General features: G+C 37.8%; 2 protein-coding genes across 2 annotated transcripts in view; both read right to left on the bottom strand.

Annotated features, from left to right (window-relative positions):
* Positions 1–619: 619 nt before the first annotated feature.
* On the bottom strand, positions 620–76,250 carry Galk (N-acetylgalactosamine kinase). Its single transcript, XM_090390378.1, has 7 exons — positions 76,184–76,250; positions 58,719–59,253; positions 41,571–41,680; positions 34,772–34,929; positions 14,865–15,089; positions 8,939–9,165; positions 620–863 (listed from the first exon to the last, which is right to left on the bottom strand). Exons 2-7 carry the CDS (start codon positions 59,216–59,218, stop codon positions 698–700), a joined length of 1,386 nt encoding a protein of 461 aa, XP_090246504.1. The 5' UTR covers positions 59,219–59,253; positions 76,184–76,250; the 3' UTR covers positions 620–697.
* Positions 76,251–101,675: 25,425 nt separating this feature from the next.
* Positions 101,676–144,179, bottom strand: part of LOC150089215 (proton channel OtopLc-like) — a 49,845-nt gene continuing 7,341 nt past the window's right edge. Inside the window, exons 2-7 of the mRNA XM_090389897.1 lie at positions 142,639–143,069; positions 132,664–132,772; positions 127,387–127,639; positions 118,477–118,649; positions 109,021–109,171; positions 101,676–102,613 (exon numbers count right to left, since the gene is read on the bottom strand). Of these exons, the coding sequence (XP_090246023.1) occupies positions 101,676–102,613; positions 109,021–109,171; positions 118,477–118,649; positions 127,387–127,639; positions 132,664–132,772; positions 142,639–143,069 (2,055 nt within the window). The remainder of the gene's footprint in view (positions 102,614–109,020; positions 109,172–118,476; positions 118,650–127,386; positions 127,640–132,663; positions 132,773–142,638; positions 143,070–144,179) is intronic.

Genomic DNA, 144,179 nt, shown 5'->3' on the forward strand with positions numbered 1-144,179 from the left:
TCTCTCACACACACACACACACACAGTAATTTGTTCTGCGAGAACAACTATTATTTCTAAATGATCAAACTCCTCTGACCATATGGCCACTGCAAAGTATAAACTGTTTATCTAGATGAATGTAAACTTGTTTTGTAGTAGTCATTTTATTTAACAACAAATGTGTGTATCATTATAATCAATTATATTTAATTTAAATATAATTACATTCTTATTCAATTACAATTTTAAATAGTTAAACATTAACATAAAAAAAGTACATCTGTGAAGAAAGGTCCATTACCTTGATCCACAATGTAATCCATCCTTATTACATAACTATGGAAAATGATTTTCAAAATCATTAATTGTTACACGAGGGATGCCTGTATAGGAAATAAACTGAAATACTAATTCATATTTCTAATGTATATGAACCACTAAAAGATTACTATAAATTTTAAAATTAATCTTACAGATATGAACAATGAGTTTCTAAAAATCTTTACTACTTGTAGAAATTAATAAAATAAATAGATGTAGTCACAAAATATCAGCAGAGAGCAGTATCCAACTAAAATCATTTTATTTTTTAAAAAATAAATTTATATAGTTTCATAAAAGTAACTGCCAGCTTCAAACAAAATATTTGCCAAACTATCAGTTCTTCCTAAGATATGCATATTAACATGTAACTATAAATAGTTCTATACAGACTTTAAACCATATAAATGCAAGCTCCACCTCCTGGTTGAGTAGGAAATATGCTGTATTCCATCATTTCCAATCTCGTAGGCACTCTGACATAGAACTGTTTTTTAACTTGCACTATAAAGTCATCTACCTTGGAAGAATGTACAAGTGATACACTACATCCTCCCCACCTGATTAAAAAAAAAAAAAAAAAAAAAGTTTCCAATAAATATCAATTACATGGACTTTTCAAGTCATTTGACAATAATTATGTGGCCTCAATTAAGAATTTATTAAGTGTTACTCTCTGACCCAAACTTTGAAGGAACGTTGTACTACATTAAATAAAACTTTGAATTTCTATTAGTTGCCATCACAGCTCTATGAACGTTTAGTGCCAAACTGGTTCCATATAATCTAAATCATGTGGAAAGTTAGGTTAGAGAAAATTTGTGTTGGCAAAAATGAAGTGTTGGATAAAAATGGTGTATACAGTGCTCCCTGTAGGACTACAAATGTCCTGTTTGCAATTGGTGTCAGAAAACCCAAAACCAAGCGATTTTGCTAGTTTTTGATGTACAAGGTTGGCTGACAACTGCAGTATACAGTCGATAGCCTTGCAATCTCTCTCTCTCTCTCTCTCTCTCTCTCTCTCTCTCACGTAATCTTTTGTATTTATAATCCTACAGTGCTACACTATTTGGTATTTTAGTCTTCAATTCTGCCCATACATGATAAGAGGGAGTATATGACGAGAGCCTTTTCTATAAATCGGCCCTGGAAAGATTGTGCAAGGCTCAAGGGGTAGCATTACAAGGACTAACAGATTAACAGTAGCCACTGGCAGAGGTGAAAGTGATTCTTGCACTGCTTCTATTGGAATGAGCTGGAGAAAAAGATGCAGGGTATTTCAGAGACAGCTGGGAGTCATTGCAGTACAAGTAAACACATGGGTTGTGTTAGGGTAGCTAAGAATAGGAACAGGTGCATGTATAACTTGTGTATACACCAATGCTAGGAGTTCGGTAAATAAATTTGAGGTATTGCTCAAAACATCAAAGGCAGATATTGTTGGGATATCAGAGACGTGGTGTCACACAGATACAATGTGTACAGGAAGGGTTATGTTATTTGTTAAGAAACACACAAAATCCAAGGAAGTGAAGCCAGTCAACATCGCTGGACAGCGGCAGTGTCGAGTCAGTTTGGTGTGACATAAGCATTGGGAGATCAAAATTGAGAGTAAGAGTGTGTTATAGAGTTAATGACTCTTATGAGTATAATAAGAAACTGTACAGGAAAACAGAGTGGGCCAGTAAATCAGATAATCATATAATGGGAGATTTTAATTTCCCAGATATTGACTGGAATTTGTGGGTTGGTCACTCACATACTAGCAAGGTTTTTGTGGATTTATCGGATTGTTTTCTACATCAGCATGTTTGGGAGGCAACTAGAGGGAGTAATACTCTTGATTTGATTCTCAGTAGTGATTCTTCGTGCATTAAGAATCTGTAGATAAAGGAACCACTAGGAGGCAGTGATCACAGTGTGCTGAAGTGGGATTTATTTAAAGATTTAATTACCATCAGGGGTAATTACTACCAGAGGTAAATGGAAGGGTTTTTGCTTTTGTAAAGGCAACTACGGTGGTCTGAGACAGTATTTAAATTCTATACGGTGGGACCAACTGATGCTATCATGTTACCAACAGCAAATTCAAAAAGGGAAGCATTCAAAGAATTTATCTTGGAAGCTACTAGGCTTTAAGTACCAATTAAGAAATATTGTTCAAGGTTTAGGCCTAAATGGATGTCAGATGAACTAATGAGATGTGGCAGAGAAGAAAAATGCATGGGATAAATTAATGGGTGACATGGAAACCTATAATAGATATAAGCTGGGCTGTAACCAAGTCACATAGGAGATTAGGCAGCCAAAGGCAGATTAAGAGAAATCTTTGGCAAAGGATGCAAAGAAAAACAACAAAGAGTTCTTTACCTATGTAAACTCTAGAAGGAAAGGGATGAATCAGGTCGGTCCACTGGATATTGATGGTTCAACTGTTTATGATCCTGCTCAGGTGGCTAACAAACTAAATGAGTATTTTGCATCTACATTCACACGAGTTATTCAGGGAAGGGAATGCCAGAGGTGAATTAAACTCTGTTAGTGAGCTACATGATTTTGTAATAACTGAGAGCAAAGTGGAGGAGAAATTGTTGAAGATAAAGATAAAAAAGGCAATGGGGGAAGATGGGATCTAACCAGTTATATTATGAGGCTTCCCTGGACTCAGGGGAGATACCCATGGACTGGAGATGTGCAAATGTGACCCAATTCACAAAGGAGGATCAAAGGGCAACTCAAGCAATTAGACCTGTTTAGGTTCCAGGAACATTAATGAGGGCACTGGTTAAAGAAGCACTGCATGATCATACAGACAAGACTTCAGTTATAGATCGGACACAGCATGATCTTGTTAAGGGGAAGTCTTGTCTGACCAATCTGATTGGATACTATGATGTGGTCACAAATGAACTGGATTTTTTTTTTTTTTTTTTTGATTTGGTAGTTATTGGCGCATCGGCTTCTGTGGCCATATTGCACCTCCCAAGGTTTTTGCAGTACTTTGATCCAAGCCCGAGGCGGGAATCGAACCCGCGACCTTTGGGTTGCCGGGCAGGTACTTTACCCACTCGGCTAGCCCGGTCGGCTGAACTGGATGCAGGGAATAACTTTGATATCATATATTTGGACTAATGTTATTAGTGGAGTCCCTCAAGGTTTGTTTTCTGTATTTATAAATGATATTGATGAAGGCATATCAAGCTTAATGTCCAAGTTTGCAGATGATATGAAGGTTGGCAGGGTCGGTAAGGACCCTAATGACAATCTGCTGCTGCAACATGATTTAGAAAAATTGAGTAGATGGGCTGAGAAGTGGCAAATGAAGTTTAACATTGACAAATGTAAAGTTCTACATATGGGAAGTAATAACCCCAGAGTAACATATCAACTCTGTGGTACTACACTGACAGTGGTAGAGAACGAAAAGGACCTGGGGTAATTGTGCAGGCAGATATGATGTTTTCTGAGCAGTGCAGATGGTTTGCAAGGGTATCTCATGGTGTCTTGCTAATGATATACAAGAATTTTTCTAGCAGGGATAAGGTGATTATCCCCTTGCATAAGGTAATGGCCAGGCCACGACTTGAGTACTGTATACAGGTCTGGAGGCCTCATTTTAAGGACGTTAGAGCTGTTGGAACGAGTACTGAGAAGGGCAACAAGGTTAGTGAATGGAACAAAAGTTTACAGTGTCCGGAGACTAGGCAACTGCAAGGTGCATAAAGCCTTGAATGGTTTGAGCATGATTAATGCTGATGGGATTCTTCCTCTTGCTCAGAATAATCACCTGAGAGGGCATAAATTCAAATTGAGGAAAGACAGATGTGCAGAGGATAGATGTGCAGAAGTTTGCCTTTAGCCAGAGTGTAGTTAATTGGTGGAACAGACTTCCATCCTTTGTTGTGGAAATTAATAGCCTAAATAAATTTAAGGCTGAGCTGGACAGGTATTTGGAATGAATGGAGGGTGAAATGGCAGTTTCTTTTTTTTTTTTTGGCTGATGCTGCATAAGCTTGCTTTCTTGCATCATATGCCTGTACTAATGCTAATGCTTTCTTGGGAAGAGCACCCCTTTGTTCCCCTTACCAGTCTTGTTGCCCTTCTCTGTACTAGTAGTGGCATGTGATGCAAGAAAGCATGGGTATGAGTTTATGCAGCATCAGCCAAAAAAAAAAAAAAAAATCACACCATTCGCTCCAAATGCCTGTCCAGTTCCTCCTTAAATTTATTCAACCTATCAACTTCCACAACGACAGATGGAAGTTTGTTCCAGCAATTAACCACCCGCTGGCTAAAGGCAAATTTAGACATCTATTCTACACATCTGTCTTTTCTTAATTTGAATTTATGCTCCCTTAGATTCGTAATTCTGAACAAGTGGAAGGATCCCATCAGAATTCAGCGTGCTCAACCCATTCAAGGCCTTATACACCTCCATCAGACCACCGCGCAGGTGCCTAGTCTCCAGCAATTTCCAGAACTTAAGCCTCTCTTGGTAAAAGAACCCCTTCGTTCCCCTCACCAATCTTGTTGCCTTTCTCTATACATGCTCAAGCAACTCTACATCCTTCCTAAAATGAGGCCTCCAGACCTGTACGCAGTACTCAAGGCGTGGCCTGATCATTGCCTTATACAGAGGGATAATCACATCCTTTTCCCTGCTAGCAAAATTCCTATATATCATTGACAAAACCCCATGACCTGCCCTGGCAGCCTGTCTGCATTGCTCAGAAAACTTCATATCTGCCTGCACAATTACTCCCAGGTATTTTTCATTTTCTACCATCTTAAGTGTAGTACCACACAGTTGGTATGTTTCTCTGGGGTTACTTCTACCCATATGCAGTACTTTGCATTTGTCAAGGTTAAACTTTAGTTGCCACTTCTTAGCCCATCTGCCCCAAATTTTCTAGATCCTGTTGCAGTAGCACACTGCCATTACTGTCATTGACAACCCTGCCAACCTTTGTATCATTTGCAAACTTTGACATTAAGCCTGATATACCTTCATCAATATCATCGATAAATATACAAAACAACTGTGGACCCAACACTGAACCCTGTGGGACTCCACTAATAACATTAGTCCACGAAGAGTAGCACCCATTAATTACCACCCTGTCTTCTCCCACTTAACCATCCTTTTATCCATTGTAGCAGTTACCCTTAATACCATTCTGCTCCAATTTGTACAATAGTCTTTCATGCGCAACAGTGTCAAAAGCTTTCCTGAAATCCAAATATATGATATCAATTATTTTTTGCATCCAGTTTCTTTGTAACCACATAATATCCTATCAAATTTGTCAGACAAGACTTTCCCTTAACAAACCCATGCTGTGTCTGAATTATTGCTGCAGCCTTGTCTAGATGATCCTGCAACGCATCTTTAACCAGTGACTCCATTATTTTTCGCGGAACAGAAGTTAAACTAACTGGTCTGTAATTACTCCTGTCACTCTTCGATCCCCTTTGTGAATTGGGGATAAATTTGCACATCTCCAGTCCGTGGGAACCTCCCCTGAGTCCAAGGATGCTCTCATAATTATGGCTAAGGGTTTGCTTAGTTGCTTTGCCGCCTCCTTTAATATAACTGGATAGATCCCATCCACCCCAGGTGCTTTTCTTATGTTTAACTTCAACAATTTCTCCTCCACTTTGCTCTCAGTTATTACAAAATCATTAAATATCCTGCTACAATTTGATAACCTTCTGCCATTTTCAAACCTTAATAATTCCTCATGTGTGAATGTAGATGCAAAATACTCATTCAGTTTGTTGGCTATCTGAGCAGGATCATCAACAGTTGAACCATCGATGTCAAGTGGACCAATCGCATCCATCCCCTTCCTTTTAGAGTTTATATAAGTAAAGAAATCCTTGCTGTTTTTCTTAGCATCTTTTGCCAAGGATTTCTCGTAATCTGCCTTCGCCTGCCTAACCTCCTTTGTGACCTGATTACAGACTAGCTTATATCTGCCATACGCTTCTCCCTTTCTATCCTGTCTATCCTTTCTGTACACATTGTACTCCCCAAATTCCAGTTCTGCTTCCTTATATCTATGTGACATCACTTCTCTGCTATCCCAACAATATCTGCCTTTGATGTCTTGACCAACACTTCAAATTCATCAAATTTATTTATTATACTTCTAGCACTGGTATACACGCTCCTATTCCTAGTTACCCTAACACATCCCCTCGCTCCAGGTCGCTCCTTATTCTAATAGAAGTTGTGCAAGAATCACCTTCACCTCTGTCTACGGCTACTGTTAAACTATTAGTCCTTGTATCCCCCTAAGCTATCAGTTTTCCGACCCACCTAACACTGCCTTGATAGCATCAGCAAATATTCTTGCACCCTTTCTATTTAAGTGTATCCCATCCCTGTAGAAGCAGTCTCTCCTGTTAGCAAGTAAAGACCAGGCTGAAAAAAATTCTATCCCATGAGCCTTGCACAATCTTTCCAAGGCCAAATTGATCGACAAGGCTCTCATCATATACTCTCTTCTATCATGCCTGGGCAGAATTGCAGACACTTTCAAATTCAACCTAATTCTCGGCTTTTGTTCAACAGTGATCTGTACTTGTTAAGTAATTCTGCCGGTCTCCTACTCTTAATATCATTAGTGCCAACGTGTACAACTATATCACCTTTTGTGCCCTTAAAAGATGATGATATGTTGGCCTCTGTAGCTGAGTGGGTAGGAGCACGAGTAGCACACGCTCTTTGAGTAGACTGGGGTTCGAGCCCCTGACTGCTGAATACGGTCGATCTGCCAACCCGCACTGGACCACCGTGGCAGATTATGGCCCATTTTTCCCTCAGCATGAATTGTTGAGGAGGCTTCCATCCTGCAGTGGGTTGATAATGGCTGCACTTTACTTTTACTTTATGTAGAAACAGATACACTGTTTCTACCAACTCTATATCCTTCCTAAAATGAGGCTTCCAGACCTGTACACAGTACTCAAGGTGTGGTCTGATTATTGCCTTATACAAGGGGATAATCGCATCCTTTTTCCTGCTAGCAAAATTCCTGTATATCATTTACAAGACCCCATGACCTACTCTGGCAGCCTTTCCGCACTCCTCAGAAAACTTCATATCTGACTGCACAGTTATCTCAGTGTCTCTTTCATTCTCCACTACCCTGAGTGTAACACCACCCAGTTGGTCCATTTCTCTAGGGTTAGTTACTGCTATCCATATGCAGTACTTTGCCAATATTAAACTTCAGTTGCCACTCAGCCCATCTGCCCAACTTTTCCAGATCCTGTTGCAGCAGCATATTTTCATTACTGTTATTAATAACCCTGCCAACCTCTGTATCATCTGCAAACTTTGATATTAAAGCTTGATATACCTTCATCAATATCACTGATAAATATATAAAACAACAATGGGCCCAACACCAAACCCTGGGGGACACCACTAATAACATTAGTCGACAAAGAGCAGCGTCCATTTATTACCACTCTGCCATCTCCCACTCAACCATCCCTTTATCCATTTCAGCAACTTGCCCTCAATGCCATACTGCTCCAATTTGTTAAGCAGTCTTCCATGTGCAACAGTATCAAAAGATTTCCTGAAATCCAAGTATATGATATCAAAATTATTTTTTGCATCCAGTTCCTTTGTGACCACATCATAGTATCCAATCAAATTGGTCAGACAAGACTTCCCCTTAACAAACCCATGCTGTGTCTGAATTATTACTGCAGTCTTGTCTAGATGTTTCTGCAATGCTTGTTTAACCAGTGACTCCATTATTTTCCCTGGAACAGAAGTCAAACTAACAGGTCTGTAATTACTCATGTCATCATTTGATCCTCCCTTTGTGAATTGGAGATACATTTGCACATTTCCGGTCCATGGGGACTTCGCCCCAAGTCCAAGGATGCTCTCATAATTATGGCTAAGGGTTTGCTTACTTCCTTTGCCGGCTGACCGGGCTAGCCGAGTGGGTAAAGTACCTGCCTGGCAACCCAAAGGTCGCGGGTTCGATTCCCGCCTCGGGCTTGGATCAAAGTACTGCAAAAACCTTGGGAGGTGCAATATGGCCACAGAAGCCGATGCGCCAACAACTACCAAATCAAAAATCAATCAATCAAAACTTCCTTTGCCACCTCTTTTAATATAACTGGATAGATCCCATCCACTCCAGATGCCTTTCTTATGTTTAACTTCAACAATTTCTCCTCCACTTTGCTCTCAGTAATTAGAAAAATCATTTAACTCCCTGTTAGAGTTTGATAAACATCTGGCCTTCTCCTCCTTGAATAACTCCTCATATGTGAATGTAGATGCAAAATACTCATTTAATTTAGATGCTATCTGAGAATGACCATCTACAATCAAACCACTTACTGTAGATGATGATGAATTATGTGTTACAGCTCTAGTATTTGTTAAGCTTTTTCTGTACATTTACCCAAGTTTTAAAGAAATACCTTATTTAATTTAAAAGGACTAACAGCATTTTTCTGGCTGAGATGTCTGTATACAGAAAAGTCAAAGAACTACTTCAAAATGAAGTATTCTAGGATGCACGTACATTTTAAATTCCTTTTATTTGAAAACATTTTCTGTTTTAAATAAAGCAAGATTTAAATAGCATAACAAACTTACCCAGCACCTGTTAGTCGAGATCCTATAGCCCCAGCCTTCAGAGCTGTTTCTACCAACTCATCAAGGTCCTGATGACTGCATTCATATAAATCCCGACAACTGTTATGGCTATCATTCATTAAGCTTCCAAGTTTATTAAGAGAATCAGGCGTCATTTCCTCAGCAATACTCTTAAACTGCCATACCCTATTAGCTTCCTGATACACATGCAATGCCCTCTGAAGCAGCTTAGAAAATAAACCAATATGAGTTAAGTTGTTAAAGTACATAAACAGGCTCCAGTTTTGGTGTACCTCTCATGAGTACATATTAAATCTACAGCTTTTATGTTTAGGCTCTGGGAGAGTCCTCAGAGCTTATACATGAAAATCATAAAAAATGTCTATTAATACAAGAATTTCCTTGAGATGTTTTCAGCAAATATTGCCATCTTTTATGTGCATTTTTCCAGATAACTGTAGACATAATTTATAACATAACAGCATGGAAAAAAAGTCTTCAAAATACAAAATCACACCTGTTAACCTTAGTCTTATGAATTGGGCTTACAAAAGTTGAAATTGAATAAATTCTTTAGGATTCAGATCCAGAAGTTCATGAAATTGAGTCAAGTGATACATAAAGTGATTAGAGAATAGTATTGCATCGAAAAAAGTAATGAAAAGTTTATTTTTAATTTTTTATAAATTTTAATTTGATTTTTAACAATAATTTCAATGCATAATGTTAGGCAATCAAGTCAAAGGCAAACATTAATATTTAAAAAGCATTTATGTATGAAATTTTCATTTTTGCAAAACTTCCAATCTTATATAAAAAAATAAAATAACTCTCCACACAACCTATTGCTAATGGAAAACAGTACCAGGAGTCCACTCAAAGGGTTAGATTATGCCTATATGATATTTACATTACAGTTAATTATTAAAATAAAAAGTTAATTCGAATTTATAGACGTCTCTTATTATTCCTAAGAAACAATGCAGCAGAATCCCTATTTAATCTTTCCATAGTAAGTACATTCCTTTTTCATGTGTGGACTCCGAAAAGCATGCATAGTGGTGGCCACATATATTGCATTACCCTCATGAGTTATCATTTCCTTAATAACTCCCTCTATGGGCAAAATTATGTCATCTCAATACACTATTATATCTTGTAAAACTAGTGTGGTATTACAACATCTTTCTGTAATATCAGAGTGGTATTGCATTATCTTGTTTATAAAAGTATTCATCTGCTACTATCTGTCTTCACTACCTATTCAGCAGCAGTATGGCATACACCACTCATTTAACTCCAGTTAACTCTGTGTATATTGTCTATAAATCGCATGTGTCCTGAGGTCGATTTTCTGTTTTGCTGGACAAAAAACCCCGAGTTTCAGGGAGAAAAACCATGCTACTCTCGTCCAATTAACTCAGTCACGTTGTGAAAAAGACCCATAAAAATTCCTCCTTTCATCGATGGGATTCGAACTCTGGTCTTTTCCAGCCAGTGTGGGCGATTCTATGAACTGTGCTACCCACGAGGGCTTCACAAGACATATCATCAAACCTTACCCTCCTATTTTTTTTTTTTTTTTTTTTGTTAGTTGTTGGCGCATCGGCTTCTGTGGCTATGAACCTCCCAAGGTTTTTGCACTACTCTGATCCAAGCCCAAGGCCAGATTCGAACCCGCGACCTTTGGGTTGTCAGGCAGGCTCTTTACCCACCCAGATAGCCCAGTCAGCCCCCTCCTATCGACGTAGCAAGTTCTACTATCGCACTGATTCTGTTTTCTGCCTGTTTGATCAAATTTCCTGAATGAACTGACACTGGCCATACATTTTTCCACATGCATTTAACATTGACGGTTTTACTTCTTTCAGCGATAGAGCTATGATTCCGTTACAGTCCACAATTCACGTTACAGTTCACATGGAAACATTAAAAAAATGTTTCCATGCCTCTATCACATCAATAGATTCGGAATCAAAATTTTTCCAAAATCCATTAACGATTTTCTGATGGAATGAGTTTTAAAGGTGGATATAATGCCTTGATATAACAGCTGAATGAAAGAAGCTGTATTAACTCAGTACAACTGTGGCAGTAGGAACATAACTTCAACGTTTGGATGGCCTGGTGTACTATTCAATAGTAATAAAATTTTGAAATTTAGATTTTTTCCACAAGTACAAGTTCAATAGCACAGAACATAACATGGGAATTTCCCAACAAAATACATACATGGATTTCTCAATAATTTTTTTTGACTTGCGAGTTACAGCAGGGATTCAAAAAGAATGGAAATTTTGAAAAATTACATCCAACATAATAGCATGGTTTTCACTGCTATTATATTGGATGTAAAAAAAAAAAAAGCTCAAAAATACCCTGTTATCCCTGTTATGCGAGGTTTACCAAAATTCTCTAACCATGTTAGAGCGAAACTGTTATATTAGTACCATGTTGTGCAAGGATTGCCACAATTTATCAATCATGCTGGAGCAAAACCATGTTGTAGAAGTACCATGTTATATGGAGGTTGCCTGTATTGGCAAAAAATGATTCAAGAAAGCAAGCTTATACAGCATCAGCAAAAAAAGAAAAAATCATCCCATTTCACATATCCATCCCCTCCAAAAGTCTGTCTAGTTCTTCCTTGAATTTATTCAATTTATCCACTTCCACAATAGCAGATGGAAGCTTGTGCCTGCAATCAAACACCCACTGGCTGAGGGCAAAGCCACACATCTATTCTGCAACCATCCTTCCTCAATTTGAATTTATGTCCCCCTCATATGCATAACCTGAGCAAGAGGAAGAATCTCAACAGTACTAAGTTTTCACAAGCCATTCAAAATATATTCCATGCCAGAAAAGTGCAAGGCCAACAAAATTACTATCTATTATAGAAGACCCTAATGGTATCACAACCGTATTTGTTTGCTGCTGGTATATATTTTTCCACATTATTACATAATGTTAGTCACAATAAAAAGTCATTCATGTGAGCTGCAGTGTATTTCTGTGATTATTTGTAAATAAATGTCTAAATTTTTTGGTATTAGTATAGTGCAAGGAAGACACAGGATTTTACTGCACTGACCTAAAAAAGTAGATGAAAAAATAAAAATCATGCACTTCCCTCCTCATGTAGATAACTATCCAATTGACCATTGAATTTCTTCAAACTGTCATGCCATTTCTATCTAAACGTCCTTTTATTGCACTCTTAATCATTGTTTTGAAGATTTTCTTTACCACTGAAGTCAGACTAACCAGTGTCTAGTTATTGACTTTACTCTTAGAACTGCCTTTATGTATTGCACTTCTCCAATCTAAAGGAATCTCTCCTGAGTCCAAAGATGCCCTCATAATTAATCTCAATGGTTCAATACACTCTTTAGCCACCTCCCTCAAAATTATTGGGTATATACCATCAACTCCAGGAGCCTAACTTGCCTTTAGGGCTCGAAAGTTTTTCTAATAAACAGTCATCTGTAATTTCGAAATCACTACTTTCACATGGCTCAGCCTTACTTACATAGCCTCTCCTCAACATAAAGGGCCTTTTGTCAGTCTGTTCCTTGCACTTATGACTTTTGCACTTGACCAATGCAAAAGTACTTATTCAATTCATCAGCTGGGTTATCTAAGACTTTTCCACATCCAGTACAACAAGGATCCTATCTGATTTGTTTTTTTCCTTTGTAGTCACATACATGAAAAATTCTATGTCCCCATTCTTTGTCCTTTTAGCCAATGCTTTCTAATACACAACCCGGGTGGCCTCCCTAATCTTATATGTGGAATTATTACATATCAACTTGGCTTTTGTAAGCTTCAGTTCTTTTCATTGCTCTGTAACTTTCCAATGCTATAATTTTTCTGCCATATTAGATCAGCCATCTCTGTATTCATACATTTCAGCATTCTCCACTTGCAATATTTTCTTAATGGTATTTATGCATTCGTGGCAATTGATTTTTGCTTTAAAAGGTATTCCATAATCCAAACGTATTTGCACTCCCTCCAGGCCAGTTTTAGGGTAAGGCCAAGTAGGCACTGGCCTAGAAGTGGCAATTACCCCTAAACCTTGCTGCAAATTGGTAAACTTAATTATTCTAAAAAATGGAAAGCTTTGCATCGGTAGCAGGGGGCACCATCAGTCAATGTGGCTTGGGGGGCACCATATACCCTTATGACTCAATCCACATTTGGAATTTTATATTCAGGTCTGGAAACCATACCTTAAAAATGGCAGAACTTCTAGAGAGGATTCAAAGATAGGCAACCAGACTAGTGAAGAGTACATATTGCACCTATGAAGAATGACTTACAAGATGTAGATAACAAAACTTCGCTTGGCAATAGATAACTTGAGGAAGCTGACTGAGGACTACAATGAACCTGAAAAGAAAAAGTAAATAAATGAGGAAGTTATATTTTCATTTGTAGGAGAGACATAAGGAATAACAGAAGGCAGAATGCAATGAAGGCAGTGTGTTGAGGGTGAGAGCCTGATAAAATTTAAAGCAGAATTTGGTCATTTTTTGGCTTTGAGAAAGCTGTGAATGACTGGGATTTTTTTTTTTTCTTTTTCTTTCTTTTTTTTTGTGCAAATGCAGAAAGTTCTTTATTGAATCATTTGGCCATTCTAATACTATCTGAAACATGAAACCTCAAGCTGGCCATCAGTAAACTAAATGCTAAGGCTATCTCTACTCTCTCCAGCATATTCAAGGAAAAAACTTAAATTAAGAAATGATAATTCACTCTTAGCAAAAGGAGTAATTGAATGTCAGAATAAACTTTCACTTAGTTTTGAGGAGGCAGGGAATTCCAAGTTTAAAAAAGGCTTATACAAATATTTAGAAGAAAGGCAAATGAACTGAATGAAAGTGATATGGAAAAGTCCCGTAACATATTTAAGGGCTTAAGCCTCAGGCTGCAAGAGAATTAGACAATGTACAAGTTAGTGCAAATGCATCATATTAGTATGCAGCAAACTTTGAATTAGCAAAAACGGCATCGTTTTAGTTAAATCTCATTGTGAACACCTTCACGAGTTGCCATGATATTGCACTACTTCGAATAAGTAACGCTTCACCAAAGGATAAGACTATTGTTACTTATTCTCAACAGATGCCACCACCCAGACAGCACCATTTCGGGACTATTTGGCCCTTCTTCGGTAGGTACCCTGGTGATGCAATGACGACAAAACAGTAACGCTTCGCCAAAGGAATCTTCTCCTTTGGCGAAGCGTTACTTATTCGAAGTAGTGCAATATTATGGCACCTTGATGTGACGGTGTTCACAATGAGATTTAACTAAAACAATGCCGTTTTTGCTAATTCAGAGTTTGCTGCGTAATAACTTGTATGTTGTCCCATATTATTTATTTATTATTTTTATTTATTTTTTTGGTTGCCTGATACTACATAAACTTGATTCTTTGCAATTTGACAACAGTAACATTAATGCAGTAATTAACAGTAACATAATCTCTACTTCAACGTTTTTGAAAATAAAAATTGACATTATAAAAGTTGACCAAAACAGAAATGCCTGGGCATGGTGAACTATTTGTATAATTATAAAGTGAAAAACCACATATTATTGAACCAGATGTCAAGAAGGAAGGAAAGAAGGTTAAGTTATGTTAGGTAAGAGCTGCAAGGAAAAAATTGAAAATTCTCAGTGTTAACATGAATTTTTATAATACAGTAGAGCTTCAATAATTCAAACTGAAGGGACATCAAAATTCTTTTGAATTATCCAAACTCCGAATTAAATAATCCTTTTTTATAGAATAGGAGGCTCAATGTGCAGAAAAATAATTTTAAATAACCAATATTTCGAATTAAGCAATTTTGAATTATCCAAGCTCCACTGTATATCATATGAAACAAATTTCTGATTAATACATACTTACCTTGAATTCAACAATGTGACTAGTATTGTTGGTTAAATATATATCCGCAAATTCTTCCACTGTAATGCCAAGAATTTCAGAAATTTCAGTTCTTGTGTAGGGACTAGAATGAAAAGTATCTATCACTAACTGTGCCATTTCACAAAGTGATAAACCAACTGCATCTTGCACATCACTAAGTAGTTTGAAGTTTTGCCATTTTAGTTTACAGCATTTAGCCAAAATCTATGGAAAAATGAAGGCAATTTAATCAATTAACAAATATATTAAATAAGTAAATGTACAGGGGATCCTCATTATCCGAGGATAACTGGTTCCAGAAAATTCCACTTAAAACGGGGACCAATTTTCATAATGTTTGTTATTTAAATCTTAGTAAAATAATAAGAGGAGTTTACCTCAATATAGTACGTAGAACACTTCCGTATGATACCCTCCAGAAATTAAAACGAAAAGAAAAACCGACAACTTACCGGTACATTAGAGTAAATTATAAATAATTAAATAATCAATTTAACACAATTCAAATAAATTTAAAACAATTAAAAATCAATTAATGCAATTAAAAGAATCTAACGAAAATATTCAAAACGATTTTCCTTCCTGAAGCTGACAACGCTTTGACTGTATGTCGTGATCACAGGAATGAAAATTCATTCCTGTATTTTGAATGAAATGAATGACATGAAATGAAATGAACTCCTGAATGAAAATACATTCCTGTATTTTCATTCCTGTGATCCGACATACGGTCGAAAAGCGTTGTCAGCTTCAGGAAGGAAAATCATTTTGAATATTTTTGTTAGATTCTTTTAATTGCGTTAATTTGATTTTTAATTGTTTTAAATTTATTTGAATTGTATTAAATTGATTATTTAATTATTTATAATTTACTCTGCTGCACCGGTAAGTTGTCGATTTTTTCGTTTTAATTTTTGGAGGGTATCATACGGAAGTGTTCTACGTACTATATTGAGGTAAACTCCTCTTATTATTTTACTAATAATATTATCAACGTAGAACATATTGAGTATTACAACTCTGATTCAAACTATCTAGTTATTTAAATCTATATAATATCTCTGTAGATTCACCATAGACAGCTCTTAAAGAAAAACTATGATAGTAGTGTGAAAAGCATTATTTCATCTGTATCTCATACTGTGCTCATCCTTCACGAGTTGTCCATGTATTGCACTACCTCGAATAAGTAATGCTTCACTAATAGAGAAGACTATTGTTGCTTATTCTTGGTGGGCACCAACACCCAGATGGCTTTTCATCAGTGGGTGGGCAGGTACACTGGTATTCCAAGTGAAACGTTACTTATTTGAAGTAGTGCAATACATGGGCAACTCGTTGCAAAGGATGAGTAGATATGGTGTATCTACACCTATATCAATACAGGCATATCTCGGTTAACGTTACCTCTGATAACGAAGCCTCGATATAACGAAGTCCGCAATTTCAAGCCCCATTTAACATAAAAAAATATTCCAATTTAAGGCCAACGCCCGACAATCATCCGATTGGTGACTGACGGCGACTCGTTACGTATTCCCGAGCTGCGGGCATGTCTGTTATAACAGTTTTGCGCGTCAATCGCGTAATTTAGTTGTTGTTTACATGATTGACGTTGTTTCAGTGTGGCGCATTGCAATAATCGACGTAGGTTCTTTATAGCATTACATAACGTAGATTTTGTAAATTTTAATAGAAATATTTTTGTTTTAGTTAATTAAAATGTCAGAATCAAAGAAAAGAAATTTCTTTGGAAACTAAACTAAATATCGTACGACGTGTTAAAAGCGGCGAAAGAAAATCCGATGTGGCACATTCTTTAGGGTTAGCGCAATCAACTTTAACAACCATACTAAGTCAATCAGAAAAAATAAAACAGTCTGCTCAGAATTGTACAGATGTTACAGCGGCAAAATTAACTCGCTTAAGGAATCCAATTTTAGAAAAAATGGAGAAAATGTTAAGTTTGTGGATAGATGATATGTCACAACGTCATATGCCTTTAAGTCAAATGGTGATTCAAGAAAAAGCATTATTTTTGTTTAATCACCTGAAATCTAAACAAACTGAAGAAATTACGGAAACCTTTGGGGCTTCTCGTGGTTGGTTCGAGAAATTTAAAAAATGGGCCAGGATTCATAGTGTAAAATTAACAGGAGAAGCTGCAAGTGCAGATGTTGAAGCTGCAAATAAGTTTCCAGAAAAACTAAAGGAAATAATTGAACGTGAAAATTTTCCACCAAATTTGGTGTTCAATGTTGACGAAAGCGGTTTGTTCTGGAAACGGCTACCAACAAAAAGCTTCATTTTTATTGAAGAAAAATCAGCTGCTGGGTTTAAAGCAGCCAAAGACCGTTTAACGTTACTCTTTGGATCAAATGCCTCTGGTGATTATAAATTAAAATTGCTATTAGTTTACCATTCAGAAAATCCGAGGGCGTTAAAAGGTAACATAAAAATGAATTTACCTGTAATATGGAAAGCAAATAGAAAAGCGTGGGTTACCAAGGAGTTACTTACTGATTGGTTTGTTAACCACTTTTGTCCTGGAGTAAAACGGTATTGTCAAAAAAACAACTTTGAAGAAAAAGCTCTTTTGTTGTTAGACAATGCTCCGGGACATCCTACTGATCTTAACACGTTGGACACATGCATTCCTGTCAAAGTTGTGTTTCTTCCAGCAAACACAACTTCCCTGATTCAACCATTGGATCAGGGAGTAATAGCATCATTTAAAGCTTATTATCTGCATCGAACTTTAAGCAATTTAACTGAACTAGAGGATAAAGTGGAAATGACAGTTAAAACTTTTTGGAAAAACTACACCATTAAAAACGCAATTGAAAACATTGATAGTTCTTGGAAAGAAGTCACTAAGAAATGCTTAAATGGAGTTTGGCGCAAAATATGGCCAGAAGTTGTACTAGAAGAAGAAAATAACATCCAAGAAATTAGAAATGAAGTTATCCAGATGGCTCAATCAATAGGTTTCGAAAATGTCGATGAAGAGGATGTTAGAAATTTATTGAATGCAGAAGATGATGGTTTTTCAGTGGAAGATTTAGAAAACCTTGTTAGCAACGAAGACAAAGATAATGAAGGCGAAGTTAAAGAAGTTCCTGCCGAAAAAGTGTTAACAACCAAAGATTTAAAAAGGTGCTTAAATGACATTGAAAACGTTTTAAATTTTTTTAGTGAAAATGATCCCGATTTAGGAAGAAGTGTTATAGTTAAGCGATCAGTGTTAAATGCAATAACTCCGTATAGGCAATTATTAAATGAAAGAGAAAAAAAGCATAAACAATCAACTTTAACCTCATATTTTAAAATGTGATTTCACTTTGTATGTAAGTTGACTGTTTATTTAATAAAACTTTTCTTTGTTCGAAAAAAAGCTTTTCATTTTCTTTACGTAGGAACGTATCCCTATTCTGGCCATAGTATTTTTACCTCTGAAAACGAAGTTTCGCTTAACGAAGTAATTTCGTGGAACACATCCTATTCATTAATCGAGGTATGCCTGTATTTGTAAAATGATAAGAGAAGTTTACCTCAATATAATATGTAGACACTTCTGTATGATACTCTCCAGCAATTAAAATGAAAAAAATCGAAAATCTTACATTACAGTAAAAAATAATTAGAAATCAATTGAACACAATTAAAAATTAAATAAATGAAAAGAAATTTAATGCAAAAAGAGAAGGAAAATTGTTTTGCGCAAGTTTCTCGTTAAATTTCTTTTAATTAATTTATTTAATTGCTGCATTAGATTGATTTTTAATTGTTTTTTACTGTAACGTAAGATTTTCGATTTTTTCGTTTTAGTTGCTGGAGAGTATCATGCAGAAGTGTCCTACATATTATATTGAGGTAAACTTCTCTTATTATAATACGTTACACAATGTAAGGTTAAGTAAAGTTTATTGAAGTTGCACTATTTTTCAGTTGTACGAATAAAGAACGAATCCAGAGTTGTTTTTTTTTGCCTTATTTTTTCAGATAAAATTGTGTCATAGCATTTAGTTATGTCTTTAACTTCAATGCTTAACATTTGTTGCACAATCATGAAGAAGTAGTTCTCACAAAAAATATTCAATTGCTTGATCAATTTTCTCAAGGGAAAAAGCTTTAATTCTTTAATTTTCAAATCCTCGGATAATGGATACTCAGATACCAGGGAACCCCTGTACATAACAAAGAAAATAAATTAACCCCAAAAACCTTATAAATATTATTTAAAAATAAGTCATTTAGCCATACCTAACAACTACAAAAATAGATATTTTTAAAACTAATATAATGTCTGAATGGTATGTTGCACAGGTTAACTTGATCAAATTACTTAAAATGAAAGCACAACACTGAAATACATCTAGCTTAGCTTCATCTTGCTTAACTCTGTGAAGTCTGGTAAAGTGGGAAACAAAAAAAGGGGGCATAATGGAAGAACTAAAGAAAAAACCAATAACTGAACACATACAAAATTATAGGAGAAGATGGAGGGATCATGTACAGAGAATGGATAACTGAAGAATCCCAAAAGAAATACTATGTTATGAGTCAACAGCGAAGAGATCTGTCAGTGGAAATGGCATGAGGCTGTAAAAGGAATAGGTTGTACGAGGCCTGTTAAAGCTTAATGCCATCTTCACTCAAGTCTCATGACAAAAACAGATCCTAAACTCTACACAGAAAAAGAAAGCATTATGAATGGATTGGGCACTTCCTGTGAAAGTATACAAGCCTGATCTCATAATGTACATAATTATGTCGATGTATCACTCCAACATGTTACCAGGCATATGGGAGGCAGATTTTGAATATAGGGTGTATAATGTACACAGAGAGGACAGATAGTACACAAGGGAAGGGGGAGGTGGAGTTATACCCTTATTTAAGAAGCACGTAGAATCTAGGGAAGTGTTCTCTGTTGAAGCAAGTTGCTTGTGCAAAGTTCAGTCCACGTAAGCAATGGGAAAACAAAACAGAGTAGGAGAGTGTTATAGTCCTAATGACTGTGATAACTATAATGAACAACTATATAGACAAACAGAGTGAGCCAATAAATCAGAATGTCTTATAAGGAAGGATTTTTAACTTTCCAGATATTAACTGGAATTTGTGGATTGGTCATTCACACCACAACAGAGCATATATAGTTGTACTGGTTGAATGTTTTCTGCACCAACACATCAGAGAGGCCTGATCAGTGGCCAATTCTTCATGCATTAAGAATCCGCAGATAAAAGAAACATTAGGGGAGAGTGATCACAGTGTATTGACGTGGGATTTACTTAAATATTTAATACTGTCAAGAACAAAAGAAAAGGCTTTTGTAAAGGTGGCTACTGTGGTCTCAGGCAGTTTTTAAATTCTATTCACTAGGAACAAATGATGTTACCAACAAAAATTCTAAATGGGAAGAATTCAGGGGAAGTAGTTGTTGAAGCTACTAGACTTTTTGTACCAAATAAAAGATTCCGTCCAAGGCTTAGTCCTAAATGGATGTCATATTAACTGATCAGACTGCACAGCAGAGAAGAAAAATATGTTGGATGCCTATAAATTATAATGTGACACAGAATGCTTCCAGTAGATAGTGGTCTGCAATCAAGTAAAAAGGGAGGTTAGGCAAGAAAGTAAATTACATGAATACAAAAAAAATAAAAAATAAATAAATAGCAAATACTATTTGCTATTTCTTCTTTACTTATGCAAATACTACAAAGGATGAATCACATGATATGCTATATACATATGGTATAATTGTTGATGATCCTGCTTAGATTGCTGACAAACTGAAGAGATATTTTGCATCTAGGTTCACAAGGAGAATGTTTTAGAGATGGTAATGCCTGAAATGTGTGATATTTTAAAAGGGAGCTAAATGATTTCATCATTACTAAAAGAAAAGGAGGGAGGGATAAAAAAAAATTTTGAAACTAAATGTAAATAAAGCACCTGGAGTGAAAGGCATATATCCAATTATAATAGAGGAAGCAGCAAAAGAGGCAAGAAACCTTTAGCTATAATTATGAGAGCACCGTTGGGCTCAAGGGAAGTCCCTGTGGGCTGGAGATGTGCAAATTTTCCCCAATTCACAAAGGTCAAAAGGTGAAGTGAATAATTACAAACCCATAACCTTGACTTCTGTTCCAGGGAAAATAATGGAGCCACTGGTAAAAAAAAAAAAAAAAAAAAAAAAAATATTGCAGGGTTTGTTAAGGGGTGGGGGCAATCTGTCTCACCAGCTACATTCAGCAACAAAGGGACTGGATATAAATAATTTTAACATCATATAATATTAGCATTAGTACAGACACATAATGCAAGGAGACCACAGGCTTTTGCTGCACCGGTGGGGGGGGGGCAATAGACAAGAAAATTTATGCACTTCCCTCCTCGTCTAAGGTAACTATTTAGTTGACATTTTTCAGCCTTAACTAGCTGTCAAGGTAACTTATTTCAACAATCAATGACTTGCTTGCCAAAAGAAAAACTTCCTGTACAGTAACACTTTTGCAGATCTCACCATGCAAGCTTCCTGTCTTTGGGCCCTTTCAAGAAGCTCAATTTTGTTTTTTAGATGAGGTCTCCATATCCAGATACAGTATTCCACATGTAGCTTTCAACTGCCTTCATCATCATCATCATCATCAGCCATTTTCAATCCACCGCAGGATGAAGGCCTCTCCAGCAACTTTCCAGTTCCTTCTGTTTTGAGCACTGGCCATCCATTTACTACTCAAAAACTCATGAATTTCATCTATCCATCTCCGCCTTTGTCTTCCAGGTTTTCTTCTAGCTCCTCTTGGGTACCATTCTGTTATTTTCTTAGTCCATCTGTCATCATGTCTTCGAGCTATGTGTCCTGCCCAAGACCATTTTAGTTCTTTAGTTTTGATAAGAATGTCCTTTACTTGAGTTTGCTGCCTAATCCATGTGTTTCTCTTCTTATCTAACAGTCTGATTCCCAATATAATTCGTTCCATTCTTCGCTGTGTAGTTCTTAGCTTCTCTTCCATTCTTTTGGTGAGTGCCCAAGTTTCACTTCCATAAGTCATGGTGGGGAGTATACATTGATTCATTATTTTACGTTTCAGACAAACTGGGATATTGCTCTTCAGTATGTGACTATATTTCCTGAATGCTATCCATCCAAAATTTATTCTTCTCTTGACTTCCAGCCATTTATCATTATTACAGCTAATAACTTGTCCCAGATAAGTATATGACTCCACCTTTTCAATTACTGCTCCTTCAATCATTATTTCCCTTTCCGTGGCATACTTGTTCATCATTACTTTTGTTTTAGCCATATTCATCTTTAGTCCAAAATCCTTACTAACTGTGCATAACTGATTAAGATTTTCCTCTAATTCTTTGGGATCGTGGCTTATGACCACAATGTCATCTGCAAATCGTAAATGGTTTAGGTACTCTCCGTTCACATTGACTCCTTTCTGCGACCAGTCTAATCTTCTGAAAGCTTCCTCAAGGGCAGCAGTAAACAGCTTCGGAGATATTGTGTCTCCTTGTCGAACTCCTTTCTCGATTTTAAATTTGCTACTGTCTTTGTCTATCTAATAAAGGATGTAGCACTCTCATATATTTTCTTCAAAATCATAATATATGGAGTATCTATGCCTTGTCTTTCCAGTGCCCAAAACATTGCCTTATGCTGTATGGAGTCAAATGCCTTTTCATAATCCACAAATGCCAGGCATAATGGTGTTTTATATTCATTTGCTTTCTCCATTAGCTGTGATATTACGTGAAGGTGATCCATAGTTGAGAATCCCGTCCTAAAGCCAGCTTGCTCTTTCGGTTGATTCTCATCAAGTATTCTTTCTAATCTGTTAGTAATGACCCTTGTGAACAACTTGTGGATATGGGATAACAAGCTAATTGGTCTATAATTTCCAATTTCTGATTTATCTCCTTTCTTATGCAGCAAAACTATGATTGCATTATTCCACTGCTTAGGCATCACACCTTTTCTAATGCACTTTGTGAAGAGCCTTGCCAGTTTTTGTGTTATGTCTCTTCCTCCCAATTTTAACAACTCTACAGTAACTTCATCTTCCCCCGGGGCTTTCCGATTCTTCATTTTCTTCAATGCATGTTCTACCTCATCGGGAAGAATATCGGGTATGTCGTATGTGTTGCTACTTTGCAATCCATCTTCCCCACTGCTGGTATCATTCCCTCGCTCCTTGTATAGTTCTCTATAGTAGTCTTCTGCTATTTGAATTATGCTTTCTCTGCTGTTTATAAGTACACCATTGCTATTCTTCAGTTTCAGTATCATTTGTCTTTCTGTATTACTGCTCATGGCTGCTGATTTAAATCCTTTGTTTTCCCTTAATGCTTGTTCTACTTTTCTTGTGTTAAATCTTCTTATGTCCTCTCTGAGTCTCTTTCTAATGGCTTTGCATAACTCAGTATACTCAATTTTCTCTCTGTCAGTGTTTTTCTTGCTCTTCATTTGTCGTCTTTGATTCATCATGACAAGTGTTTCTTGACTAATTTTTTCTTCTTTGGATTTCTGTTTCCCTATAGGTTTCTTGGGCTTTATCACTTTCAGAAAGTTGTAATATTCCTCATCAATATCTTGGTCCTGAGCAGTCTGCAGAAGCTCAAACTTGTTCTTAAGTTCCAGTACATACTGCTTTTTCTCCCCCCTCTGTTATTTCAAAGACCTTTGTATTATTTACTCGAGTCAGTTTTTTCCTTTCCTTTCCTACATCTATATCAAGTGTACATCTTACCATTCTGTGATCACTTCCAACATTTACCTTATTCAGAACGGTAACATCATTCACAATATATCTTCTGTTAGTGAGGATGAAGTCGATTTCATTAGTTGTTAATCCATTTGGATTCTTCCATGTCCACTTTCTGTTCACCCTTTTCTTGAAAAAAAGTGTTCATTACTGACATTCCTTGAGATTCTGCAAATTCCACAAGTCTTTCACCTCTTTTATTTCTTTCACCAATTCCAAAATTTCCTATAGTTCCTCTTTCTGTGCTGTTTTGCCTTTTTCCAACCTTAGCATTGAAGTCCCCCATAATAATAGTGTAGTGGGTTTTCTGCTCATCTAGAAGACTCAATTTCGGTGTACATTTCTTCAACCTCTTCATCATCATGGCTCGATGTTGGTGCATAAATCATTATAATCTTTAGCTTGTACCTCTTAGAAATCTTGAGTATTAGTCTTGACACCCTTGGTGATGTACTTTTGAATTCCAAAATGTTGTTTTTAAAATCTTTATGGACCAGAAACCCAACTCCACCTTCACTCCTTTCACTGTTACCATTGGTGTACAGCAGATTTCCACTTGATAAACTTATAAGTGATTCATTTCTTCTTCTTGTTTCAGCCAAACCGATGATATTCCAATTCACATTTTCTAATTCCTTTTCCAGCTCTAATATCCTGTCTTCACCGATGAGTGATCGTACGTTATAACAGGCCAAGTTCAATTTCCGTGCATGGCAGCCTGGTCGTACCCAGAGATTCTTAGCACCCTCTGCTTCCACTCTGATCCTCTCGCTGCCGTAAGAGGGAGAGTGAAAGCTGCTGGGGACTGAGGGCCATTTGTATTGTTGTGCTCTCATTGCTGGAGGGTTTGGTCTTTTCCTCTTCACGCTGACCAGGCGTCTTGAAGAGAACCACTCTACACGTTCGTTGCCACCTAAGTGACGTAACAGGGCTTACCATCGAGAAGGTGTGCATGAGTGGATTTTAGGGAGGCAGGCCAACCGGACTTCTCCTAAATCTTCTGTAATAGAGAGATATTGGATCCATCAGTGCTTTAGGCTGAGTGTCTGATAACACACAGGATACCTGTTCCCCTCTAAGCCCCCTCTGCCTTATACAGTGGAAACAGTCAACTGCCTTATACAGTGGAAATCATGACTTTCCCCATCTCTACAACATATTGTTTAATAAATCACCAATAGAACACCATGGGCTTTCATGGCCACCTGTTTACACTGATCAGAGAACTTCATATTTGCCCATAACTCTGGATCCCTTTCTTCCTCTACTGCTTTTAATTCAACCAACAAGTGTATACCATATTTCCCCATGTATAAGGCACACCCTTTTTCAAAAAATTTGGGGTCTAAAAACTGGGTGCATCTTATACAGTGGTTGGAGACTTTTTTTTTACTTGCATTTCCTGCTTTTTTGCACTTGTTGTGTTTCACACTTGTTACTGGTACAGGGTGGCCACTGAAAGACTGAAGGGTTTGAAAAAGTCATAACTTGTTCATTTTTTTTTTTTTTTTTTTACAGGTTATAATAGAGCATCCCTTGGAGATTAAAATGGCTACGTATGATGTCCAGCAACGGGTAAAATTCGTTGGGTTTTTCTATTCCAGTGAAAGATCAGTTATTGAAACTCAGAGAAAATACCGGCAACATTTTAAAGTCCTCCTAGCTATAACATGATTCGGAACCTAATCGCCCGGTTTGAAAGAACTGGATCAGTCGGCGATCTTCCGGGAAGAGGTCCAAAGTGCACTGTGAGCACTGATGCAGCGGTGGAAGCTGTACGGCAGAGTGACCTTGAGGCTCCATCTGTGTCTACCCTTCGTCGCTCTGCTCAACTAGGCATCGCCAGAACATTGCTTCAGAAGATTCTGAAAGGGTGGTCAGTCTTTCAGTGGCCACATTTTAATCTCCAAGGGATTTTTTTTTTTTATGTAAACCCCAAACACGAGAGAGGTATTAGAACCTATAGTACTTAGTACCGTGCTTGGGTGGATGTTGAGAAGACGAAAGAAGATATTTGTTGACATTGGACTTGAACTTCTGTAGACTGTAATTTTCAGGAAATACAAATGAAGGAAGGTTGTTCCAGAAAACGGCAGTTGAATGAATAAACGAGGACGATGAAAAGTTGGTTCTGTGAGTTTGAAGTTGGACAGTAAATGGATGTTGGCTGGTGGCAGGACGTGTTCAGACTGTTTTGAAAGAGAGAGCAGGAATTATAGAAGCCAATTCAGAAGAACAGTGCACATGGAAGTATCAGTAGAAGAGGCATGAAGCAGAAACAGTACATCTATGAGAGAGCAAGTGGAGAGACTCTGTTAGAGATGAATCATTAATTAACCTAACTACCCTCTTCGGAATGGAATCAAGAAGCCTGAGAGAGGTTTTGGTGGCATCACCCCAGATGTGGGAACAATATTCCATGGCAGGGCGGATTTGCCATTTATACACAGTGAGCAGTTGTTTGGAAGAAAAGTAATGACAAGAGCGAAAGAGAAAACCAAGTTTTTTAGATGGAGAGGAAGCAATATTTGTAATGTGCTTGTGCCAAGAGAGATTAGAAGTCAGGGTAATCCCCAAAAGAGATATATCATTTTGCCTAGAAATTGGAGTGTCACTAAAGATAAGCATAGGAGCAGAAGAATCCTTTTGGCGAGATATAAGACAAGACTGAGTTTTAGAAGGGTTGAACTCAACTAAGTTGTCTTTGCCCCACTGGAGAATTACCTGACGATCGCCGTTTAAGGAATTGGTAGCAGATTTTCAAGAAATTGAAGCTGATTGAGCAGGACAAGGTTTCTCAAAATGGAAAGTGGAATGCAATGTGCTATCATCGGCAAAACTATGGATAGGAATTCCAGTCAATGGAAGAAGGTCATTAATATAGAAGAGGAAAAGAGTGGGGGAAAGAACTGAACCTTGTGGGACACCGGCATTAGTGGAGAAGTTACAAGACAGAGAGCCATCTACCATCACCCTCAGTGAGCGATCAGAAAGAAAACTGGATAACCAATTACTAAAAACAGTTGGCAAACCATAAGATGGAAGCTTGTTTAGAAGACCTTTATGCCAAACAGGATCAAAAGCCTTTGAGATGTCAAGAGCAACTACTTGTCTTTCACCTAACCATTTCATTGAATAAGTCCATAAATGGGTAACATAAGCCAGAATATCACCAGTGGATCGACACTGACGGAATCCATACTGGCGATCGTTGATCAGATGGAAGGTTTCTACGTGGTTTAAGAGTTGACTGTTAATTGATTTCTCCATTACTTTAAAAAGAGTAGAAGTAATTGCAATGGGATGATAATTGGATGGGAGGGATTTGTCATCCTTTTTAGGAACTGGCTGGATATGAGCAAATTTCCAAGCAGAAGGAAAAACACCTTTGGAATAAGAAAGTGAAAAAAGGCGGCAAAGAATAGGAGTAAGTTCAGGAGCACAGGTTTTGAGAACAAGTGGAGAAATACCATCGGGACCTGGAGCTTTCTTAGCATCAAGATTCATCAAAATCCTTTTGACGGAAGACCACAGGAGGCATTGGATGGAGCATGTTGGGAATGGTGGGAGGTGTTTTACCAAGATCATTAATACACGAGTTGGAAGAAAAATGGGATGCTAGCAGGTCAGCTTTATCCTTGGCTGAGGTGACAACAGAACCATCTGGTTTGGACAGTTGTTGTTGTTGTTTGGTTTTTAGGAGCATTAGCAACTAAGGCCATATTGCTCCGGGATATGCAGTGGTCATTCCCTGACCTTTTCGCATCCTCCGTATTTGGTGGTGACGGGCTCGAACCCCAGTCTAATCAAGAAGCGTGTGCTATGCACTGCTGCTCCTTCCCACCTGGCTACGGAGGTGCCTGGTTTGGACAGAGGTGGGAGCAGAGATGGACAAAAGTTGCAGCCAATAGCTTTGGCAAGAGACCAGAATGCTCGGCTACCATTAGGGCAAGAAGCAAGTTTTCTACTCTTAGCCTGTTCAAACTCTAGTTTGGACTGATTAATAACTGCTTTACAATTGTTGCGAGCTTTGGTGTAGGCAGAAAATTAAACTGAAGAATTAGAAACAAGCCAATTACGATATGCAACATTCTTCTCTCAAACAGCCTTAGCACGTTTATTGGAAAACCAAGGTTTAGATAAAGGACGAGATTTTAAAGTGGAGTGTGGGATAAAGGATTCCATTCCTGCAAGAATAATTTCACTGACATGAGCTGAGCAAACGTTGACATCAGAAGTTTTGAAACAGTAATCTGACCAAGGAAAAGAAGAAAAGAAGTCTCGCAGGTCATCCCATTTTTCATTCTTGTAATGCCAAACAACAAGAGGTTGGGAATAGCCATGAGATAAAGGTTCCATTGGAGAAGAGACAATCACCAAGTTGTGATCTGAAGTGCCTAAAGGACCTCTCACTTCAACCGTGTACTTAGAAGGGTTGTTTGTGAGAAAAAGATCAAGCGTATTGGCTGTATGATTAGGATTGTCCGGTATTCTTGTAGGTAAATGAACAATCTGTGCAAGGTCATTAGTAATTGCAAAAGCCTCAGCATCTCGACCAGCTGGGTCAGTGTGACTAGAAAACGGAAGCCAGCTGGAGTTGTGAACATTAAAATCACCAAGGAAAATTACCTCACTGTTAGGAAAGTTGGACTGGAGAAAGTCAAGTTGCAAAGAGAGGAAGTCAAAGAGCTCCAAGTGATTAGTGGAATTGGGAGAACAGTAGAGACAACAGATGAATTTGACACAATGAGATAGAGAGATTTTAAGCCAGAGAAGATCAAAGAGAGGAAATTCCAAATTGCCAAGTCTCTGACAGGGAATATCAGAACGGACATATGCACAAGTACCACCTTTGAGGCGAAAGCAATCATACAGCAAATAATTTGGGCATCTGAGATGAGCAGTAGTTGAATGAACTGATAACTGAGATTGTGTCAGAAAAAGTACATGGGGTTTGGAAGACTGCAAGTGGAAATGGACATTGTTGAGATTAGAATTGAGACCACATATATTTGAGAAATGAATTAGGAAGTGCTTGCAAGGTTTAGATCTTTTCGCAGATAAGCTTGCTCTATTAGTTTGACAATTCATGGTGTATTCAATAGTAAGAAAAAGTGGGTGGGACATGCTGTATGAAATAATGAAATTTTTGGATATGGCATACATATGGTAAGAATATACCCAGATCCTGGACATAAAGTGGCCTCGACAATGCTCCCCACATACACACTGCTCGGACTCCCTCCAATCACTATCTGGCAGAGTAGAGGTAGCAATATTATACATTAGCTGATCCGGAAGCCTCCTAGAGAGTTACCAATAGGTTCGGTCCGGTGTACTAACTAGCGGCCGGCCTGCAAACACCATTTTAGAGCTGTACCCTCGAAATGTAAGGAATATTGGATCTCGCCACGACATTCATCATAACCTCAAAAGTCATTAATCATACTGCATGATGGAAGAGATAGGGAAGGGTTGACCGGAACTTAGCTCTAGAGACTAAACATGGGTTCCACCACTTCAAGCCTCCAATAAGCAAAGTGGTGGTATTGCACCGGTTGATGAGTCATCTACCACCTAGTATTGCCTGGTAACATAGAGGGGCGGCATTCCTCCATGTGGTGTGGGCACCACACCTCTACCCCTGCTTACGTTGGTTCACACCTGGGTGGTCACCCATCATGTACTTGCGCATGGAGGTTATACCCAAGATTACTAACAGTCCCACCAACGTGAAGGTGCAAGCAGAGGATATGGCTGTCACAGACCATTCGGACTTCGCCGAAATTGGGTCCACTTGACTTGAGTGTCACCCGAATATCAGTTCCATCAGTGTTTTAGACTCCCAGGTACCAAGTACAGCTTGTCTGGCATATCTGAGAGAATGTCTGTGACAACCTCAAGGACCAGCTGGGTTGCTCTATAACTTGTAAAAAAAGAAAATAAAAAAGGTTAAAAATGAACACGCTATGACTTTTTCAAACCGTTCAGTCTTTCAGTGGCCACCCTATATATTAGGTTACGTTTTGCCACGTTCTGCCCAGAAATGGCTCAAAAAATATTTTCATACAGTGCTGAATTCAAGTTATAAGTGATCCAGTTTGCAAAAGTGAATGGAAATCGTGCTGCTGAAGGTAAGTTTGGTCCTCCTCCAAACAAACCCTTCAAAGTTGCCATGAGAAACAAATGGAACCAATGGATGAAGTCTTCTGAGGACAATTTGACACCAACAGGAAGAGTGAAGAAACCAACTATAGGAGAAGTTTGTACCTGGGTGAAAAGATCCTGGGATAATATCAAGATTGAGATCGTTGTCAAGTCATTTAAGAAGTGTGGCATTTCAAATGCCATAGATGGAACTGAGGACAAGGCAATATATGAAGACAGTGATTCGTCATCAGACACAGATGAGGACAAGCTAATGGATGGGAGTTGTATGAATTTTATGATGAATAAAACTTGAGTTCAATAACTTTATGTAATACATTTTTTTTTTCAAATTTTAGGCCCCAAAATTAAGGTGTATCTTATACATGGGAGCATCTTATACATGGGGAAATACAGTAATTTATTTTTGGGTTGCTATATTCCATGTGTAAGACCCTGCATTTTGCTTCATTAAAACAGTTTCCACTTTTCTGACATTCTTGAAGCCTTTTCAAGTCTTCAAGAATGACTCTCCCAATCTTTGTCACCTGCAAATTTTGACACCATGCCCTTTGTTGATGTTGTTGATGAAAATCAAAAGCAACAGTAATCTAAGAACCAATTCTTGGGAGACTCCACTTCTGACATTACACCAAGCTGAAGAATATCCATTAATCACAACACTGTGCCTTCTGACCTGCAATCCATCTTCGAATCTTTCCAATAATCCCAACATGCTCCAGCTTATATAGTAACCTCTCATGAGGATCTCGGTAAAATTCTTTGCTAAAATCCAAATAAACTATGTCGCTATGTTAAAATTGTTCCGTACATTCAGCTCACGAATAACTGTATCAAAATAGCTTACTAGGTTAGTTAAACATGATTTTCCCATAACAAAACCATGTGTGTCCTACAGAATCCCATTTCTTTCTAAATGTCCCTGGTTTGTACTCTTAATCATTGCCTCTAAGACACTGTACAACTGGAGTAAGACTAACTGGTCTATAGTTAATGATTTCACACTTATGTATTGGCAATACACTGGCATTTCTCCAATCTAAAGGAATCTCTAATGAGTCCAATGATGCCCTTATAATTAACCTTACTGGTTCATCACACTCCAGGTGTCTCCTTCAATATAGAAAATAGAAAGAGTGCAAGAATATTTGTTGATGCTATTGAGGCAGTGTTAGGCGAGTCGGAAAACTGCTAGCTTGGGGGGGGGATACACGGACTAATAGATTAACAGTAGATGCTGGCAGAGGTGAAAGTGATTCTTGCACTGCTTCAATTGGAATGAACAGAAGCCTGGAAAACAAGGTGCAGGGGATTTCAGAGACAGCTGGGATTCACTGCAGAATAATAAAGACATGGGCTGTGTTAGAGTAGCTAAGAATAGAAACAGGTGCATGTATGCCAATGCTAGGAGTTTGGCAAATAAATTTAATGAACTTGGTGTTGGTCAAAACATCAAAGGCAGATATTGTTGGGATATCAGAGACGTGGTGTCACACAGATATAAGGAATGCAGAAATGGAATTTGAGGAGTACAGTGTTAGTTGCCTGACGGCACCAGGGATTTCCCCCATCTCCATGTTTGAGAAGTACAATGTGTACAGGAAGGATAGACAGGATATGAAGGGAGGAGGGGTTATGCTATTAGTTAAGAAACACAAAAAAAATCAAAGGAAGTACAGCCAGTCAACATGAGTGGACAGAGCAGTTTCGAGTCAGTATGGTGTAACATAAGCACTGGGAAATCAAAATTGAGAGTAGGAGTGTGTTATAGGCCTAATGACTCTGATGAAAACAACTGTACAGAGAAATAGAGTGGGCCACTAAATCAGATTGTCTTATATTGGGGATTTTAATTTTTCAGATATTGACTGGAATTTGTGGGTTGGTCACTCACACATAAGCAAGGCTTTTGTGGATTTATTGGATCATTGTTTTCTATAGCAGCATGTTCGAGAGGCAACTAGAGAGAGTAATACTCTTGATCTGATTATCAGTAGTGATTCTTCATGCATTAAGAATCTGCAGATAAAGAAACCACTAGGTGGCAGTGATCATAGTGTGCTGAAGTGGGATTTACTCAAAGAGGTAACTACCATCAGGGGTAAAGGGAAGAGTTTTTGCTTTCGTACTACAGTGGGACCAACTGATGATGTTACCAACAGCAAATTCAAAATGGCAAGCATTCAAAGAATGAATCATGGAAGCTACTAGGCTTTTCATACCAACTAAGAAATACTCTTCAAGGTTTAGGCCTAAATGGATGTCAGATGAACACATGTCTCATTAGTTCATCTAAATGGATGTCAGATGAACTAATGAGACATGTGGCAGAGAAGAAAAATGCATGGGATATGTACATGTTAACATGTGACACAGAAGCCTACGATAGATATAAGCTGGTCTGTAACCAATTTACAAAGGAAGTTATGTAGGCAAAGGCAGATTACAAGAAATCTCTGGCAAAAGATGCAAAGAAAGTAGTTCTTTACTCATGTAAACTCTAGAAGCAAAGGGATGAATCAGGTTGGTCCACTGGATATTGATGGTTCAACTGTTGATGATCCTGCTCAGGTGGCTAACAAACTAAATGAGTATTTTGCATCTACATTCACACAGGAGGAGTTATTCAGGGGGGGGGGAAATGCCAGAGGTGTATTAAACTCTGGTAGCGAGCTACATGATTTTGTAATAACTGAGAGGAAAGTGGAGGAGAAATTGTTGAAGATAAACATAAAAAAGGCAACGGGGGCAGATGGGATTTCTCCAGTTATATTAAAGGAGGCAGCAAAGGAAGTATGCAAACCCTTAGCCATAATTATGAGAGCTTCCTTGGACTCAGGGGAAATACCCTTGGACTGGAGACGCATGTGACCCCCAATTCACAAAGGATTATCAAAGAAAGACAAGTAATTACAGACTTATTAGTTTAACTTCTGTTCCATGGGAATTAATGGAGTCACTGGTTAAAGAAGCACTGCAGGATCATCTACACAAGACTTCAGTTATAGCTCAGAGGAAGTATTGTTAAGGGGAAGTATTGTCTGACCAATTTGATTGCATACTATGATGTGGTCACAAAGGAACTGGATGCAAAGAATAATTCTGATATCATATATTTGGATCTTAGGAAGGCTTTTGATACTTTTGATACTGTTGCACATGGAAGACTGTGGTACAAATTGGAGCACTGTGGCATTAAGGGCAATTTCTGCTATGTATAAAGGGATGGTGAGTGGGGAAAGAGTGGTAATCAATGGATACTGCTCGTCGTGGACTAATGTTATTAATGAAGTCCCAGTGTTGGGTCCATTGTTGTTTTCTGTATTCATTAATGATAGTGATGATGGTATATCATGCTTAATGTCCAAGTTTGCAGATGATATGAAGGTCGGCAGGGGTGTTAATAACACAAATGACAGTACGCTGCTGCAACAGAATCTAGAAAAATTGAGCAGATGGGCTGAGAGGTGGCAACTGAAGTTTAACATTGACAAATGTAAAGTACTGCATATGGGAAGCAGTAACCCCAGAGTACACATATCAACTGTGTGGTACTATACTGACAGAGGTAAAGAGTGAAAAGGACCTGTGGGTAATTGGACAGGCAAATATGAAGTTTTCTGAGCAATGCAGACGGTCTGCAAGAGTAGCTCATGGTGTCTTGTCAATGATATACAGGAATAAGGAGGTTATTATTCCCTCCTTATATAAGGAGGGAATAATAACCTCCTTATATAAGGAGGTTATTATATAAGGCAATGGCCAGGCCACACCTTGAGTTCTGTATATAGGTCTGGAGGCCTCATTTTAAGAAGGATTAGAGTTGTTGGAACGAGTACAGAGCAGGGCAACAAGATTAGTGAATGGAACAGGGTTGCTCTTACAAAGAAAGGCTTAATTTTGCAAATTACAGTGTCTGGAGACTAGGCACCTGTGAAGTGATCTGATTGAGGTGTATAAAGCCTTGAATGGTTTGAGCATGCTCAATGCTGATGGGATTCTTCCTCTTGCTCAGAATAATTGCCTGAGAGGGCATAAATTCAAATTGAGGAAAGACAGTTGTAGGATAGATGTGCAGAAGTTTGCCTTTAGCCAGCGGGTGGTTGATTGCTGGAACAAACTTCCATCTGTCGTTGTAGAGGTTGATAGCTTAAACAGATTCAAGGCAGAACTAGACATCCATTTGGAGTGAATGGATGGGTGAAATGAGAGGGGGGGGGTTTGGCTGATGCTATATAAGCTTTCTTTCTTGCATCATGTGCCCTTGCCAATGCTAATCTTGCTAAACCCTATTCTGATAACATAGGCACGTATAGATTTTGAGAATGCTTGCTGCCAGGGTATTCTCCAAACATCTTTGGAAAATACCCTGGCAGCAAACATTTTTTGGAGGAGGTGCTCTTATGACTCAGGCTATTTCTCATGGTATGGCATAGGACCTTTAGTGGCTGTGTGGGGAATCATGAAAACTGACACCTACCTTAACATTTTGGACAATTCCACACTCCCTACAATGTGGAAGTTCTTCAGTATAGACATTTGTTTCAACAGGACAGTGCCCCATGCTATGCCAATGTCCCTGTTCAAGATTGGTTCATGAACATGAATGTACAAAATGTTGGAATGGTTATCACAGAATCCTGATTTGAACCCTATGGATCCCTGATGAGATGAACTGGAAATGTCGGGGGCAGGCAAAACCAATGCCTCCCACCTATTGGTAGTTCAACTGGTCACTGTTCTGCAGGAGGAGTGAAGGACAATTTTTACACTACGTTTACCACTAGTGAAAAAAAACTTAGTCATTAGTGAAAATGACTGGTACTTAATTATGGTCATTAATACTAATTCATGGGAAGTTTTAGAATTTCACATAACAATAAAGCTTTAGCCGACAAAAAACAATGCATAATTTACATAACTGCTTACCTGTGCTGCTAAGTGGCATTCAACTACACGAATATTGTAATGAGAGGTAGAGGCCTTGTTTATCTGTACACAACTATTGGCTATCACAAATGTCACTCCATCAGGTAACTGAACATTTGTGGCTTTTAAAGGATTGAATTCTATTAACTTAGCTGATCCTAAGCAAAAACATATCAAAATCACAAATTTTTAATTAGCAGCACTCATTCAATAATTTTTATTAATTATATGCTTCAAGCTAGAATTAAAAGTTTATTTTTAATTTTAAAACAAGTGGAAAAAAAGCACCCTGGAAGAATTTTGTTATGTTTTTCAGAAAATGAATAACTTAAGTGGGAAACGTAACACAAAACAAAATTTGTTATTATCACCTACATAGTATTAGCAATATGATAGAAGGAAGCAAAGCTATATTCTTCTTCCAGTCACATAGCTCCCTGAGGAGCTGTTGTGGCCACCAACAAATTCCTCCAACTGCATCTATTGTGTGCTATACAAGCAGCATCAAAGTGTCATGTCTAGAAGTTCACTGATCCCATCCTTCCACCTAATCTCGCTCTGCACCTCTTCCTCTTGGTTTTTCCTTCCATTATATTCTTCAACAGAAAGTTTTCCCCTGTTACTATATGACCAAAAAACTTTAGTTTTCTTTTGTTGATGCTATGAAGAAGAATTTTAGGCCTGCCAATTTTATTCAATAGCACCATTAAAACTACCCACCTCCACAACACTAGAAAGTTTATTCCAAAAAAATGATTACTCTTCTGGTAAATGTAAATTTCCATGCATCTATTCTGCAACCATCCTTTTCCAATTTATGCATCCCCTTTGTGTTTCATCTGAGAAAGAGTAAAGATGCCATAAGCATTTAGTTTACTTAATCCTTTTAAAGACTTATATACTTCAATTATTTCACCACACAGATGCCTTGTTTCTAGAAACTGGAATTTACCAAATCCCAATATTTCTTGGTAAGCATATCCTTTTGTGTCCCCAACTAATTTTGCTGCTCATCTCTGCACCCATTCCAACAAATCTACTTACTTCTTAAAATGAGGTTTCCAAACCTGTATGCATGCAGTATTCCAGATGCGGCCTAACCACTGCCTTATACAATGGAATAATAATTTTCTTATCCAGCAAAGTTCCCACATACCAGTGACAGAACCCCATGAGCTGTTCTAGCAGCTTGTTTGTACTGCTGAGAGAATTTCATGTCAAAATTAATGTACACTGCAAAAAGTGCAATAACGTAAGGAATTATATATGGACTACACAGAATTTAAGTGGAATTACAGTATATATCAAACATTAGTGAAATACTAATTAGCATATCAAACAGTACATCTTAAGTTAAATTTTATATGACAGTTATACCAATCTAGTATATTTAATTCCTTGTTCGCCTATGCACAAACCTGTCTACTTAAGTTCTTCTCAGAATATACTATCAATGCTAAGGACATAAAAACTCTATTAATGGAAACACAAGAGACTCAGTGAACAACTTACCCAATGTCATTTCAAAAAAATATGGTTTATAAAAAAGTTTAAGACCTCAATATGGTTTCAATATGTACACAAATTTCAAATTCATGACTATCAGTCTGCACAATATTACAAGGCAACTCCTTGAAAAAGGATTCTTTAGTATTGCCCATCTTGTGCAGTTTAAATCAATCACAAACAGCTACTATATTCAATCTTGACATCTGGCAGCATTATCACTAGCAGTTATAATTGCTTTATCTGATATTTCTTAACATAAACAATTTTGATAACTTTTTTAAAAATGTGATAAAATTTAGTTTAATTCCTTACCACTAACAGCCCCTGCATGATGAATAAAGTTTTTTGAAGATGCGGTATCCTGATATTTTCTGTTGCAGAATATTTTACAAAAGGACAGACACGACAGGATGGTGGTGGAGGAGGAGAGATATGCGCTTAATTAAGAAGAACATAAAATCTAATGCAGTGCACTCAGTCTATGGGTGCCCAGTGCAATATTAAGTCAGTTTGGTGCGATATAAACATTGAGAAAACCAAAATGAGAATAGGGATATGATGACTACAACAAAAAGAGTTATACAGACAAATAGAAAGGGCAAGTAAATCAGATTTTTTTTTTTTTTTTTTTATTATTATTATTATTATGAAAACTCCAAACATGAAAAGGTGTTAGAACCTATAGTACTTAGTACCATGCATGGGAGGGCAGAAGATGGTTTTTGACTGGCAATGGTACGTGCTCAGTCTGGTTTGGAAGAGAGGGGGAAATTACAGAAGCCAATTCAGAAGAACTGGCCATGGAAGTATCTACAGAAAAGGCATACAGAAACAGAATGTCTATGAGGCAGGGTGGAGAGACTTAGAAAGAAATATTTTATTAATTAATTAACCTGGCTGTCCTCTTTTGAATGGAGTCTAGAAGCCTAAGAGAGGTTCCTGAGGGGGCACCATTCCAGAAGTGGGAGCAATATTACATGGCTGGGTGGATTTGGGATTTGCACAGAGCGAGTAGTTCTTTAGAAGAAAAGTAACACAACAAGTGAAATAGAAAATACAGTTTCTCTGGATGCAGAGGAAGCAATATTTGTGATGTGGCTGTGCCAAGAGAAATTAGAAGTCAGGGTAATCCTTAATAGAGATATGATCTTCAATAGAAATCTGAATGTCATCAAAGATAGGAATAGGAACTGTAGACCCATTTTGTGAGATATAGGACAGGACTGAGTTTTAAAAGGATTCAAATGAACCTTAAGATCAACATTTAAGGAAATAGTGGTGAGTATTTGAGAAGGGCAAGGTTTCTCAAATTGGAAGGTGGAATGTAGTGTGCTATCATCAGCAAAATTATGGATAGGATTTTCAGTCAGTGGGAGAAGGTCATTGATATACAAGAGGAAAAGAAAGGGAGAAGGAACTGAACTTTAGGGAATGCCAGCATTACTGGAGAGCTATCTATTACCACTTATAGAGATCAATCAGAGAGAAAACTAGATAAAAAAATGTAAAAAAAAAGTCGGAAATCCATAAATAAATAAATTTTCTGTTTATACGCCGGGATGACCAAACAGTCAGGAGTTCACAAGATAGACAGAATACAAGAAACAGCACCGTATTCAGCAGTCATCACGGGCTTGAACCCCGGTCACTCAAGGCATGTGTACTTATGCACCCGCACGCCTGACCACTAGGCTACGGCGGCTGGAAGCTTGTTAAGAAGACCTTTATGCTAAACATAATCAAATGCCTCAGATTTGTCAGGTCATTGTCGAAAAAAAGCCATCAATTAATGTTAAATTTGAAAGTGTCTGCAATTCTGCCCAATCACGATGAGAGCCTTGTCGATCAATTCGGCCCTGGAGAAATTGTGCAAGGCTCAAGGGGTAGAATTTTTCTCAGCCTGGTCTGTGCTTGTTAACAGGAGAGACTGCTTCTACAGAGATGGGATGGGATACACTTAAATAGAAAGAGTGCAAGAATATTTGCTGATGCTTTTGATGTACTGTTAGGTGGATCGAAAAACTGCTAGCTTGGGGGGATATATGGACTAATAGATTAACAGTAACCACTGGCAGAGGTGAAAGTGATTCTTGCACTGCTTCTATTGGAATGAGCAGAAGCCTGGAAAACAAGATGCAGGGGATTTCAGAGACTGCTGGGAGTCACTGCAGTACAAGTAAACACATGGGCTGTGTTAGGGTAGCTAAGAATAGGAACAGGTGCATTTTTACTTGCATGTACACCAATGCTACGAGTTTGGTAAATAAATTTGATGAATTTGTGATGTTGGTCAAAACATCGAAGGCAGATATTGTTGAGATATCAGAGGTGTGGTGTCACACAGATATAAGGAATGCAGAACTGATATTTGGTGAGTACAATGTGTACAGGAAGGCTATTAGTTAAGAAACACAAAATCCAAGGAAGTACAGCCAGTTGACATGGCTGAACAGTGCAGTGTCGAGTCAGTTTGGTGTGACACAAGCACTGGGAAATCAAAATTGAGAGTTGTAGTGTGTTATAGGCCTAATGACTCTGATAAGTATAATAAACAGCTGTACGTGGAAATAGAGTGGGCCGGTAAATCAGAGAGTTTTATAATAGGGAATTTTAATTTTCCCAGATATTGACTTGAATTTTGGGTCAGTCACTCACACACTAGCAAGGCTTTTGTGGATTTATTTGATGAATGTTTTCTACAGCAGCATGTTTGGGAGGCAACTAGAGGGAGTAATACTCTTGATCTGATTATCTGTAGTGATTCTTCATGCATTAGGAATCTGCAGATAAAGGAACCACTAGGTGGGAGTGATCACAGTGTGCTGAAGTGGGATTTACTCAAAGACGTAACTATCATTAGGGGTAAAGGGAAGGGTGTTTGCTTTCGCAAAGGCGACTACGGAGGTCAGAGACAGTATTTAAATTCTATATGGTGGGATAGAGTTTAAGTACTGTGCCACCACTGATAGAATTTAAATACTGTGTTTAATAACTGCTGACATTACAAACAGCAAATTCAAAATGGGAAGCATTCAAAGAATTCACATCTGGTGAGTAAGGGCTTGGCACACCCAGGGTCGGTCTCTCTCTCTCTCTCTCTCTCTCTCTCTCTCTCTCTCTCTCTCTCTCTCTCTCTCTCTCTCTCTCTCTCTCTCTCTCTCTCTCTCTCTCTCTCTCTCTCTCTCTCTCTCTCTCTCCCCCCCCCCCCTTGGAAGCTACTAAGCTTTTCATATCAATTAAGAAATACTGTTCAAGGTTTAGGCCTAAATGGAGGTCAGATGAATTAATGAGACATGGCAGAGAAAAAAAATGCATGGGAAACATGTAAATTATAATGGGTGATACGGAAGCCTATGATAGATATAAGCTGGTCTGTAACCAAGTCACAATGGAGGTTAGGCAGGCAAAGATAGATTACGAGAAATCTTTGGCAAAGGATGCAAAGAAAAACAGCGAAGAGTTCTTTATTTATGTAAACTCTAGAAGGAAGGGGATGAATCAGATGGGTCCCCCTTGATATTGATGGTTCAACTGTTGATGATTCTGCTAACGTAGCTAACAAACTAAATGAATATTTTGCATCGACATTCACACATGAGTTATTCAGCAAGGGGAATGCCAGAGGTGTATTCAACTCTGGCAGTAAGCTAGATAATCTTGTAATAACTGAGAGCAAACTGGAGGAGAAATTGTTGAAGATAAACATAAGAAAGGCACCTGGGGTGGATAGGATCTATCCAGTTAGATAAAAGGAGGCAGCAAAGGAAGTAAGCCCTTAGCCATAATTGTAAGAGCTTCCATGGACTCAGGGGAGGTGCCCATGGACTGGAGATGTGCAAATGTGACCCCAATTCACAAAGGAGGATCAAAGGCTGACACAAGTAATTATAGACCTGTGAGTTTAACTTCTGTTCCCGGAAAAATTAATGGAGGCACTGGTTAAAGAAGCACTGCAAGATCATCTAGACAAGACTTCAGTTATAGCTCTGACACAGAATGGGTTTGTTAAGGGGAAGTCTTGTCTGACCAATTTGATTGTATACTATGATGTCACAAAGGAACGGAATGCAAAGAATAATTTTGATATCCTATATTTGGATCTTTGAAAGGCCTTTGATACTGATGCACATGGAAGACTGCTGCACAAATTGGAGCAGTGTGACATTGGAGTCAAACTGCTGCTATGGATAAAGGGATGGTTGAGTGGGAGAAGACAGAGTGGTAATCAATGGACACTGCTCTTAGTGGAGTCCCTCAGAGTTCCGTGTTGGGTCCATTGTTGTTTTCTGTATTTATAATGGTATATCAGGCTTAATCTCCAAGTTTGCAGATGATAAGAAGGTTGGCAGGGTTATTAATGACAGTACGGTGCTGCAACAGGATTTAGAAAAGTTGACCAGATGGGCTAAAATGTGGCAACTGAAGTTTAACATTGACAAATGTAAAGTACTACATATGGGAAGCAGGGACCTGGGGGTAATTGTGCAGGCAGATATGAAGTTTTCTGAGCAGTGCAGATGGTCTGCAACAGTAGCTCACGGTGTCTTGTCAATGTTATACAGGAATTTTTCTAGAAGGGATAAGGTGATTATCCCCTTCTATGTGGATCAGTCAGGCCACACCATGAGTACTGTATAGAGGTCTGGAGACCTCATTTTAGGAAGGATGTAGAGCTGCTGGAGCGAGTGCAGAGAAAGGCAACAAGATTAGTGAATGGAACAAAGGGTTACTCTTACAAAGAAAGGATTAAGTTTTGCAAATTACAGTGTTTGGAGACTAGGCACCTGTGAGGTGATGTGATTGAGGGGTATAAACCTTGAATGGTTTGAGCATGCTTAATGCTGATGGGATTCTTCCTCTTGCTCAGAATAATCACCTAAGAGGGCATAAATTCAAATTGAGGAAAGATAGTTGTAGGATAGATGTGCAGAAGTCTGCCTTTAGCCAGCAGGTGGTTGATTGCTGGAACAAACTTTTATCTGTCATTGTAGAGGTTGATAGCTTAAACAGATTCAAAGCATAACTAGACAAACATTTGAAGCGAATGGATGGGTGAAATGAGAAGGGTTTTTTTTTTTTTTGGCTGATGCTATATAGGCTTGCCTTTTTTTCTTATGTGCCTTTACTAATGATAACGCTAAAAGTAAAACCAATCAGCTTTACTTGCCATTCAGTTGCTGGTTTGTTTGTTTTTTTTTTTTAATCCAAGAAGTTTATATTCAATAAAAGCAAATTTATAGAAAGACTATAATGGAATAACTACAAACACAATTAAATTGAAATTATTTACCTGTTTCAGCCAAGAAAGCTATTGCTTGATCCATACCACCACCCTGAGTGCCAATAAACCGTTCAGATTTGGCACACAAACAAGCTAAATCCATTTTTGATATTTCAAATCTAGAGGGGGAGAGATGGAGAAAAACACTAATATTTGTTTATGAGGCTTACCTTTAAAATTATAACCATTAAGTTTTATTTTTCAACACATTTGAAGTGAAAATATATATAGTCTTTTGCATTGCTACTATTGGTACATACAGCGGCCCGGAAAGCAAGATATCTGGAATTTCAGGCCCTGCTGTGAGTCATCACTGAACAAATGAATACATGGGCTGTGTTAGGGTAACTAAGAGTAAGAACATGTGCATGTATACTTGCATGTACACTAATGCTAGGAGCACGGCAAATAAATTTGATGAATTTGAACTACTGATTATGTCATCAAATGCAGACATTGTAGATATAGCAGAGACATGGTGTCACTCAGACATTAGCAATGCTGAATTTTAATATGGAGAGAACAATATACAGGAAGGACCGACAGGAGAGGTTCAGGGGTTATGCTCTTAGTTAAGAAGAATATTAAATCTAAAGCAGTGCATCCAATTGACCTGGGTGACGAGTATACTAAGGACTATGATGAGTATATTAAAACAGCTATAGAGGTAAATGGAGTGGGCCAAGAAATCAGAATGTTTCATAATGGGGAATTTAACTTTCCAGATTTTGACTGGAATTTGTGAGTTGGTCACTCACACACTAGCAAGAGTTGTGAATTTCCTAGATGACTACAGCAGTTTTCTACTGCAGCATATTAGAGAAGTAACAAGAGAAAGCAAGCTTATATCAGTAGTGATTCTTCATGCATTAAGAATCTGAAGGTAAAAGACCCACTGGATGGCAGTCATCACAGTGTACTAATGTCAAATTTAATTAAAGACCTTACTGTCAAGGGTAAAGGGAAAGGCTTTTGCTTTTTTGTAAGGGTGACTACAGAGATCTCATACAATTCTTAAATTGTGTGCAGTGGGATCATCAGGTGGGTGACTGACAGCAAATCCTAAATGGGGAGTATTCAACAAAGAAATAGTGTTCAAGGCTTTTAACATCCACCTAAGTGGATGTTAGATGAACTACTGAGCCACAGGGCATAGAAGAAAAGTGCATGGAATGGATGCATATAAATTATCAGGTGATACAGAAGCCTATGGTAGATATAAATTAGTCTGTAATCAAGTCACGAAGGAGGTTAGGCAAGCTAAAGCAGATGAGAAGTCTCTGGCAAAGAAAAAGACTTCTATGCTTATATTAACCGTAGAAAGAAGGGGTAGAATCACATTGGGCCACTTCATGTCTAGGGATTAACTATTGATGACCATGCTCAGGTTGCAGACAAATTGAATAGGTATTTTGCATCTACATTCACACATGAGGAATTCTTTAGGGTAGGGGATACCATAAGTTTATCAAACTCTAATCAGGAGCTAAATGACTTTGTGATAACCAAAAGAAAAGTGGAGGAGAAATTGAGATGGAACATAAAAAAAAGGTACCTGGGTAGGATGGGGTCTATCCAATCATATTAAGGGAGGCAGCAAAGCTGGTAAATAAATCCTTAGCTATAATTAAGAGAACATCCTTGGATTCGGGGAAGATCCCTATGGACTGGAGATATGCAAATATATCCCCAAAATTCATAAAAGAGGATCAAAAGGGCAATATGAGCAATTACAGACATGTTAGCTTAATGTCTATTCCAGAGAAAATAATGAAATCACTGGAAAAGAAGTAATGCAGGACGATTTGGACAGGCATATGATTATACTGCAATCACAGCACGGATTTGTCATGGGACGGTCTCGGTCTAACCAATCTGATAGGTTACTATGATGCAGTGATCAAAGAACTAGATGCAAAAAATAATTTTACCATCATATACTTGAATTTCAGGAAGGCTTTTGATACTGTTGCACATAAGACTACTGTAGTGAAGCAATGTGGCATTAAGGGCAAGTTACTGCTATGGATTAAGGGATGGTTAAGGGGAAGCTCAAGGTGAACTAAATGGCGAGCTTTGAGAAGATGGATCCTGACAACGAACGATTCTTAAAAGTTAACAGAGGGGTGAATGATATTCTTGCTTGTTACAAAGAAATCTATGATGAAAAGAAAAAAAGCCATCATCCAGTCATCCATTAATATGTTCTTTCGTAAGGTTGAGCGGCCGACCACTTCTAAATCTCCACAGCCCTCAACCTCCGCAGCAGCATACTTATCAGCTGAAGATGTCGATTCTGGCAACGATGCTTGAGAGGTAAAACTTACTGATGTTATGCCTGTATCCTCTTTTTTTTTGTAATTTTTAAATTGCACGCTTTTGTCATTTTTCCTGTGCATGAGATAAAAAAAACTGAATAAATACAATATAACATTTCTTTTTTGATTCAATCAATTCAGCGAGCACAGTTGCAAGTGCTGCACAAGCATGGGGTAAATTCTGACACATGAAACTGGACTTATATAGCATTCCACGGAACACAACCCCTGCACTAGTCGGGAAGTTCCTGTACTTTCAAAACTTAATTTAAGTTTCATCTCCACTCAATATTATTATTACTACTACTGACAAATAATACAAGCAGGGTTATTTTTGGTTTTTTTGCTTTTCTTCTTATTTGGCAGAACTTGGCTTTCAGTCTTTTAAAGTTAATTAGGTTATTATTTGTGGGGAATTTGCAAAACAAATTCTATGCTCTGTATTTTTCCTGTTTAAGGTGTGTACAATCCTGATTCCACCAATAATTACTGTGTATGCATTTCTTGGCACAGATTTTAATATTTTAGAGGTAGTAGCTTGTAATATCTGACTGGTTATATGTTCGGTGATATTATCTATGGGCTGGGATTTGACTATTTCATCATCAAACTGGACATGAGAGGCATATTTGTTCCAGTATGCCCTGCAAAATTTCAAAGTGAAGTGACACAGTGTAGGAGAGTTTACTCATGTTTGGAGCTTGCAGAGAATCGGTAGGTGATCGCTACTTAGTGAGTTATCAAGAACAGCCCACTCCGTATTGGTATATATGGAGGGAAAACAGATTGAAATGTCTATTGCACTCATGGATCCTGTAGGAAAATGAATATAGGTAGGCTATACCTGTTCAAGAGGAGAAGTTGTGCCTATGCTCAAGAAGCGATTCTGTTAGTTTACCTCGCTTGTCAATTGTTAGAGATCTCCACAGCAGATGATGAACACTGACGTCTCCGAGCAAGTAGAATGGAGATGGTAGCTGGTCTATTAGATTTTCTAGGTCATCTGAAGAGAACGAGAAATTAAGAATAATATATACATTAGATTCTATTGTAAGAGTAATACCAATTACAGTGTGCACTGCCACTGCTTCAAAAGGAGTCTGAAGAGCAGTTTGGATGGAACATTGTTTCTAATCAGAACTGCCACTCCTCCATGGGCTGACGAATAAGTACTCCTATCTAGTCTGAAGACTAGAATTTTTAATGGTAGGACATGCTTGTGGATTTAAATAAAAGTTTTCTGTAGGCATATGCCCGCTTAATCACAATGGTCAAAAAGATCATATAAATCGTCTTTTGTATTACAAAAGCTTCTACAATTCCACTGAAGGATTCTTTCCATTACGTGATTTTGTTGGTTGTGTTTGTTTCTGACTGCTTTTTTATTGTAGCTTGCTTCTGTTGATCTACCTCTGCTTTGTCTTTCTTAGCAAAGGGACATGTCATATCCATCTCATCGGTCGCATGAAGCTCTAAAATTTTGTCATCCGATTCATTCTGTTCATCAGTATCCATTCCAGTGGTTGAAAGCAGTGGGCAGAGTTTTGCGGTTTCTGTTACTTTTGGTTTTTCTGTTGGAGGTACATCAGCTGGAATGGTAATTGGGGTATTACTGGCTTGTTCAGTTTTTTGCGGATGTGGAAAGCAAGGAAAGTGCTCAACTGGTGATAGATATATTTGGAGGAACTGTATCAACTGTTTGAATACCTACTGACTGAAAATGCTAAGCAGCTATAGCATACGTAAGCTTTGGCTCTATTTTGACTGTTTGTCTTCTCACCTCTGGGTGAGTGACTTTCTTCTAAACTTTATATTTCTGGATTTTTTCTCTTTGCTTCCATAGTTCACACATTTTGGAGAAACACGGAATGATTACCCTTCAATTTGGACAACGAGGATTGGTTCCAGTGCAATTAGATTGATTGTGCTCCTTTGATCCACAGTTAGGACATACTACCTTTCCTCAACCTGCAGTTTGTGAGTGTCCATATTTTTGGCACTTATAACACCTAATGGGGTTCAGGACGTAAGGATGAACATGGCAATGGAGATAGCCTATCAAAGCAGGCTATCTCCATTTCACCTATCTATTCCCTCCAAAGCTTTGTAAAATTCTTCCTTGAATTTATTTAGCATAGGCACATGATGCAAGAAAGAAAGCTTATATAGCATCAGCCAAAAAAAAAAAAAAAACACCCTTATTTGACCATCCACTCTCTCCAAATGTTTGTCAAGTTCTGACTTGAATCTATTTAAGCTATCAACTTCTAAAACGACAGATGGAAGTTTGTTCCAGCAATCAACCATCCGCTGGCTAGAGGCAAACTTCCGCAGATTTATCCTACAATCGTCTTTCCTCAATTTTAATTTATGCCCTCTCAAGCGATTATTCTGAGCAGAGGAAGAATCCCATCAGCACTGAGAATGCTCAAACCATTCAAGGCTTTATTCTCCAGAAACTGTAGAATAAAGCCTTGAATGGTTTGTCTCCAGAAACTGTAATTTGCAAAACTTAACTCTTTCTTCATAATAGCAACCCTTTGTTCCATTCACTAATCTTGTTGCCCTTTGTACTCCTTCCAACAGCTCTACATCCTTCTTAAAATGAGGCCTCCAGACCTGTATACAGTACTCAAGGTGTGGCCTGACCATTGCCTTATATAAAGGGTTATCACCTCCTTATCCCTGCTAGAAAAATTCCTGAATATCATTGATAAGACACCATGAGCTACTCTTGCAGACTGCCTGCACTGCTCAGAAAACTTCATATCTGCCTGCACAATTACCCCCAGGTCCTTTTCATTCTCTACCACTGTCAGTGTAGTACCCGAGTTGCTACGTTACTCTGGGGTTACTGCTTCCCATATGTAGTACTTTACATTTGTCAATGTTAAACTTCATTTGCCACCTCTCAGCCCATCTGCTCAACTTTTCTAAATCTTGCTGCAGCAGCATACTGTCATTAGTGTCATTAACAACCATGCCAAACTTCGTATCGTCTGCAAACTTGGACATTAAGCCTGATATACCATCAATATCATTTATAAATACAGAAAACAACAATGGACCCAACACTGAACCCTGAGGGGACTCCACTAATAACATTAGTCCAAGAAGAGCAGTGTCCATTGATTACCACTCTGTCTTCTCCCACTCAACTGTTCCTTTATCCATAGCAGCAATTTGCCTCCAATGCCACACTGCTCCAGCTCCAATTTGTGCAGCAGTCTTCCATGAGCAACAGTATCAAAGACCTTTCTAAGATCAAAATATATGACATCAAAGTTATTCTTTGCATCCAGTTCCTTTGCGACTACATCATAGTATCCAATCAAATTGGTCAGACAAGACTTCCCCTTAACAAACCCATGCTGTGTCTGAGCTATAACAGAAGTCTTGTCTAGATGATCCTGCAATGCTTCTTTAACCAGTGCCTCCATTAATTATCCTTGGAACAGAAGTTAAACTAAAAGTTGTATAATTACCTGTGTCTCCCTTTGATCCTCCTTTGTGAATTGGGTCACATTTGCACTTCTCCAGTCCATGGGTACCTCCCATAATGGCTAAGGGTTTGCTTACTTCCTTTGCCACCTCCTTTAATATAACTGGATAGATTCCATCCACCCCAGGTGCCTTGCTTATGTTTATCTTCAACAATTTCTCCTTCACTTTACTCTCAGTTATTACAAGATTATCTAGCTTGCTGCCAGAGTTTAATACACCTGTGGCATTCCCCTCCCTGAAAAACTCCTCATGTGTGAATGTAGATGCAAAATATTCATTCAGTTTGTTAGCCACCTGAGCAGGATCATCAATATTTGAACCATCGATATCAAGTGGACCAATCTGATTCATCCCCTTCTAGAGTTTACATAAGTAAAGAACTCTTTGCTGTTTTTCTTCACATCCTTTGCCAAAAAATTCTCGTAATCTGCCTTCGCCTGCCTAACCTCCTTTGTGACTTGGTTACAGACCAGCTTATATCTATCACAGGCTTCTGTGTCACCTGCTATTTTATATGTATCCCATTCATTTTACTTCTCTGTCACATGTCTAATTAGTTCATCTGACATCCAATTAGGCCTAAATCTTGAACAATATTTCTTAGTTGGTATGAAAAGCCTAGTAGCTTCCAAGATTAATTCTTTGAACGCTTCCCATTTTGAATTTTCTGTTGGTAACATCATCAGTTGGTCTCACTGTATAGAATTTAAATACTGTCTCAGACCACTGTAGTCACCTTTACGAAAGCAAAAACCCTTCCCTTTACCCTTGATGGTAGTTACTTCTTTAAGTAAATCCCACTTCAGCACACTGTGATCACTGCCACCTAGTGGTTCCTTTATCTGCAGATTCTTAATTCATGAAGAATCACTACTGATAATCAGATCAAGCCTATTACTCCCTGAAGTTGCCTCCCGAACATGGTGCTGTAGAAAACAATCATCCAATAAATCCTCGCTAGTGTGAGTGACCAACCCACAAATTCCAGTCAATCTCTGGGAAATTAAAATCCCCATTATAGACACTGATTTACTGGCTCACTATTTCTCTGCACAATTGCTCATTATACTCATCACATTCATGAGGCCTATAACACACACCTACTCTCAATTTTTCCTTTCCCAGTGCTTATGTGACACCAAAGAGACTTAACATTGCATTGTCCACCAACATCAATTGGACGCACTTCCTTAGATTTTATGTGTTTCCCACTAACAGCATAACCCCTCCTCTCTTCCTGTCCTGTCCATCCTTTCTGTACACATTGTCCCCAAATTCCAATTCTTCACTGTTTATGTCTGTGTGACACCACGTCTCTGATCTCCCAACAATATCTGCCTTTGATGTCTTGACTACCACTTCAAGCTCATCGAAGATGGAAGTTTGTTCTAGCAATCAACCACTAGCTGGCTAATGGCAAATGTGTACACATCTATTCTGCAACAGTCTTTCCTCAATTTGAATTTATACTCTCCAATTGCATAATCCAAGCAAGAGGAAGAATCCCATCAGCATCAATCCAATCACCTCACAGGTGCCTAGTCTCCAGGTGCTACAATTTGCAGAACTGAAGCCTTTCTCAGTAAGAGCACCCCTTTTTCTCCCCTGATCAATCTCATTGCCCTTCTCTATACTTGTTCCAGCAGCTCTGTATCCTTCCTAAAATGAGACCTCCAGACCTGTATGCAATGCTCAAGGTGTGGCCTGTAGCATTGCCTTATACAAAGGATTAATCAACTCCTTATCCCTGCTAGAAAAATTCCTGAATATCATTGACAAGACACCATGAACTGTCCTGGCAGTATGTCTGCACTGCTCAGAGAACTTCATTATTAGGAAAGTAAAAGTCACCACATGGGACATAATCTAAAATCATTTTGATTACTGCCATCTGTAGCTCAAATAATGGTAAATTTTTCAAAGACATCACTACACTTTTCTTTCTGTCTATTTTTTTAATAATGTTTGCTGTTTATGTTCAACCACTTCTATATTTTTTGTTATTTCACTATTGGGAAATGTTTTTTGAAAAAAATGCATCTGCATAATTAGCACAGCTCAAGGGAAGATTATGTTCTATGATAAACAATATCAATAAGCATTCAGCACATATGCAACTGCCATAGATAGTTTTGTGGGAGAGTATACAGGAGCAGTAATCCAAAACCTTGTTTAAGCAGACATCAGGCACCAGTATGACGAAATACATGCTATATACCAGTAGGCTTTAATGTTTAAATAATAAAATATTGTTATTTAGATAGGTTATTATATAATTTATAAATATTAAATTATTGCACTGAAAAGTTTGATTACTGTCTTTTATTAGCACTTGTGCTGCCACCAAAAATTCCAAATTTCAGGTAAGGCTAGTGGTGAGCTATAGTGGGCTCGCATGGGCTCATGAGAGTCCATTGTTATCAAAGTATGAATAGCATAAAGCTTAATGAGTGGTACTCATCTTAGATAAATCTGCTACATTACATGAAGTTAGGATGGAAGAATAATTTGAGGCTTGAGGTAGTTTAAAATAATTTAAAATGATTTAAAATTGTGAACACGGAATTGAGTCAATTTCAAACGGTACATTAAGACATTCTATAATTTATCTAAGTTCATTGTTATTTATTTTTTGAAAATTTGCAAGCCCATTGTTGAGACGATCATTTATTTTACAAAGGAAATCCTGAATGCAATTATTAAGTATCCATAGCCGAAACTACAGTGGGGCGAGCAGGGCCCCATTCCCTGCATTTTAATGGTGCAATCAATCAGTTATGTATTTTAAAATTGCTTCATTTTTGATTTAATTACAGTCCAACCTCTGTTTAACGAACTTCTTTATAGTGAATTTTTTTTTTTGAATTCTTCTTGGTAATTACATTTAAAATAGTTTTTTTTTTCCCCCCTGTTGAACGAAACTATTTTTTCGTTTAACGGAAAATTTTTTTTTCCATTGAACGAAGAAAAATTCCATGTAACAAATGGATTAGGAGAGAACTTTGTATGCATTGTTCTCACCTCTGGCCTTTAGGCAATTTAGATAATTAGAAATTGTGAATTAAGGGTGAAAAGGATTACCATTTCACAATGTTAGTGGTGTCTGTAAAACCTATGCATTCATATACTGAGAAGTCAATATGCTTTCCATAGCCAGTCAGAGGATTAAGATTCCCAAAATGGATAATAGCCTCTGGTCAACCTGTGTTGTGGTTCCCCTTCACTCCAACGAACAGGCATATGTTTTTCAGCCGACCGGGCTAGCCGAGTGGGTAAAGTACCTGCCCGGCAACCCAAAGGTCGCGGTTCGATTCCCGCCTCGGGCTTGGATCAAAGTACTGCAAAAACCTTGGGAGGTGCAATATGGCCACAGAAGCCGATGCGCCAACAACTACCAAATCAAAAAAAAAAAAAAAAAAAAAAAAAAAAATGTTTTCAGAGAAGTGAGTGATCCACACCTTCCAGTAAATTTTCCTGTCTATGTTTACATGGTCACAGTAGCTGAATATCCGCGTGATTCCGACATTTTGCATAATATTCAAAGAACTAGTGACAGTGGCAACATAAGGGGGGGGATTAAGGCAACTAAGGTATTTTATAAGCTTTATGAAGGTGAAATGTTGGCAGATTTTGAAACTTCGAGGCTTTCACTGTTTTTTTTTTTTTTTTTGGCGCATAGGCTTCTGTGGCCATAATGCACCTCCCAAGGTTTTTGCATTACTTTGATCCAAGCCCGAGGCGGGAATCGAACCCGTGACCTTTGGGTTGCCAGGCAGGCACTTTACCCACCTGGCTAGCCCGGTCGGCCTTTCACTGTGTAGAAAATGTTTGTTCTAAAATATAATGGCATACAGGCAATAATTAAAAAAAAAAAAAAAAAAAAAAAAAATTCACCAATCTCCAAAAAACCAGCTTGAATTAAGGACAATTGCTAAAGAACTTGATGTGGAAACTATTAAGATCGGTTGTGTGTTCTGGCCACGATGGGCAGCTTTCAGTTTGCAGATGCCAATTGTGGGTTAGAGAAATTATCCCGCTTTGTGCAAACATTTTGAATCAAGTTAAATATTCCAGATTATTAAATAGACTTTTAAATCTGGAATTTCTTAACCATTTAGCACTAATGATCAACATCCTGCAGGTGCTCTCTTACCTTTCAGAAGCTTTACAGAATCACAAAGGTAAAAGCCTATAAATTAATTATTCGAACTATCAATTTTTTTTTTTTTTTTTTGGTAGTTGTTGGCACATAGGCTTCTGTGGCCATAATGCACCTCGCAAAGTTTTTGCAGTACTTTGATCCAAGCCTGAGGCGGGAATCAAACCCGCAACCTTTGGGTTGCCAGGCAGGCACTTTACCCACCCGGCTAGCGAACTATCAATGCTATTGCTAATTTGAAATATTCTGAAGGAAATTATGAAACTAAAATTAAGAGCAGGCTAAGTGGAAAGAATCAAAATCGAAAGTAAAAAAAAAATTACCGTGACAAGTTATTAAATGCATTGTTTTATCCTTAAAGGATAAGTTATTAATGTAACAGGATGATTTTAAATTAAATAAAAATGATACCATTGAAAGAAATTTTAAAGATATGCTACCCGAAATAGTGGAATGTGAAAGAACTTTCGTCTCTGTGGCAAGGCGGTGAAAACTGAATAAGAAGTTTTCTGATCAAATATGAAATAAAAATTAATGATTTTACAGATTTTGTCGAAGACAGTTTATCTTTAAAATCGCGTGAAATTATCTTTCCAATTAAGAAAGCCAGAAAATATCTTTGAAATCACTGCAATTAACATTGATGAAGTTCAGTGAGCTTTCAGCATAATGAATAATATTGTGACAATTAAACATGTTACAGATAATGATCACCATAATCATTAAAGATTTAATTACCATCAGGGGTAAAGGAAAGGGTTTTTGCTTCCGTAAAGGTGTACTCACCTTTACGGAAGCAAAAACCCGACAGTTTTTAAATTCTGTACAGTGGGATAAACTGACAATGTTACCAACAGTAAATTCTAAGTGGGAAGCATTCAAGGAATTAATCGTGGAAGCTACTAAAAGTTTCATACCTATTAAGAAATATTGTTCAAGGTTTAGGCCTAAATGGTTATCTAATGAACTAATGAGACTCGTAACAGAGAAGAAAAATGCATGGGATGCATATAAATTATCAAGCGACTCAGAAGCCTATGGGAGATATAAGCTAGTCTGTAATCAGGTGACAAAGGAGGTTAGGCAGGCGAAGGCAGATTACGAGAAATCCTTGGCAAAAGATAAGAAAAACAGCAAGGATTTCTTTACTTATATAAACTCTCAAAGGAAGGGGATGAATCTGATTGGTCCACTTGACATCGATGGTTTGACTGTTGATGATCCTGCTCAGATAGCAAACAAACTGAATGAGTATTTTGCATCTACATTCACACATGAGGAATTATTAAGGTTTGAAAATGGCAGAAGGTTATCAAATTTTAGCAGGATACTTAATGATTTTGTAATAACTGAAAGCAAAGTGGAGGAGAAATTGTTGAAGTTAAACATAAGAAAAGCACCTTGGGTGGATGGGATCTATCCAGTTATATTAAAGGAGGCGGTAAAGCAACTAAGCAAACCCTTAGCCATAATTATAAGAGCGTCCTTGGACTCGGGGGAGGTTCCCACGGACTGGAGATGTGCTAATGTATCCCCAATTCACAAAGGGGGATCGAAGGGTGACACGAGTAATTACAGACCAGTTAGTTTAACTTCTGTTCCGGGTAAAATAATTGAGACACTGGTTAAAGATGCATTGCAGGATCATCTAGACAAGACTGCAGCAATAATTCAGACACAGCATGGGTTTGTTAAAGGAAAGTCTTGTCTGACAAATTTGATAGGATATTATGATGTGGTTACAAAGGAACTGGATGCAAAAAATAATTTTGATATCATATATTTGGATTTCAGGAAAGCTTTTGACACTGTTGCGCAGGGAAGACTATTGTACAAATTGGAGCAGAATGGTATTAAGGGTAAGTTGCTACAATGGATAAAAGGATGGTTAAGTGGGAGAAGACAGAAGGTGGTAATCAATGGGTGCTGCTCTTCTTGGACTAATGTTATTAGTGGAGTCCCACAGGGTTCGGTGTTAGGTCCACTGTTGTTTTGTACATTTATCAATGATATTGATGAAGGTATATCAGGCTTAAATGTCGAAGTTTGCAGATGATACAAAGGTTGGCAGGGTTGTTAATGACAGTAATGGCAGTGTGCTACTGCAACAGGATCTAGATAATTTGGGCAGATGGGCTAAGAAGTGGCAACTGAAGTTTAACCTTGACAAATGCAAAGTACTGCATATGGGTAGAAGTAACCCCAGAGAAACGTACCAACTGTGTGGTACTACACTTAAGGTGGTAGAAAATGAAAAAGACCTGGGAGTAATTGTGCAGTCAGATATGAAGTTTTCTGAGCAATGCAGACAGGCTGCCAGGGCAGGTCATGGGGTTTTGTCAATGATATATAGGAATTTTGCTAGCAGGGAAAAGAAAGTGATTATACCTCTGTATAAGGCAATGGTCAGGCCATGCCTTGAGTACTGCATACAGGTCTGGAGGCCTCATTTTAGGAAGGATGTAGATTTACTTGAGCGTGTAGAGAGAAGGGCAACAAGATTGGTGAGGGGAATGAAGGGATCCTCTTACCAAGAGAGGCTTAAGTTCTGGAAATTGCAGTGGCTGGAGACTAGGCACCTGCGCGGTGATCTGATTGAGGTATATAAGGCCTTGAATGGGTTGAGCACGCTGAATTCTGATGGGATCCTTCCACTTGTTCAGATTACGAACCTAAGGGGGCATAAATTCAAATTAAGAAAAGACAGATGTAGATTAGATGTGCGGAAATTTGCCTTTAGCCAGCGGGTGGTTAATTGCTGGAACAAACTTCCGTCTGTCGTTGTGGAAGTTGATAGGTTGAATAAATTTAAGGAGGAACTGGACAGGCATTTGGAGGGAATGGTGTGATTTTTTTTTTTTTTTTTTTGGCTGATGCTGCATAAGCTCATACACTTGCTTTCTTGCATCAAATGCCACTGCTACTACTACTACTACCATACATCTAAACTGAAAACCGTTGCTTCAATTTGATCCAGATCATTACATCAAATCATTCCTCTATAATCATTGTTCAGCTATTGAGCAAAGCAGAAGAATGACAAAAAATATTAATAAAGAAGTAAATTCTATATGGCAATTTTCAGAATAAATTCTTGAATATTTGTGTAATAATTTTTTTTCATGTAATCTGATTTTTGTGTACTTTTTTTAGAAAGTTTGTTTTTTATGTAATATTGTGGAATGTTTTGTGATAGTTCTTATGTTATTTGTGATATGGGAAATATTTCATATTATTTTTTATTAGCAATATTAAAATTTTATCATGAAAAAAAAAATGTATCCATTATATTTCCCTAATTGTTAAAAAAAAAGAAGAATAAAAAAAGTTGCATGTGCTTATGTGAAACATCCTTCGCGTTTCTTTTAGGTATTTTGATTTGTATATATTGATTAAAAAAATAAGAGCTTTCTTATTGTAAATATTTTATTGATCATTCACAAATTTTTATAATTTCTGGAAGACAAGATACAATGGATTTATGTGGAAAGAATCAAAATCGAAAGTAAAAAAAATTACCTCGTGACAAGTTATTAAATGCATATTAATAACTAAAGTAAGAGATGTATACTTGCGATTGCAACATATCTAAATGTCTCTGGAAAACAGCATCGATTGAAGTACCGATCTTGTAGTTGAAGTGATATATGCAGCTGTTAGGGCACCTAACAATGGAATGTAACAAAAATGCAAGACGAAAAAAAATTTTGCAATCATATACTTACTGCAGTAGTAACTTCAAGAAGCATGATTGTGATGTCATGCTATTCTAAAAAGTTAGAACTTCAGACACTGTCATATCCAGTTATCATCGTAAGGTGGGGCATGATGACCAGGTTTTCGATATCATCCCGATCACGAAAAATGACACATTCTAATCACAGTACTAGTAGTGTGAGTGCGGGAAGCACCTCTGGAAGAAGTCGCGGATGATGTCACTTCTGTGACCAATCAAATTTATTCGGTAGAAAGTCAGAAAAACTGCAAGCCTATTGTTAAAATATTCACAGGTCACCACTGGGTAAGGCTACAGTCACACCAGCTCCATCAGATAAATCGCCATTGTAACGTACACTGGGAGTATAAGACACAAGTTACAAGATAAATAGAGATAATCTACAATCTGTTTTTTGTGCCAAAACTGCAGTGGACATTAACTTCTTCACACTGAAATGCTATATTTTCGTATTTCTTTCTACATACTGCACAGAGTTTTTAAGCTTACTTGAAATTGAAAAATGACATCTACATACAATGCACTAAACAAATGGGTTACCTTTTCCAGCTTTTGTAATAAGCAGAAAATCTTGCATTTTTGTCTTCTTAAACTGGCAGTAGTATCATGTAGCTTAACAGGGTCTGCAGGAAAATATTTAATCTTAGTGATGGACTCTTTGGGGATTAGTAGCAGTTGTAAATTTTTGTACTTTCTTAATAGTCTTTAGTCTTGTATGGGCTAATTTTTTTTTCCATCTGTATTACTATTCACTTTGTGTAAGCTGGAAGGGTCTCAGAGGGTACGCAATAACGTTTACATTACTCCACTGTGTCCAGCTAAGTACAGTTCGTCATGCAGTAAAAGACTGCTTTCCATTACAATGGAAATGTTTTCTGCTATCCACAAGCTGCTCAAAGCACATCGCTCACGTATTCAAATATTAACACTGAAAAAAAAAAAAAAAAAACCTGGTAGAGTATGTATTTACCTCCAGTTCATTTGCATCCTGGCAGTGTATCACAAGTTTCCTACATTGTGAAAAAAGCCCAGGATGTTATTCTGACGTGTTGTGTGCATCATAGTGAAAAAAACTGATGCTTAAACAGGAAGGAAGGGGAAAAGACACTGATTGCCACATTTTGTAATTTTACGAAAGGGAAAAGTGAGTGACACAGTTTGAGTTATGTACTACATATGATGTCAGCTGGAATACTAAACACTGGTCATGTGACTTTTCTTCTATACTAAATTTAACAGACAATTTTCAAGTGACATGCAAACCGGCTTGTATATCGTATTCAATACATATAATACACATGCAAAGTAGGCTATTTATAGAAAAATAAAAATGATTACAATAAAAGAATGGTACATGATGCAATATATTCTCATTATTTTTGTATTTCAGTCATGCAGAATTTATGCAGTGCATGTCACAAACCCACTGGGGAAAAAGGGATATAAAATGTTACTATTTCATATTTATAATATTTGTTACATACACAGAATTAACAGGAATATATTTTCCCATGGAAATAAGTTTTTTTTTTTTCATTAGTTATTGGCGCGTCGGCTTCAGTGGCCATAATGCACCTCCCAAAGTTTTTGCATTTTACTATGATCCTAGCCCGAGGCGGGATTCGAACCCACCACCTTTGGGTTGCCAGGCAGGCACTTTACCCACCTGGCTAGCCCGGTTGGCATGGAAATAAGTAACTTGAAGTGTTTTGGTAAATATTGCCTTATTTTGTTGTGTTGGAATAATGCCAAAGTTTCAAGCAATGAATGCCTCCATAAGCTTAAATTTAACATAGATTAACTGTTCCATGTTTCTATTTTATGCTACCAATATTTTTATGAAAATTAAGTTTAATTAATAAGCTTTTTTCATTAAAACTAATAGAGTATTTTTAGCAGCCAGAAATTCACATTTACAAAATTAATTATTGTAAAAAAATTAATAAGCATAACAATCTACTGGTAAAAGGTCAAGCATTAGTACACAATTCAAAAAAACCAAATACTTTTATTTTTTCAAATATTAAAATCTGGTGCCTGTCATGCTATGAAACATCACTCGTGTTATAGTGAGGTGAGTATGGGATTAAACATCACACTGCATTTCTTTACCATGTTACGGGACAATATTAAATCAAATTTAGCATCACAACACAACACAAAATTTAGCAGTTTTTCTGAGCCATCCATATTCAATTTAACCAGAATGGTTACTCTTTATTTACTATTTTTCCCATTGCTACAACATTCACCTTTAAAAGAAAATATTTTGTTTGGCATGCACTTAAAAAAAAAAAAAAAAAAAGTTTCATCAATGTCAAAAAAATTTTTTTGGTTCAAAGTTCATTAGTTGATATTGAAAACCATTAATCAACTGCTTGCTGCTTATTCATCCACTGAGGCACTATCACCACGCACACCCCTGTCTAAACAAAATGTTATTCCTTTCTTTAAATCCTGTTGGCTAATCCGAACTTGCTTTAAAATTAAAGCAAGTTCAGATTGGCTAATAAACCCAACTTTTTCGCAAAATCCTTTGCTCTTCTGCCCTCATAAATGGGATGTTTTAGTCATAAATGGGATGTTTAAGCCACATACAGGCATGTTTGCCAGTGACACATTCAACAATAAAAGGAACTTTTATTATGATCACTAACACCAACTGGTAGCAAAGTAAGAAATATCTCTTTAATTCAAAGTAAACTTTGAATTAAAGAGATATTTCTTACTCATCTATATATTACATGGAATAGGAGGTTCAAAGGGCAGAAACAAAATTTGAAATAACCAATATTTAAAGTTAAGCGATTTTGAATTATTCAAGCTCTACAGTAGATAATTTAATTCTGATATGCATACACTGATTATGAAATTGCAAATTGAAATACTGAACTGATGCTATAATGTAGTGGTAATGCCATTATTTGCAATAGTATATTACATGCTCATTTACAATGTGAGTTCAGTTAATTGGTAAAATTTGGATATCTTATTATCAATCTATCACGGTGCCAGCATAGTAAAATTTAAGCCAATAAAATAAATGAAATACCCGAGGATGCTTTGTTCATCCTACATGAACATTTCTCCAATGAGTAATGAAGGGGTATTTATGTAGAATGAAGCAACTTACATGGCAACTGCCCCATTTATCATTAGTATGAAAACGTTAGCTTAAATTTTACTACATAATAGTACTCTGATAGATTAATAATAAGATATATTAAAAATCTGACCAATAAATTAAAGAGACATGCACACATGTATATGAAAAGTAAAGTAGTTTCTATTAAATGCAGAAAGGCCAACAGTATTCAATTATGCTTTTAACTGATGCCTATAAAATGACTAAGGTAACAAGTGCCAAATAGGCTAGTTCTTAAGGATAACAACCTCTTTATAATGACTGATATGCTGTACACTAAATGTTTAATACTCACCCATATGCACATACAGCTGACAAAGCAGCAGCACAAACTAAGGCACTAGAACTAGAAAGTCCTGAAGATGGTGGTATTGTTCCTTTTACTGCGATATCCAAACCTTTTAATGATAAAGGATCTATCTTATTCTGATCCAGTATTCCACGAACTCCACAAAGAACATAATGATACCATTTTGGATTAGACTTGTCAATCTTTAGAAGATCTACACTAGTTGAAAAGTCCTCATATTGATCATGATCTGTATTGGTTAAGCTTAGTTTGTTAGCATTATTTACTGCTATAGCCATAGATATGGTTTGCTCAATTGCCATAGGAAATACAGAATAACCACAATAATCAATGTGTTCTCCTATTAAATTTACTCTTCCTGGAACACATACATAAAATGATGGAGGATGACCAAATGTCTGTCTGAAGTGCTTTTCTAGTGATGCATATTCTTTCTGTTTCTCTGGAAAGTCAGACAAATATAGAGTAGCTACTTTTTGTGCCATATCAATGTCAAAGTTGTTTTCCAAAAAAGTCAGCACTAAAAAAAAAAGAAAAAAAAAGAAGTTAATTAAATATACTAATACAGAAATTTTTTAAGTGTAATAGCAACTAATGAATTGTGATTTCCTTTAATTTAAAACATCTATGCATTTTACTTTACATGGGCACCCACAAGTAGGAAAGCTGCAGCAAAAAATGCACAGCCCATTGTTAACTTTGGCATATCAATGTATGAATTCAAAATAAATTTTAACTCTTCTGGCTTCTGCTATCTGGAAAATAAATTGAAATTTATTTAATGTATTTTAAATACATTTATTATGCAGCATCAGCTTATAAAAAAAAACAAAAAAACTACCACACTCATCTTTCTACCTAATACTTCCTTAAATTTTTCCAACTTTATTCAATCCATTTAAATCCTCAATCAGGTCTCCCACAGGTGCCTAGTTTCCAAATGCTGCAATTTACAGAACTGAGGTCTTCATAAGAATAAAATCCTTTCTTGTCCTTGACTAATCTTGTTGCTCTTCTCCCCACTAACAGATCCACATCCTTCTTGAAGTTAGGTTTGTATGTAATACTCAATACCCAGCCTAATCATTGCTTTATACAACTAAATAATCACCTCCTGTCCCTGCTGGCAAAATTTCTGTATATAACTTGACAGAACCCCATGTGCTGTCCTAGCAGCCTCTCGGCACTGCTCAGAGAATTTTGTGCCGGACTGCAAAATTAGCCCTAGGTCTCTTTCAATTCTCCACAACCTTTTTTATGGAGAATGAAACTGCTATGTTATTCTGGGATTTTTGTCACCAATATACAGCATCTTGCTTTTATCAACATTAAATCTCAACTGCCATTTCTCAGTCTCTGTCCAATTTATAGTGTTGCAGTAGTATGGCTTGATCCTGTCGTCAGCCACCTGTCAACCTTTGTATCATCTGCAAACTTGCAGAATAAGCTTGATATGCCTTCATCAATGTCATTCAGAAATATTGAGAACATCACTGACCCTGAGAGACTCCATTAGTCCAAAGAAGAGCAATATCCATTTATAACCACCCTCTGTCTTCTGCAACTCAACCATTCTTATATTCACAGCAGTAATCTGCCGTCACTACCATACTGTTCCAATCTGTACAGCAGTCTTTCAGGTGAAAAGTGTCAAAAAAAAAAAAAAAAAAAACTTTTAACAAGTCTACAATTTTATTTTTTGAACCCAGTTTCTTCTGTTACTAGGTCATAATAACTAATCAAATTGGTCAGATAAGATCTACTCTTAAATCCATGATGTGATTTCTGCATGACCATCAAAAGTAATGCAGGACCATCCTTTTAAGACAACCCTGCAATACTTCTACTATTGACTCCATTATTTTCTCTGGGACAGAAGTCAAGCTTACAGGTCTATAACTGCTCAGGTTGCCCTTTGATCCCTTTTTATGAATAAGATACAGATTTGCACATTTCCAATCTACAGTAATCTCCACTGAATCCAAAGATGCTCTCAGAATTATGGCCAAGGGTTCACACTTACCTCTTTTACTCCTGCTTTTAACTTGAATAGATCCCATCAGTCCCTGGTACCTTATTTACTTTTAACTTCAGCAATTTTTTTCCATATTCTTCTCAATTATAACAAAATCATTTAACTCCCAGTTACAATTTGGTATACTTCTAGTGTTCTCATCACTAAACTTCTTCATGCCTGAATGTAGATATAAAATATTTAGTTTGTCAGGGTCATCAATAGCTATACCATTCATTCATAAGTAAGGAAATGTTGTTAGGTAACACTATAAGAAATATCTTAGTGTTACCTAAGCAAAGAATTCAAGATCTGCTATTGCAGATCTTGAGAAGTCTTTTCTTTGCATTCTTAGCCAGAGACTTCTCAAGATCTGCATTAGCTTGCCCATCCTGCATTCCTGTATTCCCTTTAAATTTATAATCATTACATGCATTATTGTTCTCTGCCACTAGTCTCACTAGTTCACCTGACATCCACATAGGTCTAAACCTGGAACAATCTCTTAGTTGGTATAAAAAGCTTTGTAGATTCTATAATCACTTCCCTAAATGCTTCCCATTTAACAATTTGCAGTTTGTAATGGCCATAAGTTCATCACACTAAAATAATCTTAAATAATGCTAAGACCTCTGCAGTCATCTTTATGGAAACAATAATTCCTTGTAATAAAAAAGTGGTGGGTATAGTGGGCTCGCATGGGCTCATGAGAGCCCATTGTTATTTTTTTTGAAAAAAATTGAGCCCTTTGTTGAGACAATCATTTATTTTACAAATGAAATCCTGAATGCAATTATTGAGTATCCAGAGCAAAATCTGTGGTGGGGCGAGCAGAGGCAATCCCCAGCATTTTAATGGTGCAATCGATCAGTTATGTATTTTAAAATTGATTCACTTTCCATATAACGAACAGATTACGAGAGACAGCTTTGTATGCATTGTTCTCACCTCTAGCCTCTAGGCAATTTAGGTAATTAGAAAGCGCAAATTAAGTGAAAGGGATTACCGTTTCACAATGTTAGTTGTGTCCCTAAAAACCTATGCAGTTACATACCGAGAAGTCATGCTAGTCAATATGCTTTCCATAGCCAGTCAGAGAATTAAGAAGATTCCTGACACAGATAATAGCCTCTGGTCAACCTGTGTTGTGGTTCCCCTTTACTCCGACAAACAGGCATGTTTTTTGGAGAAGTGAGTGATTCACGCCTTCCAGTGAATTTCTCCTGTCTATGTTTACATGGTCACAGTTTATGATTATCCGTGATTCCGACATTTTGCACAGTATTCAAAGAACTAGTGACAGTAGCAACATGGAGGTGGGGGGGGGGTTGAGGCAACTAAGATATATAAACTTTAAGAAGATGAAATTTTGGCAGATTTTGAAATTTCATCGAGGCTTTCATTGTGTAGAAATGTTCTAAAATATAATGGCATACAGGCAATAATAATAAAAAAAAAGCTGTATGCATTATATCACCAATTTCCAAAATGCCAGTGCAAATTAAGGTCAATTGCTAAAGTTGTTGTTGTTTGGTTTTTAGGAGCATTAGCAACTAAGGCCATATTGCTCTGGGATATGCGGTGGTCATTCCCTGACCTTTCCACATCCTCCGTATTTGGTAGTGACGGGCTCGAACCCCGGTCTAATCAAGAAGCACGTGCTACGCACTGCTGCTGCTGCTCCTTCCCACCTGGCTACGGAGGCGCCAATTGCTAAAGAACTTGATTTGGAAACTAAAGTTTAGTCGTATGTTCGGGCCACAATGGGCAGCTTGTAGCTTGCGGACTGCAATTGTGGGTGGAGAAATTATCCCGTTTTGTGCAAACATTTTGAATCTGAAGTTAAATGTTCCTGATTATTAAATCAACTTTTAAATCTGGAATTTCTTAACCATTTAGTACTAATGATCGACATCCTGCAGGAGCTCTCTTACCTTTCAGAAGCTTTACAGATTCACTATGGTAAAAGCAGATAAATTAATTATTCAAACTATCAATGTTATTGCTAATTTGAAAAATTCTGAAGGAAATTATGAAGTTAATGGAATATGAAAGAACTTTCATGTCAGTGGCAAGACAGTGAAAACCGAATAAGAAATTTAAGTTCTGATAAAATACGAAATAAAAATTAATTATTTTTGAGATTTTGTCAAAGACAGTTTCTTTAAAATCGAGTGAAATCCTCTTTTCTAAGCCAGAAATATCTTTGAAACCATTGCTATTAGCAGTGCGGAAGCTGAGCGACCTTTCATCGTAATGAATAATATTGTGTGGATGAATGTATAATGAATGAATAATGTTGCAGATTATGATGACCATACATCTAAATGGAAAACCATTGCTTCAATTTGATCCAGATCATTATGTCAAATCATTCCTCTTTAACCCCGCTCAGCTACTGAGCAAAGCAGAAGATTGATTAACAAATATTAATAAAGAAGTAAATTCTATATGGCAATTTTTAGAATAAATTTTTCTTGAATATTTGTGTAATCATTTTTTTTTTCATGTAATCTGATTTTTGTGTACCTTTTCTAGAATAGTTTGTTTTTTATGTAATATTTGTTTTTATATTGTAGAATGTTTTGTGATAGTTTTATTGTTATTTGTGATATGGGAAATATTTCATGTTATTTTTCATTCACAATATTAAAATTTTATCACGAAAAAAATCCATTATATTTCCATAGTTATTAAAAAAAGTTGTGCATGTGCCAAGCACCCACAGTAGATGGTTTTTGTGAAACATCCTTCACATTTATTTTAGGTATTTTGATTTGTATATATTGATTATGAAATAAAAGAGCTTTTTTATTGTAAATATTTTATTGATCATTAAAATTTCCATAATTTCTGGAAGACAAGATACAACGGATTTATGATAACTAAAGCAAGATGTATACTTGCGACTGCAATGTATCTAAATGTCTCTGGAAAACAGTGTCAGTTGAAGTACTGAGCTTGTAGTTGAAGCAACATGCGCAGCTGTTTTGGGCACCTAACAATGGAATGTAACGAAAATGCGAGATGAAACAAATAAATTGTTGAAATACATGTATTTTTGTAGTCATATGATAAACACTTCTATTGTTGCAGTCATATGACAAATAAACTTATATGGTTTCAATGATACTTACTGCAGTAGTAACTTCAGGAAGTATGACTGTGACGTCATACTATTCAAAAATTCTAAAAAGTTAGAACTCCAGACACTATTGTATCCAGATATCATCGTAAGGGAAGGCGTGACGACCGGGTTTTAAGTTTTTTTTTTTTTAGATAGATCTAAGAACATTCATTATACACATACACTTATATGCATGGTTAAGGGGGTAATAAGCCCCATCTGTCCACCCCCTGACTCGAAATATCATACCGGTCACAAAAAATGTGTTGTGCGCTCTAATCACACTACTGGTAGTGTGAGTGTGGGAAGGCCTCTTGTGTAAGCTGCAGATGACAATTCTGTGACCAAAAAAAATTTTACTCAGTAAATAGTCCAAAAAACTGTGAGCCCATTGTTAAAATATTCACAGCTCACCACTGTCTTTACCCTTGATAGTAGTTAAATCTTTAAGTAAATCCCACATAAATATATTATGATCACTGCTACCTAATGGTTACTTTATCTGGAGATTATTAATGCAGGAAGAGTCAGTGCTAATAATCAAATCAAGACTATTAGTTTCTCTTGTTGCTTCTCTAACATGCTGGGATTGAAAGGAATTGGAATAGGCACCTGTAAGGAGACCTGACTTAAGTGTTTAAGGTCTTAAGTGGATTGAGCAAATTAAATGTGGATGGTATCTTAAATCATGCCCAGGCAATAGCATTAGAATGAGTTTAAGCATACAATGCAAGAAAGCAAGCTTATGCAGCATCAGCTAAAAAAAAAAAAACCCTCCATTTCATCCATCCATTCACTCTAAATGCCTGTCTAGCTCAGCCTTATATTTATTTAAGCTATCAACTTCCACAACAACAGATGGAAGTCTGTTCCAACAATCAACTACCCACTGGCTAAAGGCAAACCTCCACACATCTATTCTACAACTTTTTCCTAAATTTGAATCTATGCTCCCTCAGGTACATAATCTGAGCAAGAAAAAGAATCCCATCAGCATTTAGCTTGCTCAACCCGTTCAAGGCCTTATACACCTCAATCAGATCACCTCGCAAGTGTCTAGTTTCCAAGCACAGCAATTTGCAGAACTTGGTAAGAGCACACTATTGTTCCCCCTCACCAATCTTGTTGCCTTTCTTTGTACTCATTCTAGTAATGCTAATTCCAAATTATAGTGGAACAAGTAAATACATCGGCTGTGTTAGGGTAACCAATAATAGGAACAGGTGAATGTATACTTGCATGTACACCAATGCTGGGAGCATAGTTATTAAGTTTGATGACCTTGAAGTGTTAGTCAAGACACCAAAGGCAGATACTGTTGGGATATCAGAGACATGGTGTCACACAGATATAAGCAGTGCAGAATTGGAATTTGGAGAGTACAATGTGTACAGAAAGGATAGACAGGACAGGAAGGGAGGTGTGGTTATGCTGTTAGTTAAGAAACACAAAATCAAAACAAGTGCATCCTATTGATGATGGTAGACAATGCAGTGTCAAGTCTGTTTTGTGTGAAATAAGCACTGAGAAAGAAAAAGATGAGTAGGTGTGTGTGTTATAGGCCTAATGATTCTGATGAGTATAATGAGCAACTGTGCAGAGAAATAGTGGGCCAGCAAATCAGAATGTCTTATAATGGCAGATTTTATCTTTCCAGATATTGACTGGAACTTGTGGATTGGTCACTTACACACACCAGCAAGACTTCTGTGGATTTATTGGATGACTGTTTTCTATAGCAACGTGTTCAAAAGGAAACCAAAAGGGAGTAATACTCTTGATCTGATTATCAGCAGTCATTATTCATGCATTAAAAATTTGCAGATAAAAGAACCACTGGGTGACAGTAATCACAATGTACTGATGTGGGAATTACTTAAAGATGTAACTACCATCAAGGCTAAAGGGAAGGGCTGTAGCTTTTGTAAAAGGTGACTACAGAGGTTTCAGACAGTTTTTAAATTCTGTACAGTGGGATCAACTGATGTTACTAACGTTGAATTCTAACGTTGAATTCTAAATGGGAATCCTTCAGCGACTTAATTTTGGAGGCTACTAAGCTTTTCATTTCAACTAAGAAATACTGTTCAAGGTTTAGGCCTCAATGGAGGTCAGATGAATTAATGAGGCTCGTGGCAGAGAAGAAAAGTGTATGGTATGCATACAAAGTATCAGGTGACACAGAAGCCTATGACAGGTATAAACTAGACTGTATTCAAGTCACAAAGGAGGTTAGGCAGGCAAAGGCAGATTACAAGAAATCTTTGGCAAAGGATTCAAAGAAAAACAGCAAAGAATTTTATACTTGGGTAAACTCTAGAAGGAAAAGAATGAATCAGATTGCACTACTTAACATATACGGGTTGACTATTGATGATCATGCTCAGGTAGCTGATAAACTGAATGAATATTTTGCATCTACATTCACACAAGAGGAGTTATTCAATGAGCGGGAGTGCTAGAAGTTTATCAAACGCTAACAGGGAGCTAAGTGATTTTGTAATAACTGAGAGCAAAGTGGAGGAGAAACTGAAGTTAAACATAAGGAAGGCACCTGGGATGGATGGGATATATCCATTTATATTAAAGGAGGCAGCAAAGAAAGTAAGCAAACCCTTAGCCATAATTATGAGAGCTTCCTTGGACTCAGGTGAGGTAACCATGGACTGAAGGTATGCAAATGTATCACCAATTCACAAAGGGGGTTCTAAAGGTAGTAGTAGTGGTGGCATGTGATGCAAGAAAGCAAGTGTATGAGCTTATGCAGCATCAGCCAAAAAAAAAAAAAAAAAAAACCACACCATTCCCTCCAAATGCTTGTCCAGTTCCTCCTTAAATTTATTCAACCTATCAACTTCCACAACGCCAGATGGAAGTTTGTTCCAGCAATTAACCACCTGCTGGCTAAAGGCAAAATTCCGCACATCTATTCTACATCTGCCCTTTCTTAATTGGAATTTATGCCCCCTTAGGTTGTAATCTGAACAAGTGGAAGGATCCCATCAGAATTCAGCGTGCTCAACCCATTCAAGGCCTTATACACCTCAATCAGATCACCGTGCAGGTGCCTAGTCTCCAGCCACTGCAATTTGCAGAACTTAAGCCTCTCTTGGTAAGAGGATCCCTTCATTCCCCTCACCAATCTTGTTGCCCTTTTCTGTACACGCTCAAGTAAACCTACATCCTTCCTAAAATGAGGCCTCCAGACCTGTACGCAGTACTCCAGGCGTGGCCTGACCATTGCCTTATACAGAAGGACAGTCACCTCCTTCTCCCTGCTAGCAAAATTCCTATATATCATTGACAAAACCCCATAACCTGCCCTGGCAGCCTGTCTGCATTGCTCAGAAAACTTCATATCTGACTGCACAATCACTCCTAGGTCTTTTTCATTTTCTACCACCTTAAGTGTAGTACCACACAGTTGGTACATTTCTCTGGGGGTTACCTCTACCCATATGCAGTACTTTGCATTTGTCAAGGTTAAACTTCAGTTGCCACTTCTTAGCCCATCTGCCCAAATAATCTAGATCCTGTTGCAGTAGCACACTGCCATTACTGTCATTTACAACCCTGCCAACCTTTGTATCACTGCAAACTTTGACATTAAGCCTGATATACCTTCATCAATATCATTGATAAATATACAAAACAACAGTGGACCCAACACCAAACCCTGTGGGACTCCACTAATAACATTAGTCCACGAAGAGCAGCACCCATTGATTACCACCCTCTGTCTTCTCCCACTTAACCATCCCTTTATCCATTGTAGCAACTTACCCTTAATACCATTCTGCTCCAATATGTACAATACTCTTCCATGCGCAACAGTGTCAAAAGCTTTCCTGAAATCCAAATATATGATATCAAAATTATTTTTTGCATCCAGTTCCTTTGAAACCACATCATAATATCCTATCAAATTTGTCAGACAAGACTTTCCCTTAACAAACCCATGCTTTTTCTGAATTATTGCTGCAGTCTTGTCTAGATGATCCTGCAATGCATCTTTAACTAGTGACTCCATTATTTTACCCGGAACAGAAGTTAAACTAACTGGTCTGTAATTACTCGTGTCACCCCTCGATCCCCCTTTGTGAATTGGAGATACATTTGCTCATCTCCAGTCCGTGGGAACTCCCCTGAGTCCAATGATGCTCTCATAATTATGGCTAAGGGTTTGCTTACTTCCTTTGCAGTCTCCTTTAATATAACTGGATAGATCCCATCCACCCCAGGTTCTTTTTTATGTTTAACTTCAACAATTTCTCCTCCACTTTGCTCTCAGTTATTACAAAATCATTAAGTATCTGGCTACAATTCGATAACCTTCTGCCATTTTCAAGCCTTAATAATTCCTCGTGTGTGAATGTAGATGCAAATACTCATTCAGTTTGTTTGCTATCTGAGCAGGATCATCAACAGTCGAACCATCGATGTCAAGTGGACCAATCAGATTCATCCCCTTCCTTTTAGAGTTTATATAAGTAAAGAAATCCTTGCTGTTTTTCTTAGCATCTTTTGCCAAGGATTTCTCGTAATCTGCCTTCACCTGCCTAACCTCTTTTGTGACTTGATTACAGACTAGGTTGTATCTACCATAGGCTTCTATGTTGCCTGACAGTTTATGTGCATTCCGTGCATTTTTCTTCTCTGCCACGAGTCTCATTAGTTCATTAGATAACCATTTAGGCCTAAACCTTGAACAATATTTCTTAATAGGTATGAAACTTTTAGTAGCTTCCACGATTAATTCCTTGAATGCTTCCCACTTAGGATTTACTGTTGGTAACATCATCAGTTGATCCCACTGTACAGAATTTGAAAACTGTCGGAGACCACTGTACTCGCCTTTACGGAAGCAAAAACCTTTCCTTTACCCCTGACGGTAATTAAATCTTTAACTAAATCCCACACTGATCACTGCCACCTAGTGGTTCCTTTATCTGCAAATTCTTAATACACGAATGATCACTGCTGATAACCAGATCAAGAGTATTACTTTCTCTGGTTGCCTCTCGAACATGCTGCTGCAGAAAACAATCATCCAATAAATACCCAAAAGTCTGACTAGTGTGCGAGTGACCAACCACAAGTTCCAGTCAATATCTGGGAAGTTAAAATCACCCATTATAAGACATTCCGATTTACTAGCCCACTATTTCTCTGTACAATTGTTCATCGTACTGATTCAAGTCATTAGGTGATACAAGTAACTATAGACCTGTTAGTTTAACTTGCGTTCCGAGTAAAATAATGGAATCACTGGTTAAAGAAGCATTACAGGTTCATCTAGACAGACTGCAGTAATAGTTAAGATACAGCATGTGTTTGTTAAGGGGAGGTGTTGTCTGACCATTCTGACTGGATACTATGATGTAGTCACAAAGGAACTAAATGCCAAAAATAATTTTGATATCTTATACTTGGATTTCAGGAAAGCTTTTGATTCTTTGCACATGAAAGACTGCTGTACAAATTGGAGAGGTATGGCATTAAGGGTAAGTTGTTACAATAGATCAAGGGATGGTTGAGTGGGAGACAACAGAGGGTGGTAATCAATGGATGCTGCTCTTCGTGGACAACTGTTATTAGTGGAGTTCCCCAGGGTTCGGTGTTGGGCCCATTGTTGTTTTGCATATTTATCAATGATATATTGATGAAGGTATATCAGGTTTAATGTCCAGGTTTGCAGATGATACAAAGATTGGCAGGGTTGTTAACAACAGTAAAGACAGTTTAGTACTCCAACTGCATCTAGATAAGTTGGGAAAATGGCTGAGAAGTGGCAACTGAGGTTTAACATTGCATCTGTCAAAGTACTGCATATGGGTAGCAATAAACCAAGAGAAACATACCAACTTTGTGGTACTACACTCAGGAAGTGGAAAACACTTGGGGATAATTGTGCAGTCAAATATGAAGTTCGCTGAGCAGTGCAGATGGGCTGCCAGGGCAGGTCATGGAGTCTTGCAATGATATATAGGAATTTTGCTAGCAGGGACAGGGAGGTGATTATCCCGTTATACAAGGCAATAGTAAGGCCACACCTAGAGTACTGTGTACAGGTCTGGAGGCCTCATTTTATGTAGAGTTGCTAGAATGAGTACAAAGAAGGGCAACAAGATTAGTGAGTGGAATAAAGTGGTAATCTTACCAAGAAAGGGCTTAAGTTCTGCAATTTGCAGTGCCTGGAGAGTAGGCACCTGCGAGGAGATCTGATTGAGGTGTATAAGGCCTTGAATGGGTTAAGCAAGCTGAATGCTGATGGGATTCTTCCTCTTGTTCAGACTAAGAACCTGAGGGGGCACAGTTTCAAATTGAGAAAAGATAGTTGTAGAATAGATGTGCGGAAATTTGCCTTCAGCCAGCGAGTAGTTGATTGGTAGAACAGGCTTCCATCTTTCGCTGTGAATAGGTTAAATAAATTTAAGTCTGAGCTAGACAGGCATTGTTGTTGTTTGGTTTTTAGGAGCATTAGCAACTAAGGCCATATTGCTCCAGGAATATGCGGTGGTCATTCCCTGACCTTTCCGCATCCTCCGTATTTGGTGGTGACGGGCTCGAACCCCGGTCTAATCAAAAAGCGTGTGCTACACGCACTGCTGCTCCTTCCCACCTGGCTACGGAAGCGCGGACAGGCATTTGGAACGAATGTAGGGATGAAATGGGAGTTTTTTTTTTTCTTTACATTTGTCAATGTTAAACTTCAGTTGCCACTTCTCAGCCCATTTGCCCAACTTATCTAGATTCTACTGCAGTAGTATACTGTCATTAACAACCCTGCCAACCTTTGTATCATCTGCAAACTCCGACATTACGCTTGATATACCTTCATCAATATCATTGATGAATATACAAAACAACATCGGCCCAGCACAGAACCCTGGGGAACTCCACTACTAACATTAGTCCACGAAGAGCACTGTCCAATGATTTACACTCTCTGTTGTTTCCCACTCAACCATCCCTTTATCCATTGCAGCAACTTGCCCTTAATGGCATACCACTACAATTTGTACAGCAGTCTTCCATGTGCATCAGTATCAAAAGCTTTCCTGAAATCCAAGTATATGATATCAAAATTATTCTTTGTATCCAGTTTCCCTTTTGAGCACATCATAATACCCAATTAAATTGCTGAGACAAGGCTTTCCCTTAACAAACCCATGCTGTCTGAATTATTACTGCAGTCTTGTCTAGATGATCCTGCAAAGCTTCTTTAACCAGTCACTCCATTATTTTTCTCGGAACAGAAATTAAACTAACCGGTCTGTAATTACGTGTGTCACACATAGATCCCCTTCATGAAGTAGGAATACATTTTCACACCTCCAGTCCATGAGGACCTACCCTGAGTCCAAGGAAGCTCTCATAATTATGGCTCAGTGTTTGCTTACTTCCTTTGCTGCCTCCTTTAATATAACTTGATAGCTCCCATCCACTCCAGGTGGCTTCCTCTTGTTTAACTTCAACAATTTCTCCTCCACTTTGCTCTCAGTTATTACAAAATCACTTAACTCCCTGTTAGAGTTTGATAATCTTCTAGCATTGCCCTCCTTGAATAACTCCTAGTGTGTGAATGTAAATGCAAAATACTCATTCAATTTATCAGCTTAGTTGAACCATTTTTGTTAAAAGGACCAATATGATTCATTCCTTTCCTTCTAGAATTTACATAAGTAAAGAACTCTTTGCTGTTTTTCTTTTCATCCTTTGCCAAAAATTTTGCATAATCTGTCTTCACCTGCCTAACCTCCTTTTTGACTTGATTACAGACTAGCTCATATCTGCCATAGGCTTCTGCGTCACCTAATAATTTATATGCATCCCATGTATTTTTCTTCTCTGCCACGAGCCTCATTAATTCATCTGACATCCATTTAGACCTAAACCTTGAACAGTATTTGTTAGTTGGCTTGAAAAGCCTTGTAGCCTCCAAGATTAAGTCCCTGAAGTCTTCCCATTCAGAATTCATCGTTGGTAACATCATCAGTTGATCCCACTGTATAGAATTTAAAAACTGTCCGAGACCTCTGTAGTCACCTTTACGGAAGCAAAAACCCTTTTCTTTACCCTTGACGGTAGTTAAATCTTTAAGTAATTCCCACATCAGTACATTGTGATTACTGTCACCCAGTGGTTCTTTTATCTGCATATTTTTAATGCATGAATAATCAAATAAGATAAGGGAGTAAAATTCTTGATCTGATAAACAGATCCTCTGGTTGCCTCTCGAACATGTTGCTGTAGAAAGTAGTCATCCAACAAATCCACAAAAGTCTTGCTAGGGTACAAGTGACTAACCCACAAGTTCCAGTCAATATCTGGAAAGTTAATCTCTCATTATAAGACATTCTGATTTACTGGCCCACTCTATTTCTCTGCACAATTGTTCATTATACTTATCAGAGTCATTAGGCCTATAACACAACCTTCTCTCATTTTCCTTTCCCAGCGCTTATGTCACACCACACTGACTGAACATTGATTTGTCCACCAATGTCAATTGGATGCACTTCCTTAGATTTTGTTTCGTAACTAACAGCATAACCCCTCCTCCCTATCCTTCCTGTAAACTTTGTACTCCCCAAATTTCAATTCTACACTGCTTATATCTGTGTGACACCATGTCTCTGATATCCCAACAATATCTGCCTCTGATGCCTTGACCAGCATGTCAAATCCATCAAATTTATTAACTATACTTCTAGCATTGGTGTATATGCAAGCATTCATGCACCTGTTCCTACTCCTAACAGAGCCCATGTGTTTACTTGTTCCACGATGACTCCCAGTAGTCCTGGAAATCCCAGCACCTTGCTTTCCAGGCTGCTGCTCATTCTAATAGAAACAGTGCAAGGACCACTTTCGTCTCTGCCTGCAGCCACTGTTAATGTTTTAGTCTGTAAATCCCTAAGCTATTAAGTAGGTAATTTATGGATAAGTAGGCTCAAGCTATTAAGTAGGCTGATTAGAGAGAGAGAAAATTAAAACAAGATGTCAGATTGCACTGTTCCATGATATTTTTGTCTTGGGTTATCTGGTGCAAAAACAAATAATTTGTTCAAGCTTCTGTACTAAGAAACAATCACATTATGTATTTGGCCATAATGTGGCTGTTTTATAATTTGGTTGTGACTGATACCTAGATAGCATTATATGTGATTAATGAGACATTAGTTTAAATAAAGTAAAACTGTCATTAGGGTATGATTCACCTCCTAGAACCATCTGGACAGTTAGTACATCTTTCAACTGTGCATGCAACTGAAAAGCAGTTTAATTAAGCAGTTTGATAGAGTGGACAATCCACAGACTGTTTTTACTGTCAGTTGAGAACTGCACCAATAACACTGGTAAGTCCATCTTTCACCAGAAAGTATGAATGTATTATGGGTACATGCTTAATAGGATGGCTCAACAAGGATGGCTTCATGTCTGAGTGAAAACTTTATTTCCCACTATGAGTCTTAGTAGTGGCTGAAGTTGTCAATAATTCAAGAACAATACTACGGTTAAAAAGTAAATAAGGTTTAAATAGAAAAAAAAAAGAGGTTAAGCTTCAGAAAGACTTACCCACAGATTTTTGTAGCAGCATATGATAGCCAGATCTAGCTCTGCTCCCTACTTCGCACTGATTGGATGATCTATTCCTTCCAGTAATTTTGTTTCCCAATTTAAAACCAGCAGTAATGGGGGGGGGGGGGCACTCATTTCCCAATAAATGGTTTAAGTGTTTTTCCACCCTAATAATTGGTTTTAAATAGGGAAATAAATTATGCAAAGGAATAGATTGTTGAATCATCAGAAAGCAGTAAGAAGAGCTAAGCTTATCCACTGCTATGTGTCACAAAGATTCTTGGGTAAGAGTTTCTTTCTGAAGTTTAACCAAAAAACAATGTAAAATAAACAAAAAAGAAAAAAAAAAAAAAAAAAGTAATCAAAAATGCAGTTCATTAGTCAGCAGCACTTGGCAGTCCCAAAAATTTTCTAAAGGGGGAAAGAGGGGTTAAAGCATTGTTTCAGGAATTTAAGCTTTAGTAAAAAAAACCCCATTATTTTGATCATGGGGGGGGCTTATCCCCATAACCCCTATCAGGGACCATCACTAATAGTAGTGGCAGATTTATTGCATAGAGATGTATGTTCAGTGAAAAACATCTCTGTGCAATAAACCATATTTTTTAAAGAAAAATAAAAATAGTTTTTATGCAATAAAAAATATTTTTAAGAAAACAAAAGAATAATAGAATAGCAATTGCTTAAAAAAAAGAAATTAAAACAAAAGAAATATTTGGCCCTACTCCAGTTAATGGTACACCTTTCTAATTGGCTGTGAGAATGGGGGAAAGCAGTGATTGACAGGTTGACTCTGCCCACTCAATGCATCCCCCTCTTTGTTTCAGGCGGGGCACCTCCATAGCCAGGTGGGCAGAAGCAGCAGTGCGTAGCACACTGCTTCTTGATTAGACCGGGGTTCGAGCCTGTGAGCCACCAAAATATGGAGGATGCGGAAAGGTCAGGGAATGAACACCGCCCTGTATAGCCCCGGAGCAATATGGCCTTAGTTGCTAATGCTACTAAAAAAACCAAATAACAACAAGTTTCAGGCAGACGTCACGTGATACAATGTCACTGGAGCGGTATATGCGAAATTTGTCACGTATGGTTTCGTTTGCATGCTGGTTTCTTGTGTGTACTGTTTGATTGTTGCTGCTTGTTAAGAGTTAATATTCTGATGCTGCTTGTTAAGAGTTAATATTCCATTGCTGCTTGGCACGTGGTTGCTTATTTAGTCCTGTTCCATCCTGCAATAAACTGTTTGGTTGTTTTTTTCTTATTTTGTTTATTTCTTTTTTGTGTTTTTTATACAAGCCTACAGGCCAGGACTGATAAGCTGAGTTTTATTTGTATTTCGGTGTTGTTTTCACATATCATTACCCTAGTATTGTGTTGCTTAAGTGTTGTGTCGGTTGCATTCTTTAAAAAAAAAAATTCTATATTGTCGTTTTGTGCTTATGCAAAGAGCAATTTTATTGTTCATTGCATGCGTTCATTGACTTTCGTTTATTTTTAGCAAAAAAAGGTTATGTTTTTATGCAACTTCGGGATGGATTCAAGCAAAAACCGATTGTTGGGCGGAAAAAAAAGTTATAACAGAAGTCATGTTTTTCCTTGACTTTCATTTGTCTTTAGAAAAATGGTAAGGTTTTCAGGTTACCTTTTTACGCAAATTCGGGAGGTATTCAGCAAAAACTGGTCATCTGCTGCATGTCATGCGACTTTGTTTCGTTCTGAAAAAAAAATTAGTTTTTGTGAATTTTCTTAATTTTAACTCTGAGGTGTGTTGCATGACATTTTGTCTTCCTGGAATAAATTGCATTTATTTTAGTTTTTGCTACGCAAAAATGTCCGTTTTGCCGTTAATTTAGCTGTTTTTCAGCTCACACATACTGTTATGGTGCATGACATCCGCCACGTGCAATCGTCGAGAAGAAGAGGGGGAACGCAGTGAGTGGGCGGAGTTACGAACCGTACATCACTGCTTCCCCCCCCCCTTTTTTTTTCTCTCGGCGCCATTTCATAAGGGGTACCGTTATCTGGAATATTACCAAATTTTTAACTCTGTGAAAAGCTCGACTAAACATACAAATGAAAATTAATTTAAAATTTTCTAGGCATATAGAGTAAAGTGTTCGCATGACAATGATAATATACTTCGGCTTTGCTTCTGAAATTGATTAGACCGGGGTTCGAGCCCGTCACCACCAAATACGGAGGATGCGGAAAGGTCAGGGAATGACCACCGTACATCCCGGGGCAATATGGCCTTAGTTGCTAATGCTCCTAAAAAACCAAATAGCTTCTGAAATAAATTTTATATACAAAAAAAAAAAAAAAAACTTATAAAAATTATATATATTTAGTTCATTCATAAATCCCGGTTTCCCCGTCCTCAAATAAATTTTGTTTTCATTCACACGTCGCGATTTCCAAAAATTCAAATTTCGACATCCTGCCACGGGAGAGGGTGGGGGGGTAAAAAATCCAAAATTTGTGATACATTTTTAAACTAAGGCAAGTTGAAAGCACAAAGAAATTGTTATCATTCAGCCAATTCTCCCCTTCCTTCCTGTGATATATTTTGATTTTCCATCTAATAACGCCAAATCACTTGGTTCATTCGGAATTAAATAACTATTTGCAGCTGTATATGTTTTAAAAATAAAATATTCACACAGAAAAAAAGACAGTGTTTTCATTTCTCTCAAGCAAAACTTTTAAATTACACATAGTACTCACACCTCGATCCTTCTCCTATACCTCACGTCAGGTAACACAACGAATAACATTACAAAGTCCACTCCACATCTTGAAGCCGGCAAGCACATGAGTATTTACGTCATCTGCAGACACCTAAACAAAACTTTGCCATCTGGTGGAATTGATATCACATCTCGCTAAAAAAAAAATATGATCTGTAACTTTCCATACAGTGCAACCAACTCACAACCACCGCAAAACAGTTATTATATTTCGGTTACTTCAGTTTTTGAGTTCATAAGTGGCAATAAATTTCTGATTATATGTTTAAAAATATATATATTTGTACAGAAAAGGAAATGACTACATTAACCTATCAATTAAAAATTCTCTCTCTTTTTTTGTCATTATTTGAAAAGTTTGATGTCATTACATGTAAAACTGCCATAATTCTAGAGGCGGATTCAGGAGGGGGGCGATCGTCCCCCGCAGCCTGAATAAAATCGGAGTAAACATGTTTTATGATATTTGATATTAAGTTGTTATATGGTAATTATCGGTATTGTATCTATTTTATATAAAATTAGCTTAAAAGTTTGAGATAAATTCAATTAAATCCTGCTTAGTTTTCAATTACGGTCAATCGCATATATAAGCATCATTATATGACCTCCCGCCATAGGAAAATAATTCGAGTTCGACCCTACATACTTGGCAGACTGTACAATGGTTTAGAAATGTTTGTTATAAAAATTCCTAACAATTAAGCCCCCGCGATAGTACAATGGATGTACTCACCATCCTCCCCACACCGTGTGCAAAAAAGCCTGAGTTCGAATCCCGTCAATGACCTATGAACTACTTTCACAATGATGCCGCTGAGTAAGTATATCTCAGGCGAGAGTTGCATGGTTTTTATCTCTCAGAAGCTCCGGTTTTCGTCCAGCAAACAAGCAAATCGACCACAGAATATACGCAATTTTTAAATACAACACACCCCTCCCCATATTTGGTTGCTTTGGCTCTTAATACACACTAATTAAAGCTAACAGTGTGTTCAAGAAAAGAATTCATTCCTAAGAAAGCACTAAGGTGGTTGAAAGAACAAGTGGTATTATCAGCAGGCAACTGAAAATTATCTGGATTCCTCGATTTCCCATCATCATCATCAGCCATTTTCAATCCACTGCAGGATGAAGACCTCTCCAACAACTTTCCATATACTTCCCATACGGGAGATGAAATAGGTCTCAAACTGACGAACTTGCAGGGGCCTCACATTTACATTTAGTGAGTATAGGCTTGGCAAACCCGGGTTCCTGAGCTGGATATCATCATTCTTCTCTCTCTCTCTCTCTCTCTCAAGGTAACTCGGGAATTTTTTTTTTTTTTTTTTTTTTTTGGCAAGTGCAGCATAAGCCTCAAGCTTCCTTGCGCCATATGGCTAATAATAATAATAATGACACTTCTAATGTGGGCAAAAGATGTGTCTAATGGAGTCTAATAGAATCCGTCTAATTTTATCTATAAAGGTTTAAGGAGATTTAAATAAAAACTGCTTTTCTTTAGCCATTGGCAGAAACAGTCGTCACGAGTAGTGAACTTTACGAAGCCACTGCTCATGGTGTTTATTCTTCTGGAAGGCAGAAAGACAACAAAACTTCGTGAAAATCCAGAACCTGTTCAAAGAAATATCCATCTTGACTACGAAAGCGCCAGCACTATCTGGGGAGCCACCATGGTTGTCGCCTCACTGGTTGTCATTTTTAAAACCTAAATTTTAATTTTTTATTAAAACGTGTACGAGAAATGAATTTTAAATAAGTCCTATTTTTGTAATTAAATTTTTTTAAAAAAATATTTTAGGGAAACAGCAATTTTTCTTTCTTGCCTGAGGTACTAAAATGTCCAGGCACGGTCCTGGGCTTGCACACACTATTCTTTATGTTTCTTTCATGCACAGAAACATTTCTAGAAGTCATCTTTTGTAGGGTGCATGTGCAAACACAGGGATTTCTTTTTTGGCCAATTTGTTTGTTTGTTTGCTTAAGAGTTTTATGGCGCATTACCATCTCTGGCTATAATGCGCCAAGTCAATTTTTGGCCAGAAACTGGCAAAGAGAAAGTGCGTTGTGTGCTGGAGCATCCAATCATTCTTCCACAATTCAGGTATCTTCCTTCCAATTTTTTCATGCAGCTTGTCAGAACTTCAGTATAGTATGTTGACTGACAGTCTGATTTGGGACGTATTGATCCATAATAATTCCTTTAATATTATTGAAGAAAACAAGAAACATTGTTTTCATTTTGACATTCTTGCTTTTTTTTTTTTTTGGTCTGGGGAAATTGTTTTGTCTTCCATTGCACTGACTATCTTTTAGTTTCTGGGTTGTACTGGAACAGCCAACTTTCATCGCAAGTAATTATAACACTCATAAAGTCTGGATCTCCAATTTTTTTCAAAACATCTCACAAATTGGGGGTCTTCGAATTCTTTGATCTTCATCCAAATTTTTGGCACCATCTTGGTTCACATTTTTCAGTTAAAATTTGTGTTTCTTTGGCCGTACTGAATTCTGATGGAACCATTCTAATGCTGAAATGACGATCACTTCTAATCAATTTCCTTACCATGTACATATTTTCTTCAGTTTTCACGAATACCGGGCGGTTTGGTCGTTCGTCTTCCACATTCTCTCTTCCTCTAAAAATGTTTTATGCCATTCAGACAATAGAGCTCTTGACAGGGTACCTTCTTCATAAACTTTACGTAACAATTCATAACTGTCATTACGTATTTTCTTCAGCTTTGTTAAAAAATTGTGTTTAATTCCTTGTTCGATTCTTTTGTCTGTCATTATCCCGACAAGCTACATAAAACACACGGCAATGAAAACCTGTTTTCTCACTGCAAAGCGAATGCCAACTAGGAGAAAGGTTCAAAGTCAACTGCTGTGTCTTAATTTCGCAGGTGTGTAGTGGCTGTGCGTACAGTCTCATTACTTAATAGTCGAACCTTGTAACAGGAACAAATATTACTATCGACTAGCAATTATTCCCTAAAAAAGCTAAACGAAAACAAAATATTGAGACTGGTAAAAGAGTCTAAGAAAGCAAAGATCATACGGTGTAGTACCATGCATGCGTTAAAGGCTGAGAAGATAGAAGTTACTAACAAGAATTATACTTGAATTGTAATTTTCGTCAAATACACATAAAGATAAGCGCTTTCAGAGATCAGAAGTAGAAATGATATAGATATGAGGAAGAGAAGTTGGTCCTGTGAGTTTCGAATTGAACAGTGATTGAATATTCATTGCCAGTGGCGTAGCTACCATGTAAGCAGGCAAGGCAATTGCCTCCAGACCCGGAGTCTTTGGCTGTCTCCTGTTTTTGCAATTTTCATTAATTAAGTCTGGACCCGAACATGTTCTTTGCCTCCGGGCCCGAAACAGGGTAGCTACGCTACTGTTTATTGCTTGTGGCACGTGTTCGAGTTGGCTGATTGGGTGATGTAGCGTTTTAGGTGCATTGGCAAATTTAGCATTGGTAAAAGCGCATGATGCAAGAAAGCAAGCTTATATAGCATCAGCAAAAAAAAAAAAAAAAAAAAAGAAAAACTTTCTCATTTCACCCACCTAGTCGCTCCATGTTTATCTAGTTCTGACTTGAATCTATTTAAGCTATCAACTTCTACAATGACAGATGGAAGTTTGTTTCAGCAATCAACCACCCGCTGGTTAAAGGCAAACTTCCACACATTTATCCTACAACTGTCTTTCCACAATTTGAATTTATGCTCTCTCAGACGATTATTCTGAACAAGAGGAAGAATCCCATCAGCATTGAGCATGCTTAAACCATTCAAGGCGTTATACACCTCAATCAGATCACCTCGCAGGTGCCTAGTCTCTAGACACTGTAATTTACAAAACTTAAACGTTTCTTCGTAAGAGCAACCTTTTGTTCCATTCACTAATCTTGTTGCCCTTCTCTGTACTCCCTCCAACAGCTCTACATCCTTCTTAAAATGAGGCCTCCAGACTTGTATGCAGGACTCAAGGTGGGGCATGACCATTGCTTATACAAGAGGATAATCACCTCCTTATCTCTACTAGAAAAATTCCTGTATATCATTGAAAAGATACCATGAGCTACTCTTGCAGATCGTCTGTACTGCTCATAAATATCTTCCTGCACAATTACCCCCAGGTACTTTTCATTCTCTACCACTGTCAGTGTAGTACCACACAGTTGATGTTATTCTGGGGTTACTTCTACCCATATGCAGTACTTTGCATTTGACACTGTTAAACTTCAATTGTCACTTTTCAGCCCATCGCCCAACTCCTCTAGATCCTGTTGCAGCAGCATACTGTCATTAGTGTCATAAACAAACTTGCCGACCTTCGTTTCGTCTACAAACTTGGTCATAAAGCCTGACATACCATCATTAATACCATTAATAAATGCAGAAACCAACAATGGACCCAACATTGATCCCTGTGGGACTCCACTAATAACATTAGTCCACGAAGAGCAGTGTACATTGATTAAAACTCTCTGCCTTCTCCCACTCAACCATCCCTTTATCCATAGCAACAATTTGCCTCCGATGCCACGTTGCTCCAATTTGTGCAGCAGTCTTCCATGTGCAACCGTATCAAAAGCCTTTCTAAGATCGAAATATATGATATCAAAATTATTCTGTGCATCCAGTTCCTTTGTGATCACATCATAGGATCCAATCAAATTGGTTCTACAAGAATTCCCCTTAACAAACCTATGCTGTGTCTGAATTATTACTACTGTCTTGTCTAGATCATCCTGCAGTGATTCTTTAACCAGTGCCTGCAGTGTTTCTTTAACCAGTGCATCCCTAGAACATGTCTAGAAATTAAATTAACATGTCTGTAATTACTTATGTCGCCCATTGATCCTCCTTTGTGAAATGAGGTCACATTTGCGCATCTCTAGTCCATGGGAACCTCCACTGAGTCCAAAAAAGCTCTCATAATTATGGTTAAGGGTTTGCTTACTTCCTTTGCTGCCTCCTTTAATATAACTGGATAAATTCCATCCACCCCAGATGCTTTTCTTATTTTTATTTTTAACAATTTCTTCTCCAATTTGCTCTCAGTTATTACAAAATCATCTAGCTCACTGCCAGAGTTTAATTTACCTCTGGCATTCCCCTCCCTTAATAACTCTTCGTGTGTGAATGTAGATGCAAAATACTAATTTAGTTTGTTAGCTACTTGAGCAGGAACATCAACAGTTCAATTATCAATATCAAGTGGACCAATCTGATTCATCCCTTTCCTTCTGGAGTTTACATAGATAAAGAACTCTTTGCTGTTTTTCTTTGCATCCTTTGCAAAACATTTCTCGTAATCTGCCGTTGCCTGCTGAACCTACTTTGTGACTTGGTTACAGACCAACTTATATCTATCGTAGGCTTCCGTATCACCTGTAATTTATATGTATCTCATGCATTTTTCTTCTCTGCCCACATGTCTCATTTAGTTCAATTGATATCCATTTAGGCCTAAACCTTGAACAATATTTCTTAGTTGGTATGAAAAGTCTAGTAGCTTCCAAGATTAATTCTTTGAATGCTCCCCATTTCGAATTTGCTGTTGGTAACATCATCAGTTGGTCCCACCGTATAGAATTCAAACTGTCTCAGACTACCATAGTCACCTTTACGAAAGCAATAACCCTTCCCTTTACCTCTGATGGTAGTTACCTCTTTGAGTAAATCCCACTTCAGCACACTGTGATTAGTGCCATCTAGTGGTTCCTTTATCTGCAGATTCTTAATGCACGAAGAATCACTACTGATAATCAGATGAAGAGTATTACTCCCTCTAGTTGCCTCCCGAACATGCTGATGTAGAAAACAATTATCCAGTAAATCCACAAAAGCCTTGTTGGTGTGTGAGTGCCAACCCACAAATTCCAGTCAATATCTGGGAAATTAAAATCCCCCATTATAAGACACTCTGATTTACTGGCCCACTCTATTTCTCTGTACAGTTGTTTATTATACTCGATCAGAATCATTAGGCCTATAACGCACTGCTACTCTCAATTTTGATTTCCCAGTGCTTATGTCACACCAAACTGACTCGACACTGTACTGTCCAGCGATGTCGACTGGCTGCACTTCCTTGGATTTTATGTGTTTCTTAACTAATAGCAAAATCCCTTCTCCCTTCCTATCCTGTCGATCCTTCCTGTATACATTGCACTTCTCAAATTCCAGTTCTGCATTCCTTATGTATGTGTGACACCACATCTCTGATATCCCAATAATATCTGCCTTTGATGTTTTGACCAACACCTCAAATTCATCAAATTTATATACCATACTACTAGCATTGGTGCACATGTAAGTATACATGCACCTGTTCCTATTCTTAGCTTTCCTAACACAGCCCATGTATTTATTTGTTCCGCAATGACTCCCAGCAGTCTTTGGAAATCCCTGCACCTTGTTTTCCAGGCTGCTGCTCATTCCAAAAGAAGCAGTGCAAGAATCACTTGCACTGCTTCTTTTAATGCGGCTACTGTTAAACTATTAGTCAGTGTATCCCCTCAAGCTACAGTTTTCCTACGCGCTTAACACCGCCTTATTAGCATCAGCAAATATTCTTGTACTCTTTCTATTAAAGTGTATCCCATCCCTGTAGAAGCAGTCTCTCCTGTTAACAAGCACAAACTAGCCTGAGAAAAATTCTACCTCTTGAGCCTTGCACAATCTCTCCATGGCCGAATTGATTGACAAGGCTCTCATCATATACTTCCTCCTATCGTGTCTGGGCAGAATTGCAGACACTTTCAAATTCAACCTTAACTCACCGCTTTTTTTCAACATTGACCTGTACTTGTTAAGTAATTCCGCCTTAGGCCATAATGCGCAGTATATAATACGTAATGCAACCATCGTCCAAACCCGAAAGTAGGGTTTGCACAGTGGTTGTGTTCGGAATTGAATCCAGTCTTCTTACTCACAGCATAGAAAGACAATGATTTTAATCAGGGTGCTACCGCAACTGTTTCTTTAATGTTCTCTAAGCTGGTTATGTCAAACAACTACAAGCAGCGGCTAAATAATAAACAAATGCCTCAATTATCTCGATACCTGTTACTGACTTCCTAAAGCCTTGAATGTTAGCTCCATTCACACAATTTATGGCATTAATTATTGATAAAAATGAGAGAAATTTACCTCTATGTTGACTGCAGAACGCTTCCGCGCATCCTCTTCGATTTTAAAAACGAACATAAAACTAGTTTAAATGAATTCTTGTACCTAAAAAACATTAATGATTCGACACATCCGGAATCGAGGTGTTGGAGTTCCTATCCGATCCCAACCTATCGAACCACCAACAAATAACTATGAGCGAAAGGGGACATTTTTGTCAATTTATAAAAACCAGTGAAACAATTTCGAAAATGGTATAAAAAGTAAAATTAACTTAACTTCCTAAAATTTACTTTCCTTTCTTTCAAGGAAAGTAATTCAAAGGAGGGAAAGTAAATTTTAAATTCTACGAAGTTAAGGAAATTTTAACGTTTTAAATCATTTTCGAAATCGTTTCATTCGTTTTTATAAATTGACAAAAATGTCTCCTTTTGCTCATAGTTATTTGTTGGTGGTTTGACAGTTTGGGATCGATCGGAGCTCCATTACCTCGATTCCAGATGCGTCCAATCATTAATGTTTCTTTGGGTACAAGATTCATTTAAACTAGTTTTATATTTGTTTTTAAAAATCGAAAAGGGTGCTCAGAAACGTTCTACAGTCGACACAGAGGTAAAAAATTATCTCATTTTATCACTAATTGACATATAACGTAGAACTTACTGAGCGATGTAGCTCTATCTGTTACTTATTATCTGGCATTAATTAATATGCTATTTGTAATGACACTCAATATTATTAATTAAAACTATCTAGAAGATCCAAGCCCTCGCAATATATAAGCACCGTCTTACCCGGGCCTTTTCACCTGGTGGAAATGTTACTACAAATAGCATATTAATACAATATGCTGTTGTTGTTCTTGGACATCGGCAACTAAGGCCATATTGCTCCGTGTATAATGTCTATAAATTGCGTGTGTTCTGAGGTTGATTTTCTGTTTGCTGGACGAAAAACCCGAGTTTCCGGGAGAAAAAAACCACGCTACCCTCGCCTGAGACCGACTAACTCAGCGACGTTGTGAAAAAGCTCCATATAAAATTCCACTGTGCTACCCACGAGGGCTGCAATATACTGTCTGAATTAGAGTTTAGATCTAAGCTTTATGAACTGCGTAGCAGGTCTCGAGATGAACGATGAAATGATATATAGTACACCACCATACCAAATTGCAATATGGTGGTATATCACTTCATCATTATTCTCGAGTTTAATTTCTAGTTTTAGACTCTCCAAGATCCATTTTTTTTTTTTTTTTTTTTTAATTCTCCACAACCTTGACATAAGAAATGACTATGATTAGGAGGAAAGCAGGAGCATTGAATTTATAGGGCAATATGGACTTGGAAAAGTACTAGAAAAATACTAGTACCAGTTTGTAAAATCGTCGGTAGAACTAGTTATTATTATTATTATTATTATTATTAGCCATATGGTGCAAGGAAGCCTGAGGCTTATGCCACCAGCCAAAAAAAAAAAAAAAAAAATTCTGAATTACCAGGAGAGGAAGAGAGAGAGAGAAAGAAACAGAAAGGAATTACCAAGAAAGAGAAGAATGTTGATATCCAGCTTGGGACGCTGGGTGTGCCAAGCCCATACTCATCAGATGTGAGCCCCTGGAATCGTCCTCCCCACACGGGTGGAAAAGACCAGAGTTCAAATCCCGTCGATGACGTGAGGTATTCTTATGGACTTTTTTCACAACGTGGCTGAGTTAGCCGGTCTCATGCGAGGTTAGCATGGTTTTTCTAGCGGAAATTGGGGGGGGGGGTTTCGTCCAGCACACAGAAAATCGACAACAGATTATACCCAATTTACAGAAGTAAACACGGAGCAAGATGGCCTTAGTCGCTGATGCTCCTGCACCAACAAAAGCAACAGCAAAGGGAGCCAACACCACATTAGTAGATACTTTTGACTCTTTCACAGGTGTTTCCATCATTTCGTACACCACATGTATATGATATTCTGTATGACTATAGCTAGTTCTGCTGGGTTTAGGTGCGTACAGAGTGAAAAAAAAAAAAAAAAAACTCTCATATTAGGGAGAATTACCCCAGGATGCCCGAAAATTATCTCATCTTTATTTTGCGCATAAATTGCGTGCGTTCTCTGGTCGGTTTTCCTGGACGAAAAACCGAATTTCCGAGATAATCTTGCTATCCTCACTTGACTAACTCATACACGGAGTGAACAAAGCCCAAAAATGTTCCTCGCGTCATTGACGGGATTCAAACCCGGATATTTTCGGCCACGGTGTGGGAGGGCTCTGATTATAATTAGTGCTACACATGAAGGATAATATCATCAGTTGTAAATCAGTAAAGACTGGTTTTTCATAATTGGATAAATGCGGATTCCTCGATTGGGATGTTGGAAAGAGGAAAACCTGTGTGGAGGGCACCGGAAGTAACGACAAGAATCATCTTCGCTCAGAGCCATTATTTTACAACATAATGAGCGATAGCGAACTTATAACGTGGCTAATATACGTCTTTCTACTTCACCGTCTGATGGTTGATGCTCTCTCTCCATTTTTTCCTTCGTCACCGTTCATGTTTCGCGATGGTTAAAGTATATATCACATGTTTTCCCGGTTCTCTATAATATACTGATGGTATGCCGTACTACTTTTAGGTTGATAAATGAGAACATCGCTCCAAAAGCTTCTTTATATATATATTTTTCTTTTTTTAACCACTTTTAGTACTCTAATCGCTTTTATTATTAATCTGTATATTCTCACCGCTTTTATTTCTGTGTTCCAGCTTTTATTCTTTAAAAAAATCCTACTATACTGTACCATTTTTTAATCCTACTACACTGTACCATTTTTTAATCCTACTACACTGTACCATTTTTTAATCCTACTATACTGTATCATTTGTCGGTAGTTCAAAGATTTCAGTATGCTTATTCCCTACGGACAAATCCTTTTTTTCCTTAAGATTAGCATTTTAACTAAGACTATTGGTATAAACCAACAGTTTTAGGCTAGACCAAGAACAACATGTGACCTTGAATGTTTTTTAAGCTTATTTTCATTATTTTGTAATTTATTGTCATTAAAAAAAAAGTATGCCTCTATTTATTTCCAAAGTATACCATAATAACATTCATAGAATTCATAGAACCAGTATACCTGGTTCCTGGGCAACGCGACGCTTTCACCCCTCTCCCTAGTGGACGAACCCACCACTTGACAGGTATATAGGTGCAACTGCATTCACGTAGGCGGTAATCCGATGTCAGTATGGACGGCCGCCGTAGCCGACTAATCAAGTGCGCGGGTGCATAAGTACACATGCCTTGGTTCAAGCCCGTGACTGCTAAATATGGTGCTGTTTCTTGTATTCTGTCTATCTTGTGAACTCCTCTGACCGTTTGGTCGTTCCAGAGTATAAACAGAAAATTTAAAATTTATAAACGTCGTGAGTTAACCGACTTTGAAAGAGGGATGATAGTGGGTGCTCGACGCATGGGTCACCCTATTGCGGAGGTGGTACAGAAATTGCACTATCCCCGTTCGACAGTGTCAAGAGTATATCGGGAATACGCCATTTCCGGAATAACATCTCATCGTGGACAGCGCTGTGGGCGGAGAAAGGTGGTGGATGAACGTGCCGTCGACGTCTGCCTCGCATTGTTTCAGCCAACCGAATAGCAACTGTGGCACAAAACATCGCCGACTTCAACGAGGGAGGTGCCACAAACGTCTCCACCTAACTATCAGGAGAACATTAACCGCAATAGATTATGGGAGCCACCGACCCACCAGATTCCCATTACTAACACCACGACACAGGGCTCAACTGGGAGAAAGAACATTGGCACTGGATCTTAGATGATTGGAGACGGGTCTCCTGGTCCGATGAGTCCTGTTTCCAGTTATTTCGAGAGGACGGGAGGGTGCGTACTGGCGGAAACCGCATAGCTTCGTGCGGTTTCCGCCAGTACGCACCTCTGAATGATCCAAGTTAAATGTCCATCCTTGCAGACCACCTGCATCCCTTCATGGTCATCGTGCACCCACAGGGCAATGGAATCTTCCAGCAGGACAATGTGCTTCCCCACAGAGCCGTGGTGACTAGAACATGGTTCAGAGCATTCCGCAGATCTTACCACCATGGAATGGACTCCACGTTCACCAGACACGAACCCTGTGGAAAGGTCCGTTCGAGCTTTGCATCCTCCACCCAGGAATGCGACAGAATTATGGACAACGGTACAGTAAGCAAGCATGGATGGAAATACCTGTGGAACGCTTTCGTGAACTAGTTGATTGAATGCCTCGCCGTGTGATAGCCCTTATCCGGGAGAAAGGTGGGCCTACCCGTTCCTAGGTAGGTATCCCACGGTTTCTGTCCACTCAGTTAAGTAAGAGATAGTCCTTTATTTGGTACTTTTAATTTTTCTTGATTCAAAGATTAAACAGAAGTCAGTTGATTCAGAAAAGGGATTCAGCAACCTGAGAATATTTATTCTTAGAACTGTTCTTGTCATTATTTTTAGGAACTTTGAAAGTTAAATATAAATTATCATTGTCAATTTTCAGTCGAGTTAACGCAACATGTGATGTTGCATCTATCTTCTTTGAAATATGTTTATCCTCTGTCCCTAAAACGAGAAAATCCCCTTTATCTAGACGAATATTGAGATGTCAAATTCATATTTTAATATGTTACACTTCTTCAAAAGTTTGAAATGTAGATAATATAATGCGAGAGATCTATAATTGCAGGGCGTAGTTTTTATGGTAGGAGAATAAAACATCCAATTGCAGAGATTACTGAGCAGATATTTTTAGGATTTATTTAAAAATGTTTGGGGTAATAGGAAAGACAGCGGAAATTGTTAAAATTTTCTGCCCAAGAACAAATTTCTGCCCAAGATCAAATTTTGCAGTATTTCAAGAAATAAAACCGTATAAAATTTAAGCCTAAAGACATCCAACTTACAAAATTGGAAATTGTACATGTTGAAAACTGTGTACAGGTGGGTTTCCATAGTCACAGATTTAGTGTAACTGTCAGTTTGATAAGTTTTGGAAGTGGGAGATAAAAAATTACAATTTTCTTTTCTTCAAGATTTAGGTACTTGTATGTAGTTTGTATTATAAAATAGCATTTTTACACAGAATTGATACATAGATATTCTGTGCTTCGCAACTTACTTAAGGCGGGAATAAAAGCCATTACAACGGATATATTGCTACGATACAGATTAATTGTAGTTATTTTTAAAAAAAAAAATGTATTAAATTATCCCAAAGAACAAACTCATCCACCCAGGGTGTATATGTCTGTAAACTGCGCATATTCTCTGGTCGGTTTGCTCGAAAAAAAAACTCAAGATTCCGGAAAAAAAAAAAAAAAATCTTGCGACCCTCGCCTGAGACCGACTGACTCAGCCACTGTGTTAAAAAGGCCCATAAAACTTCCTGGCGTCATTGACAATATTCGAACCCAGACCTTTTTCGCACGGTGTGGGGTAGGGAGGTGATTAAAACTGATAGGACGAGATTAATTATGAATTGATAATTCTTTTAAATCTCCTCTTACCATTCCGAATACATTCAACTCAGAGATGAAACTAAAAAAAATTCATTCTGGGCCCGCACCAAGATTATCGAATGGCTCCACGTCATCTTTAACAGCCATACCAATCCAGCCGTTAGCTTCCCCCCACCCACCCCCAGTGACCGATCTAGAGGAATTGGTAGGCATTGCACTGACGCCTCCTTTTAGTTTTCATACAGAAAGAAAACAGTAGAATAATCCCAAATAATTTCACTGCCAAGCGCATTACATTCTCATTATGCCATTTCTCTACATGATCATAAAACCTAAAAGCTACGTGCTGTCCTGTGCCACTTTTTTAAACTCCCTCATTCCACAGTACAGTAATTTGTTTTCTTGACATTTCTTCATGGAAATCAATCCCATTTCTAAAATGGATAAATCCGTTACGTCCAATTATCGTATTATTGCGTTTACCTCAACCCTTTCCACAATAAAGGAAAAATCCACAAACTACCAACTCAATCGTGGAATCTTTCCAGCCGATTAACGACCCGCCAGTGTGGTTTCCAGCGGTGATCCACTAAACCAGATGAGCAGCTCACGCTATTCATCTGGAAACAAATATCGTGGAAAAGGTTGGAAAAATTCAAGCTTTGCTCATGACAACGTAATACAAAGACAGAGAACGATGAACATATGAACCGAACATAACAGTTGAATGGAAATGAACAGACACAGTTGATTCCCAAGAAAGAAGAAATGCAGTTATGGGATGATACGATTTTCCAGTAGAAGAAAAGGTTCAGAATAATTTTTGGTTATAATGTCAACAAGTATATGATGTGCAATATATATCCCCGGGGGCTCACATCTGGTGAGTATGGGCTTGGCAAACCCAGGGTCCTGAGCTGGATATCATCATTCTTCTCTTTCTTGGTGATGCCTTTCTACTTCTCTCTCTCTCTCTCTCTCTCTCTCTCTCTCTCTCTCTCTCTCTCTCTCTCTCTCTCTCTCTCTCACACACACACACAGGGGGGGTAACTCGGGAATTTTTTTTTTTTTTTTTGGCTGGTGCAGCATAAGCCTCAGGCTTCCTTGTACCATATGGCTAATAATAATAATAATATACTCGTACTTTCTAATTAAAAAGAAAATAGAAAGATAAAGAACAGAATGCAATTTATCTTTCTTTCTTTTTATATATCAGTTTAGACCAGGGCCGCGTCAGTCTATATTTCATATAGCCTTTGAACGATGTAAGTAGACTTTGTTTAGTTACATCGTTCGTAAGTATGTAGATGTAAGTAAACTTTGTTTACTTAGTTTACAAAGTTTACTTACATCGTTCGGCCATTTTGGTACTACTAATACTACTGCTAACAGTAATACAAACGAAACAAGAAATAAAAAAAATAATTTTAATTTATTTTAATAATTTTTTTGGTAAAACTCAAGATCTTGGGTACTAGTCTATATTTTGATAAACGGACAAGAACAAAGCAGTGATTGGCAGGCGCCACAGGTGCCACTCACTGCTTTCTCCGCCCACAAGCAACACATCAAAGTCACGTGACATCGGAATACATCGAAGCCTCAATAAAGAGAAACGGCAATAAGGAATTAAAATAAGCGAAAATAAATACAATTTTTCATTTTGTAATTATTTTACTCCCCTTTTCCCACTTTGAATTTTAAAAGAAGACTGGTGAGCTGTATTTTCAAATTTTCATATTCTGATCTTAGAATAATTTATTGTGTTAACTGTGTTTGACGTGATTTAAAATGTTTGATGGATATTCAAAAACCCGAATGAAAAACATTCTAGTTATGAAAAACGAAAAAAGAAAGAAGAAAAAGAAAAAGCTTTGGGTAAAATAAAAAATTCAATGCTGAAATACAGTATATAATAAATGTTCCAAACCACTCTTGTAATAAGCCTACTCTTTCTCAATCTGAAGATTTCAGTGATGGTATTCATAGATCTACTGACGAAGGAACAAATAAAGGTCAAGTTGATATAGAATTAGAATCAGACCGGGCAGATTCCGCAGACAACTGATGTAATTGCAAATAAGGATGAATCAGAGCCTGTGAATAACAAGTACCCAAAAAACATCTGTTATTGTTTCACTATCAGATTTCAGTATTGATCCAGTTAAATGAAAAATAAACACTGATCTCATCCATCACGTTACCCAAAATGAGACGTCTCAGAATTTAGAGTGCAATTTGAAATCAACGTCTAAAAATTTTGGCGAAAAAGTAAAAAGATATGCAAGAAAATAACTGTTTTATAGGAAAATGGGAAATGGCAGGGTCGTTAAAAGAGACTAGCTAATATTCTCAGAATCTACTGGAAAAGTGTATTGTTATGTGTATACATTATTTAAGGATGGACTTAATGAGATATGTAATCAATTTCAAACTGGATTCGACGACTGGAAAAATGCACATGCAAGAACCACAACGCATGAAAAATCAAGTGCATTTCACTTCTATATCTAATATGTTGCAGTTCCAAAAGTCTACCCGGATTGACATAAAATTGCAAATCGAGAAGGAAAAAGCAATTAAATACCAGACTGAAGTTTTAAGAAGAGTAGTTGCGGTAGTAAAATTTTTGGTCAGGAACAAAGCAGTGGTGATAATGAGCAACACAATAATCCTACCAATGGCAACTTCCTCGGGTGTATTGATGTTCTATCTGAGTTTAATTGTTTTATAAAAGAGCATACGGAAATCCAGGAAGTGGAAATGTTTCGTACCTGTCTTCAACCACATATGAAGGATTTATCAATGTATTAGCGTCAAAAGTGTTGGCACACATCACATCTGAAATTAAAGAAGCCAAATATTACGACAACACAACATAGATTCAACTCCTGATATAAGTCACACAGATCAATTGCCAGTCATTATTCGTTATGTATCAAAAGATGGCGAAGTACATGAGCGTTTCTTGATGTTTGTTCCCATCGAAAAGCATGATGCGAAATATCTTTTTAACACGGTAGCGTCTGTTCTTGATAAACACGGAATAGATGTAGCAAATTACAGATCTCAGTCATATGACATCGCTGTTAATATTAGTGGGATGTATTCTGGAGTCCAAGCCAGATTCAAGGAAGTCAACAAACTAGCAGTATGGGTTCCATGTGCTTCACACAGTCTTAATTTAGTAGGGACCACATCCATAGAAAGCTTTGGCTGCCGTTAATTTTTTCGGCATTTTACAGTCGCTCTACACATTCTTTGCAGCCTCACCACAAAGATGGTCTAAATTGAGCACGATGGAGAATACAATCTCGATCAAAAATCTATCAGATACAAGATGGTCATCACGTTACGATGCTGCGAGATCATTGAAAAAATAAAAATAAATAAAAAAATACAGTAAAATTCATGCAGAATTCGTTGATATTTAAGAAGGCGAAGAACAAAAACCGACAGTGGTTCATGAAGCAAAAGCTTTGATAAACTGAACAGGTTAGAAATAGCATTAATGATTATCATTTGGGAAGATCTAAAAAACCATTCAGTGAATAAAGCAATTCAAGAACCCGGAATTCAGTTATACGTAATTGTGAAATTATATGACACTCTTCTGGATTATTTGATTGCTGCTCGAGACAAAGTAAAATTTGATGTAAAAATGGCAAAAGAATTCGTTCCAAATTCTGATTACAGACAATATGAAAACCGAAAGTGGAAAAGGAAGAAACCGCTTGATGAAATACCAGAGGAATTGGTACTAGCAGAACTAAGTGCAAAAGATACATTTCGAATTCAAGTTTTTTAACATATTCACAGAAATGAAAAATCGAAGCGCGGCATACAGTGCATTGCATGCTACCTTCAGTTTTCTTATAGATAAATCTATGTCAAAAGAAGAAATTCAATCCAAAGTCACAGCATTAGTCAACACCTACTAGTCTGACTTAGAAGTAGACTTCGTTGATGAATTCCTATTGTTTTCGATACTATACAAGGATAAAAAGTCTGTGGCAGAATTAATAAAGGATAAACAAATAAAAGATAAACTGATCACTAGTTTCCCAAACATACACATAGCGTTAAGAATTTATTTATCTATCCACAATTGGATCGAATGCTGAAGGAGAGTACAGTATTCATTTTCGAAACTTAAGCGCAGATCAAGAACGGTGTACGCTCAACTATGAGTCAAGATCGCTTATTGTCGTTGGCGCTTCTATAGAGCGAGAACGCTTACATAGAATATATATATATACAAAGTTTGTATATATATATTTATTTATTTTTTATGAAAACCCCATACACGAGAGGTATTAGAACCTATAGTACTTGGTACCGTGCTTGGGTTGGAGGTTGAGAAGACGAAAGAAGATATTTTTTGACATTAGACTTGAATTTCAGTAGACTGTAATTTTCAAGAAATACGTACGAAGGAAGGTTGTTCCAGAAAACAGCAGTTGAATGAATAAACGAGGAAGATGAAAAGTTGGTTCTGTGAGTTTGAAGTTGGACAGTAAATGGATGTTGGCTGATAGCGGCACGTGTTCAGACTGTTTTGAAAGAGAGAGCGGTAATAATAGAAGATAATTCAGAAGAACAGTGCCCATGGAAGTATCTGTAGAAAAGGCATGCAGCAGAAACAGTACATCTAGGAAACAGCGAGTGGAGATATCTGTTAGAGAGGAGTCATTAATTAACGTAACTGCCCTCTCTTCTGAATGGAATCAAGAAGCCTGAGAGGTTTTAGGGGCACCGCCCCAGATCCACGTGGGAACAATATTCCATGGTAGGGCGGATTTGCGATTTGTACAGAGTGAACAGCTGTTTGGAAGAAAAGTAACGACCAGAGTGAAGGAGAAAACCAAGTTTTTTAAATGCAGAGGAAGCAATATTTGTAATGTGCTTATGCCAAGAGAGATTAGGAGTCAGAGTAATCCCCAAAAGAGATATATCACCTTGCCTAGAAATCGGAGTGTCATCAAAGGTAAGCATAGGAGCATAAGAATCCTTTTTGCGAGATATAATAAAAAGACTGAGTTTTAGAAGGATTGAAATCAACTAAGTTGTCTTTGCCCCAATGGAGAATTACCTGGAGATCGGCATTTAAGGAATTGGTAGCAGATATTCGAGAAGTAGAAGCTGATTGAGCAGGGCAAGGTTTCTCAAAATGGAAAGTGGAATGCAATGTGCTATCATCGGCAAAACTATGGATAGGATTTCCAGTCAATAGAAGAAGATCATTAATACACAAGAGGAAAAGAGTGGTGAAAGAACTGAACCTTGGAGGACACCAGCATTAGTGGAGAAGTTAGAAGACAGAGAGCCATCTACCATCACCCTCAGAGAGCGATCTCAGAGAAAACTGGATAACCAATTACTAAAAACAGTTGGCAAACCACAAGATGGAAGCTTGTTTAGAAGACCTTTATGCCAAACACGATCGAATGCCTTTGAGATGTCAAGAGCAACTGCTTGTGTTTCACCGAACTTTTCCGTTGAATTTGTCCATAAATGGGTAACATAAGCCTGAATATCACCAGTGGATCGATACTGACGGAATCCATATTGGCGATCGTTGATCAGACGGAAGGTTTCTAGGTAGTTTAAGAGTTGGCGGTTAATTGATTTCTCCATTACTTCAGAAAGAGTAGAAGTAATTGCAATGGGACGATAATTGGATGGGAGGGATTTGTCATCCTTTTTAGGAACAGACTGAATATGAGCAAATTTCCAAACAGAAGAAAAAACACCTTTGGAATAAGAAAGTGAAAAGAGGCGGCAAAGAACAGGAGTAAGTTCAGGAGCACAGGTTTTCAGAAGAAGTGGAGAAATATCATCAGGACCTGGAGCTTTCTTAGCATCAAGATTCGTCAAAATCCATCTGACATCCTTTTGACCGAAGACCACAGAAGGCATTGAATGGATTGTGTTGGGAATGGTGATAGGTGTTTTACCAAGATCATTAATACATGAGTTGGAAGAGAAATGGGAATCTAGTAGATTAGCTTTATCCTTGGCTGAAGTGACAACAGAACGATCTGGTTTGGACAGAGGTGGGAGCAGACATGGGCAAAAGTTGCAGCCAATAGCTTTGGCAAGAGACCATAATGCTCGGCTACTATTAGGGCAAGAAGCAAGTTTTCTACTCTTAGCCTGTTCAAAATCTAGTTTGGACTGATTAATAACTGCTTTCCAATTGTTGCGAGCTTTGGTGTAGGCAGAAAATGAAATTGAAGAATTAGAAACAAGCCAATTACAATATGCAGCGTTCTTTTCTTGAACAGCCTTAGCAGATTTATTGGAAAACCAAGATTTAGATAAAGGACGAGATTTTAAAGTGGAGTGTGGAATAAAGGATTCCATTCCTACAAGAATAATTTCACTGACACGATCTGAGCAAACGTTGACATCAGAAGTTTTGAAACAGTAATCCAACCATGGAAAAGAAAAAAAGAAATCTCGCAGGTCATCCAATTTTGCATTCTTCTAATGCCAAAAAACAAGAGTTTGGGAACAGCCACGAGATAAAAGCTCCATTAGAGAAGAGACAATCACCAAGTTGGGATCCGAGGTGCGTAAAGGACCATTCATTTCGACCGCGTACTTAGAAGGGTTGTTTGTGAGAAAAAGATCAAGCGTGTTGGCTGTATGGTTAGGATTGTCCGGTATTCTTTTAGGTAAATGAACAATCTGTGTAAGGTCATTAGTAATTGCAAAAGCCTCAGCATCTCGACCAGCTGGGTCAGTGTGACTAGAAAACGGAAGCCTGCTGGAGTTGTGAACATTAAAATCACCAAGGAAAATTACCTCAATGTTAGGAAAGTTGGACTGGAGAAAGTCAAGTTGCAAAGAGAGGAAGTCGAAGAGCTCCAAGTAATTAGTGGAGTTGGGAGAACGGTAGAGACAAAAGATGAATTTGACACAATGAAGTAGAGAGATTTTGAGCCAGAGAAAATCGAAGAGAGGAGATTCCAAATTACCAAATCTCTGACAGGGAATATCGGAACGGACATATGCATACCAACTTTGAGGCGAAAGGAGTCATACAGCGAATAATTTGGGCAACTGAGAAGAGCAGCAGTTGAATCAACAGATAACCGAGATTCTGTCAGAAAAGGTACGAGGGGTTTGGCAGACTCTAAGTGGAAATGCACATCGTTGAGATTAGAACTGAGCCAACGTATATTTGTGAAATGAGCTAGGAAGTGTTTGGGAGGTTTAGATCTTTTTTCAGATAAGCTTGCTCTATTAGTTTGACAATTCACGGTGTATTGAATAGTAAGAAAAGTGCTGTATGAAGTAATGAAATTTTTGGATATGGCGTACACATGGTAAGAATATACCCAGATCCTTGACATAATGTGGCCTCGACAATGTCCCCGCATACACACTACTCGGACTCCCTGCAGTCGCTATCTGGCAGAGTAGAGGTAGCAAGATTATACACTCTCTGATCCGGAAGCCTCCTAAAGAGTTACCAATAGGTTCGGTCCGGTGTGCTAACTAGCGGCCGGCCTGCGAACACCGTTTTAGAGCTGTACCCTCCAAATGTAAGGAAGATTGGATCTCGCCATGATGTTCATCATAACCTCAAAAGCCATCAGTCATACTGCATAATGGAAAAGATGGGAAAGGGTTGACTGGAACTTAGCTCTGGAGACTAAACATGGGTTCCACCACTTCAAGCCTTCAATAAGCAAAGTGGTGGTATTGCACCGGTTGATGAGAGTCATATACCACCTAGTATTGCCTGGTAACACAGAGGGGCATCACACTTCGACCTCTGCTTACGTTGGTTCACACCTGGGTGGTCACCCACAGTGCTTGTGCATGGAGGTTATACCCATGATTACTAACAGCCCCACCATCGTGAAGGTGCAAACAGAGGATTTGGCTGTCACAGACCGTCCAGACTTCGCCGAAATTGGGTCCACTTGACTTGAATGTCACCCGAATATCAGCGTTTTAGGCTCCCAGGTAGCAAGTACAGCTTGTCTAGCATATCTGAGAGAATGTCTGTGATAACTTCAAGGACCATTACCCGTCATATGGACTTCCAGGCCGTTATTAAAGATTTTGCTACTACGAGAATCCGAAGCAAGAAACTTTTGTAATCTTAAGAAATGTTACAAGTAATCTAGATATTGATGATATTGTAGATTTTTTTTATTTTTAATTTCCAGTATAATGTTAAAGTTTTATAGTTGCATTATTCTTAAGTCTGAAAACCTTTTCCTTCCTATTTTTCCTCCTTCCTTCGTAGGCCCTAGGCACGGTGCCTAATGGGAAATTCGGCCCTGCTCATCAATCCTCACATGCCGGACTGCCATACAACAATTTCGGAGTCACTTGCTCCATTGGGACTGAACAGGGGACAACAAACAAAAAAACGGAAAATAATATGTGACAGCAGCAGAGAATAATATGCAAAAGGCACAATAACGAAAGCAAAAAACAACACCAAACACCACAAGCAAAAGGCATCAAAAAAATACTAACGGCACCAGGAAAATGGTGACAACAAACCAAACGATAGCTTTACACTTCCCTCCAAACCAAACTAAATTCACATCCAATTACACAATCAAAAACAAAAATTACGCATTCACAATAATCACCCAATCACAGAACTCGACCGTACAATATCTCTGTTTAAGACTATGCCCACTGCGCAGAGACAACTAGTACCCACAAGGGAACACAGTTCAATGAACAGTTAACGTTGCTGAATTAGTCGGTCGCAGGCAAGGATTGCCTGGTTTTGTTGGAAGATTTTTGCCCAATTTTTATTAAAATATTGGTTAAAAAAAGCTATTTTTTAATAAAAATTGAAACGTAACACCGATCTTCTATGAGTAACAGAATAAACAAATGTATTATTCATTAATTACTCAATAATTTGTAAATTTATAACAGAAAAACTCTTCAAAAGCAGCAACTTTAAGATGATCAGTTCTTGAAACAAGAGCTTGCCGTGCCTCGGGAAGAATGTTGATATACTGTAATCACCGTCCTCCCACATCCGTGTAGAAAAAGGCTAGGTTCGAATCCCGTCAATGACTTGAGGAATTTTTACGTGTTATTTTATTTATTTATTTTTTTCAGAAGGCCATAAGGGAACACAGTTTAATGAACAACTAACGTGGGTGAATCAATCGGTCGCAGGCAAGGATTGCCTGGTTTTGTTGGAAGCTGGGTTCTTCGTCCAACAAAAAATACACGCAGTTTACAGACAAAATATATACTGCTTGCTTGAGCGCCAAACCTCCAATCATCGTATTTTCTGCTTTTTTTTTTTATGGAATAAGCGGAATTTCCAGCATTTCGGCTAATTACACTATACAATATATTAATACATTATATTAATGGCTGTCAATAGTAAATTATATCCGTGTAAGTGTTGTCTATTGAAGTGTGTTTAGGGAATGATTTGCATTTGAAAAACCAGGAATAACTGACCTATTTTTTACGCCTGAGATCAGCTAACTACAGCTTCGATTGAAGATGACTTTAGAAATTCCCTCTTTCATTGACGAGAATCAAACTTAGCCTTCTCCAAACACGTGAAAAGTGGCAAAACGACTATACTCTCACGGAGGACACAATATATGGATAATTTGAGAAATCTGGGGGGAATTGTCGGATTTCTATTTTGTCCGATTTTAATGAAATTTAAATTGGCTCGACAAACAAAAATTAAATATAAAATTTCATGAAAATCGAGTTGGTTACATTGTGATGGCAAAACATGAAGTATATAGACGCTTTGCACACTTTCGAGCACACTTTAATTCTGTTGGCCCTCGTGGGTTACACGGTTGGTAGGATCGCCGTACTCCACACACCAGGTGGAAAAGACCTGAGTTCGACTCTCGTCGATGACGGGAGGAATTTTTATGGGCCCTTTTCACAACGTGGCTGAGTTAGTCGGTCTCAGGCGAGGGTAGCATTTTTTTTCTCCCGGAAACTCGGGTTTTTCGTTCAGTAAACAGAAAATCGACCTCAGAACACACGCAATTTTCAGAAAATACACGTGGAGCAATACGGCCTTAGTTGCTGATGTTCCTAAAACCCTACAACAACAACAAATTCAACTTGGGTTGTTTAAATAAAAAGAAAACAATGAAACTGAAAAGAATGTTTTTAATCGATGCGTGTTAACAGTTTCTTGTCGAAAATACATTTTTAAAGACGTTATGATTACTAGTACAGTATCGGCAAAAAGTTAAATCATATTTCAAAGAGCCTGCGTAAAATAATAACAAATAATATTCACACTACATTATATTATTGCTATAATAGCAATACAGAGGCCACTAAAGAATCAACAATTGCAATTGGATAAAAAAAAAAAATTTGTAAGAGAAATTTCAACAGACTCCTTAAATTCAGTTCACCTCACCCCAATATCAGTTGATCGACGCACTAAATAGCTTAGCACCTACGGCCACATCCGGTGCCCACTGGATTTTTCAGTTTATGCTGAAATGCCTCAATATATTTATTGCTGATCCTATCCTGTCGCTATTTCATAACATCCTTCATCAAATTTTTTTCCCTTCTATGTGGCACTGAACACATGCATTTTAAAGACATTATACAGTATACGAAGCAATATAGCCTTAATCGCTAATGCTCCTAAAAAAAAAAAAAAAAAAAACTAATAACTAATGTCTTTCTAGTAAGGCTGCTGAAAATACGCTCTGCTTCTCCGCCCAGTCACTTTCACCCAATTTCTTCTACATCAAGCCTATTAAAGCTCTTTGCCGAATCTCTTCTGAAAACGTTAACCACCCAAATAATACCACAACAGATACTGCAGATCTACTACGGTGAAGATCCACCAGTACGAATCTAGTCTCTATCACCACCAAGGTCTTCCAGGCATTTGAGCACGGCTCGGAAATCACCTTTACGTATATCGACGTCCAGGCTGTATCTGATGCCATATCCGTTCATGTGTTGGCAAGCCTACTACGTATTACCTCATTTGTGGAGTCGTGTTGTGATTTATTCATACAATGCTTGAGAACAGGTTTATTATGTTCGCGATGGCAATCCGCATTACACCAGGACTATTACAGCCGAAGTACCACAAGCGGGGCCCTGTCTGGTATCTTGTTCTCAGCTGCTCTTATGCCGTTCGTGAGGGGCCAAACTGACATCACATGATGACATAAAACTGTTCACTCCTATCAACCCTGGAAACACTGTTGACTATATCGATGCCTTAATCCTACAGAAAATCTAGAACCTCGAGGCCCTCTCTGGTTTTGGTCTTCACATCGATCTGGAGAAGTTGAAACAGTTGACATTCCCGCTCAAACGGAACCCAGCAATGGTGAAACCCATTTTAGGATTCGTGCTTTCTGCTGTCCAACAACATACCGACTGTCGCGTTATTTTTGACCAAAAGTTCTCCTTTCTACCACATATAGACTGTCTGCAATAAAATTCTACCGACTCTGGTGGATGCTTAAGCAACAACTTTCACACCTCCATGACCAAGATTTTGGGTGCAGATACATTAAGACTTGGGTATATACGGTCATTCTCTATAGCGCCGAAGTTTGGACTTCAACTGCTACGGTTGTCGCGGGGAATTCTGGCTATTAAAGTGGGTCATATGGAAATTTCGGCTTCCACCTGCACCAAGGACCACCCAGATGGCGGCAGTTCTTAACATCAGACGTCTTCCAGCAATTATTCACGAGAGAACACAGGAATTTGCTGTCAAAATGCGGTTGGCATTATTTCCGAACCAGACTTCTGGACTAACTGCAGATGAAGGATCCAGGTCCCAAGCCTTAGGGCCGCCCCAGTCCTTCAGGCAATCCCAAGCCAGTTAAAGTTATCTGATAAATTCCTACCCATGCAAATGCTGCAATACATATACTCCTTGGATTGCGACCTCTGCAAGTCGATAAAAAATATAGGCAGAACCTGTTCCATCGACTTCCTTCTCAGGCCCAAGTCACAGGATATTATAACCTGCTTCCGAAGATCTCTCCATCACTGACAAGGATCCACCATTCCAGTTTTCCAACCTACCTGCGCCTGCTCAGATGACTGTCCTGCACCAGAAAAGGACTTCTCCCTAGAAAATAATTTTACTAGCCAACACGCTGTTGTATATATATTTTCATATGTAAATTTGTAATTTTTTGCTCCAAAATTTAATCTTACAGTTGTATAATTTTTGTATAATCTTTATTCTCACCTGGTTTTTATTTTATTATGTTGTGTTATCATGTCATGTAGATCCCAGCTTGTAGCCATGAAGGGTGTTGTGTACGGCCTATGCCTTATGTATATAATAAACAGTATTCCTTCTTCTTCTTCTAAAATACTAATAGAAAAAAGAACCGTGCTGCAGGGTGGCACATATCCTTTTCGCGCCCCCGCAGAAGTACTGATGCAATATATCCGCCGGCTACGGGAACAACTAGAAGTAATTCAAGATATCGAATTATTTCTAGTTGTTTGTGTGCAAAATCATCATCATTGATATTGCACACAGAGCATCTCCGACGTGTGTCTGGCAAGGCGTTCACAGGTGTCGAGCGGCACCACTGTCAAACGTAATCTTTCTACTGAGGTTATAGAAAAAAAATTTAGAAAGTAATGGTGCGCGGCAAAACATCAGCAGGTATTACGCAGTATTTCTAATGGAAATATTACACAGTTAATACCGGCGAGCGTGCTTGTCCACTTGCAGTCCACTGTTTTGTACCCAATAAAGTGCAATTATATACGACTGTATGTTGAGAGGCAGTTTTATTCACAATATTTATCGCGCCCTTCACTCGTCTTTTTCATATGCTGTCTTCCACATATCTGCCAGACACACAGAGGAGTGAAATCTGTAGAAAAGCATTAGCGGTAGGGTTGTGTGTCCAAGAAACATCCAAAATAGTTCTCCATAGTGATGACGTTGTGCATGATAGTGTTCCACGCTCTTCAACTCAAAGGTGTTGACGATCCAGAGAGTCAGGTTACATATTATAAGGAATATGATGATTTCTCTGCCAGGTTTCTTGAAGCGGAGTCGATGCGATTCACTGCATCTTCTCAATCCGTCAATAATAAATGGAGTTTGAACCACTACCTGCACAGTTACCAGCAGATGAACCACAAGGCGCTTGTAACTTCCTATTTGGAATTCTGCAACACTAGACAGGATACCATGAACAAAATAGAAGGGAAGAGGTACAAATAACAGAACATTATCCAGAAAAGTGATAGGATGTAAGTTGAAGTCTAATTTAGAAATCTGGCAGTAAGCTATAATCACTGACAAAAAAGATATGACTGTTAGAAGACCATCTTGGAAAGTATGGATCTCAACTGCTCGTTGTCGATAGCCATCGGTTGTCATAGCAATGAAGAAGACAATGACAGTAACTACTGTGGATAACAGAAGAAAGAGTCCTGCAAAAAGCCCTTTGTTGGAAGCATGACAGTCCGCATTAATGACGAGATTACTCTGATATGTAATATCACCAGTTCCATCCTGGTTCATGATCCGGTGCTGGAAATGATGAGGATTAGCTCTTGAGTGTTCGGATCCGATATTTTGCCATACGACGAACCACACACCTGCTAACAAAATATTATATTCGATGGCAAATGGATAAAGGTAAGGGATCGCCATCATTGAACGGCTGGATAGAGTGGAGTCACCACGACATTTGAGACGAGAAGAGTTTCGTTCAAGAATAATTTGAATGCGCCCTATATCTGAAAAAAAAACAAAAAAAAAAAGAAAAAAACCGTAAGATTGTAATCATAAAACAGTTGATTGAGATGAAAGTAACAGTTCATATTTAAATGCAGGGTATACATTCAAAGGTCTTTTTCCAACTTCACAAGAAGCATAAAACTAATATTAATTACAAAATAAAATGAATTTAACTTTTTTAAAATTTTGAATACACCTTTTATAGTTATAGGTGATTCGTATGGAACAGACTTTTGTTTTCAAAGGCAGCAGCCAAACAACAAAGTTAAATTAATTGAGGCCACCTATCCTCCGGGATTTCCCAGTCTTTGGGTAGGCAATCTCGATGAGATGAGATGAAACACATAGAAGGCGACTTACCTAAATCGCATGATCCTCTCTTTCGCACAAATACTGATTATAAAATTCCAGAGTTATAGTTTAATTGCGGAGAATACGAATGACCTGTGTTCTCCGCCATTAAACTATAACTCAAGTGATGACAGTAACGTACTAAAAGACCTTCTGCAATCCTTATTAAAAGGTAACAAAACCTTTACCAGTCTTCTGCATTCAGACAGACAATAAGGGAATGCAAGGAAAGTCTCAAGTAATATTAGCAAACCTTACCAATGACACCTGGGTGTGTTATTAACATGTTTTTGGATAAATACTTCCCAGACTCCAGACTGTTAACCCCCTGTGTCAGAGTGAACTAGAAGATGACCCCCATCCGCCACAGTGTCATAACGATCGTTACACCATTTCTCACAGCATTGTGAATGATAATACGCAGCCGCCAACCATTTGCCACGTTCAGACGTCTTCCTCAGCTTATTCTTCCGCTGACTCCATCTGCTCAGAAAATAATGAAAATGTGGCATTTACTGCAACCCTCCCATAATGTCAAAGTGGCAAGCAGGGCTGAAACAGTCAAGTCAACCCAGACAACTGCAAAATTTCAAGAGAAACAGTTTTCACTTTGAACATAAGAATCCTCAGGATGATTTGTGTATAAGGAAAGTAAAAATATCAAAAATGGATGTAGAGGTGTGGTGATGAGACAAAAACAGGGCAAAAATTTTTGACCCTTTGTTCAGGATTATTATCCAGACTGAAGTTATATAGGCACAGGCACGACCAAGAAGAGTTCATACATGGAACTGCTGTACAGTCTACTCAAAAATCTGTCCCGGGAAAAGCTGAGGTTTTCATAACACGGCTCCATCCACGTACTAGTTCGTCATCCGTTAAAGAACTAATTGCCAATAAAACTAGAATGCAAGTGCAAGTCAGAAAGATGAAAATAAGGCATTATTCGCACGCATCGTTTCACGTTTCCTGTGAATTCCACCACCTTCAGAAGATACTAAATCCTCATATTTGACCATATGGCTCGAAGATAAGGTAGTTTCTCCCTAGCAAATCATATACACTGAAGACACACGCCTAGCAATTAAAATCAAATAAATCTAGATCCGATCATATTACTTGCTTATTTATTTATTTATATATGCACGTTTCTCACACACAGGGCACACAGACCCTAAATAAAGGTGAGAACGCTAGGAGTTACAGAAAATACAAAACAGTAATAATGATTTTAATACAAAATTAGAATTAAAATATATACAAAATTTACATTAAGAAAACAGAGTAAGAAGCACATTCTTATAGATAGATGGATTAAGAGTTAGATCAATATTGTAATTATTCAATACCTGAAGGAAATGAAACAGAGGACTACCAAGTAAGTGATGAGTACGAGGAACAGGCAGTGAGAAAATAATTTTATAACGAGAATTCAAACGGAGTATAGCGAAAGGTATTTGTTCAAGAAGAGATGAAGAATCGATAACAGAGTTTATGATATTGTAGACAAAAAGAGACCCATGGAGTTGTCGTTTAGAGTGAAGAGGAATGATTCTGAAGCGACCACAAAGAGCTCCATAATTTCGACGGTGAAAGGCAATGCCATTTCGATTGCATAACAATTTAATGAATTTAATTTGAATTCTCTCGAGTCTGTGAGAAAGATATTCCTGTTGTGGGGACCAGATAATATGCCGCATATCACAATAATCAAAAATGGAAAGTATAAGCTGCTTGTAGAGAAGAATTATAACTTTGTCACTCTTGAAAACAGAGGAAGAACGCTTGATTAATCCAAGAAGTTTAGAAGTGTGGGATATTACGTGATCAACGTGGGAAGAGGGATGAAGGTCAGATCGAAATAGGACACCTAAATTCTTGAATACCTAAATGCTTTCTTCAGTGTTAGGAGTATCTGAAATAAATTATATGCCTTCCAAACCCTACAATTTTATGATGAAGTTTCAATAATTTGTCTAACGGAAACCTGGCTCAATCAAAACAGATACATTGACTTGCTGAGAAAATTTATGAATCCATCACTTTAGCTGGTAATAAAAGAACGGACAAAAAAGTGGTGGAGTGGCATTTATCTTTAAAAAGTCGATCCCGATTTGCATGACTACAGAGAGTTCAACTTGTAACTTTGAAGCGATATCTGCAAAATTTAAATTTCGAAACTCAGAGATCCAAATATATCTTATCTACCTCCTGCCAGATCATATCCCGGATACTAGGATGGAACTGCACATGCATGTGTATATATCACAGAACTTGCAACCAACTTATCCAATTTTCATAATAGGAGATTTTAACATGCCTCTTCGGATTGAAAAAAACGGAAAGAACTGCAAGAAGGCACTAACCCAACAAGGGCAAATCGGGTGTTGAAACTTCTACACTGCTCGATAAAATTAGCAGAACAAAATGATTTTCATGAATATTTTATTGTGAATAGTGTCGCCGAAGGCGAATATTTGATATTATAGGCATCTCGGTATGCAAATTCCGAGTATCCAATAGAAATCGATCTACCACCTTACAGAGCCACACATTATGCATATTATTCATGCTTTAAAAAAAAAAAACACGGATTGCGACGACATTAATTCCCGTTTTTTGGCTTGCTCAGTGGGATAGCCACATCTCCAGTACTCAGGATAGCAAGTCATCGTTGTTTAGATGATTCTTTGAAATGGCCCTCAGTTGGACGACTTGAAACCGAGCAGTCGCAGGAAGAGGTGGCACGTTGGCGTAATTTGTCCCGCAGTGTCGTCTCGGTGCTATGGAGCAGTTTCAGGAGACAGGAACCATTACAAGAGCTGACCAAGGTCGCCCAAGGGCTACGTCAACCAGAACACACCGCTATCTGGCTCCAACGGTAAGACGAAACCTTGCGATGTACTGCCATCAACTGTCTCTTGAGTTGCCACGGACACAGGTGAAAACATTTCTAACCGGACTGTGTTAAGAAGTCTCAATTCAAGTGGACTCTACGCAAGGAAGACAGTGGTTTGTATCCCATTAACCCCCTGCGGTACATAGGGGAAACCCTGGAGATCGCCTCAAAAAACAATAATACCTTAAATCCCATTAACCCCCCACTAGTGTCTTATATTCTTTAATCTTCGATCTTTTGCTTTCTTCCTCTTCTGGGGATCCTATTTATTTCATCCCCTTGATTTCCTTCACTTTCCCATCCATTCCCTTACCCCTACTTCTCACGCTATGTTCCTTTCTTTTCATTTTTCCTTATTTATTGGGATAACAATTTCTTGTTATCCCACTAAGAATCTTTACCTGTTGGCGGTCCCTGGTACGCCTCCACGTGGCATGGGATGGGAGTCAGGGGGCAGCGAACCAGGTGTTCACTGTCCTCTGGCTGCAAAGTTGCCAGGTGCCGGCATTCAACATTCAACATAACACACACAAACTTTACACACCTACACATATATGAATTTTCCTCGCCATGGATCTGGGTGGTGTGGAGGCCCAGGCCTATGCAGATGACTTTGTCTTGACCATCGAGGCTGACAGTAGATCCTCCCTAGAGATGCAAGCAAATGATGCCCTGCAAAAGCTGCTACACTGGACGAAGCTACACTTGCTCAAACTAGCACCCGACAAGACAAAATCGGTGCTGCTAAAAGGTACACTAGACTTAAGGAGACCACCACAAATTAAGATTGAGAACAAAACAGTTAAGCTGTGCGAACAGATTAAATACCTAGGAATAATCCCGGACAGAAAATTAAATTTCAAGCCACACCTAATATATATTAAACAAAAGATAAGAAGATACGCGGCCCTAGTCGCTAGAGTCACTCGCAGGGACTGGGGACTGGGGACTCAGCCGTACTACCCTGTCCCTCTACTACAAAGCTCTCTTCATCCCTGCCATCACATATGACTCCCCTGTCTGGTACGTGAGGGTGAGACTAGAAGTGAATAAACGGATCCTCGAAACCTTTCAAAGGACTATCCTCCTTACCATGTCGAGAGCAACTAGAACAACTAGCACGGCTGCCCTCCAAGTCCTGGCAGGGGTTCTCCCCTTGGATCTTGAGGCTACTCGCTGCGGTCTGCTCTACCATCTTGCCAGAAACACATCGGCCACAATGTATGACCTCACTACTGACATCACTAATGACCGCAACTGTGAGAAGAGAAGAATCGCCGACCACCTAGTCCAGATTTGGCAGAGGAGATGGAGCGACACAGAAAAGGGCGCAGTGACTAGAAGATACCTCCCCACTGTCACCAAGCTGTACCCTAAGGCGCCAGCGTGGTTTCACCCCGGTCGAAATATCACCTTCCTCCTTACAGGACACGGTCCGTTTAAAGCTAAGCTTCACCAACTTGGCATCATAGATAACGCGGACTGTCCCTGTGGCAACCCAAAGTCCTGGAGACACTTAATGTTTGAGTGCGATCTGTATGATGACCTACGACTACGCCTAATAACAGCAATCCAATATATACCAGAGAACCAAGAACCCAGACTGTTAGACACTCAAGAGGACTACAAGGCACTCAGTCAATATGCCCAGGATCTATTTTCCAGAAGGAAATCAACGATAGCAATACACCAAAGGCAACCCGAGTAGAAGGACTGCAGAACTCAAACAAGTACGTGATATACAAAAAACTCACCATACCACAGAAAGACAAGACTCTAGGGTGATTTAGATGGCCTACTGGCGACCCAAAACTGCACTCCCTTGTGCGGCTTTGTTGTTTTTTGTTTATTATTATTTTTTTTTTAAATAAAAAAAAAAAAAAATTTTTCCTATTTCCCGGAGAGGAGGGGAGAGTATTTGCTCTTCTCCCCTCCTCGCCTCCCCAACATACCTACACATATTCACATTTTCCGGCTTTGGCATGTTTGCTTCTCAGATGCTGCTGCGGTACATAGGGGGAACCCTGGAGACCGCCTCAAAAAACAAGAATACCTTAAAATGGGGGGTCACCTTCTTATCCGACCCCTCTTCTTCCTATTTATTTCCCCCCGTCTTCACCCTCCCCTCCCAACACTTTCTCTTGTACAGTGACTGTCCCACATGTCCAAATTTAAATCACATCAAATTTTGTCCGACCTTTTAGGCTCTCTAGAAATAGTTCTTTCAGTGTAAAACCCCACGCAGCGATTTCTAAATGCAGTTTTACTGAAATCAACCGCGATCGCTCCAACCTTTATTTTAGGTCCTAGTCACCGAAATCCCAGGAAAGTAAGTAGCAGGACCTGTCAGAGTATAATTAGTCTCTTGGTACACCCTGCCGGCGTCCCCGTCGTTAGGTATGGTAACGCCGGGTCCCACTAGGGGCCCGGCGACCAACAGGCCGGATGAACAATGGGCACAACAAACTATATACCACATGACCCATACATTATTTTAAACCTCTGGCATAGACAAGGTACTGTCATTCGATACATTGCACATACGCGGGGATGGGAGAAATCTCCGGAGCCGTCTGACCCTCAACATACCTACACATATTCACATTTTCCGGCTTTGGCATGGTTGCTTCTCAGATGCTACTGCGGTACATAGGGGGAACCCTGGAGACCGCCTCAAAAAACAAGAATACCTTAAATACCTTAAAATCCCATTAACTCCAAACCACTGCAGAACTCATCGAAACTGATGCCATGAACATGTGACTTGGAGCCCTGACAATTCTTCCTGCAGTCTGTCATCACTTGTATTGTACACTCTACTTGTGATTTGATTCCCAATTTCATCATCATTTTTTAGCGTAAACTTACATGGAAACCTAGAGTTTTCTTGCACTATATGACTAATAAATGCCATATAAGTTTTCACTTAGAGTGAAATAATTTAAGTTTTTGGTACTCAACAGTTCAAATCCTTGTATAAGATGCATACTATGGTTTATGATATAATATATTCGGAAACAAAGTATGTATGCTATCTGAATAAATATAATATATACAGTGCAATAAAACAACTTAATTTATAATTACTTGTCAGTAAGAATCACAATTTTTTTACAGAAAGACTTAGTACATATAAAAGAAGCAGTAATGTCTTACCCATATCTAAGAAAAGGTCTGAAGAGTTCATGTGATGCTCATAATCTTCTACAGCTTCCTGTACAATAGTACTAAACCAAAAACAGAGGCATGTAGCAATGATATGCATTAGACCAAATTTTGCTAATCCCTTATATCGATTAATGATTACCTGTGAGAAGAGATTAAAGAACTATATACAGAACTTAAATTGAATGATATGCAATAACTTTGACAATTTTATAAAACGCGGAAAATTTTCTCACTTCAATATGGAAAAAATTATGTATAGTTACTTTTATTTGACTGAAGAGTTCTATAGCTTAAAAATAACATGCTTATGTTAATATAAGTACTTAACTAGTATATTATATATTTAATTAGGTGTCTGTTAAATGCCAAAACAACTAAGGCTATGAGGCGTTAGTATATTATATTTGTAATTATGTATATTATTCAATCAGTTTGTTGGATAAAAAAGTAAAGTTCTTGGAAATAAAAACAACGAAACTCTCAGCCATGACCGACCTCACCTTACGCTATGTAAAAAGCCCATAAAAATTTCTTGCGTCATTGATGGGAGGATGCAAATCCAGGAAAGTTCTACGCGGTGTGGAATGATTATAACCACTCTGCTACTTACGTGGACATATATTATGTAATAAATTACTTAAGTAAGACTAAATGCAACTGGGCATAATATTTTAAAGAGTTATAATTATCTATATAATATAGCTGTAAAAACACCATAGACAACTCTTAAAGGTAAAACTACGATAGTAGTGTAAAGGGCATCATTTCCACTGTATCTCATATTGTGCTCGTCTTTCACAACGAGTTACCATGTATTGCACTACCTCGAATAAGTAACGCTTCACCAATAGAGAAGACTATTGTTACTTATTCTCGGTGGGCACCACCATCCAGACGGCACCGGTTCAAGGCTTATTGACCTTTCATCGGTGGATGGGCAGGCACCCTGGTATTGCAAACATGATAACCCAGTTGTGAAGATAATCCCACAATATGAGAGGTGCCAAAAGGTGTACATGATAATGTTTAAGTAAGACTAAATGCAACTGGGTTGTCATGTTTGCAATACCAGGGTGCCTGCCCACCCAACGATGAAAGGCCAACAAGCTTTGAAACGGTGCCGTCTGGGTGGTGGTGCCCACCGAGAATAAGTAACAAAAGTCTTCTCTATTGGTGAAGCGTTACTTATTAGAGGTAGTGCAATACATGGTAACTGGTTGTGAAGGACGAGCACAATATGAAATACAATGGAAATGATGCCCTTTACACTACTATCGTAGTTTTACCTTTAAGAGTTGTCTATGGTATTTTTAAACCAATATTATATAGTAATAAATTACTGCATAAAGCAGTAAAGAAATACACACACACACACACACACACACACACACACACACACACACATCCTCTTGCATGGGGCACAAAAGGCCCGAGTTCAAACTCCATCACTAAAGTGAGAAATTTTTAAGAGCTTTTCCACATTGTAGCTGAACTAGTTGGCCTCAGGCGAGGTTTAAATTTTTTTTTTTTTTTTTCCACCCAGAAACACTAGATTTTTTGTCCAACAAGAGGCAAACAGACCGAGGAGTACACGCAATTACAGACAGTGTACGCCTCATAGCTTTCGCTATTAAGACAAACCTAACTATATATATCTAACTGTATGTAAATAAGGTTTTATTTAAACATTTATCGAAATTATTGTTATTTTTTTTTAGCGAAGTCACAGAAAGTATGGTTGTTTGGTGTTTCAAATGTTGCTTGCAACATGAAGGTATTAATGTTCATAGAACTGATATTTGTACAGCACTTAATTTTATCTGTTTTCTGTAGTAACATAATGATAATGAAAATTTTTAAAATTTTGTTAGATTTTACCTGCAGCTATATGTGCTATTATGTACCTGCCTACTTTGATGTTAAATGGGAATCCAGGAAGTTTCATTCTTGTTATGATAATAAGAATGAAACTTCCTAGATTCCCATTTAACATCAAAGTGGGCTTTTTTTAAAAATTAACTGTACTAGGCAGTCCCTATCCATTTTTCTTTTCTACCCGATCGCAGTTTAACCTTGCGTCATCCTCAGCCTTTCATATTTTTACAAGAGCAACCACTGGAAGGCTCAGAAAGTGATGTATGCGCCAACAAATTATTTAGAAATCTAGAAATCTTTATTGCAATAATAATAATAATAATATTAATACAATGGATACATTGCAATAAGCCCTTCACGGCCACAAGGCCAGGGGTTATTGATATGGTTACTACTAATATTCCTTTTGTTTCCTAGATAAACCAAGCATGGATATTCGAATACTTAGGAGCGGATGATGTCTACCAAAAAAAACCAATTATCACTGACCAGTACATATCATTTCCATGAATACTGGATGTTATGCCTCCTTTGAAATGTATACCATAGGTTACTTCAGCCATCTCCGTGTAGCTAATCAAATTCCCCAATCCGATTATGATAAGTTTCAGAATCAGCCTGACAGCCCAGAAAATCAAAAAGCAGCCCAAAATGTCAAATATGTGGAGGTGAAAATCGAGAATATTTCCTATTAACTCATGTCAACTAGGATTTATATTTTCGTAAAAATAAATCAAAGAAGAAACTAATCTAGAAGTAATGTTGGGAATATCCAGTCCTCTTTGCTGGGTCTGAAGAGTGGGGAAATTATTTGGATACAGGCCCATTTCAACCGGCGACCCTGGATGCATTTTACTACCCTAATGAACAGCGAAACAGACACTGCAACAGATAAGGATTTTTTTTTTTCAAAAGAAACTACCTAAATTGTTCCAGAACAGTCTGTCGCGATAACTGATTATATTTTGATCAGTATCCGTCTATTACTTTTTCTCAATAGTTTACATTTATGCACCCTACTAAAACGATATTGCTTCAACCGACAACTAATAAAATAAAATAAAAACCAAAAGTTCATTGAAACAAATATATATAATTAAAAATTAAAAAAGATATAATTAAAAGTTAGACTGTGTTAAAAATAAAACTAAAACAAATTAATTAAAAACATTAAAATACAAAGCTGGATTAAAAACAAAACCAAGCAAAATGGGGCAGGAGCTTTCCAGACGAAGAGCCTCTTTGACAAAGATTTTTAATTATATATTTTTGTTTCAATGAACTTTTGGTTTTTATTTTTTATTTTATTTTATTAGTTGTAGGTTCAGGCAATATTCTTTTAGTATGTTTAACCCCAGAGCTCGAGGCTTTTTCTCTAATTTATGCACCCTCTTCCTATGTCCTTTATATTTGTAATATCTCCTCATATGGATTCCCCTTACTATTCTCACAAGACGGGTCGCCAGTCTCTGGATTCTTTCAAAAATCTCTTTTAAAATAATTTTTCTTAAATTAGGCTTTCACGCCTGAACATAGCATTTCAAATGCAGTCTCACCACGTCTGGAATTTGGGAAAATTCTGGGAGAATTTTTATAAAAACAAAATGAATATGTAATTAATATAACATTATATTATGAAGTAATAATAAAAAATAAAATAATAATTCATTTTAATAACTGAAAAAAGGGCACGCAGATTCTAAAAACAAACATACAGGGGAATTTGACGATGCAGTCTCATTAACAATTTGCATCAATTCTTTGGGAGTACAAAATGCACAAGATTCAATAAAAGAACCCTAAGCTTTCACATAAGCCTCTGAACATTGGATGAGCCAACATTAACGGTTACACTGAGAATTATATCGGTTAAATTAAGAATGTTAGTCGAGGTAGTATTAATTGCAGCAGTAACGTCTGTCTCCTATACTGATGAAGCATTTCCATGATTCATCCCAACGGCAATCTGTAGTCGTTGTAGATAGTCAGTGACGGTGACAAATTTTATTGATATAATAAACAAGTAATATGTAAAGCTAGTCTATCAGACGGAGCCTAATTGGATCCAACTGAGCCATGAAAAACTTCTTTTTCTTTTTTCTTTTTTTATAACTGGGCAAGCTTCTAACATTTTTTTACCCATTTCACGTTAAATATGCACTCTATTTTATCGAATAGTTCGTGTCGGTCTCATGCTCTCGGTTTGAAGTCAGTCTGTATTCAGCCCTTGCTGACAATGTGCTAATTGAGCATATTAACCTTCACATATAAGTGTATTGTTTATGAATCATTATTTGCTTTGTTAATTTGAAATCAATCCTATTTTTAACAACATGGATAAGTGGCTTCGAACTAGAACATTGAAACGCACATCCGATTCTACTGTTGAAGTGATAGTAATGAAGCCGGTAACATTGAACTGCGACAAGCTTTTTCAACTTCTGATAAAGCAACTGCATAGTGATGATGAATAGGATGAATACATTGAAATCGATTTTACATGGAATGGAACTGAAAATGAGCCTAAATTCCAATATGTTTTGTGCTATGAAGTTCTGGCTAACGAAAGCTCGAAACCCTCAAATTTGCATCGCCACTTAGCAGCAAAACACCCTGCTTTCACAGATAAAAACTTCTGTTGTACATAGTGATAGTAATAGAGGCATGTGATTCAAGAAAGCGAGCGTATGAGCTTATATAGCATCAGCAAAAAAAAAAAAATTCACACAACCATTCCCTCTAAAAGTTTGTCCAGTTCCTCAAGGAGGAACTGGACAAACTTTTTTTAACCACCCGCTGGCTAAAGGAAAATTTCCGCACAACTATTCTACAGCTGTCTTTCCTCAATTTGAATTTATGTCCCCCCCTCTAGGTTCTTAATCTGAGCAAGGGGAAGAATCCAATCAGAATTCAACGTGCTCAACCCATTCAAGGCCTTATACACCTCAATCAGATCACCGCGCAGGTGCCTACTCTCCAGCCGCTGCAATTTGCAGAACTTAAGCCTCTTTTGGGAAGAGGACCCCTTCGTTCCCCTCAACAATCTTGTTGCCCTTCTCTGTACACGCCCACGAAAATCTACATCCTTCCTAAAATACGACCTCCAGACCTGTACGCAGTACTCAATACGTGGCATGACCATTGCCTTATACAAAGGGATAATCACCTCCTCTCCCTGCTAGCAAAATTCCTATATATCATTGACAAAACTCCATGACGTGCCCTGGCAGCCTATCTGCATTGCTCAGAAAACTTCATATCTGACTGCACAATTACTCCCAGGTCTTTTTCATTTTCTACCACTCTAAGTGTATTACCACACACTTGGTAGGTTCCTCTGGGGGTTACTTCTACCCATATGCAGTACTTTGCATTTGTCAATGTTAAACTTCAGTTGCCACTTCTCAGCCCATCTGCCCAAATTTTCTAGATCTTGCTGCAGTAGCACACTGCCATTACTGTCAGTTAACAAACCTGCCAACCTTTGTATCATCTGCAAACTTCGACACTAAGCCTGATATACTTTCATCAATATCACTGATAAATATACAAAACTACAGTGGGCCCAACACCGAACACTGTGGGACTCCACTAATAACATTAGTCCACGAAGAGCAGCGTCCATTGATTACCACCCTCTGTCTTCTCCCACTCAACCACCGTTTTATCCATTACAGCAACTTACCCTTAATACCATTCTGCTCCAATTTGTACAGTAATCTTCCAACAACAAAAGCTTTCCTGAAATCCGAGTATATGACATCAAAATTATTTTTTTGCATCCAGTTCCTTTGTAACCACATCGTAGTATCCAATCAAATTTGTCAGACAAGACTTTCCCTTAACAGACCCATGCTGTGTCTGAATTATTGCTGCAGTCTTGTCTAAACGATCCTGCAATGCATCTTTAACCAGTGACTCCATTATTTTACCCGGAACATATATTACTTTCAAAGAAATATGTGAACGTAACATATATAATACTGAGGTTTCTTCCTGGTATTATTCTTCCAACAGTATTACAGACGTTGAGATGACCATTGAGCTGGACATAGATTGAGAAATGATATTTTTTTAACTTATGGTGAGGTCAGACGATAGCGAAGATTTGTACACAAAGATGTCTTTCATATAAACAAGATATCTTTGTGTACAAATATAAGACAAATTATTGGACCACGTTTAGAGCACAGAATTAAAGACCCCAAAATTTCTTGTGGGCGCTCTGAAATGCAGTGGACCTTTTCTTCGACGTAAGCACATTACATAAGTGAAGTACAACACGTTATATTTCCTTATGATTTCTTGGTTATAGGTTCGTAGATGCCGAGTTCGATTTCCTCCAGAGGGCTCTTAGTGCTTTGGAATAATCATGCGAAACATGTTTCTTAAAAGGCAACTTTCAGTCGAGGATTACCCCATAGTTGATCTCCTACAACGCATAGGTATTGGATGAGTCGCGCACAGCTGCCACAATGTCTCTAGGTGAAATTATTTATCGATTTCTCGTGATCAAGGATGAGATCGATGAATTTCGTATCCTATCCTACTTTTGAATCCACCGTCTTTGTGTTATAAGAGAAGTCAAGATACGGCCTCTTCGTGGCTTCCATGTTAACACAGTTCTGACTGATTCACTACCGGTTTAACCACAAATGCTTGTCTCCAATGAGATTTTCGAATTACCTTCCCTTTGTACTAAATCATGGTCGTCAGGTCTCGCGCGAGGTTTCAGTAAGGTCATCTGATTTTGATTTTTTAAATAATTTTTTTTCTGTTATAAATAGAAGTAAAAAGTAAATAACTAATTATTTTGTTACCAATTAATCACTAACTCATTACTAATAATATACAAAGGTGTCTTCACTTCGCTGCACATGCTATACAATGTAATATTTACTCAACTTTTTTTATAATACTTTACTTATTTCCTCCTGAATTTTTAATAAAACCTGAAATGCTACAATTATTTCCAGATTTTTGTGATTTAATAAAATAATAATCAAATAACAACACCTACCTAAAATCATAGTCAACATTTCTATAATGTACTTTCATTATTTCCTCCTGTATTTTAATAACATTTAAAATATAACACGCATTTCACGTTTCTGCTGCGATTAATGCAATAAGCAAATAGTAATAATTCATGATTATTTAGTAAACTGATAATAAAAAAGAGACTATTCAAAAAACGACTTTCTATTGCATCCTGTTTAAAACCAAGAATAATTTATTTTCAAGAATATTATATTTTATTCTACAATCAGCACACTGAAACAAACATAATATCAAGTTTTTTAATTATAATATACAATACTGTGTATATATATATATATATATATATGAAGGGAAAAAATAATAATAATTGCCGGATTTCGATTTGTATGATTTTTAATAACATTTGAGATGGCTCTAGGAATCTTTCTAAAAGAGTCAAATATAAAATTTCATGAAAATAAACCAGATTTAGGAATCCCTGTAAAAAATAAGTCTTTATTTTAACTTAAAATATTTTAAGGGGAATTTGAATTTAATCCAAAAATTTACTCAAATAAATTTAGGGAAAAAAGCTACAAGAGCAATAGAACATCGTTATACTGGTTAACTTGGTATTTAATATATAGGAAAGAGTTGGAGTGCGACAAGATAAATTATTTCTGGAAAGAAATCCGAATTATTATTGATATTATCGAATAGCAGTATATTCTCTTACCACACAGCACTAAATATTATTTTTTCAATGCGTCTGGATTAACTAAACAAACATTGTGGAAGGGTAAATGCTGTTGTTAATACGAGAGGGTGTTCAAAATATTTAAAAACTGCCATATTTAATTTTAAAATGTTACACCCATACTGAATTATAACATTTATTTCATCTGCGCCACTAGTTTCATCGCGAACGAACCCACCGCTTGGCAGGTACAGTATATCGGTACACTGCATTCACGTAGACGGTAATTCGATGTCAGTATGGTAAACGTCGTGAGTTAACCGATTGTGAAAGAGGGATGATAGTGGGTGCCCAACGCATGGGTTGGGAACCCACTATCATCCCTACTACTTATCATTTTCTTTACGTTAGTTTGATGAATATCTAAGCTGGTTTTATGTTTAATGAATAAATTCAATTTCTCTTTCATCGTTAAAAGTGTATTTGTAGGGTCTATGTTTGAATCAGTTGCTGTGGATGAATTGGAAGTTGATGGTATTGTTCTGAGAGAGTAGCTAACGACATGATCTTCCCTTAATTTCTTATCATTGTCAGATATGTGCTTGAGTAGTTCTACAATTTCATACAACAGCATACTTTTACTTGCAGTATTGACAATTCCATACTTATCCCCCCAGGTTTAATATTTTTGGGTTATGCAAAATGCGTAAAATATCAGTTTCTCCACTCGCAAGATAATTTCTTACTTCAGTTAACTTAAAAAAAAAATTTGCCTGGATAGTTTATCTAACATGAATTCTAATTGAACACAATGATTCCATTGCTACCTTTATAGGCTATAATGTCAATATTGTGTTTGAGAACAGCACAAGTTCATTTTCAGTCACATCTTTTTAACACTTTTTAACAGAATTTTTTACTTCTGAAAAACGCTCCAACATGGCCAACAAACTGCTCCAGCGTGTTTTAGAGTCCAATATCAGAGACAATTCCTTACCCAATTCCTCTGTAATATGCTTCTGAAGAATATCATTTTTTAGGGGTGACTTGCGAAACATTTCGTATTTTCGTTATTAAAAAATTCCAATGTTCATCTTGTAAAACATTTATATCATAATCACCATCAATAAAACGTTCTTGTGTCACTTCTAAGCCATCGAACTCATTCGCAAAGACTTCTGAATCTACATCCTCATTATCAGGATCAGAATCTATTTGTTCCTCCCTTTCTTGAGAATCGCTTTTGTTATAAAGTATTTTCACTACTGCCAACTGAATTCCGTGAGCCATACACAATTGGTTGATCTATTAATAATTTTTGCAACTTTCTTCATTAATGCAGCCCTATCAGTTATTACAGAAACAATATTGTTGCAATTAACATTAAATTCATTTAAATTTATTTCTAACGATTCAACACAGTTTTCAACACACAGAGAGCCATATATCAAACCATAATTCCAAACCGAGATTTGGAATCTCGGTTTGGAAACAAACCGAGATTCCAAAATTTATCACTTGCATGCAGAATAACGTTCATATTGCAATGGTTTTTTAGCAATGTCCATTCGTCACCACTTACAGACAAGAGCCTTTTCAAATCTTCGGATATACAAAATTTTGACAATGGAAATCCATCTAGTGCAGTCATACGAGGTATTGCAGTCAGAAGAGAGACATCATGCGTTTAAAAACTCTAGATAGAGTTGCATTAGGAACCGCTACATTCACACGAGGCGCGCTTAGCCCGGTGGCCTAACACGATATTAGAAACGTGATCATAGTTCAATGATCATTGAGTGTATATTTGTTAGTTAATGTTTCAAAATTTTTCAATCTCCTAGTAAAGATAAATTCGGACGATCATTTCTTATTATTTAATTAATACTTACATTAGAATACTTGAAGGTAATGAAGAGCTCATAAAAGAAGTACAGGGGAAGGAAGGAGTGCACTATCACATCTGGAGTGCCAGAACAATCCTGTTGTTTGTAGGAATCGGTGATGTTCAGAATATGTTTTCCAAGGTGGAGCCCTTCGTACACCACGTTGCCAAAGCAAAATGCTGTAAATGAAAAAAGTACAATGTCAGAACAATCTTCAGAAGCCTGAAAGAAGACAACTGTCTTTCAATTTTGTAATGCTTGTAATTTGTTCCTTTAGCATTGTGAGGAGAAAATTAGAGTGAGTGCAGAAAATGTTTGTTCAGTTTGCTCCAAAGCTTTATTTGATTTGATTTGATTTTCATTTTTTATGATGAAAACACATCGAAGGTATAATGCGCCAGGAATAATTTAAATTTACAAAAAAAATTAATATTTTGATAACCCATGAAAAAGATTACCTCGTCAAAAGTTGTATATATCTATATGTATAAATAAATAAGAGGCAATATAAGGGTAAAAATATGCTTCCTATTTTACATACGTCTGTACATATTAATAGCACGGAAAAAGTTAAAAACAGCTGACACATTGTCGTTGTCAGATAAAATCTAACTGAGTTCATAAGGCTCAGTCAGATGGCTAAAAGCAATAAAACGTGCTCTTCCAAAATTTGGATAGTCTGTTAAAACATGCTTGATAGATGAAACTGCTCGCACACAGGAGCGTCATCGGCCTCAGCAGAAAAGAATGTGTCAGATGACCATGTCCTATGTGGAGCCGAGTAATAACAACTTCCTCTTTGCTACGATCCCTGCGCAGACTGACCGCAACGGTTTGATTACAGGCTTAATCCGATAGAGTTTGTTATCTGCCCATGCCACGAGTCTTGCCACTGTGAATAAATCTTGTTACTGATAATTTGCCTGTAGTCTGCACAGGGGATCGACAGGCCAAGATTATTCGTCGAGACTGCTGATTTGGTTGCATTATCAGCCAAATCATTTCCAGTAATGTCAATGTGGCTGGGGATCCAGCAGAAGTGGATGTCGAATCCGCCTTCATAGAGAGAGAGAGAGAGAGAGAGAGAGAGAGAGAGAGAGAGAGAGAGAGAGCGCGAGCAAGTCATCTGCTGAATCCGGGACAGGATTGGATGATTGTTGTGTCTCATCGCTGATAGAGCCTGTACTGCGCTCAACGAATCGGTATATATAATAACCCGATGATGTTGGCGGGTTGTTATGTGGTCCAAGGCTGACTCTATAGCATGCAGTTGTTCCAAAGCGGTTAAGGTTATGAGGTATCAGAGTATCGTGTCAATAACTGCATGAACTCCTTGGCAGATCTGTCTATCTGTTATAGATGAAAAATCCGAGTTACGGGGAAGAAACTTGTAGCCCTCACTGGACACCGACTAACTCAGTCACAGCGTAAAGTGTGTTAGTTGTCTGGCGACACTAGGGGTTTCCCCCCAACTCCATTTCCCTCATCCCCAAAGAAGTCAGTGGAGATGAACCCCTACCAAATGAAGTTGTATTCTTTGTAAGTGACAGAACTCTGTGGAGGCCAGAGATTTAAAAAGTGTGTGGGGAGTAGTCTGTTGTGTAGCATTATGTTCAGTTGTTTCTCTGACCATTTAGCCGTTGGGCCCTATTGGAACCCACCGTTGCTTACACTTTGCCACGAGGAGACAGGTCAGGCACCCAGTAGATTATTAAGTACTCTGGCAGGCTCCACCACCTAATTTCCAAGGATTTCAGTGACAAGGCCTAAAAAAAGGGGGGGGGGGATGAACATTAGAATTTTGTCAAAAGAGAGAAATACAAGAAAGCGGTAGAATTTAGACGTTGATTAGAATTTGGCGGGTATTGTTAGGGGGTGTACTCGGTCGGTTTAGTGAGAAAGGGGGGGGGGTGGAGACTGAAGACTGGGGAAAAACAGGTAGAAGGATGGGGAGATAGAGTAGGCATCCTCAAAGAAGTCAGTGGAGATGACTCCTACCAAATGAAGTATGGGGGGGGGAGGTAAGGAAGGAAGGGGACAGAGACCTGTCTCCTCCCTCCCCTGCCTGGGGATGGGATTTTAAAGGGACCCGAGTTAGAGTACCCAGTTCAGATCGCCAAATGGCGTGTCGGCACCAAAGCCGCAGTATGTCTTCGTCAGTGATGGCTGTCAGGTCCAGGTAGTCAAATCCGGTAGGAAGGTCAAACTGCCCATCCTGCTCTGAGGGTGGGACATGTTAGTTAGCAGTGAGGAATCCACAAGGCGAAAGGGTGGGAAAGACACACATTTACTTCATTCATAATCTGCATTCTCACTCTACTTGCACTCTATTTTTATACTTTTTTCTTATACAGTATATACAGTATATATATAAATTTTTTTTTCACTCACTCATTCATCTTTTTCTCACACACCAGAGGGGATGCAATGACGTGTAGTGTAACTCGGTCACAGTGTGAAAAACCATAAAAAGGCATACTGTCTTGATGGGATTCGAATCTGGGCCTTGTAAACACGGTATGAAAGACAGCGATTATAACCACTACGTTCTATCCACAAAGTGATTATAACCACTACGTTCTATCCACTGTGCTATCCATAAGGGTAGCGAGGGGATGGGACTGTGATATTCCACGAATGGGTTTCTACTTCAGCAGTTCTCAGTACATAATTAAAGTAAAATACCAAAATAGACGCAAGTACCTGATCCTAAGTGTGCATCAAAAATTAAAAAAATAATATTTTCATAAAATATTTATTTGATTTACATTACAGTCCTTGTTATTAAAAAATTTTCGCTGAGAAAGAGTGGCAAGATCTGCTTTGTTTCTAATTTTAGGCCTTGTAGAATACCAACATTACTAACTTTAAAAACTAGGTTTAAAAACACTGGGTAAGTTCACGTGTAGGTATTCTACGTGAACGTAGTCGGTGCTAAAATACTGGGAGTCAAAAGAGCGGTATATGGTTTGGTATGTGAGTGTGTATACAAGAAGAGGTATTGTGCGAATCTGCTAAGAGATTTATTTCATTAGGCGAGCACCACCAACCTGTGGCAACCCGCCGCATGTACACAAAATCATTTAATTCAAAGCCAGTTAAAAAAACAGAATATTAATCAGTGCTATGCAGCGCAACATCATGAATTTGGCAAAGATGAGCAGATCAGCATTTAAAGCTGAACATCTAAGGCTGTATCCACTCCCACAAAATAAGAACCTCTGTCCGCTTCTGTGCATCTTCCGGTTCATATGGCATAATCCTCTTCTAGATCAAATCTTAGTTAATGCCATCCAGGAAAAACTGAACCAACTGACTTCCCAGTTCTTTATCTTGACCCAAGGAGTTAATACCCTTGACATGTGATTGCAAACGTTATAAGGTTGTTTTCGCATTTCTCTGTGTCACCGGTTATTTCACGTGGGTGTGCCCAGATCGAAATAAAAAATTACGGGTAGCCCTAATAACTGTTTTGTCTGATAACACATTTCGCCAAACTTTCAACATATTTCTCAAATGAAGCAGCATTTGCTGTATCACTTCAGCCGCTATTTTTTTTCCCTTTAATTTTTAAATTAACACTAATCTGATTGTAGCTTTGATCAGGAATTTGAACATAAAAATAAGATTCGTGATCAATTTCCCCGTGAAATAGCATGGAATGCTTCTCATTTGTTGAATTATATATGACACGTTTTATTGAGTTACAAGCAGCGCTCGGAAAATGGACAGAAGCGTATCGGAAGTTCGGCACACCATTCCGGTTCATCATACATATCGGTAATGTTAAGTGCGTACCCGATTATTAAAAGTATAATGTTTTAGTAACCAGTGTTCCGTTTCGCAAAAGTTTCCATTTCGACCTTTGATTACAAGGTAATTTTTCTTTGGTGTGTTGCGAAGTATTCAGACTTATTCACCGCTAAATGAAAACACCGCTAACCTTGAGAACAGGTATGAAAATTGAAAGAAACTAGTTCCCAGAATGAGGATGGCACGATTAAGTTAGAAAATGAGACACTGGAATAAAATTTAAGCAGTGCGATGTAACCTATTATTCTGAAATGAATTTTTTCCGAAGATGCAAGCTGCAGAAGAATTTTATCGTGCTATATAAAAAAATTCTTAAGTCCTTCATATGACATTTGGTTATCCTTGTGGATCGGCCGTTAGGCGTCGCGGGTATTGATATGAAACTTATCCTACAACTGGCTATGCGTAATGTATCACGTCCGATTGTAGGTGCGTTGCTCTTCGTACGTTTGGTGTAGAGGTAACAACCCCGTCCAAAGGCAAAGTCGATAAGGAACTTTAGAGTGTGCAATGACTGACAATACACGTGCAAGGCCGGACACTTAAAAATCATCGAAAGGACTACTATACTATTTTGTGCCAATTTTAAGTAAACACGGATATAACAAGAAAAAAAAAGAAAAAGTAAAACAAACACTGAGTGAAGAAACAATATTAATCGCTCACGATAATTTTCCTATCAGTTCCTCTACTGTGTACTTCCTTTCACTATGATAAACATTTTTATGGGCTATTCCATTATCAGCTTCATTGTTTGGGAGGGTTGCGTTGGTTGAGCCAAGTTGGCCAGCAGGTTTTTTGGATTTTAATTTCTTGCTTTCATTATGATTTATGCCATCAACACGTCACGATGGATATCTTTTATGCGCAATAAAGATAATTTTATTTTGCATACGCGGATTATGAATATGGATCAGTTTTTACAAAAATAAAAAAAAAATCAAATTTGCACGTGCATATCCATATTTATTGTCACAGTTTATCTAAGTTGCAGAAAGAGAAATATATTATCTCTGAAGAGCTGTTACTGGCTCAAACAGGTAATGTAGCTTTTCAGACATGTTTTATACACGGGGTGAAATGAAAAATAATGCCTCTTAGTTCATAAACTCAGCGCTAGGTGGCACAGCGAGTTGAAACTCGTATGTTACTCGATGTAACTAAGAGTTTCTACGAGTACTGCCCAGCAGCGTTTCTGTGTGTCGTCATTTGTTTACAGGTTACATATTTTAAGGGGAATCAACACGCGGTGCATTTACTGAATTTCTGAGAGTCAAAATTGTTAGACTGGTCAAACTTTGAATGAATCCTGGATTCACCATTACAAAACAGAGACAGTGAAGAAATTTCGGCATAAAATGTCCAAAAAATTCAAACCACACAGTTTGCAAAGTGATGCGGCTGTTTTTTTAAGACCCTGTGTATACAGACCAAAGTTTCGAAAAAAGGAGACCACAATCATTTCAGTCCGGTACAGTGAGACAAAAAAAAAAACCCTGTCCGTGTGTATTATATCCATAAATTGTGTGTACGTTCTCTGATCGGTTTGCCTGTTTTGCCGAACGAAAAACAGTTTGCTGGTGGGAGGATCCACCAGGAGGACTGACTAATTCAGCCCCGGAGAGAAAAAACCCTTAAAAGTTCTTTGCGTCATTGAGAGAATTCGAAAGCGGGCCTTTTGAGGAGGACGGTGATTAAACTACTGTGCTACACGCGTAGACTACATTGAAACATTGGATCAGTTCAAAAAATAATCAAACTAGTAAGGCTGGAAAATACAAAAGTGAAAATGCTCAGTATGACCCCCCCCTCCCAGCTTCTACTGAGCCCGTCACACTCCAGGAACTCGAAGCGATTCTGAAGAAACTAAATGTGAAGAAATGTCCCTGCTTAGACCTCATAGAATACACCTTTATCCTCAGATTCTACAAGCTAATGCCAACACAACTCCTACTGCTGTTCAACAAATGTCTGCTTAATAGACAATTCCCTAAGTACTGGAAGGTGGCACTGCTCCGCCTCATCCAAAAGCCGAATAAATCCAGTACAGATCCACGATCATTCAGACTCATTGCATTATTAGCCAATCTGGGTAAAATTCTTGAGTGGCTTATTGCACGCAGAATCACTGACCTGCTTCTCTCTCAGGACTTAATCTCACCATCACAGTACGGCTTCACCCCAGGTCGTTCTTACGAGGAGGCCCACCTTCGACTTAGTCCTACATCTAGAGCCCTAGAGCCTTCCATTGCAAAATACGAGCTGGCTATCTTTATCGACTTTGAGCACTTCTTCAATAATGTGTGGTGGGCAAGTGCCCTTGAACGACTCAACTCTGCAAAATGTCCATCCAACCTTTACCGGCTATTCCGCGACTACTTCACCGACAGCTCAGTGGTCGTGAAATCAAAATACCTCCAGGTCGACAGGTCCATTTTTCGGGGGTACCCTCAGGGCTCTGTTCTGGGGCTCCAACGTCTGGAATATGGTCCTCCCTGGCTGGCAAATACCTTCAACAACACCAAAGTAATAGCCTTTGCAGACAATCTCACTATCATTGTGTCTGGGCATTCTGTGAGTTGAAAGCGCAGCAAGTACTATCCAATCTCTTCTCCTGGACCAGGCTAAATAAGCTCAGTATAAACCCAGCTAAACAAAAGCGATGGTACTTAAGGGTGAGCTTGACCTCCGGCGACCACCTCAAGTGAAAATCTCCGGGAAGCAACTGCCGCTGGTAACTGAAACCGAAGTTTTAGGGATCATCACTGACCACTGACTGTCCTTCTTCCCTGTCTGCGCGGTAGCACAGTGGTATCGTCACCGTCCTCCCCACACCGGGTGGAAAAGTCTGGGTTCGAATCCCGTCGATGACGCGAGGAACTTTAATGGGCTTTTTCAACTACGTGGCTGAGTTAGTTGGTCTCAGGCGTAGATAGCAAGGTTTTTCTCCCCAGTAACTGGGGTTTTTTTCGTCCAGCAAAACAGGCAAATCAACCATAGAACATACGCAATTTACAGACACAAATACGATTTAATGTATTTAATTATGGGCAACCCTAAAAATAATAATAAAAAATAATAATAATAATATCCTTCTTCCCTCACCTCCAGTACCTCAGTTCTAAAGAATTTCACGGCATCCATTGTCAGTGTCTCAAGGAGCGACTGGCGCTTGCCAAGGCGAACACTACAAAGTCTGTAGTGTTCAAAGCCTTTACTACAAAGCAGTGTTCCTCCCCATTGTTACCTATGAGTTTGGTGAAGCCAAACTCATAGGTAACAATGGGGAGCAAGGTTTTACCGGGCAGTGAACTCCAAAATGAAGGGCAAACTTAACTCTGTCCAATGGGGAATGATCCTGGTGAAGCATCGGTTCTGCAGGATCGCCTCCACTGCAGCGGTACAAGTTATTGCAGGTATACTCCCACTATACCAGTTTTTGATCTTCCACGGGCTCTGCTTTAGGATTAGAAAGAGGATTCAGATTAAAATTCTGGACATACAATTAAATTTGACAGCAGATATTAAAGGGAAAAACTCGCTGCTTTAATGAACTGGTAAATATATGGCAAACCTGATGGAATACCACGATCCACGGCATAATAACTAAGAGATTCCTCCCTGAGGTAACGTTTGTCATGTCCAAATCAGCAAGTTCCTGGTTCTTCTTAAGTCTTGAAAGCCCTACCTTGTGACAGGGCATGGTGCCTTGAATGAGAAATTATACCAGCTGGGACTTATCACAACAAATCTTTGCTTCTGTGTAGAAAAGGAAAACTGGCACCATGTACTGTTTGATTGTAATTTATATGAAGATCACAGAGACCCCCTGAGGAGCACGATACCCGAATTCTCCCCTAACCAGGTGGGACAGCTAACCTTTCTTCTCTTCAAACCTTCGCAGCTGAAGTCTCTGCCAGGCGGAAAAACCTGATTGCGCACACCAACTCCAATCGATCTGCAGGTAGTTGAACCTCCAAACTAGAAGGTTAACCTTTTTAGCAGTTCACTGCTTTCTCCCTCTCTGTCTCTCTCCCCTTAATGCTCTGGTTTAAATATAACTCTCTCTCTCTCTCTCTCTCTCTCTCTCTCTCTCTCTCTCTCTCTCTCTCTCTCTCCCCTTAATGTTTTACTTTAAATGTAAAAATAAAAATAAATAAAATTTAAATATAACTAAATTTTTTCTTTTTCTTAAGTGTCTCTCTTATTTTTTTCCGCTCTCTCCTTAATGCTCTAGTTTATATACAACTATTTTTTTTTTCTGAAGCGTCTCTATTTTTTTATTATTATTTTTTTTTCGCTGAAGTGTCTATTTTATTTTCTCTGGATTTTTTTTTTTTTTTTTTTTGTGTGTGTGTACACCATGGGATTTATTTTCCCCCTCTGGCGTGGGTCCCAGGGGAATCTAGCCCACTTTTCCGTGGTGTGGACGGATACCCAGAATCATCCCTCCAGGTGACTGATGCTTCTGGGTAGCCAAGTGGCCAGAACGCGCGCACACACACACATCTGGCCCCTTTACAGTGGTACTGTTCGTCACAGAGATACGAGGCGAAGTTGAACCGATGTTCTAGGAGCCGCCCCTTACACATGCAACACATGACCACATAATACAAAAATGCTACTTCAATGCGACAACACCCACCCTCAATGCAGCCGTGCAATATTGACGACAATTTTGAAGATGAAGTTGTTTCGCATCCTCTCCATTGGTCACATTTGTGTTTTAAAAAATTATGTTTTGTTCGCAAAACTAAAAGAAAACCTCCAAGGCAACTGATGATTCTGATGAAGAAATTAAAGGAGCCGTGTAAAGATGGTTAGCCTCTAGCCTCTCAGACAAAATAAATTTACTTTGAACAGCATTAGAAACTTGTGCGCTGGACAAAATGCATCGAGTTAGGTGAGCCGTGTGCAGAAAAATAAAAAATATCAAATTAAAGAAAACTTTTTTTATCTGCATGTAAAAATTTTCTTTATAATTTATCTATATATTTTATTCATTACTCAAAATTTATGCAATAAGAGGCATTACTTTTCAGTTCGTCCTCCTATTTATAATAAGGTAGGCCTACATCCCAAGTCACTTAAATCATTTCTTACCTGCCATGCCTATCTTGAGGTAAAAACTACCGCTGTGTCTTCCCTGCAAGAAGCGATAAGGAGCAGAACTGAATGACTCTGGAATAAGATTGATGATAATCTCTGTATTGTTACTGACGCGGTCACAATTATCCCGAATGAGCTCTTCTTGCACTTTTATTTCTTTCATGATAGCTTTTTTGTAACGATACAAGTCTAAATGGAAGAACAGCAGCCACATCATTCCAACTGCTGCAATAAAGAAGCTGAATATCTGAAATATAACGGTAATATTTTAAAAATATATTAACAGATAACAAATATACACTAGTGCTCAAACGGTAAGGAACAAACACAAAAATATAAATAACTCAAAAATCATTTGATATATAGCTATGCCTCGCATAACGCGAGTTCGATTAACGCGATATTCAGTTAACGCTATTTGAAAAATGATACCACTTTTCACTTTACACGATGCAAATTTCCAGTTAACGCGATCTTTTTTTTTTTTTTTTTATGCGATAGTTGAAAAAGATTTTAATCGCGCGTTAAGCTTACCGCGAGTCGTACGGTCAATAAACAAACGTTTGCCTGCTGCCCGCCTCGATGTGTTCCATCAACCATCGGAAGAAGACGTGTTTGTCTCCTGCTAATAAAGTCAATGCAGACTCGCATTTAAAAATTCAAATTTTTAAATGAGCCAGATGAAAATGTTACCGCGAAGGAGATAACGGTAAAAGAATTAGATGAAATCTTTCGTATCACAGAGAACCTCAAACAAAAGGTTTGATGTTCTCTGAGATATTTATTTCGCCAGGGCCCAGAGAAGATTGTTGTCGGCTATCGGAAACTGATTGATGAAAAGAGAAAGTCAACACTGTTCAAATATTTCCGCAACAGTAATTTCTTCATTGTGTATTTTATGTCAGAGGTTCCCAAAGTTTCTCGCTTCACAGTGCCTTTAATGTCTCAGTAATTTTTTCAAGGCGCACCCAGACCAAAAGAAATACCTAACAGTTTCGTTTAGTAGTTAGGTCCAAACAACTTAATAAGAAATGCTGAAACTGTGAACTACCTCGAGCTAGTAGTTCGCGCGGTGTCCGACAGATGTAGAGTATCGCTGTGTTTCCCTCGAAAATTTAAAATATTCCGTGGCGCACAGTTTAAGAATCGCTGTTTTATGCAATAAACATTTAATTCCATAATTATTTTCATTATCTTTTACATTATATACAGTTAAAAGGTTTTTAAAAGGTATTTTTAAAATTCTTTATGGACATTCCAGAAGGTCAAGGAGCAATTATAATTTTTTCTATTTAATCGCGTTAATCGAGGCCGATCTGTATTACGACAAAACATTAGTGATAACTTCGTTTTATCATTCATTTCGTAATCTCCATGCGCAGTATACCTCCATTTTGCATATGTATTAACTTATCGTGTCTTCCCTGATTGCTGAAGGTATACTGGTGGTTATAAAGTCCTTATCTTAAAAAAATAATAATAAAAACTGTAAACTAAAGTTGAATATACGAAATAATGCAAGGTTGTTCAACAGTATATCAAATACCTTATAACGTCTTTCTCTTTCACAGAAAAACAAAAACTTTTTTTACAAGGTCAATGGACTTTCTTTTTCTTTTTTTTTTTTTTTTTTTTTGAGAAACGAAAAAAATAGTTCTAATGGGCACCACTAGAGGGCCACGTTTTTATTGTGATGCAAAACATAGTTTCAGAAATTGATATTATCAAAGGTATTCTATAGGTCCACCTAGCTGATCTATAACTTTTATGCATATTTAATTTGAAAATTAATTTGCTGTAAGCATTCCCCTCCGGCTTGCAAGCTGTACAAGGGGCGATTGTAACTAGCAATCAACTGAATAAATACCGTATTTGTCGGCTTATAAGACGCACCCTAATTTTGGAACGGTAAATTTACGAAAAAAAAATTTTGAAAAAAAATTATTGTTAATACAATTGAAATTTGAAATTCAATAAAAACCAATAAAGAAAGATATAGGATTATTACTCTTATTATTTTAGTATTATTAAGTTCCATTATCTAACTACACAAGTTTTCTTCCAAAATTGGCCATTTAGGTGGAATTTTAATAAGGTCATGCTTTGTTTTCTCAGCTTCTTGTAATAAAACTTCCTGCTTCCTCCATTCACAAATCATCTTCTCAGCAGGCTGCTCTGTTCCCGTGTTCTTTGGCATATTGTACTACTTTTAGCTTAAATCCAATAGTATAATTTTGCCTTCTTGATGCGCCTGCCATTGATTGGGGCCTAAATGTATATCTCGAATTCACTTGTTACTCCAACTAGTAATTACTGAAAAATGTTGACCGTGATCGCGATGTAAACAACAATCCGTTAACTACATTTTGTTCATGTGCTGTATTGCCACTTTCGGCTTCTAAGGCGCAGGGCGATTTTTTAAGGTATTTATAAGGGGAAAAAAATGCGTCTTATAAGCCAGCAAATACGGTAAATACATGAAATTGTTCACTCTTCTTCAGCATATAGTGAAGAATTAATAATAAATCTTGTTTTTGTTACATTTATGTCAGATCAGTTAACGTTATATCACTGTTACTGTACTTTTATTCTACACATGACTACGTTTGAAGACAAAGTGAGTGCATGTAATATGCATCCACTTTTTGTTTCATCATATGTTTTGGAAATATTTATAAATTTTATTTATTTGTCGGTGGGGCATAAATATTTCACATGAAGAAAACGATACTTCTTTTATTCCATTTACTATTGAGTAATATAACAAGAACAACGTTCGGTTAGTAAAAGATTACTGATAGTATGGTTTATGACAACCTGTTAAGTACACTAAAGGTCTGCAGTTCTCAACACATAAATGATCGCCTTTATTAATAATTAAATACACCTAACGCTCGGTGAATGAACGCAAATGCTTCTTGGAAAACCGTATATTAACCGAAGTATCGCTGAAAATGTACATTTGCCGAAATACGTTTCCAAAGATCTGCGAATAATTTCCTTTTTATGCATACATTTTTCATCAATCGATATTTTTAAGTCTTTCTATTTCTTCCATTACGCCAGCTACTATGCATACGAGTAGAAGTAATATGATCACTGCTCAAGCCTATTTTCACGTTTCATAATTTGCTCTTTATCCTTCACTATCATACTTATCGTTGAGAGAACTAGCTCTAAAATAAGAGTTACTATTAGAGTAAAACTATGAAAACTCGTAACCACAACAGCAATACTTGAGACTGTCAAAATGACACCGAAAGCGAAACCAAAAATCTTTGTTTCAATTTTGCTTTGGGATTTAGAAGGCACATCAGCTTATTATCTCATAAATAAATTTTCTGTTTATATTCCGGGCCAATCGCAGGGATAAGAAGAATGTACAATTATAGTAGTTGTTTCAAGAATATACACTCACTGTCCAAAAAATAAGAAACCTTTCGCAATTGGCGTCAACGAATAAATATACAGTATGCAATGTTGTCGTCACATGATATCAGATAAATACTTTCTGGGGCTTCAACTAAAAATTAGATCTACTAAGGAGCTCCAGATTTCCTAGGAATTCTTAGTCAATCCGGTGATGGGGAAGATGGGCGATCCTTCCGATTTTCAGAATCGTATTATTGTTGAAGCATATTTAACAGGAGCCACAATTCAGAAAACAGTGGAAGTTACTGGTGTGTCGAAAGCAATCAGTAATTTAATTAAGATTATATTCATCAGAAGCATACAATGAGAGAAAGACGAAAGAAGAATGTAGCCTTAAAAGGAAGATATGCGGTAGAAAGCCTACCGCATATCTTCCTTTTAGGTACTCTAAGAATGGGTCCTCAGGAATTTAAAGCGAATTGTGCGTCAGAACAGAAGGCCCAGTGTGCAGCAAATGACTGAAAAATTCATTTTAAACAAAGACCCATTTCCAACGGAACTATGCGGCGGGAAATGAAGAATCTGAGATTTGGTAGACGTATGCCTGTGTATGAAAGCCACTTCTGTAAAAAAATTCGAAATATTCGATCGGAGTGGTGCCAAAAGGTATATCTGACCTGTAGAACAATGGAAAAGATCATCGAGGTTGATAAGTCTCGATTTACACTGTTTTATACCAATGGGTGAGCGAGAGTGGCTGAACCTCATGAAGTCATACGTCCAGATGCCCGTGTCTACCACTCAAAGCGGCTGGAGATAGTATCATGGTATGGGGCATGTTCTGTTGGTAAAGACTGAGTTCGCTCATACCGTTAAAAGGTAGCGTTACCTGTAATGAATATCTTTCTGTGTTATCGTATCAACTTCACCATGCAATGTTTCATTTTTAAGCAGATTGCGATGGATTCTTTGAAGACGACAATGCAACTATCCGCCGTGCAAAAATCGTATTTGAATGATTCGAGGGATATTCACGGGATTTCCAGTTTACTCTGACCGTCGAATTCGACAGATGTGAATCCAAGTGAGAATTCATATCTGGGATATGCTGGAAAGGACAGTTCGACTTCGCAGTTCTCTCTACCGACCACAGTACAGCAGCAGCTGACAAATATCCCAGTCAAATGTGGATATAGATTTCCTAAGACAAAGATGGTACAGGCTGTAATTTGGGCAAAAGGTGCCCCTATTAGATAATGAATGAAAAAAAGGTTTCTATTTATAGTGAGTTTCTTAATGAATGTAGTTGTTTCAAGGATAACACTATAGTCTGCCAAAGACGTGGAAACGTGCGTAACTGCGGATATGTGAAGGTATACCACATTTAACATACCGACTGATTATTCCCATGCTATTATTTCTTGTTTTCAAAAGCCTTCTCAATGTCTTTGTTACAAAAGCTAATCAGTTTTTTTTTTTTAATTAAGTATCCCATTGTGTGAAATCCTTATTTAAAATTAGCCCTTGGGTAGCCGAGCGGTCAGGCGCGAGGGTGTATATATACATGTGCTTTGAGTGCTAAACAGCGTGGTTCAAGCTCGAGTGACTACTAAATACGATGATGTTTCTTGTATTCTGTGTATCCTGTGAATTCCTCTGACTGTTTGGTCGTTCCAAAGTATATACGGAAAAATTATGTCTTATTTTAAACAATTTATTAATCACAATACTACAGAAGAAAAATTAGGTATTTTCTGCAGTATCTTAGTCAGAATCTTGTTATTGATCAAATCCTTGTTAATGTCACTATTTGTAAATCATTTCCAATCTATAAATAACTGGACATTAGCGGAATGAAGCCAGGAAAGAAAAATAACAATGAAAATTGATAAAGCTTACCTCACTAAGTGCTTTCATTTTATGACCTTCATCTGCAATGTAGACTACGGCTCCAAGCACCACGAGGAAAATACCATATACACAGCTTGTTATTTCAGCCAATGTCTTTCTGTAAACCGAACATTTAAAATATTAATTACACAGAAATAAGAAGCTATTATATTACGAAGAAGTGAAACCTGAAATTTTGCACAATTTAGGATTTACTCTGTTAGGCAGGTTGTTATAATAATCGTTATACTGTATAATGCTCGCAACGATATACTGTATTGCATGACCATTTGTCCTATTAAAAAATTTTAAGAGCTCTGGTTACATGCTGGATTGATTTTATCGCACGACTAATTATACTTTTCTTCCATAACGAAGTGATACATTCTGAGCCAATCTTATGTGTAAAGTGTTAGTATATCGTATTATAAGGTAAAATTTAGAGGAGGTTTCACTGATTTACTAAACACATTGATGGAAGACACTGTATAGAAAATGATCCTAAGATAAAAAGGTTTCTTTGGTCCCAAAAGAAAAGGTCCCACGAAAAAAAAAGTTTTTTTGGGACCTTTTCTTTCCAGTTCCACTCGTTTTTCGTAATAATTAAATAAAATAAAAGTTTCTGTTTACACTTAGAGACAGCTATTACTGACAGCAAATACTATGGTACAATCAAATTAACACATGGATATACACTTAATTTATGAAATCTTTTGAAAGCATTAATATCATTTAAAATTTTGCTGGACAGTAGTTGTGTAATTGAGCTCTTTAACATTCTGCATACTCAAGAAAAAATCAAAGTATTTTGGAACCAATCACAGCGCATTTATAGAAAAAAATAGTAATCAATAATGTATAAATTTATTTTTTAAAGTGCTACAACGTGTGCATAATCAGTTAAAATTTCATAAAGCAAACACTTTCCTTTCATCAGGGAAAAATTTGAAAATGCGTCCATGTTCCTGTTACTACAGAAGTCAGCCACACGTGAGTGCAGTGTTGCTTTGCATGAAAGCATGAACTCCAGGAGGCCAATGCTAAACTTAGGACATAAAACACTTTCTGATTGCATGTCAAAAAAAATCAGCGCATGATGACAATCAGTCCTGTGAGACTGGTCACCAGTTAGGATGCATAGTTCTGACAGAGAGCATTTGTACAAAACGTTGTTATAGGAGGTTGATTTGCAAATAAGTTGAAAAAGTTGAAATCTAATTTCATCTGCAATAAGTCATACTATATATTCTATATCATCATCATCACCAGCCATTTTCAATCCACTCCAGGATGAAGGCCCCTCCAACAACTTTCCGGTTCCTTTTTTTTTTTTTTTTATGAAAAACCCAAACACGAGAGGTATTAGAACCTATAGTACTTAGTACCGTGCTTAGGTTGGAGGTTGAGAAGACGAAAGAAGATATTTGTTGACATTAGACTTTAACTTCTGTAGACTGTAATTTTCAGAAAAGACATACAAAGGAAGGTTGTTCCAGAAAACAGTAGTTGAATGAATAAACGAGGGAGATGAAAAGTTGGTTCTGTGAATTTGAAGTTGGACAGAAAATGGATGTCGGCTTGTGGTGATACGTGTTGGGACTGTTTTACAACAGAGAGCGGGAATTATTGAAGCCAATTCAGAAGAACAGTGCCCATGTAAGTATCTGTAGATAAAAGCATGCAGCAGAAACAGTACATCTATGACACAGCGAGTGGAGAGACCCTATTAGAGAGGAGTCAAAAATTAACCTAACTACTCTCTTCTGAATGGAATTTAGAAGCCTGAGAGAGGTTTTGGGGGCACCGCCCAAGATGTGGGAACAATATTCCATGGTAGGGCGGATTTGCGATTTGTACAGAGTGAACAGGTGTTTGGAAGAAAAATAACGCCGAGAGCGAAAGAGAAAACCGAGTTTTTTAGATGCAGAGGAAGCAATATTTGTAATGTGCTTGTGCCAAGAGAGATTAGAAGTCAGGGTAATCCCCGAAAGAGATATATCAACTTGTCTAGAAATCGGAGTGTCACCGACAAGACTGAGTTTTAGAAGGATTGAAATCAACTACGTTGTCTTTGCCCCACTGAAAAATTACCTGGAGATCGGCATTTAAGGAATTGGTAGAAGATTTTCGAGAAGTTGAAGCTGATTGAGCAGGGCAAGGTTTTTCAAAATGGAAAGTGGAATGCAATGTGCTATCATCGGCAAAACTATGTATAGGATTTCCAGTCAGTGGAAGAAGGTCGTTAATACACAAGAGGAAAAGAATGGGGGAAAGAACTGAACCTTGGAGGACACCAGCATTAACTTCTCCAGCATTAGTGGAGAAGTTAGAAGACAGAGAGACATCTACCATCACCCTCAGTGAGCGATCAGAGAGAAAACTGGATAACCAATTACAAAAAACAGTTGGCAAACCATAAGTGGAAGCTTGTTTAGAAGACCGTTATGCCAAACATGATCGAACGCCTTTGAGATGTCACGAGCAACTGCTTGTGTTTCACTGAACTTTTCCATTGAATTTGTCCATAAATGGGTAACATAAGCCAGAATATCACCAGTGAATCGACACTGACGGAATCCATACTGGCGATCGTTGATCAGATGGAAGGTTTCTAGGTAGCTTAAGAGTTGACGGTTAAATGTGCAATGGACATCCATTTACTACCCACGAACACGTGAATTTCATCTGTCCGTCTCTGTTGTTGTTATTTTCCAGGTTTTCTTTTAGCTCCTCTTGGGTACCATTCTGTTATTTCCTTAGTCCATCTTTCATCATGACTTCAATCTATGTGTGCTGCCCAAGTTCATTTCAGTTCTTTAGATTTGATAGGAATTTCCTTTTGTGTTTGCTGCCTAAAACATGTGTTCTCTTGTTATCTAACAGTCTGATTCCTAATATAATTCGTTCCATTCTTCGCTGTGTAGTTCTCAGCTTCTCTTCCATTCTTTTGGTGAGTGCCGAAGTTTCACTTCCATGAGTCATGGTGGTGAGTATTCATCGGTTCACTATTTTTCGTTTAAGACAAATTTGGATATTGCATCTCAGTATGTTACTATATTTCCTGAATGCTATCCATCCGAAATTTATTCTTCTCTTGACTTCCAGCCATTTATCATTATTACAGTTAATGACTTATCCCAGGTAAGTATATGAATCCACCGTTTCAATTATTACTCCTTCAATGATTATATCCCTTTCTGTGGCATACTTGTTCATCATTATTTTTGTTTTAGCCATATTCATCTTTAGTCCAAAATCCTTACTAACTCCTCTAATTCCTCTAATTCTTTGGGATCGTGGCTTATGATCACAATGTAATCTGCAAATCGTAAATGGTTTAGGTACTCTCCGTTCATATTGACTCCTTTCTGTGACCAGTCCAATCTTCTGAAAGCTTCCTCAAGGGCAGCAGTAAACAACTTCGGAAATATTGTGTCTCCTTGTTGAACTCATTTACCAATTTTAAATTTGCTACTGTCTTTGTCTAGTCTAATAAAGGAGGTAGCGTTCTCATAAATTTTCTTCAAAATCATAATATGTGGGGTGTCTATGCCTTGTCTTTCCAGTGCCCGAAACATTGCCTTATGCTGTGTGGAGTCAAATGCCTTTCACAGTTCACAAATGCCAGGCATAATGGCGTTTTATACTCATTTGCTTTCTCCACTAGCTGCGATATTTCATGAAAGTAATCCATAGTTGAGAATCCTGCCCTAAAGCAGCTTCCTCTTTCGGTTGATTCTCATCAAGTATCCTTTCTAATCTGTTCCTAAAGAACCTTGTGAACAACTTGTATATGTGGGACAATAAGCTATTGGTCTATAATTTCCAATTTATCTCCTTTCTTATGCAGCAAAATTATGATGGCATTATTCCACTCCTTCACAAATACACTCCATGTATTTTGTGAAGAGTCTTGCCGGTTTCTGGGGCTTTCTGATTCTTCATTTTCTTCAATGCATATTCTACCTCATCAGGAAGGATATCGGGTATGTTGTTATGTGTTGCTAATTTGTGATTCATCTTCCCCACTGCTAGAATCATTCCATCACTCCTTATACACTGCTTTATAGTAGTCTTCTGCTCTTCTGCTATTTGAATTATGCCTTCTCTGCTATTTATAAGTATACCATCACTATTCTTTAGTTTCAGTATCATTTGTGTTTCGGTATTACTGCTCATGGCTGTTGATTTAAGTCCTTTGTTTTCCCTTAATGCTTGTTCTACTTTTCTTGTGTTAAATCTTCTTATGCCCTCTCTGAGTCTCTTTCTAATGGCTTTGTATAACTCAGTATACTCAATTTTGTCCTTGTCAGCGTTTATCTTGCTCTTCATTTGTCGTCTTCGGTTCATCATAACAAGCGTTTCTTGACTAATTTTTGCTTCTTTGGATTTCTTTTTACCTATAGGTTTCTTGGGCTTTATCCCTTTCAGAAAGTTGTATTCCTCGTCGATATCTTGGTCCTGAAACGTTTGCAGAAGCTCAAACTTGTTCTTAAGTTCCAGTACATACTGATTTATTTCATCTTCTGTTATCTCAAAGACCTTCGTATTATTTACTCGAGTCAGTTTTTTCCTTTTTTGTCTTACATCTACAGTATATCAAGTGTGCATCTTACGATTCTGTGATCACTTTTAACATTCACCTTGCTCAGGATGGTAACATTGTTCACAATACATCTTCTGTTAGTGAGGATAAAGTCGACTGCATTAGTTGTTAATCCATTTGGGATTTTCCATGTCCACTTTCTGTTCACCCTTTTCTTCTATATCATATAACATACCATATAGCATATTCTATATCATGTAATATAGGTTGGAAAGCAACTATCCTGTAGATTGTAGTCTCTTGGTAGCAAAAAAGGCCAGAAAAAACTTAACCTCACAAACATGCATTATACTATTTTCTAGCCATTTTACAGAGTTATGTATTAGCAAAGAATACCACGGCAGAGTTAAACTAACGTGAATACTGTATTACAGTAGCACTACATAAGACATGGTCAACATGTTGAAGGAAAAATATAGGGATCTTAGAAGGCGTTAGACCTCCTTAATCCACAATCAAAAGAAGAAATCTTGGAGATACATATTCGAAACCAATGGAAATCTGGATCAGCGAAGTATATAAAATTATTATAAAATTATAGTGCATAAAATCAAGCCACAAAAGCCATATCATTCCATCCTTAAATACGCTACTGATACCATTAACCGGTAAACAACCATTAGCACCATTCTGGACAGCATCATACCCACTGATGACGTTCTCACCGAGGAAGCCATGCACTGTCGAATCAGATAAAACAGTTGCTGCCATTCACCACAGCAAAAGGTACAGGACTTCACTTACGAAAAAATATAACATGCCATGAAAAAGTCGAAATTCAGTAAATGCCCAAGAGCAGATCATATTGAGGTGGTGTTATGCAAATTCTGGTCACTGAAATCTCCTATACAACAACCATATAACACGTATTTACATGGAGGCCTTTTCCATTCATCCTGGAAAGATGTCCTTGCATGTAACACATTGATTATGATCACCGTCCTCACCACACCAAGTGGAAAAGACCCATGTTCGAATCCCGTCAAGTGACGCGAACCTTTATGGGCTTTTTTTTTTCACTCCGTGGCCGTTAGTCGGTCGTTGAGCTAAGGGTTGCATTGCTTTTTCCTCCCAGGAACTCGGGTTTTCGATAACATGCAAATCGATCAAGGAATGCACGCAATTTACGGACATAATATATTCCGAGCAATATGATTTACAATTTACAGGCTGATGCCTATATTTTCACTTCTAGGCAAAACGTTTGAAAGTCGAATTCGAAAGCAGATTTACCGCCACTCAATACCGCCTTGCGGGTCTAATGTTTGAGAATCAATTCGAGTTCAGGCCAGGCAAAGGCCCGGAGGATACTCTACTGAGAGTAACTACAACAGCTGAGGAATTTGTACATAAATATATCATCTTCATGTTCACTGACTTCAAAAGATCGTTTGACGCTCTTTGGTGGAAAAAGTGTCAAACACACGAACAACATAACTCAACATTACATTACCACACATCAACATCACTTCACTGATTATTCTTTATCTGTATTGCATTATACAGCAGAGTTGCCATAGTCTGGTCGGGGTGACTATAAGAAAATAAATAAGGAAAAAAAAGGTTTCCGGGAAGCTGATTGCTCTAAGGAGCATTTATCTACTCATCAAAAATTACTTTAGGAACAGCAACATCATTGCTCAAAATAGATTTACAGATCGGCAGGCAACTGCTCTTACAACTGTCATCTTTCCGCTATTTCACGGGTCGACGTATGAAACCTCGCCACCATGCCCTGTCCATGTACTTCTCTCCTCCGTCGTTAATTTCACTTCAGTTTCTTCCTCTCTTAATGACATCGGTCTTTATCATATCTTGCCATCTCATTCTTGGTCTCCCTCTTGGTCTTTTGTCCCTTAATTGTAAATCAAACATTCTTCTTGGCAAGCGCCTCTCGTTCATCCTCTTGACATATCCAAACCCTTTCAAACGGGACCTTTAAATCCTAATGTGGAGTTTTTCAATCTGAATTCTCTCCATAATCACATCATTCCTGATTTTGTCGCATCTTGTCTTTCCGGCTATGCTCCTCACAAATCTCATTTCTGCCCCCTAAATTCTGCTTTCATCCTTTTATCTCATAGTCCAAGTTTCAGATGCATAAGTCAGAATTGGTACGTAATAGGCCTGATATATATCCTTCTTACACTTCAGTGGTATGTTCCTGCCTGTTCCTGTTCCAGATCAGATCTCTTGTCTGCCTATAGAAATTCCCGCCCACTTGTATCATTCTACTTATTTCTTCGTCTATCACTGCAGTTTTTGTAATGGTGCTTCCTAGATACCTGAAGTTGTTAACCATTTTTAGCTCTTTCCCTTCCATTGTAATGTATCCGTCGAGCTCGCCACTCCTCTTTAGAACCATTACTTCACTCTTCTCAACTTGCCGTTGCACTTGATCACCGCTCTCTCCCCATATGCAGAGGTCATCTGCGAAGAGCATGACTTTCATCTAGTCCTGTCCAAGTTGTTCTCCAACTTGTGGAGAGATGTTCCTCTCTCCTTTGGGATAGAGGAACATCTCTCCACAAGATGTTCCTCTATCCCAAAGTTTCTCAAAACCTCCCACACTTTCTCTCCCTTTACGGCATCAAATGCTTTCTTTATATCCAAATATGACATCCATAATTCTTTATTGTGTTCATAACACTTTTCCATCAGTTGCCTGATGACGGGATGATCAAACCGAACAACGGGATGATCAAACCTTCTTTCCAGTCCTTCGCACCTGTCTCTCATTCCAGATCTTACGGAACAGTCTGTATGTCCACGCTATCCCTGCCTCGCCTGTAGCCTTCAAGCATCTCTCCATTTATCTCGAAACGTAATAAATGAATGTGTTTTTAATACTTCAATATGCGGCTTTGTTTGATCGTGAGGCTTTATCTGATCATGCCGTCGGTTCCGCCCATTTCCGAAACGAAGCAGCCATGTGCTCGCTTCGAGCTCGGAGTATATCTTTCATGCTTATTTAACTTACTAAACAAATGTAGATCAAGCAAACAATCAAACATTATAAATGTGATTTTAGATATAATACATTTGTAAATGATTTATAAATAAAAAAAATATATTAAACTTATATATTTGATTTTTTATTCCGAGGTGCGCGCTAGTCCTTTTAAGTAAAATAAGGGTGCGCGACCAAAAAAGCTTGGAGACTATTGATCTAGAGAACCAATATCCTGAAGCATGGTATCACGCAACATTATTGCCTTTCCCAAAATCCAGAAAATATCAAAACAACCCAAACAACTATCAACAGATAGCCCTCAAAATGAAGACATTTTGTTTTCGTTTCGATCAAAATGTAGCAAAATGTCGATTTGTACTTCATAAACAATTGGTCAAATTATTATGTTAAGAGTGGTTCGGATTGTAGAAAATTAATGCGAAATAAGATCGAAATTAGGTAATCCTGTATACCAGAAGTATGAGATATACACATATTTTTAACATAAATATTTAATCACGTATTTATAGGTGAACTTAAATTTTTTTAACATTGATTAGTATGTTTTTTCTGATAAAAATACCCATTAACCCCAGGGGCTCATATCTGGTGAGTATGGGCTTGGCACACCCAGGGTCCTGAGCTGGATATCATCATTCTTCTCTTTCTTGGTGATTCCCCTTCTACTTCTGACTCTCTCTCTCTCTCTCTCTCTCTCTCTCTCTCTCTCTCTCTCTCTCAGGGTAATTCAGAATTTTTTTTTTTTTTTTTTTTTTGGCTGGTGCAGCATAAGCCTCAGGCTTCCTTGCACCATATAGCTAATAATAATAATAATAATAATAATAATAATAACGGAAAGCGTAAACAACATGGCACCAGAAGTCTGTCATGAATGCAAGCTTTTCGAACAAGTTGGTTCAGTTGGACGAAGCAAAGTTCAAGGTCAGTGATCTGATATTACTGTGGGTATATCGTTCTCCTGTTAATCAAAACATTGATATGGAGATGGAAGTGAATTTACCACGAGTCTAGTGTGATATATCACTCAGGGGAATCATTTGACTGTATTTTGACTGCGGTAGTTCAAACGTGCAACAAACTACTTCTTCTGAACACACCCGATAATAACAGTTTGAGGTTTACAGTTTAATTTATTTATTTCCTAAAATGTGGAACATCACACATCTTTGAGATATTCTGTAGTGATATACCGCTTCTCACCCAAACATCGCAAAAAAATTACTTTCAATTGAAAAACATAAACAGTGATAACACCAGTGTGGATGTTTCATTCATATATTTTGTAGAGCATGCTAGGGTAGACTGTTATTTATCTCTAACAGGGTAAGAGAGAATGAGTCCACATATTTAATTCTCCATACTGTCCACTTTGAAATAGTAAATAAATATGTTCTGATATCGAACATCATTAAACTGCAAGTTTATTTTGAATGTCTTCCACGTGTATACTAACGTAGAACAAATATAATATAACCAGGAGCGGATTAAGGTCGGTTGAGGCCCCGGGCGCAGAAGAAAATATTGGGTCCCTTAAAAAAAAAGAGAGAGACAGGGAAAATAAAAATACATGTTAACCAATTTTTTAAATAAAAAATATATTATGTACTATTAATGTTTTATTTCCAATAAAATTTGAATATAATATATGTATAATATAATTAATAATAGCATAATAATAATCACAAAGTTTTGAACTAATATGTTCAACTAATTTGTTGGGATTTTGCGTGGGCCCTTCAGAAGTCGGGGCCCAGGGCGCGCGCCCGGTGCGCCCGCCGTTAAATCAGCCTCTGAATATAACCTTACTTGCATGTACCACTATATTCATTTATTTTCAAATTACAGAAGTCGCGAATTTCGCCTTTCGTTCCTCTACAGAGCGTTTTAAAAGGCATTTTGGCCACTTTTGGGATTAGTTCAATGAAATAGTCAGCCCATGGAAAAAGGCAATTCGTTGAAGTAATAAAACATTTATGAACTACACTATTGTGGAAAGAATTTGACTGCACAACCATTCTAAAGCTTTCGCGGGTCGTAGTCGTCTTACACCAGATGGAAAAATCTGAGTTCGAATCCCCTCAATAACACGAGGAGGTATTTTTTTTTTTTCTTTTTTTTTTTTTTTTACAATGTGACTAAGTTAGCCGGTTTCCTTAGTTTTTTCGTCCAACAAACCGATCACAGAGTATATAAATAAATCTTCTGTTTATACCCCGGAACGACCACATAAGGTCTGAGGAGTTCGCAAACTATACTGACACTTCATAGCATTAGCTGCTTTGGCACTTCACACACACACACACACACACTTCTGAAACAATGAATGATTTTGCCAACAGTACATTTAAATTTAATTTTTAATCTTTTGTTAAATTTTAAATTAGAAAAAAATTTCGAATGCTACCTCTGAGTAGAACGTTTTTCAGAAATGCTTTGATCAATTCCAGCTGAAGACACATTAATATTTGATATGCTGTCAGGCAAAGGAGAAATTGCAGGAACAGAATAGTTGTATTTCCCGAGATTCCATCCATCTGTTGACCTCTGCGGACTTTCTGGGGGGAAAACGATATACGAAGGGTAACTGGTGGTCGGCAGGTTACTGGGATCGGCAATGTAAAGCACAGTATTTTTGTTACTGCGGTCGATGCTTTCGGTGGAACTGTGACCACTGTCTGGCACACTGAGCACTCTCTCAATATGTTCCTCAATGTGGTTTTCAGACAAATCCTCGGAATACTGTGAAGAAATAGCCGGAGTCTGACATTCGAATTCACTCTCTGTTGGAGACTGCACTTCACAGTTCTCATCACTGTTTATTATTGTGCTTGCAACCTAAAAATAAAGAAATATTTCTTTCAGAACCAGAAAAAAAATTATTACATATGATAAATATTATCATATGTAATAGTAACTATAATGAAAATATTGATATAATTCAAGAGAAAAAATGTGAGAAAGGTTTTCAGTTAGGTTCCGTGGCATGTAAAAACTTTTCAGATTAATACATACAATGCCCTTATCAAAATTTACAGATAAAAACATCTCAATATGCGAGTGTCACTTGTCAAATCTATTGTTGTTGTAAGGTTTTAGGTGCAACTTAGGCCCTGCGTGTGTCCTGTGGTAGATTTGCTGTTTGCTAGACGAAAAACCCGAGTTCCGGGGTAAAAAAAAAAAAAAAAAAATGCTACCCTCGCGTCTGAGACCGACTAACTCAGCCACGTTGCGAAAAATACCCATAAAAATTCCTCGCGTCATTGAGGGGTTTCGAACTCAAGTCTTTTTCGCCCGGTTGTGGGGAGGACGGCGATCGTACCAACAGTGCTACCCACAAGAGCTTAATTATCCATTACTTAGTAAGGTATAGAATGAGCTTGGCGACAAGCATGTTGTATAGAATCGATGTGGTCATTAATCTTTTAATATGGGACAAAAGAAACAGAGGTCAGGAGCGGCATGATTCCGGTTCTCGTACAGTGGGAACATACTCTAAGGACAACAATAACAACAACCAGAGTTGCATAGAACTGGCTTGATCATTAATCCATTGGGAACAGGAAGAGAGTTCAGGAGAAGCATTATCGAAATTCCCAAGCAGTGAGAAAGTCTCCTAAAGACGACAACAAGATATCCCAAAACCGAGCCAGAGGACTGCTCACACGTGTTATAAGCAAGACAGTATTGAGTAAAATCATTGCAAAAGACAACGGTGAGTAAAATAATTGTGAAAGACAACATTGCATAAAACCGTGTAATTTAAATGATTCACAAAAGATGCCATATGGATGTACACAGCTGTTCTGCTGTATTTTGTTATATCTACTTTGTCACTCTTGTAAGAAGTTGTGTACGGTATAGTTTCTATTTAAATAAATACGGTATGATGGATTTCATTTCACAATGTTTAAAACTAGCAGACACATAGCATTGGAGAGGAAACCA

The sequence above is a fragment of the Mastigoproctus giganteus genome, chromosome 2 (genome assembly GCF_048544385.1).
Source record: "Mastigoproctus giganteus isolate SK-2022 chromosome 2, ASM4854438v1, whole genome shotgun sequence".
NCBI classification, from domain to species: domain Eukaryota; kingdom Metazoa; phylum Arthropoda; class Arachnida; order Uropygi; family Thelyphonidae; genus Mastigoproctus; species Mastigoproctus giganteus.

What these genes read in the sequence shown, in the direction of transcription:
- Galk (XM_090390378.1), bottom strand. Translation starts at nt 59,218, where the DNA reads ATGGCACAAAAAGTAGCTACTCTATATTTGTCTGACTTTCCAGAGAAA. An exon ending in AGCTTTCTTGGCTGAAACAG is followed by an intron (nt 34,930 to 41,570) that starts GTAAATAATTTC and finishes GTTTTTGCTTAG; the next exon opens with GATCAGCTAAGTTAATAGAA. An exon ending in TCTCGACTAACAGGTGCTGG is followed by an intron (nt 864 to 8,938) that starts GTAAGTTTGTTA and finishes TTTTTTAATCAG; the next exon opens with GTGGGGAGGATGTAGTGTAT.